At 38.1% G+C, this 142,180-nt stretch overlaps 9 protein-coding genes across 14 annotated transcripts in view; 4 read left to right on the plus strand and 5 right to left on the minus strand.

Moving 5' to 3' along the window:
• The first annotated feature begins 268 nt into the window (after positions 1-268).
• Positions 269-63,014, plus strand: LOC106926438 (FERM, ARHGEF and pleckstrin domain-containing protein 1-like). 3 transcript variants are annotated; one of them, XM_088001152.1, is made up of 27 exons: positions 272-1,771; positions 5,236-5,442; positions 39,000-39,104; positions 39,192-39,234; positions 39,356-39,434; positions 41,725-41,822; positions 42,212-42,326; positions 43,926-44,073; positions 44,192-44,287; positions 44,363-44,526; positions 44,640-44,708; positions 44,797-44,890; positions 46,486-46,702; positions 50,988-51,166; positions 51,835-51,924; positions 53,357-53,490; positions 55,152-55,233; positions 55,319-55,556; positions 55,646-55,776; positions 55,900-55,968; positions 56,218-56,307; positions 56,527-56,609; positions 57,756-57,868; positions 58,105-58,268; positions 61,437-61,544; positions 62,047-62,198; positions 62,276-63,014. In XM_088001152.1, the coding sequence occupies exons 2-27, from the start codon at positions 5,263-5,265 to the stop codon at positions 62,355-62,357; spliced, it is 3,123 nt and encodes a 1,040-aa protein (XP_087857278.1). In that variant the 5' UTR covers positions 272-1,771; positions 5,236-5,262; the 3' UTR covers positions 62,358-63,014. The 3 variants fall into 3 exon arrangements, with proteins under 3 accessions (XP_087857269.1, XP_087857278.1, XP_087857273.1); XM_088001143.1 differs by having other exon boundaries at positions 269-1,771; positions 55,646-55,968; XM_088001147.1 differs by lacking the exon at positions 272-1,771 and adding an exon at positions 1,809-2,094 and having other exon boundaries at positions 55,646-55,968.
• Positions 63,015-64,147: 1,133 nt separating this feature from the next.
• rdh1 (retinol dehydrogenase 1) lies at positions 64,148-67,983 on the minus strand. Its single transcript, XM_015001388.2, has 6 exons — positions 67,894-67,983; positions 66,584-66,619; positions 66,151-66,481; positions 65,320-65,578; positions 64,586-64,749; positions 64,148-64,504 (listed from the first exon to the last, which is right to left on the minus strand). Exons 1-6 carry the CDS (start codon positions 67,894-67,896, stop codon positions 64,278-64,280), a joined length of 1,020 nt encoding a protein of 339 aa, XP_014856874.1. The 5' UTR covers positions 67,897-67,983; the 3' UTR covers positions 64,148-64,277.
• Positions 67,296-76,463, minus strand: dhrs9 (dehydrogenase/reductase (SDR family) member 9). The gene is made up of 5 exons (XM_015001391.2): positions 76,341-76,463; positions 70,999-71,322; positions 70,570-70,828; positions 70,317-70,480; positions 67,296-69,400 (listed from the first exon to the last, which is right to left on the minus strand). Exons 2-5 carry the CDS (start codon positions 71,309-71,311, stop codon positions 69,177-69,179), a joined length of 960 nt encoding a protein of 319 aa, XP_014856877.1. The 5' UTR covers positions 71,312-71,322; positions 76,341-76,463; the 3' UTR covers positions 67,296-69,176.
• A 4,381-nt stretch (positions 76,464-80,844) lies between these two features.
• On the plus strand, positions 80,845-90,541 carry abcb11a (ATP binding cassette subfamily B member 11a). Its single transcript, XM_015001380.2, has 23 exons — positions 80,845-80,925; positions 81,021-81,154; positions 81,252-81,423; positions 81,511-81,635; positions 81,883-82,057; positions 82,780-82,893; positions 82,979-83,089; positions 83,169-83,294; positions 83,376-83,579; positions 83,682-83,852; positions 83,935-84,124; positions 85,962-86,043; positions 86,118-86,229; positions 86,304-86,468; positions 86,606-86,710; positions 87,186-87,347; positions 87,436-87,639; positions 87,739-87,980; positions 88,066-88,222; positions 88,304-88,501; positions 88,595-88,801; positions 89,575-89,721; positions 89,899-90,541. The coding sequence occupies exons 1-23, from the start codon at positions 80,860-80,862 to the stop codon at positions 90,097-90,099; spliced, it is 3,570 nt and encodes a 1,189-aa protein (XP_014856866.2). The 5' UTR covers positions 80,845-80,859; the 3' UTR covers positions 90,100-90,541.
• Positions 90,542-92,120: 1,579 nt separating this feature from the next.
• On the minus strand, positions 92,121-93,509 carry LOC106926444 (glucose-6-phosphatase 2). The gene is made up of 5 exons (XM_015001387.2): positions 93,289-93,509; positions 93,101-93,210; positions 92,919-93,030; positions 92,716-92,837; positions 92,121-92,632 (listed from the first exon to the last, which is right to left on the minus strand). The coding sequence occupies exons 1-5, from the start codon at positions 93,507-93,509 to the stop codon at positions 92,121-92,123; spliced, it is 1,077 nt and encodes a 358-aa protein (XP_014856873.2).
• A 1,594-nt stretch (positions 93,510-95,103) lies between these two features.
• On the plus strand, positions 95,104-98,965 carry spc25 (SPC25 component of NDC80 kinetochore complex). Of its 2 annotated transcripts, none has more exons than XM_015001392.2 (7): positions 95,104-95,209; positions 96,143-96,318; positions 96,767-96,832; positions 97,048-97,194; positions 97,296-97,421; positions 98,278-98,376; positions 98,474-98,965. In XM_015001392.2, the coding sequence occupies exons 2-7, from the start codon at positions 96,168-96,170 to the stop codon at positions 98,596-98,598; spliced, it is 714 nt and encodes a 237-aa protein (XP_014856878.2). In that variant the 5' UTR covers positions 95,104-95,209; positions 96,143-96,167; the 3' UTR covers positions 98,599-98,965. The 2 variants fall into 2 exon arrangements, with proteins under 2 accessions (XP_014856878.2, XP_087857320.1); XM_088001194.1 differs by having other exon boundaries at positions 95,110-95,291.
• nostrin (nitric oxide synthase trafficking) lies at positions 98,831-106,548 on the minus strand. 2 transcript variants are annotated; one of them, XM_015001382.2, is made up of 16 exons: positions 106,117-106,548; positions 105,886-105,971; positions 105,694-105,777; positions 105,402-105,464; positions 105,216-105,297; positions 105,059-105,121; positions 102,971-103,069; positions 102,722-102,847; positions 102,271-102,369; positions 102,053-102,178; positions 100,954-101,062; positions 100,776-100,864; positions 100,548-100,673; positions 99,583-99,826; positions 99,400-99,492; positions 98,831-99,329 (listed from the first exon to the last, which is right to left on the minus strand). In XM_015001382.2, exons 1-16 carry the CDS (start codon positions 106,210-106,212, stop codon positions 99,193-99,195), a joined length of 1,722 nt encoding a protein of 573 aa, XP_014856868.2. In that variant the 5' UTR covers positions 106,213-106,548; the 3' UTR covers positions 98,831-99,192. The 2 variants fall into 2 exon arrangements, with proteins under 2 accessions (XP_014856868.2, XP_014856867.2); XM_015001381.2 differs by having other exon boundaries at positions 102,722-102,850.
• Positions 106,549-106,680: 132 nt separating this feature from the next.
• On the minus strand, positions 106,681-125,357 carry cers6 (ceramide synthase 6). Its single transcript, XM_015001385.2, has 11 exons — positions 124,820-125,357; positions 122,914-123,019; positions 122,670-122,800; positions 117,431-117,488; positions 115,558-115,608; positions 115,373-115,465; positions 112,036-112,164; positions 111,124-111,230; positions 108,961-109,117; positions 108,644-108,667; positions 106,681-107,697 (listed from the first exon to the last, which is right to left on the minus strand). The coding sequence occupies exons 1-11, from the start codon at positions 124,987-124,989 to the stop codon at positions 107,542-107,544; spliced, it is 1,182 nt and encodes a 393-aa protein (XP_014856871.2). The 5' UTR covers positions 124,990-125,357; the 3' UTR covers positions 106,681-107,541.
• Positions 125,358-127,260: 1,903 nt separating this feature from the next.
• Positions 127,261-142,180, plus strand: part of stk39 (serine threonine kinase 39) — a 28,683-nt gene continuing 13,763 nt past the window's right edge. Inside the window, exons 1-13 of one of the 2 annotated variants that reach the window (XM_015001383.2) lie at positions 127,261-127,627; positions 129,552-129,664; positions 129,842-129,950; positions 130,202-130,343; positions 130,735-130,790; positions 132,018-132,127; positions 132,770-132,871; positions 133,221-133,354; positions 133,657-133,705; positions 134,887-134,952; positions 140,719-140,841; positions 141,374-141,403; positions 141,754-141,810. In XM_015001383.2, the coding sequence (XP_014856869.1) occupies positions 127,528-127,627; positions 129,552-129,664; positions 129,842-129,950; positions 130,202-130,343; positions 130,735-130,790; positions 132,018-132,127; positions 132,770-132,871; positions 133,221-133,354; positions 133,657-133,705; positions 134,887-134,952; positions 140,719-140,841; positions 141,374-141,403; positions 141,754-141,810 (1,191 nt within the window). In that variant the 5' untranslated portion in view covers positions 127,261-127,527. The remainder of the gene's footprint in view (positions 127,628-129,551; positions 129,665-129,841; positions 129,951-130,201; positions 130,344-130,734; positions 130,791-132,017; positions 132,128-132,769; positions 132,872-133,220; positions 133,355-133,656; positions 133,706-134,886; positions 134,953-140,718; positions 140,842-141,373; positions 141,404-141,753; positions 141,811-142,180) is intronic. The other variant, XM_015001384.2, reaches the window with a different exon arrangement.

Consider the following 142,180-nt stretch of genomic DNA (forward strand, 5'->3'; position numbering starts at 1 on the left):
CTTTGGGGTTACGAGGCGAGAGTGAAAGCAAACACACCTTGGGGTTTTAAGAGAAAAAAAATGTCTGTCTGAACAAGGCAGTATTCATATGGTGATTCATACCAGCCTGTAACTCAGGTAGGGGACTCCCATCTGCCTCCCTGAACCCCAGCCTGTTGTGAATCCTCATCCTCATCTCTTTGATGATGAGAAACAGCAGCTCTATTTTGAGGTCCCCCACAGGTGATGGAGCCCCTCACATCTAAAACTGAGGCTGGCCACCCTATGGAGGAAGCTGAGGAGATCAGTGAGGACATGGCCCCAGATCGTGACTGCTTACATAAGTAACCCAAGCCAGCATCATCTCTGTTTTCCTCACCCCATTCATTTTCACACTTTTATGTTCATCATTGCTTCACTTCCAAGAAAGAACCTCCAGAGGGCCTGTGAAGCTGCCAAGACACCAACTGAGATTTCTCCTCCTTCTGTCCCACACAACTGAATGTGTAGGTGACGCTTTTTCTGCCAGTGAGAAGGCTGGTGACGGACATAAAAAAAAAGAGTTTACCATTCCATGTCCCTGAGCACAGTTATGAAATGTGAGCCAAAAAAGACCTCCCACTCTCCATAAAAACTGAAAGCAGCGGTAAACACTAAGCAGTAATTACATAATACAGTCACAGGCACTATGAAATCAGTATCACCCCTCCTACTGGCTTACTATCAGAATCAGAGAGAAGTTGCGGTAATGGGTGGATCCAGTCACGGAAGACTTTTAAAAATCCTCGTATGATACCATTGGCGGCAACCCCGGGGCAACAAGACCTGACCCACTGATTGAAATGTTGATAAAGAAAAGTAAACTCCAGCAAGAAGAGGCAATGTAATTACAAAAACAGGAAAAACGAGAGATTCTGCAAGAAGGTGCAAAACAAGAACAAGTACAACAGAGGAACAACCGAAAATCCCCTCAAACAAAAAATAACAAAAGATACAAACTTCCTAAGACATTAAAAAAAAAACTACGGACAGGACAACTAGCTCATAAAAGAGCAGCCAACAAAAAGGTAGGACCTACACAAAGTTATGCAAATGGCCCTTTGATGTTTTGCCCTTACATGTCTGTGTTCCTACTTTCTCAAAAAGCAAGATCCGTGGGTGCAGAGTTTACACTGGGATACATTTACATGGACACCGACAAGTTCATTTAGTGTTCAATTTCTACAACAGATAATTCTCAAAATTTGTAGCTCATCATTCTAAAAGTGACATTTAACATTTCTTTCTTTATGTCTCATGGAAAATATGTTTGTTTAATTTATTTCACTTTCTCTACATCACTTTTATATTAACTCCTCATTTAGTGCCCCGTCTTATACTGTAAAGTGTAAAAATGAACCATTTTAACATGCGCACCAAACAAGTTTGCCAAAGGTGTGTTGCTGCTGCACAGGCCACTAGATGGTGCTGTTGTTCCTCCCCAGAGTTTCTGGTTCGTGTCAGAAGGTGGAGGTGCAGCACCTCCTTCATTGTCTGAGCAAGAACCAACGGGAGAAGATCCTGCTCGCCGCTCGCTTTGGTGAAATCCCGTCTCTCTCCGCGGCGCACTCGCTCAGACGGCCGTCATGGCGACCGCAGAGAGCCTCTGTTGCGGGGCTAACCGCGTTTAAAAACTCCCTTGGGATTCACATTTTCTCTCCGTGCGCCGGGACGTGGATGTAATATCTTCATTTCAGCTGCGGGAAATAGTTTGGCTTGGTCAAGCCCGCATTACCAGAAAAGAGAAGAAGGGGTAAGAACCGTGCAGCGCAAGTCCTCAGTCAGTGTTGCTCTGTTTTAGGGAAGTGATTGAACTTGTTTGATGAGATTCGGGTTAAGTCTTGGGAGTATCTTTCCCGTGTCTTTTCGTGATCCCGTGGATTTTGGGTCCTGTCCTCTCTGTCCTGCAGTGTGGATGGCATTGCACGAATTTTCCTCATCAGACGCAGCAGCAATCGCTCAGGTTTCCTCTCCGTAATTTGATTCGTGGATCACCGTGACATTTAAATGATCAATACCTCACCAGGAAGTGTGCAAATGTGATCTGCCAGCTTAGTTTCCACAGTGCGTGTCCAGGTGAGTCCGGGCAGTGTATTAATGTCACATGTGCTGTAGCTGCTGGTGATAATACCATGAGGATTACCGCAGCCTCTGCTCTGTTAACCCACATTACTGTCAGGGTGTCAAGACTGTGAGAGGTGAGTCAGGAGAGGCAATCGTTTTCACAAGAAGTGCATCATGCATGTTTCCAGTCGGCTTGCAATCCTTCCTCATAATCACCATACACTACCCCCTAACATTTGGAACTTCGGTAAATCCAGCCACACCCACCTATCAGGATCTGTTGCAGAGCACAAGAGGAAATTGACCCCTTTTTGGTTGTTTTGTTATGCAGCTTCTTTCAGGTGGACAACTGGCTGTATCGGGCTGCAGCCTCTGGCCATTCAGCTGTCACTAAAGGTTTCCAGCTGTGCACTGGAGGGGCCCCTTGCACACAGAGGAGCCACTGTTATAAAACCCAGCTCCACATTGCACATATGTGGGGAATTTCAAGCAAACTTGTTCAAAGACAGCGAGGTTAACCCCGTCTGTAAACGTGTGCCTGGTATTGTACACTGAGTGACTTGTGTTTTAGTGCCAGCTGCACAATTGGTGCCTGTTCTGTGTTTTTGTTTGGACTTGAGTTAGGCACTCGGATTGAAAACGTAGAACTCCTGACCAGTTGATTCATGATACTCTCTGCGAGGGAGGGCATGTGTTGGCTGAAATAATCACTGTCTACTCTTTCCCTCATCTCTGTTTCACTACTGCTTTGTGTGAAGGGTCTCTGGTTTCAAGCCATGTGCAGGTCACACAAGCCGGGAATTTAGAGGCAAAACTCAAAATGATTGCCAGAAATCAAGGCAAAAGCTGTAGAGTGATGGTCGGTTAAGGGTCAGATGTAATAAATTAGCAGATTTGAATTAAAGCGCGTTTCTTTTCACAAATTACATTTCAGTGACAGTGTTGGGTATAGCTCCTCGCGGAGTGTCTGCCTTTTCACTGGAAAACAGTAATGTTTGCTCACGCTCCTCTATGGTGACTGAACACAACAGGTGCAAATGACGCAACATTTGTTGTAAAAAAAAAAAAAAAAGAAACACAAAACCTTAATAACTCTCAACTTTGAATTTCTTAAGTAAAGCCATATTCAAAGAATCTAATTGAAATTACAGGGGAATAGTGAGATCACTACTTAAAATGAATGAGAAGCAAAGGGGCTCGCATTTTAGTTTGGATTAACTCTCCCAAAATCTTGTTATACTCTAATGAAACCAGACTTGAAATTATGGACCACAATCCCAAAATATGTTTGTCATCAACAGCCCCTTACACCATCAAGGTAATACTATATCCACAATGCAACATGCAGTTTCATGCTCTCTGCCAAAGGAGTGTTTCCACATGATGAATGACAATATGAATGATTGAGTTCCAAATATCAGTCCGTTTTGACCCAAACATTTAGCTGGCTGATAGAAAGCATGGTTGAGTCCAAGTGTACCATCTGCATTGACTAAAAATGTCTTCAGACAAAATAAACGACATAGTCTAATTCTTTTACATCCAGTCTTATAAATGTTTACAGTTTTGAGATCCACTTTTGCATAAAACATCACTAATAAATAGATCCTTAATTTATCTCTCTATAAAATGTAAGAAATGCAGATGGATTGAAATACATATAGAAAGAAAAAACATTTGATTAATTACATGGATATTTCATAAAAAAAAACATGCCTGACAGCATCTTAGGAAATTCTTTTTCAAATCAGACCACGACTTAAAAACCCTGAATTCATTTATGAGAATTATTTGTATTTTAATCACTACTAACCCAGCTTTTAATGGCTCTTTAAAGCTACCGGAGAGGTGTTTTCGTAAAATTCTTCAATCTCATTTAAATCTACTATGTTGTCCGTAAGACAACACGTCATGGTCAGGGATATACGTTTGTTTATTCTAGATAAAATCTACCCACCCATTAAGAATGCACTGCTTTGGTGACAACACACAAGTCATACAATGAGAACATGTGAAAAACATTTTGTTTTTGTCTTTTTTTCTACCTTTGCATGGTTTAAATTGAATCCCTCTTTTTTTTTTTTTTTACCCTTTATATGTGTCTCGAAACAGAAGAAGTTATGGTCTACTTGAAAGCAAAACCGCTACATATCATAGTGAACCTATCCATACCTGGACAGAATTTAGTATATATCCAGCAATATCCTCATGGCTTAATTAGTCCACATACTCTTATTACATAATCTTCTCCATTTGAAATGCCTGATTCAGCTTTTAGCCGTTACTTGGCAGCGGTCACTCACCTCTGTGGTGCCTGAACAGCTGCCCACTATCTGTGGTGCTTCATTATTTCCACTTGGTAAGGTCTCGGAATGATCTCAGTTTGTTGGAATGCCAGATCTTTGAATGGCTACGGGCCTTGTGTGGCTCTGCCTGTGGCTATGCAGTTGGATAGTTTGATGTCATGTGTCAACCCATTTCTAAAGTCAATTCATGATCATTTTAGTGATGAGGCTAATGTCCTTTTTGAAATCGGAAGACGTATATAATGGTGGATTTTAATAATTTAAAAACTGTTTTATTCTATTCCTAAACAAGAGAACATTTATTTGTTTTGCACGGCTACCTTTGAATTTTCTCAAGCAGTGTGTTTCTCATTCACAGTTTCGTTCTCTGCTCTCAGATTACTCTTCATTCCCCACACTCAGTTCGCATCACCAGCTGCATATTTACATCTCTGACATGTTGCCCTTGAGACCTGATCAAACTCATCTGACTGTTTTTTTGTTTTTTGTTTTTTTTTGCCGTGCCTTGCTTGTATGATTTTTCTGAATCGATTTTGTTGTTGAACTGACTCTGTGATTTTACCCTCTAGCTCTGTGGTTCATTTGTCAGATTAAATTAAGAGTGATCAACGCTTCGAAATTAAGAACATCCTAGAATCTTTTTTTTTTTCTCATGCTGTAAATGAGACTCCCACAGGCAACAATTATGAGCCATTAGTGCTGAGCGCAAATATAGCATATACCAGGAACGCCTTTTCTCCGAATGGTAATGATTCCTTATTTTAATTAGAGCCCACACTATTAATGCTGTGAACAACACATGGTTTAAATGCCAGCTGATTACCTCTGTATCTTTGCTTCGATGCAGTTTTTGCAGTGAACATCCCAGAGCATCATGGCAGAGCCAGACCCAGAGAACCTGTCTTCTGGAGCAGGTCAGCGTCTTGGAGCCCCTGAGACTCTTGGCATCAGTACATTGGACCCAGGCCACAAGCCCCCGGCTATGCCCCCTGGACGACATGTCACTGTCACGGTCCGTATGTTGGATGACACGGAAGAGGTTTTTGACGTCTCGGTGAGTTGCTGTTCTCCTAATTTGCCCAGTTTTTTTTATTTTTTTATTTTTTTTTTATGGCAGCACTAATACAGGAATCAGACTTTCCATTACTGCAGTGTTTCCATTTTCATCTTGGCTGCAGCAGACTGGTAACAGGTTGGCATGGCAACTGAAAGTTGCATGCATGGATGAAGGGATCCTTTTAGAGTAATGTCAGTTTTCCTGTCCGTTCGGTGCTTTCTAATCTTCCTGTCAGTCTTGGCTTTGAACTGTGTTGTCCTGGCACTCTTTGGGAAACTTTAACTAGCACAATGACTTAGTTTTTACTACGCAGTTGTGTGAGATGTCATCTATAACATGTTTTGTTTTCTTGGGCATCAGATGAAAAGAGACTGGTGCAGAAGAGAAAAAAATATTGTTTATTTTATAGTTAGAAGAAGCAAATATTTTCATTCACTGTTTCAGGACTTAAAGGGATTTACCGTCTTCTCACTGCGATCCAAATTTAGACACAATGGTTTTAGCTAGTTGCATGGATTAAGGAAAGTCAAATCCAAATTAGTTTCTACATGCGAACGAGTGCTTTCTTTAGACTGGTAATACTTTAAATGAAAAACTATTGAATTATTTTACCTGAATGGATAAACATAAAACAAACAGGGTGGGTAATTTGCTGCTGCTTTGAGATAAATTTGTTGCATTGCAATTTATTTTAAGTAGTTGTCCTGATTACTCTGGCCAACAAAGTAATCCGCTGCTGAAAGTAGCTCCTGATAAATGTATTTTTACTCGTCTTTGTGTAACATTTTCTTAATGCTACAGCTTGTAGTGCAGAGATGTTCGATTTTTTTTTTCTAAAAGGTCACATTAATAGCCATAATTGTTAAAGACAGAATCATCAGTTCACCTCAGTTATTTTAAAATACATTTGAGATTAAAATCAACATAATTTTCTTAGCTGCTGGCTACAGTAATGATTACAACTGACTAATGAAACATAGTGGCATCTAAAATGACCATGCTGTAAATGGAAGTGGCTTTTAGAAACAAAATTATAAAAGTTAAAGAAGTGCTGGTTCCTCTTTTACATTTCATGTTTAGTCTGGTGATCTTAATTCAAGATGTAATCACTTAGAACATAAGAATAAATAAAAAAAACAATTAACACATTAGCTGTATCATACTCAGAAATTGAATTGTATTGTATTGTTTTCAACTATTGTTATTTAGCATCAAGGGGAATACTATATGTGTCAGGTGTGGCTTTTTACTGCAGCGAGCCTCGATCCACCTGTCTGAATATCTTCAGCATGCAGTGTGTGGATTCATAACATTAACCAACAAGTGTTAAACCACTGCAGTAGCTTTCAAAAATAAAAGCATCACACATAGATTTGTGTGCAAAGTTAAAATTACACTTTATGCACGTGTAATTTTGGATTTTCTATTGACAACAGAGGGACATGTAAAGGGTGGGTTGGGACTTTAAAAGGCAAATTCTTGTATGCTAGAAACTACAGAGATTTTTTTACTGTAAAAAAAGAAGAAATCAGATGAAACAATTTGGCTTCTGTTTGAAGTTTTATGTATTCAGTTATTAAAAAAAAAAAAAAAAAGCTTGGAATGGAGGTTTTGGTGTCTGGATTTGATGATGAAGTGAGAAAAAACACATATGTGCACCAGTCTCATCTCTGGAAATCATTAACAGGTGGCACAGTTTCACCCAACATTCCTGTGGCGAATATGGAAGGGTGCTCTCAGATCGTAATGAGAAAGCTGTTCTGTGTCCAGCAGTGCTGCTGATCAGGTCTCAGGAGCTTGACTATGAAGCTGGTAATCTGTACTAATGGGACAGTTAAGAATGAACAAGTCCTTCTAAGCCTTTTGCAGCGCAGCTGGGTGGAGAAAGGTACTTCTCCTTGTCCATGGTGGATGGTCTTTCCCGTGGTATGCTGTGCTGAAAACCTATTCAAATTGTAACAGTTAAATCCTTTTTAAAGGTTGTAATTTGCAATACACAATGTGGTTTGGATCAGAACACTGAGATGTTTTTTATTCTCAATCGGAAACATCTTTGTAATCGTTCAACCATCCGGTCTTTAAACAGGTTCTGTCACATCTCTTTTTATTAGCAGTTCACCGACACCAGGCTTTGAAAGTACCATCCCATTCTGCAATGAGGCAAATCAGGTTTAGGAAACACTAAAGTCCACCTTCAAGAGCCTGGTGTCAAAATGTTTTCTTGTTCACTTTCAAAGGTTGAAATCGGTTTAGTTAGTTGATTATGTTAAGAAAAGATTATATTTCTGTTGGAGAAAAAATACATGTTTACTTTTGTCACGGTAGGACAGAAAAGGACCCGTTGTTTGACATCACTGTCAAACAGGATGAAGCTGCTGCTATTTAATGTTCTCTGAGTTATGAGAACCTGGTGAACTCTTGATGCATTTCCCTGCAGCGGATCCCTAACAGAGCTTAGGAGATTTTTGACCTCTTTTAAATCATGCTCACTGTGAGTGATGGGAAGATAAACACAGGCCCACCAAGAGTCACTGAAGGAAACGACATGAAAACCTCCAAAGAAGACACTGAGCACAACTACCTTCTTCACAAAATGTAAACAAAAATGGAGTAGCATCAGATTTGGATTTCTCCTTTGTCTTTGACCAATTTCTCCCGCTCACGCGTTTGTTTTGGTTGTATTCACCCAGAATGCCCTGGGCTATAGCTTGCTTCCTGTTTTTGGAGTGGTCTCCTTTCCACTTGCATTCACATAAACATTCAAACTGCACCAGAGTTCACTTCAACCAAACCGAGACCTGAGCTATTAGGCGGACCAGAGTTAGTTTTTTTTTTTTTTTTTTTGGTCTGCGTCAGAGTTTAATGGCGCATTTACAACTCTCTAAAAGAACCGGACTTTCAAGGCAAACAAACTAGAGTTCACTGAAAGCAGACCGAACAGGGCTGGTGTGAATACATTTTAAACCCGTCAAAAAAGTGAGTTATTTACTTAGCTACAGCTTGAAGTTAATTCATTTTAAAGGGATGCATACCTATAACTGTGTCAAAGTTTGTTTAGTAAAAAACTGTTATTTCTTAACAGGTTAAATTTTTCTACCACTGAAGTGAGATTATACGACTGCAACAAGCAGTTTATTTTAGGCTTCTTTACTATGGATGTGGTTGATACAATGTAATGCAGAACAAACAATCTCTTCCAAAAGATGACGGATTTTTATGGAGCCCTGAAATTAGTTTAAGCATGAAATGTTTTCATGTGAATCAGCGCAATAATTCAGAGCAAGAGCAAGGCATGCATACTTTTACTCTTCCAGTAAGTCGGCTTTAAAAGGACACAGAGGGGCTGTTATGATGCAGATGAGTTATGGTGACGGTGGATTAAAAAACTCAGGGATGATGGACCGAAACAAGCTGAATATGTTGCTCAGGAGAGGGTCGCAAAAGAACACTGCTAACAGAATGCTTTATTCATGCTCAATTTAACACACATTATGTCCTCTATCTCAAGATTACAATCTCAGTGGGTTTTTCCGCAGGAGAAGTCAGTGGAGCATATTTTCCACAGACCCTACTTTGATTCAAGGTAGAAAGATTTTAAAAAAGCTGTTTTCTAAGGAGTTTTCTTACACTCAAACAAAAAAATCTTAGTAGAATTCAATGTAACAGGTTTACTTGTCATACCTACCTGCTGTAAAATATCAACACCATCTCAAAAGAGTTTTGTTTGAACTTATTACTTAAGTTTTTAAAGATACAAAAGACATAAGAGTAGTTCCTTATTTTAATCTCTTATCTGCTGCGGTTAGCAGAGATTGCTGCATGGTTCACAAAACAGGCAATTATCTAGTCTTCTCTTTCACAATTGAAACATATCATATTCTATATATATATTTTTTTTTGTCTCGGATGCATCTTTTCTTAGAGCAAACCAAAAGCTCCACCTTGTTACTGATACCAAAGGCTTTAGTTCTCTCCGTTTGAGCCTGGTAGGTTTCCACCTCAGCGGGCCGAGTATCAGATGGTTAGGGAACAGAAATGGGCCATTGAACCATCTTGTGGGTCACATACCATGCTGTGGCCTACTTAGCACTCTGGCTGTGAACATGAGTTTGTTTTGATGCTGACTTCTGGCACAAAATAGCTGGTCTTTATTTAGAAATCAGACCTTTTCCAACTTAAACAGTAGTAAATCAGATTTCATTCGAGCTATGTTAGGTTTTTAAGGGAACATACTCAAAATGGGTTTTCCTGTTTTTTTTTTTTTTTTTTTGCTGATGCAGGATTTGGTATATTAGCCCTCAGTTCACGTTCTGTTCCTGAGGCTAATATACCCCAATTCCATCTGGGCTGATGTTAAGATACTCACACTTGCTGATGGCTGGTGAAAGAAGTTGTCTGTGAAATATTGGAGCAAGAAGAAGGAGCAAGGGTGTGGGGGATGGGTTGATGAAGGCTGAGTGGAGAAAACATACTAATTTTTATGAATAAAAGGGACATACTCTATGTTGGCCAAACCTTTCTGCTAAAGTGAATTTAATTTTGTTCAGTTTATTTATACATATTCACAGCAAATACAGCTTAGTTCAAATCAATCCAATTTAATCTAATACAATAATAAAGTCAGATTTAGATCCAGTTGCATGCAGTTCAATTTGACCTTATATCTAATACAATACAATCCAATTCAGTTGACCGTGTATGGCAGACAGATAGTCAACTGTGGTAGGAAGTCTAGCTAATTGCATGGAGTGGCATGTGGCAACCATGAAAAGAAAACTACCTTTAAAAAGAAATAGTGACATTCAGCAAAAGTATATGAAGAGAAACTTTGCATAGAAAGAAAACCAAGGTACACATAGTTGCTTTCTCCAAGAAGGACTGTGAAACAGAAGTACCGGGCAAGGAGTATCTTCTATGGAAAGAAGTCCTAAGCAGAATATTAATGGCAACAATGCCTTGGTCAGTGACTTCATTCAGAAAGTAGCAGAGCTACTCACAGACAGAAAGTATATGTGGTCAATATTTGCAATAGTTATGTCACTGGGTTCATTTAAGAAAGAAGAACAGATAAACATGGAATTACTCTGCCAAGAGTAACTTTTATTAAGAGAGAAAAGGAGAGTATATGACAGCAACAACTTGTCAAGTGCCTATGTCCAAGAAAGAGGCATTGCTCATCACAGAATCACTAGACAAGGGCTATTTTTCATTGACAGAAACACAGAGAACAGAAAGCTGATGGTACCAAAAGCTCTGTTAATGGTTTCAATGGTTTCATCCAGCAAAAAACCCTCCCTGTTGAACACAAAATTACTGGGAGTTCTTTTCATGGAAAGAAAAAAGTACACAAAGTTAATTACACCATGTGCTCTTTTGTTGGTTTCCATTAAAGACAGGAGCAGTGTTACTTAGGCTGGAGTACTTTCTATAGAAAAAGAGTGCACACATTAAACGGCAGCAATTTTTCTGTCAGTGACTTCATACAGGAAACAGCTGGACAGAATCAGTGGGCAAGAGGTACTTTCCATGGAAATAATAATAAAAAAAAGAGTACACTAAGCGATTGGCAGCAAGAGGTTGTCAATAATTAAGTCCGGGACTGCCAAACACAGAACCACCTGGCAAAGGATACCTTCTACCAAAAGAAATAAGAAAGAAAACACATAGTGGCAATCATTACAATACATTATGCTCGTTAGTAATACTGTAATGGAAAACCGATTTTAGCAATATAGTCTTTAGCCATTATAGATTCAGGCAGCGTTCCCTCTGATGTTACTCTGCTACCGCTGCTGGTTTTCTCTAATGAGCTACTAAAGATAGAGTCCACTACAATCACACTCCTGACAACTTCTCGCCACCCATCGCTTTACTCATTACACTAACTGTGCTTCATGCTTATAAGACTGTTATACTGAAAAATATCTGACTTAATGGCAAAATTATCTCCAGGCATTTTTCTGTGCCTTCCATATCATGGAAATTTCACCAGGTATACTCCTTTTATGCTACAAAATAATAGTTTTGCTTTCTAAATCATTGGGACTGTAAAGCCAGGAGCACATTTAAACATGTTGAAGTAACTATTACTACTATTACTAATTTAATGGAAATTAAAATCGCCTCACATATCACATTTTTGTCAACCACTAGTAATATCCAGATGAGGAATTCTCAAAGGAGTGAAAAAGGTGAAGAGCGCACGGTAGGGTGGTAGCAGGTTTTGCAGTGTCATGTTCATTTGTGGTAAAACATGAAGTCAAGAGCTGAAGATGGAGAAACAGGCAAAGACAGAACAGTTCAAAACTGACGGAAAAAAGTTTAAAATGTCTCAAGGTATAATGTGTGAATTTGCCATTTTCTGACCTTTTATCAACAAGGTAATGTTGAGGAATAGAAAACAGCATTATGCGTGAACAAAAATAAATAAATAAAAAAGAAATAATTGCTAACTTAATAAATAAAGGAAAAAAAGAAAAAACAATAAATATATGTTGAAAATTTGCTAAAGCATATGATTAGGAAAGCAAATAAAAATCCTAAGTGACAAGCATGCATTATTTAGAAAAAAATAAATAAATTCAAATTAGTATTGAATTAAAAATAAATACTAATTTAAGTTGGCTAAGAGCATAAAACAGCATGGTAACAAAATTGCAGAAAAAAATTCAAATGAAGAGAGATACCTTCTCGCCTTCTAAACCCTGCAGCAGTATCAGCGCTCCTTGGATAAACTTCAGGAATTTGTTTCTGAAAGAGAGAAACTTGTTTTTATTTTGTGTGTGTGTGTGTGTTACTGGAGGCTTGAATTTGAAACTAGATTTACCTCAAAGCTTCAAACTGTTATGCTTCATCAACAGTGACATAATTGAGGCAACTGTTTTCTTTATGCACAAAACGCAGCAGATGGTCCCCCTTGGAGACCTAAGTTAGGGGATGCTGACGCTCCCAGGATCAGCTTTTGATTAGTCTGTACAGATCAGTAGATTAATGTAAACATGTCATTGTTTGCTCACTTCTGATCTTAACACCATAGACATATGGAGTTCAACGTTTTGCAAGAGGTTTAAAAGAGGATACCTTTCTGATGCCTCCTTTCCACCTAATCTACTCCAGTTCTGATTTAAAAAACTTTGTTTTTCTTAGAAACTGTTATTTCTGTTTTGACTTCTGAAGCCTTGGTGTTGATCAGGAAAATAACTGGTTGCTAGGTGATGGCTAAGAAACTCTTCTCTGCTTTAGATCCCACAGTGAAATTTTAGGGTTTTTTGAAATAATTTTTTTAAGTCTTGCTGTTTGCTCTTAATGTTAATGTGTTTGAATGGCGAGATTCGACATATACTGTCATTTTTAAATGCGAATAAGATTATCTTAATTTATTACCGACCAAAAATAGTATCTTTTAAAAATGTCTATTGAAATAAAGTTAAAAGATCTTGTCATTAGTTTCAATTGTGTTGCTATTTTTCTTAATATAGCATGTACATATATGTTCATCAGGATCCTTTTATATAATTTGTCCGATCCGAAAGAGAATAATTAATAAACTCGACCTCAATGTGACGTGAACCCGAAGCAGCAGTAGAAGAACACAGACTCTTTTCTCCACAAGTTTTACATGTTGATATTCCCAATTGGGTTTGTAAACACTGGCCAAAGAAGATATGAATTTTAATGACAAGAGTTTCCATTAGGGGGAGAAGCTTTAACATCCCATTTCTAATATTAACATGGTGCCTTGACTTACTTTATGGTTTACTGCTACTATTTCCAGTGTTTATCACAGCAGAGCAAACTGATTTTAATAAGTTTGGAGATTAAATCACAAAAAAATGTGGGACTGATTGTAGAGGGGTTTTTTTTTGTTTTTTTTTTCCATTTTTGGCAATACGACATATTTAAACCAATTTGGAGATCCAGTCAAGACATCTGATGCTTCAGTGGATCTTTCTTCCTATAGATTTCCATAAATCTCGAGGGTTTATAGTCTGAAACTGCACAGAGAAACCAGGGAAGTAACCACCACTCAGCCAAAAAGTGGGCTACGCCACAAAAGAAAATAGCTGGACTCACTCCAGTTAAGAAGCCTCACCATCATCCTATCTCTCCCAACTCTTGTGCCCCATATGCTGTCACCATTCACTGAAATAAGAAGCAATTAGAGCACAGCTAGAGGGTCTCATTGTCAGCTGAATGACAGTGAGGTCTGGACTGGATGAGTAAAGAAGGGCTTATTTCAGCTCCATCTTCAGCAGCTTCTCTATAGTTGTTGGACCACTGATTGATCAACATAGATATGACAAGATTCAGGTATTACAGGTGATTAAAAGACGATTTTATTTTTACTTCTGCTTACTGCTGTTATCAGACTATTTGGTGAATTCAGAAGTAAATAAATATGTCCCCCCTCCCGCCCCTAGGTTGTATATATTTTCTTGGAAGCTTGTGTTTCAAGGACAAATTATTAGCCCTGTCATAAAATGCATACATACCTACTGGCAGCAGCACAGTCAGTATGACACTTAAAATCAAATCTCCTTATATGTGGAAAAATCCATAATTTCACCCTTTACTCTCCTGGGTCTGCAGGGTAAAGCAGTTTCGCATTGATGAAATTCAGCATGCATTTTATTTGTGCACATCGCATCCCACTGAGGGGTTCTCAAGAGCTCATGTTTCGCCAGTGTATATATTTTCAATATCCGCATGAAAGGAAGACAGGACAGAGAGGGAGGAAGACATCCCGGTCTCGAAGCAGTCTGTTAAATCCCGTTTAACTCGGAGCTGTGGCACGGACATGCTTCAGCTTCTCTCACATTGCTTCTGAGCGGAAACAGACGGAGGTGGTAGATGAATGGTTTTGTAATTTTTTTTTTTCTTCAGGAACTGTTATTAACGGTGTTGAATACAAATTGGATTTTATAGCTGTGTAGAAAATTTAGATGAATAAGCAAGGTCCTCCTACCTTTTTTACACCGTGTCAATGAGTTTCCAAACCCATTACCATCACTCGCCTTGCAGAAATGAGTCATGCATGAGTAATAGTTGCTTTAGTTAAGATTAACTGTATTGTGACTTCAGCCCTATGCTTTTATGCTTGGTTCTTTAGGGTGTAAGAAATGCACCGTTGCGTTTGTAAGATGAAGAAAAGTGGTGAAAAGCTTTACAGTTATGAAGGACTTCCTTTTTCACACGAAACTATTTGTTTCTGTTCTATGCTACTCTACATTTTGAGTTCTGCTTTCAACACTACTGGCAACGACATCTCTTAGAAACACTTGAACGTGGTGTTGGTATAGAGGGCATGTTTAAACTGGTTTATGTGATTTGTATATAATAGATTTCATTTTGTAGATGTATTTTTGTTCCACAGATTTCTAGAGTTGGAGCTACTCTATCCAGTGTTTTATAAATTTCCTGGCAAATGTTTTTTGTAAATCCTGTTGCCTGAATTGCTTGTTTTTGTCTCGTGAAGGACTTTAAAATGCCTAAAAGCTGTAATGGGGCTGTATAAATAAAACTTAGTTGAATTAAAGCATAATGCAATTATATGGGGAACATTATTATGTCACTTTTATTCCAAATTTCCAAGTTGTAAGGAACTGTAAGAGGTTACCCCGCAGTTTAAATGGTACATCTATGACTTTTATCACCTGAGAAAAACCTTTGCTGCCTGGTGGGAGAGACAATCAGAGAGAAGCCTCGATCCATCGAGGAGACCGGGAATTACCAGCAACCAGACAACTGATATTTGTCACTGCTGTCGCTTCTGCTATCGTTTTACATTTGTTCACTTTTGGGAGCCTGAAAATAGAAACCTTTCTTCTATCTCCTCCTAAATTCTGCCGTTCCCTATGGGGTTGTCTCCGCCGACTTTAATCTGTTGTTATTCAGTCTGAGAACGCACGCGTGCAGCTGCCTTTTGTGGCCTCCAGCCATGGTGAGGAATTATTTGTCGTTTATCATCCCCCCGTTTTGCTGCCTTGCCGCCACCGGCACCATGACCCCCGAGCCGCAGGACGGAGCCCTCCGGGGTCACGGTTTAGATTGTGTTTCCGTGAACATGCATCAGTAAGAGTTTCATCTCTATATGCGCTCCTGTTTGAAAGGGAACATAAAACGCATGCTTGGTGAGATGTGGGGGGTTGTCGAGCTGCAGACTTCTGTCTTGTGCTGATATCTGCCGACGAAAAGTGCAGGGGGGAGGAGGAGTTCAGGAGATTATTCATGTGAGGGTGCTGCACCGGCTTGGGGTTTACGCTGCTGCACGTCCCTTATAACAAACATATTTTTGGGTGGCACACCTCTCTTTGCAGTAAAAGTTTGTTTTTTGTGGTTCAGTCCCCCGATGCGTAGCACAGCAATAACTTTACAGCTTGTTATCGTTTCACTGCTGATTGACCTAGTTTCTCTACAAGATGGCATTGTGACTACTGTGCAGGAATTTAGGGTGCAAGTCAGGCGAGTGTCAAAGTCTCAACACCTTGATAAACATAAAGTGGGAATATGTCTGTGCTACTGTGAAGATAGTGATGTGCAGTAACAAGTAAACCCGCTACTGGATTTTTATCTTGGTGCATGAGATGGTAAAAGAACAGACAGTTTACATGCCTTGGAGCATTCCCGTGCTGCTCTGTCCTCTTCTTAAAATTTTCTCAAACGTTCCTCACATGAACTCTGAACCCTCAGTGGGTCGTCTCTCAAGAGATGAAATTGAAATTCCACAGTGGGATGTGGTGTGGATGAGGGGCTTACTTTCCCATGTACATCCCATCTTTCCTTTAAAAACCCTAAAATCTTACAGAACCATGTAGGATCAGACATTTAAAGAAAAGCAAATAATGTATCATGTTTAATTTCACAAGGTCGGGCATAAACTCTGTGCTTTTAATCTGTTCAGTTTAAAGGCTATTTAGGTTAGCTCTTTTTGCAGAAAACTCAGACCACAAAACAAAGAGGCAAATTGAAAATCTGTAAAAACCAGTTTGTTTGTTTTTTACTTTATTAATTTATATTAGTAGGAGATAAATCCTCAAATTGAAAATCATAGATTTATCAGACCTTCTGAAGTCCTTTCTTAGCTCTAAGGTTTGCACATTCAGGCAAGGTGAATGGAGTGGAATATAATTATAGGAGGTTGGTAAAGTAATGGTTCTGGTTTATCACCTTTCAGGTAAAGATTTGTTTTACCAGCCGCGCACTTATAGTTATTAGCTCGACTTTCACAATAAGCTACATATATATGAGCCTTTTTCTTTGCCATTTTGTTCTTTTAATTTTTTAGCTTGGACACATGATGATTGCACAAAAGCTCTGTTGTCATATGTTGCAAGATTATTTAGAACTGCACAAAATGTCAAATAACAGTAATCATTGCTGTATAATTTTTTTAAAATTCAATATTGTCATTGTAAAAGACTGCCTGGGTGAACCATTTACTAGGCTTTTATACTCCAAGCTCAAGCTTACTCTGATAGACTTGTGCTGCATTTAAAGCCTGCAGCTGATTAAGGTTTTACTGGCCAGGATGCTAAAGTCCCCAGAGGGCAGTGGGAAGATGGAAAAAATGAGACCAATGAGGTGAATGAATTAATCACAACCAATTTCATTATTACTTGTTCAGCCACAATATCATAATCATGTTTACCTAATTTTCATAATTTTGTGTGAATATCTGTTGCCAATTTAATGTATAGACCAATGGAAACTGTTTAATTTATGCTAATTGCTCCCAGAATTAACAAAAAGTAGTTAAAAAATATTGACGTATTTCTCCTTTAAAAGTGTTTTGTCAAAGGATCTTAAGCCATCCATCTGGATTACTCCAATGTGTTAGGGATATTTTCATCTCCCCTTAACATAATGTTTTATGCCAGTGTCTGTTGCAGGTAAAATAGCGGTTTAATGGTACATCTGGACACAGTCATGCCATATTTGTCAACGTAAAAGAAATTAGTAATAATGATCTATAGCCCTTCTGAGGGGAATATTTGCTTTTTAGCCTCTGAAGGTTTTATCTGCCATGTTATTTTCAGGGTTTTTCCAACAAAGCAGTGTCAGTGCTTTTAACCAGTGTTGGTACTAGTTTGGATCTGAACTCGTTTTGTCACACCCATTTTGTTGCCGTCACAATAAACGGGTCTAGAGTAAATGTTTGACCTCTCCTAATAATCTGAATTCCTCAAGAGCCACCGCGCTGCCACTTTTAAATGCGTCTTTTGTCCGACACACCTGCATCTAATAGCTAAATTACATCCCACAGTGGAGCCAGGTTTTAGAGTCTCGCTAATGACCTAATTATTTCATTCAGGTGTGTTGAAGCAGAAACATATCAGGGACACCAGACTGGCGTTTCAGACCCCTGCTGTAAAGGGAGACAGTTAACCAAAGAAATCATGTCGTTTGTCTCCATATCAATGCAAACAGATGTCCTGATATGACCAACTAACAATGTTTTTTTCTTTTAAACAATATGTGTTTATTGATGCTCATGCAGTTCCAACCAGCTGCTCTCATAGCAGTAGTTACCAGTAGGGCTTTAAATAGGAATTACAGAGTTTCAAGTAGGATGTTATTGTTTTGACTATAAATTATTTCCTTCCTTTTCTCCCTATTTTCCCTTCCTACTTTAATTTCCTTCTTCCTATGTTGCCTCCGTCTTTTAATTTCTCCAATTAGGGGTGGGAAAAAGAAAGGAATGTGGTGATTGGAGCAAGTTTTAGTTTTTACTCAAATTTTCTCCATAATTTTACTCCACGTTGTTATGATCCCACTTCCTGTGTCTGATGAAAGCATGTATTATCCTCTGGTAACACTTAAGAGTTGCTGGTGAGATCGAACCCGTCTTTATTTGCCAGAGCCAAAGCATGCGATGTCGGTGCTAAAGAAGCAGTCGCACCAGTTTAGCACTGGAAAAACTGCTACATGCTTTTTTTTAAAGTATGCATGTCGTCATTCCTTTATATTGCTGTAGTTTCATTGGCTTCACCACAGCCATTTCCCTGAGTAGCATCTTGATTATAGATCTTTGTCTATAAACTGCTCATGGAGTCATCTTCATTGTAATGGCAGATTTACATCAGATACCAAAGCTTCACTTTCTCCTTAGCAGAACCAGACACACAGCTGCTGTAACACAGCTATGTTGTTATAATTTATTTCCCCCTGCATTATTTACTATATGTCCAGGCTGTACCAGCACAAGGAAGCTGTCATCTTATGTCTGGCATTATATGCTGTGCTGCCTTCTATACTGCACACAGGTGCTTTGGGAAAACTGGTGCCTCTGTAATAAGTGTTGTTTCTATGGTAACCAAGATGAATGTGTTTTTTTTTTTTTTTTGTGGTGGACCTACATGTTTGCCTGGTTCAGTGTGTGGATGCACACGATTACCTGCTGAATCGCCACGTACTATCTCATTTTACAAATGAGGGGAAAGTCAAATTTCTGCTGCCTATTTTTTTTTTGTAATCTGGTGACAGACTGAAGTCCATTCACAGACACCTTTTGCCCTGTAATAACATCTTTTTGATCCTTGAATTAAGCTCTTGACCCGGTGACTGAGCCTCAGACATCGCTGCACATTAAAGGCGAAGCCTGCGCGTTTTCTCTGATCTTCTGGTTGCATATGAATGGTGAAATCTTCTTTGGAGCATGTTTGCCTCAGCTGCTTCGCTGCAGCACTTCTGCTCTTCAATGAATTATGAATTTCTCATTCAGATACAGGGGGGCTAATTAACATGTCGGAGCCGACCGGTGGTGCGGTATCTTGGGATTATCCTTATCCTGCAGTGGCTCATTTTATTGCATTGCTCTGGGTTCACCTTTGCTGCTCTCCTCTCCTGAAGTGCCCTGATGAGTTAAGGACTTATTTCCTGCCACGTTCGAGGGGTAATTAAAAGCAGAAGTCGCTGCCTCTTATTGTGCCTGTATCTTTTCTTTGCTTTAGCTCTACCTGTAGACAGAACTCAGTCCCATGGTGCATTATCTCAACGTGTTGAATTCCTTTCAGCTGCACTTGTGCAGCCTGCCTCTCTCTGGTTGTAATTGAATCTGGGACCTTGTGGGCATATAAAAGGCAAATGTGTGAAACAAACTTTGTGTGAATGAAGCAGAGATTGAGGAAAGGCTGTAGCGGTGTGCAGAAGAGGACAGGAGATGGAGAAATGGATCAAATTTGCAAAATAATCCTGCATATTTACATTATCTTGCAGACATACCTATACCTCATAAGCCTTTTCTAATTTTATCGTCATGATATGAAAGTCCCCATTCTTTTGATCCCATCAAAAAAAAAAAAAAAAAAAACATTAATAAAACAAAAAACACACATCACTGACATTGCTTCCCTGCTTCAGGTAAACACCCCCAGTCCTGTGCTGCATCTCTATCACTGTTGTGCTGTATTAATAAATAAAGATGATGAACGATTAGGAATGATGCTGGTATTTAAATTTTACTCTAATGGGTTCCAAAGATGTTTTGTTTTCAAGCCCAGGCAAATGTTACTCCAAGTCTGCATATACTGTGCTTAGTATAACACAATCTTTCCAACATTTTAAAATGAAATGTTTTATCTTGTGTGGCAGTAACCAAATTCAGTCCCAACAAACATTTTTAACACTAAGAGACCAATATGAAAAAAACAAAACAAACAAAATAAAAAAAACAAGTGATCTCATGATGAAAGAGGTCCATTGTTGTCTGCTTCTGCTTTTAGACGATAAAAACTAATTCTGCATGTATGGGGGCTTGTCCAACCAGAATGTCTCTTTATAACAGGACCGGCTTTATGAGACTAAAGGACAAGTTTGTAATAAAATTACTTCAAGCTACCACATTTAAACCCTAAATGCCCCCTGTAGTTGCCCTTAAGGTTGCACTTCAAGTTTTCTAAATTCATCACACCACATTTATTTTCCATTTTAGTCTTAAAGATGCAATAAAAAAATTGTATATCCTATTCACATCACAATTATGTACAACTTTGTTGGATGCTTGTGTGACACTCCACTAAATTGCATCAAACTTTGTGGCTGTAACAAGTCAGAAAGGTTCAGGAGGTAAGAACACTTGATCAAGAGTGATTTTATTGGCAGGACATTGTTAGTCTGGAAACTATTGAATATCTAACACTGAATATCATCCAAGGAGAAGATTCCATCTGCTAATCCACATGTCTTTACTTAAGTTAATTTTTTTTCTTTCATTCCATTAAGAGTAATCCAATTGTTTCTTTGACCTCCAGTGCTTGAATCCCATGACTCTACTTTGCTTTTCTTTAGGTCCAGTGTTGAAAGAATCCAAGCTTTGTTAGTTGTGGGCAGTGAGAAAATGCCTTCTTATTCAGTCGGTGCCAAATTAATAGTACACGAGAACGCTTGCTCTTATACGACCATTACGTATGTGACGATTGTCATTTGTATTGTAGCTCTTAGCTTTAAAGAAGTGGTAGGTGCACACACAATTGTTACCTCATTCAGGTTTTTTCTCACTCTTGACGGAACCTTCCTGTTTGTGTCCTTGTCAGGAGCAGACGATGAATGAAAGGGGGTCGCTGATGTTAAGTGCTGACACAGTCTGGATTTATTCACACTAAGCAGTTCATCTCAGCTTAAGAGATCAAATGACCTTGCTTGATTCAAGTACACAGGGCAGTTGTAGATTTGTGCTTTTTAACAAAAGAGCACACTCTATCCTGGAGAAATGTGAACAATATAGCATGATCTATGTGATGTAGGTCTCGTGGTTTTAATGTTACTTCTTCAGTATTTAATTTCATGGTTTTACTCTAGTCTGGATTCTCACAGTGTGGTTCCATTTAGTGAAATGTAGATATATGTAGTTAGGGAAAAACTCTTTATGGCTGTGTATGAGTGCATGATCACACTGCACAGTTAAATGTGAAACATGGGGTTTAAATTAGACACTAATGGATGGCAATTTCAATTTAAAGGATTATACACAGAATCTTCCGCCTTATAGATTTTTTCCTTGGTGTAATACCAGAAGACTTGTCATGGTCCTAAAATTTCTTCCACAAGAATTGATACTAAAGGGGTGGTATTTTGTAGTTTCCTGGAACATAGTGTAGCACATTGAAGTAACTAATGTTACCTTCAGATTATTATAAAAACGCTGCATATATCAAACATGACTTAAAATAAATTTGTCTGAATCCTTGAAATTGGGCCTCTGTTTTTTTTTTTTTAAGAAACTCCTTCCGACAGTCCAGCTTCAGCCCGTCATCACATCGCTTCTCATTAATGCCACTTCCACCTGTTCTGTGGAGCACTGAACTGAGAAGCAGTTTGTATGATAAGTTCAACAGACGCACAGTTCCTCCAGGTGTTTGCCAAGGTTTAGATTGGTATTTGTGCAGCATTGCCTGAAAAGTTGAAGTGGTTTGTGCACCTTCCAGTGCTGATCATCTTTCTCCAGTGTCAGCAGATTATTATTTTTGGGTTGGTTGCATTTTTTTTTTTTTTCTTATGAGCTGAAGAATTTGAGAGGCAGTACTGTTTTCCGAGGTCTATTATTTATTAGGAAAATCCTGACAGACTGTTCTCTGTGCTTCTCTCCAAACTTATGGCTCATCAGGAATTTAGTAAATGGCCAAATTGATATTGGAGAAAATATATTTATATTAATATATTTTAATAAACTTTTCTTTAAAGTGAAAGTTAAAAACGGTTATGAAATTGATTTATTTATTTATTTTTTTCCCCTTTTTTGTGCTTTTTGTACACAGACTGTCTTGGCTCTCTGATTTGTCTGTAACCCAAAGTGTGGACTTATGAGGCGCACAGGCATATGGAGGATTAACTGCTGGTATCAATTTGTAAAACATCAGTTCTCTGGAAAAAGCTGTCTTCCTGCATGCCTGATGTCTGTTTCCCTAGAAGAATAAATAAGGTGGTTGCTGATGGATTCATACTTGGGCAGCTTCAGAGTAGAGCAGCCATGCTGCATATAGGAGGTTGCCATGGAGATCTTTCCTAGTAAAAAAAATAAATAAGTAAATAAATAAATAAATCCATCACGCTCACTCAGCCAGCACTGCGAGACTCTAAGCCCTGTTTGCACCCACAGTAGGCTTCCCCAAGCTTTCAACCCCACACACCTAACACACCTCTTACTCTCTGAAACCTGTATGTTGGTCTCCTTCACTGCTTATGAATTGTTAAATCAGTCAGAGTGGGTGATTTCAGTCTCTGAGACCACTTAAACTCCAGTGCTCTGACCCAGTATGTGTATTTCCAGGCTAAATGTGCATTTAGCCACGGCACTGGTCTTTTTACTAACCAAAGAGCTAGGGTGTGCTTCAGAAACGGATTCAGGGTGTGGCGTTTTGTGCAATTTAACTTCCAAAAATGCTGGCGTTGGTTTGACTAATTATAAGATTGTTACATGAAAAATCAAGCTTAGCTGCACCTCTGAAATTGAATCACATTTTACACCAGAGATTAATTGTATGACGATTGCCTGATAAAATCTTAAGTGGTTGCTTCCTTTTTGTTCAGGTTCTTGTTGTCTTCCCAATCATGACAGATGCTGGTCAGGCTTGACTTCAAGTAGAGGGGAACAGCTTCACTGACTAAAATTCTTGTTTAACTCAGTTTGTTTGCTGGCTCTTGGCTTGTTCCCGAGATTCCCTACCGTCAAGCTTAAATGCGAGATTTCAGCTCAGGACAGCGAACACTGTTGTCACGCTCAGGAGGTGGAGTGATTCAGTGGCCTGGAGGTTTAATCTGAGCTATGTGAAATGCAGAAGGGAATGGCAGTGGTTAAAAATACCCCAGCTGTTCAAGCTAGTGCTGCAGAAGGTGTTAAATGGAGTTTTGGAATGCAAATGTTGCACATATTCTTATTGCTGTTTCAACCACTCAGTGCGTAACTAATACAAAGTTGCTCTCTTACTTGTATAAGGTGGGGAAAAAAAAGTAATCTGAAGGTTCTGCCCACAGGAAATTAGGCATAATGCCATGTCCTTCTATTCATGCTGCATGAAATGAAACGGATTAGATTTTTCACTCCTGATTGTTTCATAACACAGTAAATTTGACTTTTCCACATATACTTAAGAAAATGTTCACACCAGACTTCTTGGAGATTGTTTTTGATATTGTTCTATCCTCATTTTGCACTAAGCTTCACGTCCTTTCAAAATAATGTGTACAGATGGCATCCTTGAGGTTTCTGTAAATGAGCGATTAAGAGATAGTGGATTGCGTTTACACATAATTCAGATCATAATTTTAATGTTTCTGTGGGGCATTATTTGATGACTAAAGAATTTAAAGAAGCAGGGCTGGGAGCTGAGAGGCCTACTAAACAATCACCTAAAGGAATAAACAGATAATTTATTTATTTTTTATTTTTTTTAAAAAGATGCATATTTACAGTAATACATTCAGCCTTCCTGTTGCCTGTTGAAAGTTTCACTCTCTCCTTATTTAGCAGCCTGAAAAAATCTCCGTCATGCTGTATGTGTCTGTGAAATTCAAGTCACAGAGGAAAACCCTATAGTTTGCAATTGCATTTTTTTTCCCAGTCTTTCGCAAATACAAAATGTTGACACCTCTACAAATACAAGTACACAAGTTGTATTCTTTGAGTCGCACTTAAAAAAAAATCTTCAATTTAACAGTTTTACCCCAATTGATCCAAAACAGATGGTGCAAAACAAATCACATAATTCTGTGAAAAGATTTTACTGTTTTACTGTTAAACCTCCACAAATTCTCAGTGCAAGTACACAAATTCACCTGTCACAAAATATAAAATTCTTACTGTAATATTTTTGCTCCACTCAGCCTAGTACATTTGAAATGAAAACTATTCTGAATACTTATATTAACATCTTTTTTTTATTATTTTTCCCCCCAGAAGATAGACTGAAAAAAACTCTGTAGGATTTTCTCTCTGATTTCAACTTCACAGTTACAAGGCACATGTTCACAGTAAACATACCTCCATATTCACTCTGTCTCGTGAAAAATCTTACCATGGCAAACTGTTTGCACGTTATTATGGTTGATTCAGTCTTCTGAATAAATGAGCAGTTTATTTATTCCCAGCTTGCCGATCCCCATCAGTTTCAGTGCATCTCTAAATAACATATTGATTTGTAGTTATAGAAGGCAATCTGTACAATTTTTTTTTTTGCTTACTTTAATAGTTTTGCTCAGGCTGTGTATGACTTTGTACTTAACAGGTTTTAAATTTAGTTGTTTTCAAATGTTTATCATAACATCTAGCTATGATAAAGACAAATCATTGAAGCACAATGCTGGGTACTTAGTCAGGAACAAATCTTCTATGTTGCTGTATGTTGCGTCTCTTTCAGTTCAATAAAAGCAGTATAAACCCACAGGAGTGGTAGGGCGAGGCCTTTTAGTGCATTGGAAACGGTAACCTTTTATGACCCTGGTATATCTTGATACCTATGCCTACTTTTTACAAAACAGACTGATTAATTTAAGGTTCACCGTGAAGGGGCTCATCTTTGTCACGATTAGCTGAAAAGGAGCTGTTAAAGTTTTCCTGTTTGATTCAGGACCCTTTTCAAAGCACAAAACAATGCAATGCTGCATCACCTTTGTTCAGGCAGTTCCAGCTACAAAACGGGAACATCAGCCGTACAATGAGGATGTTTTTCTTGCTCAGTACAGCACAACCACAGTAATGCCTCTGGATCAAATTTCAGATGTATCTAAACACCATCCCAACATACGTGAACAATACATTTTACCTTAAGAACAGCTCATAAAATGTATTCTTAAAGTAAAAATGAAAAGTTAAATGTTACTTTCAAAATCTAAATTCTCCTACATGCTCAGAAACAGAAGTCCCTCTGGTCTTTATATTAAGTGGAGAACTTGTTGAACACTCGGCGGCTACAACAGAAGTGCTTATTTAAAGTGAGGGAGATTCTCTGGAAGCTGACCTTAATCTTCGTTTCCTTGAAGTGACGGCTTGGTTCGAAGGCTTTTGTCTTTACACCTGTATGTTCTTAGCTCAGGTATATTCTGACAAGGAAATCCCAGTTGACTGACCAACTGCAAATGTAAAAATACACATATAAACATACAATGCAGTTTCTGTCCTATATATTCTTTGTTATTTTGAATAGATGCACAGAATTTGTATATTGGTAGATAATAGTTTGTGTTTTGTATGTGTAGTTTATTTATTTATTTTATTGCAATGAATGCAGGAGCATCTGATACCCTGATACTCCTGGTACAGATACATCGAGTGAAATTCATAGATTCATTGAAAATTCACAAATCTTGCTGATAAAGTTTTGCAAGGTATTTTTTTTCTCTTTGAAACAGTTTACATCGTTTTTTTTGTTGTTGTTTTTTTTATGTTCCCTCCCAGCAACCATCCTCCATGCACTTTCCTGACATCACAGGACTAAGGGCCTCTGGATTTGCTACTCTGTGGGATAAGTAGTTTAAGGCTAATCTCAAGAAGCCCAATTGATTGGCCTCACCAGCAGAGCAGCATGCACAGCTGTCATTATTTATTACTGAAGGAGATTATAGCTAAAGGAACGAACGGCACCAACAAATTCCCCCTGAGACCTGCCTGCTCTTAAACACCACACAAGCTCCAAGTGCTTATCGTACTTTACAGCTAGTATCTCTCCAGAAATAACTGTGGTGGTCTGCAATGAGGTGGCTTTTGAGTGTTGATGGAATGCACCAGGACAAGGTACTGTCCTGGGGTTGTCAGCATGGTGAAATCTGGTACTATAGCAGACTTGTACCAGCAGATTGTACTGCTGGTACAAGTCTGTTGTTAAATATGAGCAATTCTATTAAATCTTAATCTGCTTTGATTGGACAAATCATTTTGGGTGCACCGATTGCAGTTTTCTGGCCAATCGGCAGTTACCGATCCTTAAAAAGCCCAACCTGCCAATTCCGATTTTGGCTGGTACCATTTTTTTTTTTTATTTTGTCTGAAATGTCACTAAATATAGCAAAAAAAAAGTTGCTGAGTTGGCAACAGTGGGGTCAAAGTTTCAGGTGCCCACATTCCTGCTAAATTTTTCCACATTTCCTCTGAAATTTTGACGTAGGTAAATATTTCACACTTGGTGCAGATGCAATTAATCTACGGGTGCATTTATGCCATCTCTTGGTAATGAGAGGATGTCAGAACTATTTTTTTCTGAGCCACATCATGCAGAGACCTGTGAGGGTTTATTGCCATTAGAAATGATTTCAGTTTGTCTCTTGATCTTTGTTTAGATTCTCAAATTATTTGCCTGTTTGAGATTAACTCACATAACGTATAAGGCTTGGTTGAGTTTATTCCCCTTGGTACGCTACTTATTTTTCGGAAGCAGGCTGTAGCCTTGCACAATACTTCAGAATAACTGCTCTGATCTGAATATAAATTTCAGATACATGATTAAAATGACACATCATAGAAACGAGTGTAAATTCCAGGATAATCCTGACGCACAGGTTAAACAAAACAAAAGTATATGTAATAAGTCAACTTAGGTTAAGAGTAAACTATTCTAAGGTTCATCAATATTCTAAAGCACAAGACCATGACATGGGAAGTAATTCATGACTTTTCCAAATCGGTGAGAGTTGATCTTTGGCATGTTTATTTAAATGAGACTAACTATGAAAGTCTCTTTCCTGACCTCACCTTGTGGGAGCTGTGTGTCACAGCTACACCTAATTAAACTCCTAATTAACCTATTGATTGTCTGCACACACAGAGCTTTGTGAGATTCACTGCTATGAGAGAAAGAGGGCTGTCACTGGATCTTAATTCATGAGGCGATTATAACTTTTGAACAAAGAGGCACACCGATGATAACAGGAGTTAGTTGATGTAAGTCCTTCATACTTAAAACTGATCGGTTGCTCAGATCAGCTGAGGCACAGATAATTATTACATTATGTGTTGATGCCACACTTGGCTTAACTCAATAATAGAAAATGATCACGCCTTTTCTTTGAACTTGCATCAAAAACTCAATTTGTGGAACCTGAAAACCTACTGAAATGTGTTCAAAATATAATTTTAAAGAGACAAATATTCACAAATACTTCATATATTAACTTTTACAGCTCATTTTGGTATGGTTAAAGTATGAAAGCTCCCAATCAAACATATTAATTGGGCTCCAAAAATAGTTTTTTTATTAAACTAATGGCTGAGAGAGGGGGAAAAAAACAGTTATAATTAATATATTAATACTTTCCCCTTTTTCCAGATGCTCAGTTGAATTTGTGCTAGTAAAAGAAAAAAAAAAAAAAGAAAGCTGTCTCGTTTATGCTTTCTCTGTCTGGCCAAAGCTCTACTTTTGGCCTACAAACCTGTTATCATCCTCTGCTTTATGGTCCTTCGTCTTAACAGTTGGTGGTCTTTGCAAAAATGCGCTCAGCTTTGTGCTGTTGCATATTCAGCAGCACAACAGGACACCTAATTATCCTTTATGCAAAATCAATATGTTTCCAGCAGGCCAGAGTCTTGGGAACGTAAGGAAGGCAAACTAATGTGGGGTGAGCAAAGCGAGAAAGAACAGGAGGCGATGGCGGGGGCTTTGGTGAATCTTAGAGGACATCTTTTTCATGGTTGTCCTCTCGGGCCCTATGGGCTGGCTTACTGTGACCGAATGACTCTGACAGCTGTGGCAACCCAATCATTGCTTTTCTTTTCGGTTCTGTTGAGGTTTTTCCCTTTGAACATCAGAGTTTGGACCATTAAAAAAAAAAAAAAAAATTCCCTTTATTTCTCCCACCAACCACATAAAAACATAGACATTTCTTCACTTTCAGTTTTTGTTTTTGTTTTTTTGAATACAGTCTTTTATGAGTCACAAGCACACTGTTTTGCACACTGGCATTGCATCTGTATGTCAGGTTCACAGGGTTATCCGGAGGATTGCCTCGCTCCTCCCATCTCTCTGTCAGCTTCGCGCAGCAGCAGAGTCACCCTGGGAACTTCTGCAGTGCATGACCTGAATCTCAATGAGCTTTAGCTGCAGCTGACCTCCCTGTCCTGTCCTTCCCTTACAGTATACATACCTGCACTTATACAAACATCACGTGGAAACATTTTCACAGCACTTTCATGAATAGATGTTTGCTCAGAACTCCGCTGGGTCATTGCATATGTTTTTCATAAGAGTCAAAGGAGGACGCAGTGTGGGAATATTACAGGCGGCTACTGTAAACAGCCCTGTAATCTCAGCCCTTCCCTCAGCAGCGGTATCAGGAAAGCCATGGTTCACTTAAAACTCTCCAAGATTGTTCCTGGGGTTTTCCTTTGCCACGTCACTGTAATGAGAGCTGAACGTTTGACCTCTTTACTCGAGTTTTAGTTCTCAAGAGGGAATCAATAAAGAAAACCAGGGGATTTTATAGTATTCCAAGTCTGGATAAATATGAATAATGGAAAATTAAATGTAGAAAATATAGACTTTTTCCACAGTCTAAAAGATAACCTAGGTTTCTGAGAAACAAATAGCTTTTTACATGGATTTCAGAATATGGAGACAACATCCTTTACCTTTGTTTTGCTACATCAGAACTGATTATTTTAAAGAATTTTCTAATTTTCTCCTGGACAAAGATTGGCCCATTAAAAATGCAAAAATATTCTAACTTTTTTGGCTATGAATGGGACTATAATGGAGTACTACCGGGCTATGGGTTGACAGCGATGCTCTTCATTTATTTACAAAATAAAGACGACTAAAAACCTTTTAGTCTCATTGAGGAGTTTAAACATGAAGTCACATGAAGTGCAAAACCTGCAAAATGAGGTTCATAACATTTTGAGTGTTTTCTGTGGTTCAGTTGGGTGTTGAGAGTGCAAGAGAGCTAACAGCTAACAGGAAGGCTGAACAAAGTTAAGCAAAGTTGTTCTTTTAAACCTTTAAGTTGTCAATCTCTTGTATGCACTGTAGTGAATTCAGAAATCTTAGCAGCTTTGTGAAAATATCAGTGAAGATAAGAATCCACATTATCAAGGAAGTCAACTCAGAGACTTGCCTAGCACTAGCCACACTTGGAAAACACTGGAAAAAATTACGTAATTTGTATTGTATTTCTTAAAGGAAAAAAATCACGAGCTAAGTGTCTCATGCTGAAATGTTCATAATTTTACATCATCTGCTATGAATATCTTTGAGTTTGGAAATGTATCGAATTTTGAAGTCTGTTTCTGATTAGATTTTTACTCGGCATTTTTTATTCGACTCTAAATATCTTGAGTGTCAACTTTAACAAAGGCTTTTTTTTTCTCTGTTCTCCTCTTTGTTCCTTCCTCTGACTCAAACCGTCTGATCTAAAGCACAGCTGAAAACCGCCTGCTGGGATGTGACAAATTCTTGATCTTTTACACTATAACTGCACCAGCGGGTGCTACAGGGGCAGCATAGCTGGATTATTGGAAAAGAACACTCTGTCTGTAAAAAGTGAGTTATTTGATTTAGGTTTTTTCTGGCTTTCCATGACAAAATATGTCACACCATCCATATGTCTGACCATTCATCCAACTAATTATATATTCATTCATTAATCATGTAAGTTTACATTCGTTCAACTTTCCTTTTTTTTCATGTTCCATCTTTAATGCTTGACCACTTCATTTGCCATAAAAAATGTTTTGAACTTTGTATAATTTATTCTTTAAAAATTGAGCTTAGGAAGAATGAGAACACTGGGAATCTGAGTCAGAATTATAACATGAAAATTGGGTAGGAACTCTGAATGAACCCCTCCCCCCCATTTGCTCTCACTGTCAACTTCAGCTGATCCCACTGCACCACAACCAAAATATTAAAGGGGACTTGACTCCCTTTGTTCTTTCATTTCATGTGGAAGCCTAAAGGCATTGGCAGTCTCTTTGCCACCCATGGTTCCCTCCCCCAGCCCAAAATGCAAAACCCGCAGTTGAAGTTTTGGATAGAACCGCCAGTTGTTGGGTTATTCCGGGTGAAGTGGAGCATGCTAACAATTCCTGGAGGGCAGCAGTTTAGGGAGAGCACAGCTACTTTACACCTGACCTTTATAGTCGCATTTTTGTCTTGACTGGAGCTTACTAACAAGCGTTGGGACGTAGAGGGGGCGATCTTTTTTTTTTTTTTTTGGGGGGGAGGGGAGGTTTACCCTGAAGTAGAAAGCAGGCGTGCGCAGACATTGCTGTCATCTTCATTTAGCCATCTTCTGTCAGCCTGAGCATGCAGAGGTCAGTGTAGCGATGCAGACACATGTAAACAGTAGTACAGTCTGGGTTCAAACATAATTGGGCCAGACAGACGCTTCCCTCATGCCTGCTGACTCGGACCGCATCATCTCTTCCTGGAACTTACTGATCCAATGAAAACATGTGACTATTACGCTTTTACAGATGAAGGTAATAAAAATGGAGATTGCTGACATTTTGTTGCCATTGCAGACACGGTACGAAATGTCAGCTGCAGGGCACAATGTTTTCTTAAAAATGTAACCTTTCTGCTGAAACGAAGGCTCCAAGACATGCACGCTCTTGGTCACAGATCGTTTTCATGATGATTGAACTATATCCCTACAGTTCCAGTCGGCGATACATTCATCTCAAACATCACATTAATTTTGGGCTATTGATGCTGCGTTTGAACTGGATGTTTTCCAGGGTAAAATGATAAAACAAAAAACGGCTTTATAAAATTAAAAAACAAAAAACAAATGTGGCTTGAATTTGTTGTAGATTGTATCTAATCCTGATAGGTTAAAAGTTTACAAAAAAGCAAAACTAATGAGAAGAACCAATTTTTCCATAAAATTAACAGTAATAATTTCCTGTATATGTAGACAATAATGTAAAGAACTGTAACAGGAATAAAATTGAGATAAATTCCCAAAAGGATTTATTGGTTTTAGAACTTATATAGTGACAAAGGAAATATAGGAACTATTAATTTTTAAAAGTAACTTTTTTTGACAAGAAACCCATTTATAATTTCAGCAAAAAGAGATTTTGTTTAGTGAGTTGCCAATGATGAACAACTGCAAACTTTTGACCTTCTGTGTTACCATTATTTGGGCTTTTTCTGAGTCTAAATTCTTTAATTTATGGGATTAGTTTGTTTCATAATTTACATCAAGACTTTTACTGGTGGAGAGTTTCAAATCACTACACATCAGTGTTGTGGTACTCGAAGTTGGTCTTGGTCTTAAGACCGGTCTTAAGACCATTTTTTGATGGTCTCGGTCTCGTCTCGGACTCGACCACATTTGGTCTCGGTCTTGTCTCGGTCTCGGGCGCTGAGGACTCGGCATTTTATTTCAAGACCAGTCAAGACCGCAACTGTGAAAATATCACTAAACGTACAGCATACTGTCCACTTTATTTGTTAACATCTTTGTTTTCAGTGGATGCAAAACGCACCAATTAAAATCCAAGCAACTACGTGTTTCTGTTACTCCCCCCACCCTCCCCACCTTTCACTCTCCCTCCTCCTCCCCTCCCCACCTTTCACTCGCGGGCGGCGCTCCAGGACATGCGCAGTGGTTTCCTCTCAGCGGCAGAAAATGTTTGTCTAATTGTCAGTAATATAATAGCGCTGCATAAATAGTAAGAAATCCGATGGCCAGAGCTAACTCAGCAGCGCTTCGCTTTCACAGACGGTGGGGTCAACGTCTTTTTTTCGTCACTTAGAAAAGTAGCTCAAAGAAGGTAAGCTCCGTTAACGTGATGTTATCAAAGCTAGCTGTACAGAGACACATAAGCATTGTGATGAAATATGTTATCACTCACTGTGCTGAATTATTGTGCGGAGGTGTTGACTGACTTGTCGCATATATGGGACAACGCTATGTCCAAAAGTTTGCAATATAGTGAGGTGACATTCAGAAACAGTCGATTCTTCTCCACGGCTCTTTACTTATTAGATAGGACTGGAGTGTCACTCACTGAGAGCCGTTATTCTATCAGATAGCCATACGCTGTCAGGATAGCATACATGCATTAAGCATTAAGAAATCCGACCGTCAGAGGAGTTGTCAGTTCACCATACGCAGCAAGTTATGATGAACTTAAGTTATTAAATTGTTTTCAATGATAACTATATAGATATACATGTGTTGTCATGGTTTCAAAGTGTATTTAAAGCAGGGTCTGGCTGCAGCTGGAGTCAGCTACAACACACGTAAAACTCACTTAACCGCTAAGTCAGGATGCCATACAACTGTTAATAACAAAGTGTATGACGATCTACGTCATGATTCTATGTTGTTGATTAAATGAAATCTTATGGTAATGACGTGTCTGACAGATATAGCCGGTGTTCTATGACATAGCCATACGCTGTCAGAATAGCATACATGCAGTGAGTACCATGCCAGTGCATGCACATTAAGTCCGACCGTCAGTGTAGTTGTCAGTATACGCAACAAGTTATGACGAAAATAAGTAATTAAATTGTTTATAATATGACATAATGTGATAACTAGCTGGATATACATGCGTTGTCGTGGTTTCAAAGTGTGTTTAAAGCAGGTCTGGCTGCAGCTGGATGCCATACAACTGTTAATAACCAAGTGTTTGATGATCTACGTCATGATTCTATGTTGCTGATTAAATAAAATCATATGGTAATGACAGCGTATGCATATCTGAGCTAAGAGTACGACTATCTGACAACGTATGCTGATCTGACAGAACACCGTGATCTGACCTGACAGAACACCCGTTCTTTGTTCTTGTAATGCTCTGTGTACACTGCATCATTTAATTATGTACGTTAATATTTAAATTAACAAATAACTAAAACACAAGAACGAAAGAGCACGCAGAGCATGCACATTGCTCTTTGATTGTTTTTGTTCAAAGTGGCAGCTGTAATGTCTGCCATGGTGTCAGACTACCTGGCTTCATGTACTGGGAGAGAGTGAGAACAGTCACTATGAGCGCCTTCTGTTTGGTTACTTCTTGCTTGTTGCTCCTTGGTCAGTGTTCATGGTTGAGCGTTATTTACCGTCAGGGCATTGCCTCAATTGCTATGTTTAATGGTGCAGACAGTGGTGGCTTTTTATATGAGCAATATGGGCAAATGCCCAGGGTGTTATGTTTTTAGGGATGGCACGAGACCATCACACTTTTTAGCACATAAATGGAATATTTAATATTAGTAAAATGTATTAAATATTTAATATCTAGGTGTTTTATGGTAATATGGATCTTTCAGATTATTTTGAGAAGCAATTTCGATCATATTTTACATCTTATTGTGTCATGTAGCGCGGGCCGCTGGTCTTGGTCTTGACTCGGTCTCGACTCCCCTCGGTCTTGGTCTTGACTTGGTCTCGGACCCCAAAAGTCTTGGTCTTGTCTCGGTCTCGATACACTCTGGTCTTGGTCTTGTCTTGGTCTCGGGTTAGGTGGTCTTGAACACAACACTGCTACACATGAAAGGTTCTTTAAAGTCAGATTAAATTAAATTACCTCTGTTTTGTCTTTTGTAGCTCCGGTGACCTAAATTAACTGGAATTGCTGCTCAGCTGCACAAACGCCAGGCCTCATGGGTGTGCCTCAGTGCTCAGCCCAAAAACAGAATGTCCCTTTAATTTAAAATATGTGGAAATACCAAAGCAGAGGAGTGAAAAATACATTTTCACACTGAAGGTTAAGTACTAAATGAACCAAAGTAAAACTGAAGCCATGCTTAGTAATTAAATTACTATAAAACCTTATCATAAAAAGAAATTTGAGCAAATTATCGTTAAAAAACATCTAATCATTTATTGCCAAACTGGTGTAGAATAAAAGCTGGAAGACATTAACCCTTTGCAGATGTTACATCTGAAATCCCTTGTAGTTTACATGCAAATATATACAGGTACATCTGAAAAATATGAATGTTGTGAGAAAGTTCAATATTTTTGTCACTAATGTCAGAAAGTGAAACTCACATAGATTCAATGCACATAGTGAAATATGTCAAGCCTTTTTTTCTATCTTTGATGATTATGACTTATAGACAATAAATACCCAAAATTCAGAATACTGTGGAAAAAGTTAAATATTGGAAACCCATGGTGTCACACCCTAATCAGCAAAGTAATTCAAAAGCCTGCAGAGGTTTCCTGAGCATCTAAATGGTCATATTCTAGGTCAGGAGGCTACATAATCATGGGGAAGGCTGCTGACTTGACAGATGCCCAGAGGACAGTTATTGACACCATGGGTAAAATTATAGAGCGCTTCATGTTTCCCTCTGCTGACGATGTGTACGGGGATGCTGATTTCATATTCCAGCAGGATTTGTCACCTGCCCACAAAGCAAAAGGTACCAAAGTTGCTTCAGTGACCGTTATGTTGTTGTGTTAATTGGTCAGCAGCCTGGCCTTTCCCGAGTCCCATAGAGAATCTATGGAGTATTATTAAGAGGAAGATGAAATACGTCAGACCCATTAATGCAGATAACCTGAAGGATGCTGTTAAAGCAGTTTGGACTTCCATTACTCCAGAAGAACCAGGGGCTGATCACCTCCATGCCACAACGCATCAATGCAGTGAATCCTGGAAAAGGAGCTACCACCAAGTATTTAGTGCATAGAAATGAAAATGTTTCAGAAACCTGATATTTTTGTTTAGAATGTCTTTTTTTATTGATCTAATGTAATCTTATAATTCTGAGACACGGAATTTTGGTCTTGTCTATGAGCCATAATCATTAAGATTACAAGAAATAAAGATTTGAAATATTTCACTCTATGTGTAATGAATCTATATAATATGATTTTGTGTTCTTGGACAAATTTTGCTAGGTTGAAAATGCTTATTTTCTCATAATGATTCTCATTGTGCTTTGTGGAGAATTATTCTTTCTCCATTTAGGTCCTTGATGTATGAGGCTGAAGAAGAGTCACTGAGTTGAATTTATGTATTCCATTTATTAAGACTAAAATGCAGCACTGGTCCATTTTTCATGCTATCCTTACGGGCTAACAAAGCAAAGTGACACCGAACAATAGTTTTCCATTCCTTTTGTTGGCCTCTGTCTAAGCAACGCTCTAAAGAGGGCGTTCCCAAGCGTGTCAATTCCTTCAACTTTAGCTTTGCACGCATGTGCTCTATCTGTGTGCGTGGGCCTTCCCAACTTAGCTCCTTGAGAATAGTAGCAATTAGCAACACCTGGTGGAACAACGCAGCTGCTGAGCTTAAGACATGAACTACTTTTCAGCGCTCATAAGTACGGTTGTAAACAGCATCATGGAGCAGCATTGTTGTGAAGATGTGCCGAAGAGTGAATGTTGGAAAGAGCAGGAGCTTCTTAAAGAGACGGAGTCCAATTTAAAGGCAATTGAAAAGCAAAGTCAAATCTCTTTTAAGTTATGTTTGATTTATACAGCAGCTTCATGACAACTGAAGGTAACAGAGTTGCTGAATTGTGCCATAAAACGGCACTACGTAGCTGGAAAATATGTTACACCGCCCCCTTAAGATGTATTGACGGTGCGTTTATTCTTGCTGGATAAGCAACAACGCACACATCACTCTTAGGGACTGGTGCGTCATTAACAATGTTTTTGTGTTGTCCTTTGCGGTGACATGACTCCTGCATGCAAAAAGCTGCATTTAATCAAGTGCTGGTCAGCTTTAATCAGCCTCTGCCCAACCTGTCTCTGCACAGAGTGTGGCCTCTTTATCAACAATGGCACAATTACATGGCTGGACACAAGAGCCTCAAAGAGAGGCTGATGGCTTTTCTATGCTGGGTTTAACTGCAATGAATGAAAGAAACATTGAATTCATTCTGGCTATGTTTTGCCTTTTACACACGGCATTCTCTCAGGACATTAAATAATGCGTGTATCTATGTATGTTTGGACTGGTGACCTCTTTCTCTACCATCACCCTCACTGGTTCTGTCACCATATGCAAACAGCTGGCTCTCAGTAGTAGAAAACTCCCTGTGTAAAGTGGTAGATTGTCTCGTTTGGGGGAAGGTTTTCCATTTACATGAGGATGTGTAATCACTTTGACTAAGCTGACAGAGCTTAAGTTTTTATTCTTTACGCATTTGGAGGAACACAGGCAGCGTCATTTAAATTTAAAATTCGACAACTCCCTTTAGCTGCACCAGAGACATTCGTGTCCTAGCATGCACCTCAACATGTCCCTGTCCTTTCATGTAAGAGCGCCTTTCTTGAAACGTACTAAGGCACCACTCTGAATCGGTATCAAGCCAGGAGGGGCTCCTACTACAAACACTCACATTCTGTAGCTGAGATATGCTGTGCGCTGGTGCAGACCAGTCACGAGGAAGCAGCCAGGCAGACGTGTTCCTGTTGTGTGTGTGCCTGTGAGTCAAGCCGTGTCTGAGTGTCTGTAACAGAAATCTGTTGGGAAAAATCCCTGACACCAATGTGACCCCATGTGGGAATGTTTCTCAGTTTGATTGAGGTAGATTTTTGAGGTTTGTGTGTTTCTCGCAGTGCCCAAAAGTGTGCAGTTAAGTTGCTGTGGTGTTTGAGGGAAGACTGAGGTGGTCAGGGGAACTTTTTATCCCACCCCGATATGATTTCCACCTCAAAGGCTGCTGGGCCGTCAGCAGCAGCAGCAGCGACACTGAAAATCCAGATCAAAGACGAGGTTCAACCCAGCCCCTTTGGCTGCAACATGCATGATGGAAACTTAGTCGTGGCAGGCTCTTTGAACACTAGCATGGAAGCAGAAAGGCCAAAAGAAACATTTGTGACACAGAAAGTGACACATTATTAACAGAAAATTGGTATATAATGATTAACTAATAGGGCATTGTAAGTATTTCACACCCATTTTGTGTTTCTAAAATGGTGTGTTACAGCCACAAACATTTTGAGGATTTTTAAAGATTTTTTTAAGGATTTTATGCAGTAGAACAAGGATAGACAAGATTATGCACAAGGTAGTGAAATGGTAGATGGTTCTGAAAAGTTTATTGGGCATTTTTCTTCAACGCAACTTCATTGAAAACCATCTGTCAATGCAGTTTATTCTGCAGCTCTTTTGCAGCATTTCTCTACCAGCTTCACACTTTTAGACTGTACTATTTCTGCCCATTCAAAAAAATAAAAATAAAAAAAATAAGTGAAACTCATTAAGTCTCACCACAAATTCTGTGTTGGATTTAAATCTGAGCTTTTACTAGGCCAGTTTAACACATTATTCTGATTTAATATAAATCATTCCATCATGTCTGGACGTTTGCTAGAAGATAAGCTTCAATCCCATTCTCAAGTCTTTAGCAACCTTCATCTAGCCTACTATCATTTTGACCAGTTTCCCATCCCCTTCCTGAAGAGAAGCATGCCCACAACATAATACTGCATCCACCATGTTTCACAGGGCTTTTCCATCGATGCAGTTTGGAGCCCATTCCAGTTCTCGAGCATGATTTTGAACCAGTGTCACGTGTTTGCTCAAGAACGAGATTCCCTAGTGTCTAGTTTGGTTCTAGTTGGGCATTGTGGAATACCTGGTGTTTCAGTGCAAACCTGAGACATCCCATTGTGCGCCAGTCAAACTGCACACAAAGAAATAACGAGCACGGCAGCAAACACAAATAAACCTTTTCCGCATCAGCTGGACAGCTTGGATTCTCTTTTGCTGCACATAAAGGAACCTCTGTAATACACCCAGGGCATCAAGGTCTGTTTTGCTATTACGCTCTTCTTCTGTTGTTCTTCCGAGTTGTCTGACGCCACCTGTTGATTATGCGTGTTTGGTTCCCAAAATATATGGAAACGGCAGTTGGTTCTCATGGGGGGAAAAAAAAAAAAAAAAAAAAAAATCAGCATTCAGAGGCATATGAGCTGAACCAATCGTAGAACAAGAGTTCTTTCTGTGGAAACCCACTAAATGGGAATGGGGATACATAGTGCAATCCTTCCATCACATTTTCCAAGTACACCAACTTGTTCAGTTTTGTTTTCATTTGATCTGAGAGCCTTACTATGTATATATACCTTACATGGCTTATGTTGAAGTGCAAACAGGGCTTCTTATGGAGTTATTAGAAAAATCAAAAAGTTATTTTTCCTTGTCATTCCTCCATAAAGGCTACATTTGTAGAGTGCACACCTAATAGTCTCCTGTGCTGTGAATCTCTGCAGCTTCTCCAGATTTACCATTGGCCTTTTGGCTGCTGGCTCATTGCTGTCCTTGCTTGCCTCGTCAGCTTAGGGGTACAACCATATCTTAGTGGATGTGTTGTTGTTTTGTAAGGGGTTTTGTTTCAAATATTGAATTAAGCACAGCTTGGAATATTGTTTCATAACACAATAATTGTAGCTTTTTCAAATGTTTGTCCCTTATCTTCTGTAGTGTTTCTTGGTCTTCCTAATGCTGTCTGTTCTCTAACAAAACTTTGTGACTGTTTAGCATCAAGGCATATTGATTCATTTTGTCGTCAAGAAACAATGTGATGTATTTAAGCTTATAAAATGCATTAAATGTGTCTAGGCAGAATACTGAAAGAGGGGGGAAAAAATGCTTGCCTTTTCTGCTTTGTGTTTAGTGTTGTCCTTCATGATTTTGTCCACAGCAAAAAGCGTCGGGCAAGGTGCTATTTGACCTGGTGTGCTCCCACATGAATCTGATTGAAGGCGACTACTTTGGCCTGGAGTTTCAAAACCACAAAAGCATGATGGTAAATAAATACAGCCTCATCTCAAAATTGCTCACATTATTTGTTCAACAACTCGTACTTGAACAAGCCTCTGCTGTTCTTTCACAGGTTTGGTTGGACCACATCAAACCAATTATTAAGCAGCTTCGACGTAAGTGTTTCAGTATGCTGTTTAGCCTTGTCCTTCCTGGAGCTTGTAAGAGAGTAACTGCTCGGCATAATCTCCTTTTAAAATGCAAATGTTCTTTTATTAATGAACCTGTTCCACGCAGGACCGAAAAACACAACCCTGAGGTTCAGTGTGAAGTTTTTCCCCCCTGACCATGCGCAGCTGCTGGAGGAGCTGACGAGGTGAGCGGATCCTCTTTACTCCCGTTATCTAGGGGATGCGTTTGTCTTCTTCTTGGCACAGAGACGTACGTTTGTATACATGTCAGTGTGAAAAGCCTCTGCTGTAACTGAGGCATACATGAAACATGGGCCCTGACTTCATGATGATTTATTCCCCCTTCAGGTTATAGGATTCAAATGTCATGGCTGCTATCTCGCTGGTTTAGCCCTCTGGAGATTAGCGATGTAGAGCTAATGATTTTCTGGTTTGTGTTCTGTAGATACGGATGTGCTGCATGTTTTTAGGAGAGCACAGAGAAAAAAATTGACATTCAACTGATGAAAGCTTAGACAATCGCTTGATTGTTCGTATGAGAAAGATATTAGAAAGCTGTTTCTACTTACTATTTTTTCATCAATATATGATATGTTACTATTATTTGGAGCGTTTGGTGTCTAGTTTGTTTCAAACATACACATTCAGTAGTTTTAATCTTAGACTTTTTTTGTTGCTTGATTTGTTATTCTGTTTCAGAATTAACTGAGTATTGCAGTTCAATAATCTTAACTTAAAAATTGTTTCAACCCTTTGTAATATTAAAACAACACGTCAAAAGAACAGCTAAAATCTGCAAATACGTGAGACCCCCACTAAAAAAGCTTGTAATGGCCTACTTTAGTTGTACTATTATTAGTTCTTTTGCGAACTCTTGCCAATAGCATGTCAAGTAGCATTGTGCCTAGATATTTTAGCTTTCCTAATTGAATTTATTTTCTGATATTTTAGTCATGCTCTACAAAAAACTTCACAAATAGTCTAATTTTCAGTAAATAATTTGGAGTGAAGCTTCAGAAAAATTTGTAACGAGGCGAATTCTGTACAGCGACTAGGCAGGAGTTCGCTGTGATTCTAGGGCAAACCTGCTCATTTCCATGAATATTGCTTCCTTTTCTCCTTCAATAAGATCTCAATATTTGGGATCTGATTGAGATTAAATCCATTCTGAAAAGATCAGTGGTGCACATGCTGATTAGTTTGTCAGGTTTTAACTACCTTGGTTGCTGTCCTGCTTTTTATTTCCTGACAGAAATGATAACAATGAGGCTTTTGCTGATGTTTGTTCCAAAACATTGCTACTTTAAGACATTATCTGAAACTGTGGTTCCCCTTCCCAGTCAATAATCTTGAAAGCCCTCTTGTTGCACCAACAAATTAGCCAGAACTGTATTAATCCTTTAATCTTGTGACTTCCGCTTTCGTAACATTGGGCAGGAAGGATACCCACAGCAACACACTTTAGCTCTTTACCAGAACTGAAATCTAGTCCCTCCAGAAAATTCTGGGCCTGCTGTTTGTGTTGAAGAATATATATTTTTTTCTGTCATAAGTCATGCCTCATGACCACAGAAGATCAAAGGAAGACTGACCAGTAAGGAAAAGTTTTAGTTTTTTACATAGCAAACAGATTTTGAGCAAAATACAGTTGTCAGTTTAAAATATCCAGTTGCCTTTACAATGCTGTGATAATGGACCAGAATTGATTGTGCAGAAACTTGTTACAGTTCAGTTTCAGAGCCCTATTTAACAACATCAGCATCAATAAAACACACTGTAAATTTTGTTACTATGCCTGATATTGTTTATTTGCATTATATCTCTAAAAATATTTATTATATATGCTTTTTTCAGATGTCAAATGTACTTAATTTTGCATCTACATGATGGCAAAAACACTGTTAATTTTTATTTTTTTAAAATCTTATTTTAAGAAGTGATAGACAAACTCTGGCAACAAAGGGTTTAAATGCACCCAATGCAGTTCATACGAGATATTTTTGATTATTAGTTCAATTGTAATCCCATTACAAGACATGGAGGAGACAGTTGTATACGTTAAGCCAGTATTTGGTGATTTTTATTTTTTTTATTTATTGATTACCGGTACTATATAGTCTGTTTTTAGTTTTATTACTTTTGCATTCGTGCATCAATTCAAAACTACAACCCAACAAACAACTTAATTTACTTAGACAGCACAAACTAAATTCACCTTCGTATGTTTTTGTAACAATGAAAAAGTTTTAGTACATTTTTTTTCTTTGCCTATAATACAAAGCAACAAATGAGTGGGAGTGCAACTCTATGATCCATGTGACCTGAGAAAACACTTTGTCTCTTTGAACAGTTTTACTTTTCTTTTTTCTACTGATAAATTCCTAAAGTGCCAAATTCAATCTTGTGTTCATATTTACCCTCAATCACATCGGCAGACTTGTTAAAGTGATTTTTTTGTGTGTGTTTTGTGCCTAGGTACCTGTTTGCCCTCCAGATCAAGCAGGATCTCTCCAGTGGACGCATGACGTGCAACGACACCAGCGCGGCTCTGATGGTCTCCCACATCATCCAGTGTGAGGCTCACAGGGGCCAAGTTTCATGCGCTCGGCTCAAGCCACCAAAGCAGTGATAGATCTGACAACTGTCTTTTATAGATACACTGTTGCTCTTTTCATCTTCAGCTTATCAGCAAACATTGTCATGCTGCACACGGCGCAGCATTTCAAATTGATTAACTTTGTGTTGCCATGGAGACCCCTCAGTCTAATGTCTGAATGTAATCTTGCAGAGCTGCAGCAGAGCAACGACTCATTTCCATTTGCCGGTCATATCTGGACCTCTTTCTTTAGCCTGTTGCGATCGAAGCGCGTTTGCGCGTTTCTCCCCGTGCGGCGTCAACTCTAAAGCTGACTTCTTTATTTTTTGTCCTTTTTTTTTTTTTTTTTTCTCCCTTCGGTTTCAGCTGAGATTGGGGACTTTGACGAGAGCCACTGCCGCTCACACCTGCTAAACAACAACTACATTCCAGATCAGATGCCCCTGATCGACAAAATCATGGAGTTTCACTCAAAGCATATGTGAGTGTGTGATCTTTAAACCACGGTTAAAATAATAACACAAGGTCAGTGGGTGAACAGACATTTTTCTCCTCAGCTGTGAACAGGAAATGTTGTTGCAGGCTTTGTTATTGTCCCACTGGGCTGTTTTATTACTCAAGTGACACATTCAGGAAAGCAGCCACTGAATGAATGGGTTATTTCTCAGAGTGCTACACACAGCACTTTAACATACAGTATATAATCTTACATTGGCCAGGTTTTTATAACTTGTTTTACAGCTTAATGTAAGTCTTTTGGGCTTTATGTCTTCCAGATTTGCACATTTAGAGACTTTGTTGGCCCTCTTCTGTGCAAAACAGCTCAAGCGCAGTCAGTTTTCACGGAGAGCATATGTGGATGATTTTCAAGTTTTGTCTCTAATGCACGGATATACTTTGATGTATACCAGCTCATTGCAGATTTGGCAGTCTTTAAACTGCAGAAGATTTTATCATGTTTTCCTCTCCACAACTTTGACCAGCTTCTCTTTCCCTGATGAAGTAAAACATGAAGCAAAAGGAGATTATAAGCTTCTTTTAGATCACCAAGTGACACACACACACACGCACACACACGCAAACAGACAGCTGTCTTTAGTTGGGTTAGTGGGATGAAACCCAGTTTTTTACTCTATTTAGAGATGACTGATGCAGAAGTTTGAGAGAAGTGAATCTGAACTTGGCTTTTTTTTTTTTTTTTTTTTTTTGTCGGACTACTTTTTCATTCTATCTAGTTTAAAGCCGTTGGGAGTACATTACTGGAACCCTTCCAGATCTCCTCACACCATCCAGCCACTCCATCAAGTATTTCTCATAACTTATTTAAGAAGAAGCTTTGCCAACACTTCAGTGGTCTCTACGTCACAGTGGGCCATGAGCACTCAGTGGTCTGCCGCTGCAGCTTCAGACAAGCTTCACTGCTCTCTGAAGCTGCAGCTTCTGAGAGCCGGTTTTTACCACAGCTGATAACGATATCTGTGGCTCCTCTGGCCAGGTGCCATGTTGAGTTGAATCCCTTGTTAAGTGGCACACAGAAAACAGGAAGGCTTATCTACGAATGAGAATTAAGAAAGTTAGTTAAGGTTTGCTGCTCCTTCCACCAGCCACAATTTGTGCTTCAAAAACTCAACACTAGGAACTTGTATGACCTGTACGTATAGTGTAATGTACACACACTTTTAAGCCTAACGTTAGTCACACCCCGGATAGAGTTGGATTTAAAATTATTTTTATTTAACTAAGACGTTTTTTCCTTATCGGAAAAGTTTCAATTATTTATTTTTTATTCGATAAAACAATGTAAAAGGAGTATTACTTGAAAAAGTTATTTATTTACAAAACAAACAAAAAAACATTATTGACATTACAGCAACCAGACTGGTCTTATTGATGCAGTTCTAGATTATCTGATTCTGGTCACCTGCCTGTTTCCTTTTTGCATTTTCTTCTACAGTGTTTTTCAATACCTTTGTGACTGAAGTATTATGCTTTTGAATGAGCTTGATAGGTATCACCCTCCTTAGAAACACAGATGAAACGTTAGCAGCTGTAAATATTTACATGTATGTGTGTGTTGTAGAGGTCAGTCACCAGCAGAGTCAGATTTTCAGTTATTGGAGGTTGCTCGCAAGCTGGATTTTTACGGGATTCGGCTGCACCCTGCCAAGGATCGGGAAGGTTCGAAGTTAAATCTGGCTGTGGCGCACACCGGCGTTTTGGTCTTCCAGGTAGCTTCACACAGACATTAATGTGAACATCAATTTGCTGGTTGTGTTTCTTAGTTATTCTCACTTTGTCAAAAATAAAAAAGTTTTTTAAAAGGCGCTTAATTTTTCACCATCTTAGACACACACGAGGATCAACGCCTTCAACTGGTCCAAAATACGCAAGTTGAGCTTCAAGCGAAAACGTTTCCTCATCAAGCTAAGGCCAGATCTAAATGTATGATGTTTCGTCATACTTGGAGAACACAAACTGCTTCAGGGTTGTAAATTATTTCTCGATGTTTTTTTTCAGAGCTCCTATCAGGACACGCTGGAGTTTTTGATGGCCAGCAGGGATTGCTGTAAAGTCTTCTGGAAGATCTGTGTGGAATATCACGCCTTCTTCCGCCTCTTTGAGGAACCTAAACCCAAACCCAAGCCTATGCTCTTCACACGAGGATCTTCCTTCAGATTTAGGTGGAGTTTTTTTTTTTGTCTTCGTCAGGACTGCAAGCATTTAGCTTTCCTAATAGTCTACTACCGCCCTTGTATCGACACTCATTATTATTTCTCATGTGCTAATGCTGCAGCGGTCGCACACAGAAGCAGGTGATTGATTATGTGAGGGAATCAGAGTTCAAGAAGATCCCGTTTGAAAGGTAGAGTCGAGACACATGCTGGACATTCCGAGTTCAAGTAAAGACTTTCACGATGTAAAACACTGACCTACATCATCCCATCTGCCAGGAAACACAGCCGGGTCCGATACAGCAGTCGAGTTCAACACAACAGTCGCCTGTCGCCGCTGCCTTCTCCTCGCCACCATGAAGTGCCATCAGAAGTCAGTCTTTCTATGCATAAGAAATGTACTCAGAAGATTATTTGTTGCTTTATATAGATATGCCTGTGTTATTCCTCTTTAGTTATTCATGAACTTTGTCTATGAACTTATAAACTTACTTTTTTGCTTGGTTTGAAGTAAATATTAACCAAAAGCCCCAGTGATCCATAGTTGGGTTGGATGAATTCATTGTTCTCTGCCTGACTGTCTGTTGTTTAACATAAATAAATAGAAGTGGAAGCTGCTGAATACTATTTTGCAACACTTTTCACACACTTTTTTTTTCCCACATTTTGTCACGTTTTTGTCAACCAAAAACTTCTGTAAATTTCAAAGGGGTTTTATGTGATGGTTCAACACAAAGCAGTGCATAACTGTGAAGCAGAATGAAACGGTGCATCATTTTAGGAATATTAAATGAATAAAAAGGGAGGCTTCCCTATTTTCCATTTCTATTCAAAATGGAAAATAAAATAAGCATTTATTTTTTTCCTCCTTGGGGTGATTTTTATTAAACTTTTACTTTGTAATTATCAAACTGGTAGGTTGCCGTGGTTTCAGTTTAGTCCTTTTTTTTTCTTTTTTTTTTGCCAATATTTGTCAGGATCAGTCGGGGTAAACAGAATCAGGACCCTGTCTGTTTTGTTTCATCTTGACACATCTTTTCTTCAAATACAATTGTTAGCTTGCTAAGTTAACATTGTTTATTAACATCAAAATGTGGAAGATGTTTTACTTTTTTTCCCAAATACTCAATCTTACACATTTATCTAGCCCCTCAGTGCAGTTGTACTGAACAGAAAAGCAGTGGTGCAACTGGTACTTTAATAATTTAGCATAACATCTGCTCTGCACCATGTTCAAACTTCGCTGTTGTGGAAGTAGAAGTGTTATTGACATTTTTAAATGCCACATAAACATCTGAGTGTTCAGGTCGGCTTTGCGGACACGTGCCTGTTGCACAGCTTACATACCGACTTATCGACATCCTTTCCTGTTCATCTGTTGCACAAGAAAAATTCCTCCTTACGATAACTTTACTTTCATCTTTTTTATCAAAAAAGGTAGCTAAGGCTCTTATGGGTGCACTCACTATATCAAGGCAGTTTTTCCTCGACTCTGAAGGTAACAGAGAGTTGAGCGTCTGAGTCTGCTGTGGAAAATTGTGCATTAATTTGGGGAAATGGGAACAACTCAGTAAATGTCAACAAACTTATTATCTTTGATATTGCTTTTTGTATGAAACTCCAGTTGACAATCTGCCAAGACTCAAAAAGTGACATTTTGCACCACTTTGTGCTGGTCTATCACATTAAACATAATCGCACCAGTCTGCTTGTTACCATAAATGTTCACTGGTTGTGTTTATTTTTGCTTCTTTATTTCCTCTCAATATCATAACATATCATTGTGACTGATGCTAAATTAGCAACAGCAATTTTTTATTTGATCACTTAAATGTACATGCAATGTATTTAGTCATGCAATTGAACTAACAGGATATTTTCAGGCAAGGAAGAATTGGACTTAAAATCCCCAGTTGTTATTAATGACATAATTTCTGAAACTATTTTCTTTTTTTCCAACTCTCTCAGAGTGGTGTTCCCGAGGACTTGTCCTCTTCTTCTCCTCCTCGGCGTCACTGGAAGGAGTCGGTGCTCGTCAGTGCCGAAGACCCAGCGGCTTCACGGACTTCAAAGATGAGCCCGAACCATCAAAGAAACGGCCACGAAGACAGAAAGGAGTCCGTTTCCAAGCCTGAGGAATCAAGAGGGTCTACACGACAGATGTCCCCAGAACATCTGAGCCAAGGTCCAGCATCTTGGTTTGCAAAAGGCAGCAGCTCAGCCACGAGTTTTGTAGATAGTGAGTTGAACATGGGAAGGGAGCAAGCCAGCAGAACAAATCAGAGTTATGGTGAGGACTTCAATTTGCGTCGGGGTTCAGGTTCCCAGCAGGAGCATTTACTGGGCAAGACGCAGTACAGGGAGTCTCCTTTGCTCAACATGAACCATGAGCCATATCGGTCTCTCACGCAGTCGCGTCCAAAGTTTGACCTTAGTCCTGGTTACAGCACAGTGGGGGAAATCAGAGGCCATAACAGAGAGAGGCAGAGCAGCAGCCCCCTCCCAGGTCAACATACGTTTGGCTCAAGGAGTGTTGTCTCCAATCCTGCCAATAAACCCACCCACCGAGCTCCTTCTCTCACTCACGCTGAGCAGAATGGCTACACGCCCCCCCTGTTTAATGACACAAGATGCTCCCCCCACCCGAGCCGATCGCCTCGCTTACACAATCTCCAAAAAGTACATCATGCCTCGTGTGCAGACCCGCATCAGGGTGCGTCCCCACCAGGGCCAGATTCACGCCCGGTTATGTCACGGGCCGAGCGCATGGCAGCTCTCGAGCGGCGTATGACGGCCAACGGCCTCACGGCACCGGGGAGGTTCCGGGCCGGAAAGAAACGGTTAGGACAGGTCGGAGTCAAACACGTGGAGGCCGTGCAAATGTGTGAGGGCTCCACCACCAGTGGGTCAGAGTCAAGCGAGTCTGAGGGAGAGGACAGAGGGAACTGCAGCAACAGTACGGTGGAGGCTAGCGCTCCTATACCGAGAAACAAATTCTCCTTTGGGAGCCTCCAGCTGGACGAGGAGGCAGAGGATGAGGATGGATGCCATAATTTTAGTGATGAGGATGGTGAACAGATTTTCAGCTGTTGACACATTAACAAGCCTGAGAAGGGAGTCTGAAGCTTGTCTCTGGGAATCCTTGTTGTGTAGGAAAGTTTTCTTCTGCATTTCAAAGATTCACTTGTTTCTGAATTATTTTAGGATACCAAAACAGACACTCACACCTGCCTTGTTAGGTAGCCACACTGAGTAGTTACCTATTGAGCACCGCAGAAAAAAATGAAAGGCATATAAATGGCGAAAATGTTGACTTTTAAGAAAGTTGCAAAAAAAAAAAAACTGCCTTTTTAGTGCCTTTAAACCTCTGTCAGTAAGATATGTGTCTATTATTGTCTATAATCACATGGAATGTCTCATTACGGTTTTCCATCAAGCACTGGCTATTGTGGCTTTTTTTAGTGCCTTGCAAAAGGATTCATAACCGTTGAACTTTTTCACATTAATGTCAAAATCTTCTGAGATTTCATGCTGTGAACCAACATGAAGTAGTACAAAACTGTGAAGTGGAAGCCAAACAATGCAGAGTTCTCAATATTCTTTCACAGATACTATCTGAAAAAAGATACACATGCATTTGTTTTCACCCCCCACCCCCCGTCCTCTGATACGCCTAGATAAAATCTAGTCTAACTAACTGCCTGTCAAAGTCACAAATTGATAAATGAATTGGTTCAATAAGAATAAATGTGAAAAGTATGGCAGATGTCTGTCTTCAAATTTGATGCAACCTCACGAGTCAACTAAATCCTAAATATTCTCTTTTTATTTGTAAAAATATCGGGAACCAGATGTCCTTTTCCTTCCGCTTCTAATTTACGTGCAGCTTTTTGTTGGTCCATCATCTAAAATTCAAATAAAATTAAGTTTGTGGTTTTGTCATTGCAAAATATACAGATTTAACAGGTTTAAACACTTTCGCAAGGCACTGTATTACTCTGTTTTTAGGACTTAAAATTCCGTCTGGTACATCATCAGTTAAGACTGAATTGGCATTTATCTGTAGCTATCTAACAGGTCATCTTTCTGTCTCGGATACAGAATTCAATGACATCCTGCAAAAAATATCTGCATACAGTTGATCTGTATTCAGCATTTGTTTACAGAGTCAGTTGTTCCTTACCAATCTGGAGCAAACTTTAAATAGTTTGAGTCCTGTCTTGTATTGAAATGTCAGCAATATGCTAAACATACCTCATAGCAACAAGTAAAATAGATGTAATGTGCATGTGACGAGCAGCTTCTTGATCAGGTTTTGGTGAATGTAAATGTGTGCTGTAAGATAATTTTTCATTGTCTTGCATGTTTATTCTATTTTTTTTTTTTTTGCAATAGTCTCTAAGTAGAGTTTGCAAAAATGGCACTGCACTTTTTTGCACTTGCGTCTTTTTTCTCGTGGTTTTTAATTTGCAATAATCTCCATGTTACACATGTGTTGTTTTCCCTTTTTTGTGTCCAATGTTCACTGTCTGCATGAAGCTTTTTCTTTTTTCCTCTTCTGTGCATTTCTCTGCTGTGTGGAGGGGGAAGCACGGTTTTCATTCTGTGGGTTCCCTTTTCTGCAGTGACCTGATCACCTGACTCACCATTAGATTATTTTAAAGCAGGGAAACAAGAGCTTGGCAGTGTCTGTGTTTGTGTGAAAGACACTTTAAGGGCAACATTACCTCAAAGTATAAAGCCTCTGGGTTCATCCATCATAGCAGGCTGCTTTTTGTGGTGCTCCTTGATATTTTTAGCTCTGGCATAGACACAGATGGTGATTTTATGAGGTACACAAGTATGCAAAGTAGTGCGTAATGAAATGGAAGGAAAAGGGAGACATGGTTTTACATTTTCTTTGCAAAAGAAAATCAAGAATCAGTTGCTCTTACTCCGACACCCTCAATCGAATACTGTCATTTTCCTTCCACTTCACAACTATGCACACAATCAGTTGACTACGTGTTAGTCTGTTACATAAAATCCATTGACATATGTTAAGGTTTGACACGATCTGGGAAATATCAAGGGATATTAAAGCCTTTGCAAAGCGCTGCAGGCTTGATTCGATTAGCTTCCTGCTTTTTATACCCGTAACTGATGCAGCATGAGTAAACAACCAGATCACTGCAGAACCAGGGACATTATGAGGAACACTAACCCATGTAACATTCATCTTTGCATGTCCCAGCTGTATGGGAAAGATTCTGTTTGTTTGTGTGCGTGTGTGTTTGTGTGTGTTTTCAACCACTGGTGTCCTTCAGGGTGTGTTCAAAGTCCAGGTCGGTGGCTTGATGCACACAATCCTGTTCTGTCCTACCTGCATGTCCTCTGCTGTATGTACTGTAATATACATGTTGCTCTATCTTTCACTCTGCTGTAATTTATCTGTTCATTTCCTGTGTGTGCAGCGTGTGATCGGAGGACGTGGCTGTAAATCTAGGCTATTAAAAGCAACCTAATAAACAATATATAAAGCATTTTTACGGCTCTCTGTCACATGGTGAAATTAGTCTTTAAACTGATTTGCATGTGCTTGTCTCTGTAATGTTTTCAGCTGCGGCTGTGAAAATATTACCCAAAACCGACAGAAATCAGGTCAAGATCAGTTTGTATTTATTTATTTATTTATTTTTGACAGATTTTTCATATTCCTTTCTGGTGCTTGATTGCCGTTGGTGTTTGTTTTTCGTAAAGTCTGGTGTCAGTAGTAGATATTAGATCCTTTTCATCCTCTAGTTTTTGCGAAATTGTTATTTCACACTCGTCTGTACCATCGGTGCAGATGTTGTTTGTGTGAGTCATGTTATCGAGGTGGTAGTTCTTAAACTAGTTTGCGTTCTGTTTTATCCCTGCTGATGATGACACAGAGAGAGACAGAGAGGGAGATGGGCGTGTTGCAGCCACAACATAGTAAGTAAGCTGAGTGAACGTTGTCGGAGCAGATGACAGTAGTTAAGTGGTTCTTCTCGATCAGCCTGCTGTTTGTGTCAGCTTGTCCCTTTATTGACGTGGCGTAAAACGGCTGTCGTGAATTCAAAGTGAGTCATGACTGATTTTTTTTTATTTTTTATTATTATTATTTCTTTGCTCTCGCTAAACAAAACCCCCCTTGCCAGTTCTACCTCACTGCATTTTATGATTCAGCATCAGTGGATTGTTAAATAGCTTGGATTTCATTAGCACTCCGTCATCTGATTTGGTTTAAATGTTATCCTCAAATGGTAAAAAAAAATCCACTAAAATGTCAAATTCGGTTATCTTCCTACAATGTGGCAAATTGCACCCGTCTGTGCTAAAATGATTTAAATAGAGAATCTTTTCCTCAGCTCAATTATGTCCCTGTCTTTTTAAATTAACACAAACTGACATTTTCCTTCCTCCCTCTGGATTTTTTTTTTTTTTCTTCTTCTGTGGCTTCACAACAGGTGTGGCTTCCCACAGCCCTCCGCCGTCCGGACACCCCCACGGGATGGTGAACGGTCAGAAGTCCCTGGAGTTGTGCAGCCACAGTCTCGACGGCCGTCAGCCTTCGCCTCTGACCAGCCCGCTACTCAACGACGCCTGCAGCATTCGCACTGATGATGAAGATGAGGTCCGGAGAAAGGTTTGTAAACTAAGCTCTCAAACCTTTAAATCAGTGTCCCTGAAAAAAAAAGAAAAAGAAAAAAGCATTCCAACCACCTGACGCTTTGCCATTGGGATGGTGTTTTCAGGGTGTTTGGCAGTGTGACCACTTTTGGTTTTTCATGTCAATAGCCTTCCACCTAAGTTGTGGACCTCTGCAGCTCCTCCAGAGTCACTGTGAGCCTCTCAGCTCCTCCTCTAATGAATGCTGTTAAAACCCATGTCTTGCTAGGTTTGCGGCCACGGTGCACTCTTGCCACTTTGGTTGAACAACTGTTGCCTTCATGAAATGTTCAAAACTAAATATGTTTCACAACCCACCTCTGTTTACAACTTCTTTGCATATTTAACTCTGACCTTTACAGTTACATATTGGACTTGGAGGCATCAGAGTAAAAAAGACTGAATTTAAAATTAAAACATTTGTTTATAGATTTTTATTTAAAACAAGTGTAAGACCCATGCATTATTTCTTCTCATGTCATAATCGGGCTCTGGTTTGTGTTGGTCAATTGCATGAAATCAGAATTAAACACATGGAAGTCTGTGCTTATTACCCAAATCACAAGGTACTAAATATCCTGATGAATGTAACTAAAACCAGGTGCTGCTACCTTTTCAGTATCTTCTCTTATGCTTGCTGTCCAGAGGTTTCCCACTGATCGAGCCTATTTCATCGCCAAAGAGCTGCTGACCACAGAGAGGACATATCTGAAGGACCTGGAGGTGGTGACTGTGGTAAGATGGCCACACGTCGGCATGCCTCTCTGCTGCTTGGTCTCCCCCATACGCTCGTCTGCTCGGGGAGAAGCACTCTCATTGTTCTGGCTTAGCAGCTTCGTTGCAACACGACCGCCAAATCACAGAGATGGGCAGTGACACACAAACACTTTGGCAGAAGCGATTTCATTTTTTATTCATTCCCCACTCCCGAGCTCCGAAATGCATTTATCCATGTCACACGAGGTGGTGAATACTAAACTGTGTTTGTGTTTAAAGAGGATGTTGGATTTAGCGGCGTGTTCCCTCTGTGCACGCCTCGCTGATTTATTCGATTCTCTCGGATTTTATTGGCTGGATGCAAGCGCGCACACCCGGCTTCGTTTGATACCGTCTCAAAGTAAACCTGGCAGATAAACAGGATATTAAACGTGTGTATTGCTTCTTCATCTGTAATTGAGGATGGTCTTTTGTTGCCTGATTTATCACATGAGGAAAATGGTGGCTTTTCTCATTTTGGAGACTTTCCTATTTAGCTTGAATTCTTTTAGTCATTTAACTGTATATGTTCATGTGTTTGCATGCTGTTATCTCCCTCCCACATGCTGTTTGGTGTTGCGTCGGTGTTGAGGGTGAAGTCATCTGAATAACAGCTGGAGCTTTGTCTTCAGCCCTTATAAAGAAACACTTACTTTTCCAACAGCCCATTTCCCTTTCCCATTAGAGCTTCTGAATGAAGCTGCTCTCAGTCCCGTTCTGCTACACAAAACATGCTTCTTTTACCACCAACCTGTCCTAATGAAACAACTGAGTAAGAATGACTATTGATCCGTCTTTTCAACCTCAGTCAAGTGAAGGATTTAGAAGTTGTCCGAAAGCTTAAAGTTCATCAACAGGAACACAGATAAAGGGGATTCTGGAAGCAAGTTTCTGTCATCTAACTTTATTTGTAGAGCACTTGTGATTCAGTCAAGTTGCAGAAGTGAAAATCAGGAGGATGGATAAAAAAGCACTACAGAAATATATTAGATAAATTATTAGCTGAAGTAATTAAACAGAATAAACAAATTATTATACTGGTGATAGAGAATGAGGCTGTGTGGAAACTTAATCAGATTAGTGAGGAAAGGCTGGAGATATACATGTATGCTTTTATGCGTAGCAAAAGTTTGACTTGCTACCCTGATTGAGCTAATAGAGCATGATAACACTAGAATGCTGACGGTAAAGTAAACGTATTAAAATTAACATTAGTATGGTAATACATAAAGATTGGTATTAACAGTTTGCAGAAGCCCAACTAGAGTCCCTACTTGAATCTGATAGTGGGGAGTCAACCTCTGTGATGAAATACCTGAGGCTCAGTTATTCAAGATACAGTTCATCTAAATAATGAGACTGTAAAGTCTGTTCCCATGTGCTAATCTGCTTTGCAATATGTGTTTTCCAGTCTTTCCAGAGTGTTGTGGGAAAAGACGAGGAGACCCCTGACTCCCTGAAGAACACCATCCTCTCCACCTTTGAGCCGCTTCACAAGTTTCACACTGGTTTCCTCAGGGAGGTGGAGCAGAGGCTGGCTATTTGGTGAGCCCCATTTCACTTTTAAACTACACCCAAGATCTTATTTGAAGGCTTCAGAATGCAGTTTGGATTTGGTTCAATTTATCAGAATTTGTTTCTATTTTTTTATTTTTTATTTTTTTTTGAAAAGGTAGCAACCCAAGCAGCTACCATCTCCATTGCTCCAAAAATACTGGCCTGTGCTTTCCTGTGGGTTTGTGCTGTCTGATGTGCTCTAATGATGCTGTGCTTTATTGGGCACACACACACACACACACACACACACACACCCACACACACACACACACACACACACACACACACACACACAACCCCACATGGAGACTGTGAAGCATAAACACAGTCAAGCTGTTACAGTTTGCAGGCGTTTACTGGTGATGGTCAGATGCTAGAACTTCACATGAAAGCTTAAAGTGATAGCGCACTTTACTCCACTGATAAGAACTACAGTCAGACGTGAATGCAAATCTCCTTGGCCTACATAATGTCTTTTGCTCTTGGCTTTGCCTATTCAAATATAAAGGTGAAACTGTTGTGAAAGTCATAGGGAATCTGTCTGGTATAGATGAAGCAGGATGTCTTTTAAACACAATTATATTTAGTAAAAATAATGAATAACCTTACTGAGTACAGTATTTAGATCACTAATAGCCCACAATCCTGTGTGGGTGATTTCATGCTCAAGGGAGACACCTGCTGGTGGAACACCAAATTTTCTTGGTTTTCCCTTTTGTAGCTGTACTGGGAATCATATTTGAATAAATCGAGTTAAAATCTACAATTTTTTTGTGGTACAGTTGATTAATGTTCTGCTACCTGCCCACATTAATATTAATAACATGTATTCTTGTATATTGGAGGTGAAGTTAACTTAATAAAATATATGTTAAATGGCACTTTTTTATATTTCACATTTAGAGCCACAAATTAAACATTTTCTGCGTATTTGATGTCATAGATCAACAAAAAGTACCGAATTCTTTTGATGTGAAGAGTAAATGGCAGACGGTTTTACCAAGAAACACAAAAGGCAGGTTAGAAGGGTCAGATTAAAGAGTCAACTTTGTTGTGAATCATTTAAGAAACAGAAAACACAGAGAAGAAGATATTTTGGTCAGATGAGATTGAAATCAATCTTTTAAGTTTGCATGCAAAACGCTACATGTGCTAATATCTAATCCGGCACATTAGATATTAGCATGAACATGCCATCTCTGTACTGAAACATGGTGACGGCAGAATCATCCTCTGGGAATGCTTTTGTTCGTCGGTAACATGGCAGCTAGTCAGAGTTGATAGGAAGGCAAAGAATCCTTGAAGAGGCAAAAGACTTCAGGCTGCGGTTGAGGTCTACCTTCCAGCAGGACCTGTAACAAACATTCAAATAGACTCAGGGGACTTGGATAAAAATACATGTCACACTTGTCAAACTTTTATTTGTTAAATTTGAAAACCATACATCATCCCCCCCCCCGTTTTGAAATTTGTGGTTGCGACATGGCAAAAAATGTCAGTGCTCAATCTGTACATCAAAGGAAAAGTTAGTTTCAAAAGATAGAAAAAATAAATAAATCAATGAAATATTTGTTCTTTAGCTTTAAATCTTGCCTGACGTTCTTGTGTTTTCGTGAAACTGCAAAACTATTTTATGCACTGTTGCGTAGGGAAGGACGTTCCAATGCACACATTAAAGGAGACTACCAGCGCATTGGAGATGTGATGCTGAAAAACCTTCAAGCTTTGAAGGTGACTCCTGACCTCAGGTTAACGTCGTTGCTTTTGGAAACCAGCAGTGTTATCATCCTCATGTATCACACTTCATGCCTTGCAGCCTCTGACAACAAACATGCACAAGCACTCTGACATCCTCCTCGAGCTGGAGAAGGCGTGCAAAGCGTCCCGTAGGGTGGAAAATTTATGCAGAGACTTCGAGCTGCAAAAAGTGTGCTACATCCCCCTGAATGTCTTCGTCCTGCGACCTCTCCACCGCCTCATCCACTACAAGCAGATCCTGGAGCGCCTGTGCAAACACTACCCAGCCACTCATGAGGACTTCAGGGACTGCAGAGGTGACCAGAGCTTTCAGAGACTCATTCAGCATTTTTTTTTTTTCCTGGTTTAATCTAGCAGCCACGTGATATGCGTCGTTGTTCTCCAGCTGCTCTGGCAGATGTTTCTGAGGTGGTGGACCAGCTCCAGGGGAGTCTAATCAAGATGGAGAACCTCCAGACGCTGCTGGAGCTACAGAAGGATTTGCTCGGTGTTGACAATCTTGTGGTTTCTGGTCGAGTGAGTCTGAATTATAACAGGAAAATTATTTGCCCAGCTTTTAAGACATGCACACACCTAGTATTTCATTATTATTATTATTATTATTATTATTATTATTATTATTATTTTTGTCTTTTTCAGGAGTTCATCAGGTTAGGCTGCCTTAGCAAACTGTCCGGAAAAGGCCTTCAGCAGCGAATGTTTTTTCTGGTAACGTTCATCTTTCTTCAGCTCCTAACACTAATCCAATTATTTAGCTGAGTGATCTCAGCAGAATGAAACGATGCTTTCATCTGTTCCTGCTTTGCGTTATCCAGGTGGGGTTTGGCAGCTTCGGCGCCACAAACACGCAACACATGTCCAGTTCAACGCCTTAAAAACATGCACAGATTAGTTATATAATACTCTAATGGTTTTTATTTCTCTCTCTGTCCCCCTCTCTTGTTTCCTTGGCGGCAGTTTAATGACGTCATTTTGTACACGAGTCGAGGGATGACACCGACCAATCAGTTCAAAGTGCACGGGCAGCTGCCTCTCCGTGGCATGACAGTAAGTGCTGACTGGCTGTCACCAGTTTGTCATTACTACAAGAGGAGCTGCGCCCGTTTCCCTCTGAAAATACACACACTGTCAGGACAACCAGAACGTACATTTCCTTTTCATCCTCTCTCCTTGCTCCTCTCCCACTCTGTCTATTTTTGTTGCCTGCTGTCCCAGATTTTTTGGAGCTCTTTAATGTCTTGTTCTGCTTTCTTTGTGCTCCTCCAGATCAGAGAGAGCGAGGAGGAGTGGGGTGTGCCTCACGCCTTCACCCTGGTTGGACAGGGACAGTCGGTGGTGGTAGCAGCAAGGTAAATAAGAAAGTAGCTGCCCTGTTCTTTAAATGTATTAAACTAGTTGCGCAAGTGATAGGAATAGTAAAACAATAGCATCGGGGGAATGTGGAAAATGGGTTTGGTGTGTTGAGCTGATTCAAAACAGCAGATCTTTCACCTATGGTCATGAGAAAAAAAAAAAACAAAGATCGTGGATACAAGCAGCTAAAATTGAGCTTCCTCCATAGAGGTTCTTAGCTCACCCATCAAGGGTAAGAAGCTCTATGGACTGGAGTCTGGAGTACAGCCACAGCCACTTTGTACCAAAAGGAGTGCAGATAAGGAAGCACTGGCATGTAATCAGGATGCCTTCTCTTGGACACGTTCCACTGGGGATGTAGTCCTGAACATCCCCAGAACTTCCTGGAGGGATTATTTATCCTGTCTGGATTCGTAGCAAATTACGATCCCGAAGGAACGAGCAGTGAGGTGCTACCAGGGAGAAGGATGTCTGTGTTTGCCTCCTTCGTAAATCCTGCATGTACTAAGGGTTTACAAATTGTTTCATAACTGATTATTGTGTTATGTTTTCATTATGTGAAGCAGTTTGAACTGCCTTGTTGCTGAAATGTGCTCTTAAAATCAACTGTAACATAATTTTCACTTTATTTGTTTTGTGTTTCTTCAGCCTCTCTGAAGCCAGATTTATATTTCTGTTATAAATCTGTGCTGTGATTACACATATTTCACGCAGATCAAAAATGTAATTTCAGCGTCCATTTAGTCGTTTTCATCAGAAGATGAATCCAAATGTAAATCCAGCTGCATTCACGTGTGCCCACTTCTCTTCCACGTTATCTATTTTAACAGCTCATCTATTTGCCGTCTTACATTAGTTTGAGCTTCTCAACACCTCCTTGAGCAGCCATCTTGTCTAATCTGCTGGCTGGTGAAAGGTACATATCAGTTTATTTAAAACCATTTTTACTTCAATGAATTGATTGGATCTATCCAGTTTCCATCCTGTGCTGGTGTCACAGTGGGGCAGAGTTTGAAGTGAATATTTCCCAGAAAGGCTGAATGAAGAACACACGTCGTTCCTGTGCTGCTGCTGTTAGCAGAACTGTTTGTAGCCTCGAGGCAGAGTGACATGTTCCTGCTTTCCCTCCATTTGTTACCTAGTTCACTGACAGAGATGGAGAAGTGGATGCAGGACATCAAGATGGCGATAGAGACGGCAAAGACCAGCAACGGTCCCACGTCGGACGTGCTGACCTGCACGCTGACTGATAACAGTAAGTTGGAGGATGAACAAAGAAAACGTATTGAACTATTACGATATTTGTGCTCGGACATTGACATTTGTGAACGTTTTGCTGTGAGAAAGAAACGGTAGGTGAGCAGAACAGCTGAGACCCCGGGTCCATGTTGATTTCAGGATGATCTGACGCTGTCTGTGTTTAAGCTCCTCTCTCCCCTCACCAACCCTCCCGCTCCTTGTCCAGCTCTAACCACCTCCTGACTTTCCCAGAATGCCCGGAGGACTCCTCGGCGGAGGCAGAGTCCGAGGACGACACGTCAGCTTTAAATACGTCGCTGGAGAAGCCCGCACCTCACCGTGGCAATACCATGGTGCACGTGTGCTGGCACAGGAGCACCAGTGTGTCCATGGTGGACTTTAGCATAGCTGTGGAGGTATCGGCCAAAGCTCAGACATGCCCTTCCTCCTTTTTCTTCTCCTCCTCCTCTTCCTGCTGTCCTGCTGTTTTCTTCCTCTGTTTCCCAGTCTGTGCTGTATATCTGGATTGATTCTGGTCTCTCACTTGGAACAGTGTCCTTCTGTGCTCCTCTGGAATTAACCTGTTTCCTTGGATTAAACAATTAGCTATCAAGAACCAACAGGAAATTTCACTTCAGTAATTTTTTGAAAACAAAAAATTATTTTGTAGAAAAAAAAATGGTGGGAAGTTCAACGTAGAACGTCAGCAACTTTAAAAACACACAAACAAATTACCCATTTTTTATATATATTTTATGATTTATTTTTTTTTAATTAAAATATGACACACTGTACCTTACTGAACAAACATTTTCACATTTGGTTACAATCAAAAACCCAACTGTCTTGTTTTGTGATTTTAATTAATATACCGACACAAAGTGCAGCATAGTTTTGAGATGGAAAGGAAATGGATCTATGTTTTCAATTTCAAGATACTGGTGTTTTTTTTGTTTTTGTTTGTTTTTTTCAATTTACTTTCAATTTACTTTTACAGAAACTCTATCCAATTTGACTGACGTACTTTTATCAGTCAGATTGGATAAAGAGCTTCTGTAAAAGTGCCTTTCAAGTCTCGCCAAAGATTCCCAAATGGATTTGGGTTCTCGGTCTGAACTTCTCCATTGCAGCTCTGGTTGCACGTTTTGTGTTGTTCCTGCTGCTGAAAGTGGAACGTCTACACCAGTTTGAATTTTTTGCAGGCTCTAGCAGGTTTTCTTCCGTTATTTCCCTGTGTTTAGATTCCCTCTCCCAGAATAAGAAAACCACCCCCACAGCATTCTTCTGCCACCACCGAGGTGGTGTGCTCAAGGTGATCTGCTGGATTAGTTTTCCACCACACAAAACCTTTTGGATGGAGGCCAAAAAACTTCAAGTGGACAGACATGCCTTAGTACCTTTTCAGGTGTGTCACAGTATTTCTATTTTTGGATTAAAAAAAAATAGAAATACTATTTGGGAGTATCAGAGTGGTGGGTTTTTGAATTTAAATACACCCCACACTTTCCAGATATTTATTTAATAAACAACAACAACAAAAACAAACGATTTTACCTTTTCCTTCCCTTCACCATTATGCTCTTTGTGTTGGTGCATCACAGAAGTGACAAAAGTCAGAGGCATACATACTCCCATATAAGAACCAATTTTGAAATATTTTAAGGAAAACAATCGTTTTCACTTTATGGATTTTAAACATTTTCTCTTTGTGTACTCACCAAAACAACTGCAGATGCCAAATTTTCCACATTTAAAAAAAAACTTTTTATTTACAACCCAGTTATCTGAAATATTCTCTCTGGTGAAAAATGTGCATTTAGACTTAACACGCTAAGAGTTGCTTAGGTATTTTTAAATGACTTTAATGTCGATCATCATGTGCAGTCAGCAAGGTTGCCGTTTGAACTTTTCCCTCATGTGGCAAAGAGCGCTCAGTGTGATGTCCGGATCTAAACTCGGAGCTGCTGCTCTACTTGCTTTCTTGCTCCTTCTTGAACATAATATCTCTGACTGTCTCTAACTGAAAGCACTATGTTGGTTTGTTGAATGTTCTTGTCCTACATTAACAGAAAGGATCTTGATTTGTGAGGTAGTGTCCTGCACCAGTTCTGCTCTCCCTCTGTCGTCGTAACAATGTCCTCTTCACAGCTTTGCCTGGACACACTGTCTGCCTTGGTGTTAACCCCTGCCACTGCATGCTTATGTGTAACCTACTCAGTTTCTGTGTTTCTGTCCCTCCCGCCCTCTCTGTCTGTTTCTCTCTCTCACATCTGTGCATTCCTCCGTGATAGAGGAGCCTAGTCCAGTCAGGGACAAAAAGGCCCCGAATGGCCAGGGACCTGTGCCTCTGTCTGTTATCTGCTGGTACCGAGTTCAGAGCCTCTCCTTTAGCGAATCCTGCAGGAGTCTAGAGGTAAAAGAGCCAGGCAGACAGGAAAGGCACCTGTTTGTGTGCTTGAGGTGCCGACAAAATGTTTTTCCAAGTTTTACACGTTTGCTTTTCTTTCAGAATCATCACAGAGTTGAGTCAACCTGTGTTTTTTTTTTTTTCTCCAACCCTAAAAAAACAGATCAGGCGTTGAAGTGTGACATAGGGGAATAACAGATTTAAGAGTGGAAAATATTACATGTCAGGACGAATATGGGGAGTGTTCGCCTGTATTCAGATGAATACATTAGATAAGGTTTTTATCTTACACTTAAAAGATTCAAATAATTTCAGATGCATTTCTAATGATTATTTTATTTATTAAGGAAAACAGCTGTCTATAATATGAAAAATGAATAGCTTGTTTGACTAATGAATTGAACGGATTAAAAAATATTGAAGTTAGCTAAAATATCTCATATCCTGCCCCAGTCTAAAGAAAATAAGCACTCAATAGACTTATGTAGAAAATGTCTTTTCTTTTTCCAACTTCAGTTCTTGTTTTCTACCAGCCATGTCACGTCTAATAAAATATAGTAGAGATCCAGTTTATTTCTAACAAGACATGCAGTTGTTAGGCTCTTTTAAATATGAAACATTTCCCAAAAAGACTTCTATTTCTGTGCCTCAATTATTTTCTAAAACAAAAAATGTAAAATGTCTTTATTCCTTTCAAGAAAAGTAGGAGTTTGACTAAACAAGTAGGTTATTTATGTAGCAAATAAGATCAAATCTAAAAGGGGTGATTTACAGAACCATGACATTTTTATCTAGGTAGTTTACAGTGTATCTTGAAAGTAACCAGAGCTTACCCTTTGTTCTACATGTTGTTTTGTTACAGCCGTATTATTAAAATAGTTCAATTATTTAAATTAAGACCAAATGCACTGTAAAAATCTGCTATGGAAAAGAGAAAGAAATAAGAAGCTACCTTATGTGTTAGGACTGTTTTGATTTTTATTTGGTTTTGGCAGAAAAGATTGAGAAAGGATTACATAGAATATGAGGAAACAGCACTATTTAACCAACAACAGGTTTATTTCTTGTACACATGTTTCGAATTAGCTTAAATGTGACTTTTTCTTCATATTTTTTTGTTGACCGGTGTCGTCGTGTCACTTCCTAATTAAACATGTTCCTGTCCTGTTTTGACCAGAATCAGCTGTCGGGAAACCTGCTGCGAAAGTTCAAGAACAGCAACGGGTGGCAGAAGCTGTGGGTGGTCTTCACCAACTTCAGTCTGTTTTTCTACAAATCTCACCAGGTGACTAACAAACACAGGTCAATGCTGTTTGCACAGTGAACCCTTCCACTTCTCTCTCTCTCCTGCCGTTTCCCCCTCCTCCAGCATCACATCTCGGTGCAGAATATCAGATAGAGGTGCCATGTTAGCTGCGAACACATGTTCCCGTGCAGGATTTTTATTCTTGCTTCCCTGACACAAAAAAAAGTGTTGGGGAACAACATTTGACCTGAGTTTAGTCAGGGTCACTTTGCAGACCAGAAAACTACGGAGAACATGGAATTGAATTCAATTCCCAGGTCTGAAAAAGGTATTGGTGTTTCCAAAGGGTATTCCCTTTTTTATCCACCTTACAGTCTCCAGGTTTTGCAGCCTCTATATAATCTGGCCACTGTAGAAGTATTTGCAATGGGTTTATTGCAAACTTTGTATTTATATTTCCAAAACAAAGCTGTTGTTTGTTTGCTTTTAACCAACCTAAAAAAGTACATTTTGAAATTCTTTCTATGGAATCTTCCCACAGGATGATTATCCTTTGGCCAGCCTCCCTCTGCTGGGATACTCGGTCACTGTTCCCGCTGAAAATGAAAACATTCACAAGGACTACGTCTTCAAGCTACATTTTAAGTCTCATGTGTACTACTTCAGATCGGAAAGTGAATACACTTTTGAGAGGTAACTCTGTACTCTTTTTTTAAAATTCATCCTTAGTGTTTGATTCGTTTCTCTAATAAGTCCTAATTCGCTGGCAGGTGGATGGAGGTCATTCGCAGTGCTACGGTCTCCTCCAGCCAGGCCCGCCTCCTGAACAGCAAAGATCCCCACCCTCACTGATTCAGTCGGAGTTGATTTTTTTTTCCCCCCCGTATCACATATGGGTGGCATCTGCCCGTCTCGTCCTGCCCCGTCCCTCAGCGACACTTTGCTTTCCTTCTCTACACATCTGGGACATTTATACATGTGTACATGCACACTTTGTGCTCTTTACTTTTTAATGCTTTAAATGGTGACACGTCCGCTGGTTTAGACTGCATCAGAGACTGCGTTTTTATTCTCCAACTCTAAAACCTCTTTTTAACGGATGTCATTTTATACAGCTTTTCTAACGGTCTGAATCACTTTCCAGACTCTGGTTTTACATTTTGTCATTTTTGCAGCGGGAACACGTGATGTAGACTCTTTCTTAGGCGGTAAAACTTCTCCCAGCGTTGTCAGTTTTGTTTTGAGCTTGAAAGTTCTGAGCTGCATTGTCAGTGCCAAATTGGTTTGTAGCAACGTCAGGGACTTTTTAAGGAGTAGGATGGGTCCCCCTGTCTGCTCATAAGAAACAGACCACCCTTTAACTGTAAAAGCTCTGCTCCCAGCTGGCCCAGCACAACATTGTTGTTGAAGAAATGGATGAAAGCATAAAATTATTTTACTACCAGTGGTAGCTGCCATCATCACAAATGCTGTCTTAAATAAAGTCATTCTTCTACTTGCTGATCTTCATTCTATGGAAACTGAGTATTTTTTTTTAAACCCTGGAGTTATTCAGCTGGATGGGACACGATGATGTCTGTTCATAATTGCTGCATTTTGAGGGAATGTGGAACTGAAAGCTGTAAGGATTGTGTGTGTGAAAGAGAAACAAAGTCAAAACTTTCAGATCAAAACCATTCGTCATCCTGACTCCTGCGTACAGGTGTTGTTATGGTCCTGAATGAGTGAAGATATGCAACTAAGTGTTATGGAATGGAAAAATTATGATTCAGCTTGGAAGTTTCTGTTTTTATTTTTGTGTGTGTGTATGCTTTTGGTTTTTGAGACAAGAAGGTTTTTGGAAATTAAAGCAATACATACTTAACCAAGCTCAGATTTTTATTTTTTTACTTTTATTTTGGAAGCAGGCAGAATGGTTTATGTTATCAGAACAGTACAGTGACAATTTTTGACGATATGACCTGCAGATGGCGAAAATGTTGCTTCACAGCAGCCAAAGCTACAGGAATGCACTCTTGAGTTTTCTTCTTTAAATAGTTGCATTACATTTAAGGTAATAGCTCCATATTGATAATAACTAATCGTAACATGACATTTACACAATTCAACTGAAAAATAAACATCTGTCCAGAGGAAAATTTATTTAGAATTTGAAAGAAATTGTCTCAGTATTGTTAATATCCGCAGTTCTGACACCAGTTCATTGTCTCAGGTCATGAGAATGTCAGAAGTAACTTTCCGGTTTTATTGCACTAAACCAGGTGAAAAGACTGTACAAAATCCCAAGTTATGCAGTCAAGACTTGCGTTTGAGTTTATTAAACTCTAGTAATTTTTCAATGTTGTTGTTCCCACAACTGTCCAGGAGAGGGCAGTATTCGTCTAAACAATTTTAATTAGATGCTGAGCCAAGGTTTTTGAGATACTACTATATCAAGGATTTCTTCGATGGGAAGCATGAAATGACATGGACAGTCATTTCTTTGTCATTGCTTAAAATTGGAAAGAAGAGGGACATATCATTCAGGTGCAGCTTGTACAAGTCAAGTGGGTGTGAGAAAATAGCTCAGCTATATAAATAATCAAAAAAGTTTAAAACCAAGACTATAAATCAGATGGGAAAATCCTCCAAAATCCACAAAATTGCAGTGCATTGCTCAGAGATTTTTATTTTATTTTAAATAATTCATTTCCAGGATATTTTCGTCCTTCCAGGGAATGCCAATAAACATTGAGGGCATGTTTTGTTACAGTGTGTATAACCATCTTTTATTCAACTGCTTGCTTTATCTTTAGGTGAGGGGAGGAGCACATTTACAACGAAGTCTGAGACAAATGAAGGCAGATAGGACAGAGGGATCCAGAAAAACTTGGCATCCCAGCCAGCTCCATAACGTGTGCGCGGATGCTGAGCAGTGAGAGCATGCTCCATGCACCAGGTAACCTTGGAGATATCCGGAGAGCACAAGATGTTCATAGAGAAGCCCTGCATTCTTATATCTGTAAAAAAAAAATCAAGATTTGGTGAATTAAAAGTTATTTACTTATTTGAGAATTTAAACGAGCCGCTTTTCTACTCACAGTCATCTAAATATGTGGCACCGTATGAGTCCTTAACGTCTTGAGGAAGGCGCGCCCACAGCCTTTTCAAGTCAGCATTGATGAGATCTACACTGGTCACACCGGTCTTGAAGAAACCTGGCTCAATGATGCTCACTTTTATACCGAAGTGCTGCATGTCCCTCCTGAGAAGATAAAGACAACATCTTTAGTCCCATGTGGACGATTGTCTCAAATTCATCTCAAACCACAACAAGACCAATGACATGCTCAATGGCATGAGCATATAATTAGTTGACTAAAATACTTATACTCACAATAATTTTTTTTATTAAAAAAATTAAAATACCCAAAATATCAGCCAGAAACATCGAGGGGATGTCACTGCGGGAGATGTCAATGCCAGTATTATCTGTTGATCTAACTACTGTAGATTTCATGTTCCTTGAGAAACGATCATCGCCTCTTAGTTGAAACACATTAAACAAGACTCCTTTTCTACATGTCCAGGTCAGTTTTGACTTTTTCCACCCTTAGAGACAGTTTGTGACCCACATCAGGCGTTTCCTTTTCCTCAAGTATTTTGTTTACAGCAGACATTTGCTCTCTTCTAACCTTAGTGGAGCTGTTTTTAAAAAAATAACTGGATCTTTTAATCTGTCGATAAATCTGGCAAAACTATCCAGGTTAGCAAGCCACATCTCTCACCTCTAATTTAAACACCTCAAATGCAGAGAATGTTTTCATTTCTCTACCTGAGACTGTCAGAAAAAGCTTCCACACCCCATTTGGACAGACAGTATCCTCCACCGGTGAGCGACAGCCTCCCCAAAATGCTGGCCACGTTCACCACTCTGCCCTTGGCTTTCTTCAGGAGAGGCAGAAACTGCAGGGTTACATCAATAACCCCGATCAGATTTACATCCAACACCTTTGCAAAGTCCTCCAGCTGCATCCATTCTGTCGGTCCAATGGGAACCGACCTGCCAGCATTATTTACCAGCCCCCAGAGGCCTGCGGGGGAAAACAGAGGATAATCAGCTAATGGCACTAAAAACTCAGAAAACAAAGCTCTCCTGCAAAAGACGACCTTAAAATGTTCTTTGATTTCTTGCAGTTTGCCATTTATATCATTCTATCTGAAGTTATCTGTCCAAAGTTGTGTAGGTATGACAAATTTAATGAGCACAATACATGTCACATAACTAGTTTGAAGCAAAAAAAAAAAAAAAAGCATCTGTGAAAATGTTCAAGTCTTGTCAAAAAATGTCAAATAAAATTTGATCTAGGTTACATGAATATGCTTTTCTGTTGGAAGCAGAACCCTCTTTCCAATCTTAAGTCTGTTTCAGCCTTTAGCTCCTGTTTTCCTAGTATTATGCTGTATTTAGCTTTTTGTGTATTTTACCATCACCTACTTCTATGCTCATGCTGAGGAAAAGCATTCCCACAGCATGATGCTGCTACCACGTTTTTCCACACTTAGAATGGCATTTACTCCATTTCTGGTGATCAAAGTGCGTACACAAAGTTCTCTGTCACTTTCACTACAATTGGTACCCCTGCAGTGGTCCATCCCCGCTCACCTCGCTCCCCCACCTCTCTCCTCACAAACTCCACGACACTCCGGATGCTCGCGCTGTCTGTAACATTCAGCAAGAGGGTCTTCAGTCTGGGGCTTGTCGCTGCTGCCAAATCTGCAGCACCTTTCTCTGTTAGACATCCAGCTATGACCCTGAAGCCTTTCTGGTCCAGCTGTCTGGCCAGGAGGTTCCCAAAGCCACTGTCACAGCCAGTGATGAACACATGCTTCTGACTGAAACCACCAATCCTGTAGGAATCTCTGATGTACCAGCGGACAGCAGCGTAGCAGGCCAGAAGTAACACACAGGTTAAAACCAAATTTGACAGAAGAACCTGAGACAAAAAAAATATTAAGATGCCAGTTTATATACATATGTCAGAGAGGGAGCGAAGAGACGAAGATGTGGTGCGAAGATCAAATAAAAATAAACCTACCTCAACAAAACCGCTCACTGCTTCATCAACTTGCACCTAAGAGGATAAGACTTTAAATGACTCAGTCATTGAATCAATTCAGTTTTCTCTTACAGCGTGACAATTTTGTCATGTTGGTCAAAATCATGTCAAAAATACTTACCAAATTATAATTGCATTAATAAATTAATGCAATGTTTTTGTAGCTCAAGAATCAACTAAATATGCAATATTTTCATTAATATTTTCATTTATTATGCGCTTTCCAGGCACATGGTGCTGTTTTACCTTCAGTCACACACACACACACACATTAAATACAATTATATAATATTATATCCAACTTTTTGTATGATCTTTTTTTCCTCATTGTTTTCTTACTGTTTCGTGTTTTTTACTGACAATGAGCTGTGAGGTTGTTCATATTGCATCCTGCGGTCCCCTGTTTTAACTTAGTCCAAAACCATAAAAGAGAGGGTGGGAGGCGTGGGACATTGAACACACAACAGGGATTCCACATAGTAATAGCAGCTCACTTCTTGGGCTGCAACAAGTTTTAAGGTACATTTCTAAAATTGATAAGTTTAGCTTGTTAAAATCCATGTTAAGTCATTTCACCAATTAATTGTACAACACACTAAAAGGAGTTTATCCAAAATACTGGACAACTGGGTCTATATAAGACATCATAAGCATGTATTTTATCATTAGTAGACTTCTGGTGACAAAAAAGTGGAATTTTATAGATTTTTATTACATCATAGCAAAGCAGTCATATTTTGACATTTAAAAACACAGAATTAGTTTCTATATTCCTTTTTATACAATACATAGAAAATCCCTATTTGCTTTATTATGACAAAGCCAAAACAAACTGAAGAAGCTAACTGTGCTTTCATTGAATTTTTTTCAACTTCTATGCATGAAAAGTCAAACTGTAAAAGATACAACTATTCAGAATAAACTGATTGGAGGCGTCACAAATTATACTCGATCTACAAACTGTAATACTTGCACCTCTGTGCTTTATCAGCATGTAGAAAACAATCAGCCTGGTCCAAGTGTATAAAGAAACAAAGGGAATAACGTCAAAAATATTCTTGTTTTGTGCACCACATCATCATTCTACTGGAAAGCCAACACCAAGAAACCTCGATGCAACTGCTTTCATCTTCCACCAGAGGGCAGCAAATTTCAGTAAAAAATGTTTTTCTTTAAAAGTAAAAAAAAATCCTACATTTACCTCTGAACGAGTTTTTGATGATCATCACAGTTGATCATTTCCAACACGAGCACCAACAAATATGAAAATAAGAATAATGTAAACATACCATGGTTACAGCTCTCCAGAAGTAGCCGCTTCTCACCTTCAACTGTACAAATTAACCGAGCAAAACTTAAACTTGCCGGTGAAGTTTGCCGCTTTATCTGTAGAGTCAAGGTCCATAGCAAATATAAGAGAAGGAGTAAATGGTTCACCAGCATGGACTTGTGAAAGAGACCAAACAAGATTACATAACTCTGTTTTGATAACCGCGTTCCCTTTACCTCCAAAAACCACTGACTTGGTCGAGAGCAAAGGTTACACAGCCCCAGTAACGCGTTACTAAGTTACTTAGTCTGACTACCGGTAGTCAGACTAAGTAACTGTAGTCTGAGTACTGGATTTGAACTCGTTAATTACTCGTTACTGAAAAAAGTGGCCCGACGTCAGTAACGCCTTACTGACGCGTTACTGACGTCCCGCTGTCTTTGTTAATGTCAATATATTACCTGTGAATGACGTCGAGTTTCGCTTTGCGCTCCAGAAAACTGCAAACATCGAGACTAATACGAACAGCGCAATAATGTGAAAACAGCCACGAATGAACGAGTTCGTAAAGTTGTGCAACTAAACGCCATTATATTTAGTAATATTAAGATAAGTGTCACAAATCTATGCAGCGGGACATCTGAGTCGTGGAGCCGCAGGAGGAGCGCTGTGAGCTGCGCTCTGACACCAAACGCAGGGCCGTAACGCAGAACCTGGACGATGGGGCGGGGAGGGAGGAAGGAGGAGGAGGAGGTTGGGGGTCAAATATCCTATTTATAGTTTTCCAGACAATACTGGAACACACAAAAACAATTACAAATTACTAAAGTTTTTTTTGTACTGTTTTAACCATTAAACAATCTCCCCTTCAGTTCAACCTTATAAGTGGATGTTACCATTATAAAATAACTTGCAATTAAATATTGGCAAAGATCAATGTAATTATCACAGGTGGCTGAAAGTAACTAAAAAAGTTAATTTTAATGTAACTTAGTTACTTTCCAAATCAAGTAATCAGTAATCTAACTAAGTTACTTTTTCAAGGAGTAATCAGTAATCAGATTAAAGTTACTTTTTCAAAGTAAGTATGCCATCACTGCACAGCACATTATTGTTTCTGTTTACTCTATAACTAATACAGAAACTTTTATTCAAAATACATATGTCATACAGAAAACTTCATTTTCAAGAAAGGGGTGACAGATTATTACAGGACTTGAGACGTAAAGGATGTTGACAAAGTTTGTCAGATGTGTAAAGCTAACATTTAGTGTTGTGAAAATAACACGCACAGGACGTTTGTCAAATCACAGATGCTTTGGGTTTGGGACTGTATCGAAGGAAAAATCCATCTGAAAGCCAAGTTGGCATGTATGACATGGGCAACCAGAGGAACTTGGCATCCCATCCTGGGGAGTAGCGGTAGCGAGGGTGGACGGAGGCGATGGCGTGTTCCATACAGTGGACTACCTTCCTCAGGTCGCTGTCTCGAAACTGCTTGAACCTTTCATCCAGCTGCTCGAGACCTGAAAGACAGTCAATGTTCTGCAGTGGGTGATCCAGACATGATTTAACTTCCATCTTAGGAAAAATAAATAAATAAATAACCATAAAACTGACTGCAAAGCACTTTGGCTGAAGCATGAAATGGCTGATGCATGAATAAAAAAAAAAAAAGGTTTAAAGTGCAAGACCCTGCTCCACTTGGTCAGGGCAGGGTAGTGAAGTTTCAAAGTTTCCTTTTTCACAAGTATTTGTAAATCTAAATCAAACTAGTTTCTGTTTAGCAAAATATGTACTGAAGATTTATCTTTGTACTTTCTGACTCTGAACATTTATCTAATCTACAGTTAAATGCTTAAATGCTTATAAGCAGGGAAGCTAAACTGTAAAAGGTCAAGTTTCGCGTTCAGCCTTCTGTCAGTTCATGAAAAAAAAAACACCTTACATCTGCACTACCATTAATCTTATCTATCTGCTAAATACGTGATTTAAAACAAAAATTTGTGAACTTTTATGAAGCCTTTTTTGAAGATATCCTGTGCAACATGGCTTAAAACTGAAGTACTGCAAATACTTTTTCAAAAGCAAACATAAAATTCAGGTACTTAATGGGCTGCGATGTAAAAAAAAATAGGTTCCAAATAGAGGCATGATTTTGTAAAACCTAAGAACAAGGTTGTTTTTAACCTGTTGAATCTCTGCTGAGCTCCAACAATGGTTTAGATAAGTTTAAAACATTTCAGAAAATGTAAATGCAGATTGATACAATTCAATGCTCCTTAAATGTATAGGTAAGCCTCTAGTCTATATCTATGGATACAAAGGACATTTTAACCACATGCCATTAGGAGTGTGGGCATTTGGGCCTGATTGTTTCTGTAATTAAAAAAAAAAAAAAAAAAAAAAAGGGTAAAGATAAGCGGAGATATTAAAACTCACCTGTCTCCAAGAAAGTATACCCATAGTCATCCTTCAAATCCTGAGGTAATCTGTCCCAAAGGCTCCTGAAGTGTTTTTTCAGTATCACAGTGTCAGTCACACTTGTTTTGAAGAAGCCTGGCTCAATGCACAAAACTTTGACTCCAAATGGTGCCATGTTCAAACTAAAACACAAAAATACACAAAAAAAGAAGGCAATCTCAATCAAGAACAAGGAAAAATAAAAAAATAACAAAACACTGGTCCTTCTTACCGCAGGCTGTCATTAAAGGACTCCACTCCATACTTGGACACACAGTAAGGCCCCCCAAATGGACTGATTCGCCCGAACACACTGGCTACATTTACCACTCTGCCCCTGGCCTTCTTGATGAGAGGGAGCACGCTCAGAGTGACGTCGATCACTCCATTGAGGTTGACGGCTAGCATGGATTTGTAATCGTCAATGGTGAGCCATTCTATGGGACCGGACGGCGTGGCAACTCCAGCGTTGTTCACAACAGCCCACAGACCTGAAACAACATGAGCACAAGATGAACCCTGGGATGGGACTGATAAAACTCACATCAGTGAGCGAATCTGCTGCTTTAGGCTACATCAAAATAACCAGACTGTCTCCGCTAATTATTTCTTCCCAACTTAATCAACTGATAAAAATAAAACTGGGGAGGAAACCACTCACCTTTCTCTCCAACAAGGGTCTTAATGAAAGCCGCCACCTTTTTCACACTTTCAGACTTGCTGACGTCCAGGGAAATGGTTGTCAGCCTTTCGGAGGAGACCTTCTTCAGCGCAGTTTCACCGTTCTCCGTGTAGCAGCCAGCAATCACACAAAAGCCCAGCTTGTCCAGATGTTTGGCCAGGCTGTTCCCAAACCCGGAGTCACAGCCAGTGATGTACACATATTTGTCCCCCTTGTTGGGAACTCTTTTGCTTTCTTTGTACCAGCGGTAGACGTACCAAACAGCCACCAACCCAAGGATATACAAGAACATTGTTTTTATTTCTGGACAAAGGAAACAAAAATAAAATCACAATTGTGTTTCAACGAACAGATGTTCTCATTAGTTCTGCACTGTGCATCTCAAAACTTTGAGACAAAACATTTATAATATCTTCAAAAAGGCAATTAACTTTAGAAATTCAATTCAAACAGTAAACTCATAGATTTATTAAACATTTATTATACATGTTTAATAAATATATTAAACATATACATATATATATATATATATATATATATATATTCACATAGTCTGTGGTTAAAGTGTGTCTGCTGGAGATTGTGCATCTTAATTGATTATTTTCTGTTTATGTACAAGTTGAAGTAAATATCCAGTGTCACAAGCACACTCACAGAGCAAAATGGGAAAATGGCCCTATTGGGGCAATAACTTATAAAAAAAGTTATGTATAAAAAAAAACAAAACAAAGGCAAGCACAGAATGCATATTGCAGTGCAAAGTTATACTTTTCCTTTCCACTCAAATTCCCATCAATATGCTTTGAAGCAACACTCAAAACTCACTACTGGGTTGACATTTCCGTACCAAAAATAATTTCTTGTTGGTCTTGTTGAATATTATTAAAAACGCTGTAAAAACTGAAGCTTGGATTTTTATTAACTCTAAGAAATAATATTCAAAATGAACGTAAATAAAGAATTAAAATATATCACCGTGTTAGGAATTGATACATAATTTTCACATTTCCATTTCACTTTATTAAAATACGTTAAAGATTCTCCATTTCACGGAGCTGCTCCTATAAGTAGATAAAAGCAAAGCATTTAACGTTTTATTAAAGAAATTTAAACTGAAAGAAAAAAATGGAAAAGAGAGGGATAAATTATTCTTGTGCTTAAATATAATTCTAATGTTGCGACAGAGAAATCTGAAGCACGTTTTCTCCTTGCGTGCGTCACGGAAGACCTGTCAGAACAGAGGAAGAAACTGTCAGAGGGAAGTCTGGGTAGGGTTTGTGCAACAGCACAAAAAATGTTGTGCAATAGAAATAACAAAGGCAAATGAGAAGGCAGAGTACTACTATGTAAAGCATCTGATAAGGAAATAAGTTTGTTATCTCTTGTCAGTATTATACACATCACAGAAAGGAAGAGTGTCTAGAGCAGCTATAAATGGCCACTTTGTAAAAGACAATATGTTTCTGTGAGATTCAGAGCAATAAAAATAATAATGAAATCATCTTGTAGTATTAATTCTGTCATAAAACCTGTTTCTTATCAGAGAACAACTATCAGTAAAAACAGTATGTCTCTACAACGACAAGCTACACTTTATGAAAGCCTCTCAGGGTCTGAGCTTAATTAAATGTGGACTTGGTCAACACTGCCATGCGATCTGAACATATATACTCTAAGCCACCACTCTGTGTAATTATAAACAGTAAGTTTAGTTTTTGTGTGTTTAAAAGAGCTGTAAATATGTGCTTCAATGAGAAACACAAGCTTAATGCAGCTCACATTTCTTTAAAGTGAAGGTCAAACGTATTTTCTTACAATGAAAACAAGCAACGTTCTGCACCTTTTTCAGTAGCATGGGTCTGTTGAAAACGATTCTCTGCTCGAACAGGCCTGAAGGGCAGGTCTTACACCCAGCAACATTTCGGACATTACGGGGGAAAAAAGCAAGTATAAGGAAGGCCCCAACTACCACCAAAATCACGTATAGCAAGACAGATTTAATTTAAGAATTCGGGGCAAATTGTTTTCTTGGTGAAAAAGTGTTGCTAAGAGAAGTTGCAAAACCAGTAGCAATTACAAAACTGGTAAAAAAAAATTCAGAACATGTTGGTGCTAGCATCAAACTCTAAGTGCAACTATGTTGAGTCAGATCTACACATCTAATAGTTTACAGATTACTACGTCCTATTTGTATGCAACTGTCACAACTTTCAACTTTAAACTAAAAACTGTTGAATAATTAACGAATTACATTAAATGTCTGAAGTTACAGCAATGTTTCCTCCAACTGAATTAGTATGGTTATTTGTTTACCTTTAAAAAAAAGTCAAATCAACAGATTAAATGCAAATATATTAAAATGAGAAACGTTTCCCACCTATGTCAGAAACACATATGACTGTAAAGTAAAAAAACCTCACAGCAGACATAAAAAGGAAGCAGACAAAAAGAAAACAGTTACATTACTGAGAAAGAATTCTAGCTATGATGAGTATCCCAAACAAAATCCACATGTAAGCATGTTTTTGCAAAGACTCTAAAGGAATATATATCCTCAAAAAAATTAAGAATGCTTGCTTGGACTACGTATTAGATGGGTACTGGCATAAAAGTATGACTTTAAAAGGTTAGGGTTTCAACATAATTAAAATGTTGCATCCTGATGTTCCTTCTGTTAAAAAAAAAAAAAAACAAGATTCCAGATAAGTACTAGAGGCCCAGGGTTTTCCCCGACTGTGTGTAACAAAGAGTAACGCGGCGTTCCTCCTTCAAGGCCTGTTGCTGTACTCTGCTGGTCAGCTTAAGGTAACATTTTAGAAGCAACTGGCAAGCTACAAATGACATGTATGTTACCTCCCTGCCTGGAGGCTCAAGCAGAGCAGGAAGCTGAACTAATTATTAGCCAATATCATTCTGTTACACACCCAGTCGCACAATGGGGGAAAAAAAAAGAATTCTGTGCAACTACCAAGCTTTGCAGAAAATAATTATGATACTCAACATGCTATTTTTTTTTTTGCATTTTGTTTACATAGGTCTTAAATAAAAGTAATTAGATTATGCAATGCTGCATTGTTTAAAAATTTTTATACACGCAACTTTAAAGCTTCAAAACATGATACCTCAGATCAGCCTATGGTTAGCCTGGGCAGCTTCAGGATGGCAACCAGTGATGATTGCAAGATGAATTAAAGATTTTTCATTTTAATGAAAACCTGTTTGAACACGTTGGCCTCACCAGTCATTAGGAAAACTAGAGGGGGTTAGAATATTGTAAAAGGCCATCTGCAATAAGACAGGAATTTTGACTATTCCTGTACTCATCAGTGGCCAGTGTGACAGTGCTCTTTTCTGTGGTCATTAACAAAACAGAGACGAACCAAGCCTCGTAAGCTGTGGGTAAAACGCGAAAGATTACAATCCGAGTTTTTCACACGTGCAACTCGGAGCCAGGTAATCTAAAGGCAAAATAACATTTATGTGAAGCTTTTGATTTTTGTGTTGTTTTTCATTTAAAAAAAAAAAAGCAATAGGACAAATCTGAACTCTGCAAGAAAATGTGTGATAAACATTAAGGGCAAAGATTTCTGGAGCAGAAAGATCAGGTTTCCGCATCATGAAGAGGGACTTTGTTATCAGTGCACTGTGTTTGGTTCGTGACATTCTGTAACAGCCAGAAATTCAGCACCAAGATCTTTAAAGGTGTTGAGAGTGAGATCTTAACATGGATACAAAAATCAAGCCCCCAGTGTATGATCATGTTTCTATTGTGTCTTTTTATCCACATTACAATGGGTGAAACACTGCAGTGTTTTTGCTACTTTAAAACATGGGATTCTTGCAGTAAGATGACACCAAGGAAGAAACACTGATGTAACACAGCATTTACATAAACATCCTATAAAAATAATTAAAAAAACAAGGTATAACTTTTATTAAAAACAGTGTTTATTCTTACAGCATTTAAAATGTTATTTGTTGTAATAATAATGTAAGTAAAATGATGATGATTTATCAACTTATGGAATAAACTGTCACTAACTTTATTAGTAGGGCTAATTTTTGCAGAATAGTATACGCTTTCGTCATCCTACTTCTTATAATAGCTGATATTCAGTCAGGCTATTTGCCTGCGAAGAGCCTGCAGTCCTGATCGGAGAGATTGGTAGCACTAATTTAATTTCCAAACACAAGTTTCTATCCGTGAAATATACCTTTTGAGTACAGCAACAGGTCAGGGAGGGGCATTCTGTGCTCCCTTTGCTCCATACAGCTGAAGAAACCCCTGGCAACTCTGGCCCTTTGTATTAAACTACTGTAAGAATGGCATGTGTATCATTGTTTGCCGTTTTAAAAGTATAACTATGTAAAACCTTGATACTGCTTATACAACCCAGGCTTATACAGCAATGCAACCAAAACTGTGAAATGTGTTCCAACACAGCCGCTATATTAATAAATAATATATAAACTCAGAAAACAGACCTGATGGATGAAGCCGAGTTACACATTAATCCTGTAATCCTAAGACTTCTTACATGAGCTGTGCTTGTTGAAACTTGTGAAGATTATCTTGCGTCAGAACCAATATGTCATTAAAATAAAATAAAGGTAAGAAGAAAATAAATTAAAAAAAACTATGGTCCTGCATTTTGTAGGAAAAAAACCCAGCAGTCCTTAATGCTTCCTGAACGCTGCCGAACTTTAAGGCTTGGTAACTGGCTGAACAAGGTTCGGGAGTCACGCAAAAGGGACAGGATGAGAGGAGGCTCATCCAGCATACATCCCGTCAAGTTTAATGAGAGACGGCTGTGTTTGCTATGCGGTCAGATAGTTTGCGCTTCACCGGATACATGTGTAGCGCAAGCTGGATAATCAGGTTGTGTGTCACTTTCTTAATAATGTGTAGGTGAACAACATACTGCACATACTGTAGTAAAAGAACATTTACTTTAGCAGTGCACAAATAGTCAGCAGTCAAGCACATTTGATTAGAAACAGCGTAAATGTTTGTTTGATTTAGCCATGTTATGACAAAGCGGAATTTAATTTTACTGACCAGAAAAAAATATGTCAAGTAAAACTTAGACAGAAGTAGCCTACATTTATTGTTTTAGATTTTTATGCACGCCGAACACGTTATTATTATTATTCTTATTTAAATAAAGATTTTAAGAGACACACTCCAAACAACAGAACTGTCCAAAAACCCCTATTTCTAACTGTATTCAGACTAACGTCCTGTACAATATTTCTTCCGCTGGTCTTCTAGCCAAAAACGTCTAATTTACAAAATCATAAAAAAATATCTTTATACTTACCAGCGTTTTCTACTGCGGTCACTGCATGAATTGGAGATGCAGTCCCAAGAGGAACAGAGAATAAACTGGAAATTGCCGCGAAGTTTGTTTTCACCCGACTTGATTTGGTGACTTTCCACCCTGACTTCCGGCGATGTCAGTAGACATAGCAGATCAGCGCCTCCTACTGGTTGAAATTATAATTACAGTCTTCAAGTGCACTGTGGCTTTCATTCCTCCTCCTATTGAACATTTCACACTTAATATTGGTAAAATATTTGTATGTGAAATGTAGCACTGTACAGGGAAGCATATTAATTATCAGCGCTCCTGGACAAAAAAGATCAAATAAGCCCGAATGTTTAATCTCTTTATTAATCTAGCAGCGCAGAAAGCACATTACTACCTTCATGTGCTCTATACATAAATGTAGTAGCTGTTAACGGAAAAATGTATGTGTACGTAAACGTATTTACTACTTTTATGTTTCACTTTTGTAATGCATCCGCACTTAATTAGAAATTACAGTACTCTTTTGGCAAGACATTTTAATCTGACAATGTTTTTTTTTATTGCCTTGTTGAAAAGAAAAGAAACAAAAGGATATCAAGCAAAATACATTGACCAGTCACTCAACCTAATGTTCGATTTATAATAAAATATTTAAAATGTAAATGTTTTAGTGTTGCTAATTCATAATTAACAGTAATTGCTAATGTAATACATTGAAAATCTTCAAATTGAACATCATTGCATTTTTTGTGTCCTTGACAATATATCAAATGATACAATGCTGCTTTTGTGAGTGTATTTGGAAAAAACAGCTTAAACCCTTCATCTTATACAAACAGATTTTATTAAATCATATATTTTATCAAATCTAAATGTTATTTTATTTCTTGCAGTAAACATGAAGATCACAGCTCACATGCTGTCACATCTGATTTTTTGGTGGTATCTGGTCTTATCTCTGTGATATAAATCCTTTTTTTTTTATCAAGGCATAATTATAGGCCACACCTTCTCTCTAAATTATTAATCACCACCAGCGTTGTCAATAGTTGGCTGCAAGGAAGAAGGAGCAAAGTCTAAAAGCTCTGCACTGCTGAGTGGTCATTTCTCTCCTATACAACAACACAGTTACATAATTGTTTTTATTAATACCCACATAATGCATAATTACGACAACTGAGTGATCATTTCATTTTTTTATTGTAAAAGAACTATTATAGTTCTCATGTGACCATATTTTTGGATTTCTAAACGAAGCATCATTTGTTGGTAAAACCTGGAGATGAAAAAAGAAACTTGGGGTGACTGCAGTATTTAATATGACATAAAGTTAGTGTTTTTTTTTGTTTTTTTTTTCAAAGCAACATACAAATTAAGGAGAACTGAAGCTGCAGAACGTGAGAAGAGTTTGTTGTAAGCCCCAAACTTTGAATCTGTTGAAATGTTTGAATGTGAGAAGCTCAACCACGGGCGAGATTTAACAAAACGGATTTCAGTAAGAGGAGGTATATGGATGTGTTGTGTAACATAACTCCAACAGATGACAGTGTCGATATTTATTTTACTGATCTAAATTAACTGGAAAAGCACATTTGTTTTTGCAGCACCATCCATTATGCAAACAAATTTTAACAGTGATGGTTGTGATTTTTGTTAATAAGCCTTAAATGACTTTCCTCTTTAAAACAGTTCACCAATAAAGTCCCTAGAAGACATTTTATTCTCCGGAAGGAGACCAAATGACACAGCAAGGTTTAATGGTGTACTATTAGAAATTCACTCATGATCATAATCAATGGCCTCCCGGTCATTACTCCCATTTTACAGTGCTCATTGATAAGGAGGAATATATGGTTATCGAGACGATATTTTTTGCTGTCAAAACAGGTTAGCAAAGATTAATGTTTTGATCAAACTTTAGCCTAATAAATTGCAAGTGTATTAGACTAAACCTTGCGTTTTTCATCAATTTTTGCTTTAAATTTGCAGTCTGGTTGATATAATTGTTAACATGACCCTTATCAGTCTAATTGAAGTGAAGATAATGGGAAAACGGAGGCATAGGTCAACCTGGTAATACGATAAAAAATCTTTGCAAGAGCCTCAGTGTTGCTGGTGGCTTGAGGAAGACGTCCAGGTAAGGTGCATTTTTACTTTCCAACTGCACAATCATCTCAGTTGCTTGCTAAGGAAAAAAATATTAAGTTGGTTTTCTTTTAATAAAGCTTACAAATAATATTGCCATTAAACCACATAGAGTAGTGAGTTACTAATTACAAAATTTGTACAAATGTTACATCCATCCACTGACCTAAGTGAAACACGATTTTTCCAGTAAAAACATTAACAATCTGAGCTTTATCTTTATATTCATTTTTAAATGAATAAATCATGCTTCTCCGTTGTTTTTTTAAATGTTTTTATTTCTATTTCAGGTTAACACGGTGCTGAATAAGACTCTGTTGGCTAACATGAAGAAATCTAAGCAACATGATCTATCTGATGCTGACAATACAGGCAAGAAATTTGATTTTAATTTTCTTATTTTATATATTTTTTAAATCTGATAACTTTTTTTTTTACTTAACACTGTCTTTTTTTTCAGGAGGCAATCAGATCAGGTAAGTTTATGATGAGACGCTTTTGTCATCTTTAAGATCACAAATTAAAAGTAAATACTTATATTATTTCAAGATTTACCTAAGTGGATTGAGAAAGACATTTGTGTTTTATTTTTCAGAGATGACAAGGAAAAGGAAAAAACACTAAGCGTTGGATACTTTCAGCTGGTAGTTATCTTCTTTTGTTAAATTATTTCCTATATCTCCTGGCTTTTGATATCAGTTTCTTTGTCGTAAAATTAATTAAGTGTTTTAAGACACTGTTACTGTTTTTTTTCTTTTGCATCTTGCGGTCATTGGATTCCTCTGGCTTTCTCCTACAGTCCAAAAAAAACGTGACTTTTAGGTTAATTGATTACTCTAAATTGCCATTAGGTGTGTGTGTGTGTGTGCGTGTGTGTGGGGGTGTGTGTGCGCGCGTGTGTGTGTGTGTGTGTGTGTGTGTGTGTGTGTGTGTGTGTGTGTGTGCATGCATGGTTGTTTACCCTGTATGTTTTTGTGTTACCTTGTGATGAACTGGTGATCTGTCCAGGGTGTATCCCGCCCTGGACTTAGTCATTGCTTAAGATAGGTACCCGCCTCCTACACCTCTGCAAGGACTGTAAGGCATAGATAATGGACGGGGGGATGTTTTTATCCCTAAACCTGGTATTAGTGTATAGTCTGTTAAATGCTTTGTCATCCTGAGCTAGGATGACATCCTTGTCATCCTCAGCGCTTTGGTCAAATTGTTTAGCAACATTGCACCAGTCCCATCGTGCCCCAGTTTGTTCCAGCAAAGCTTCATGAGCTTTGGTGGATCCTGGATTGTTTGTGAACTCTGTAACCACATTTGTTTCATCTGAGGGGAACAGTTTGGGTCAGATGGTTGAAGTTTTGGATACAGCTGGGGGTTCCAGCAGGACAATGCTCCTTAACACATAAAAGTTTGTGCACCCAATGCTTGTTTGTAAAATGATTGTAATATTTTTTTTATATAATTATTTCAACAAAAGGGTTGTTTAATTGCATATTTAAAATGCCAGACTGATGTATAACGAGTGTATAGAATGACTTGACCCTAAAGCTCTTTGTCTTGCTTAACACGCTACAAAAACTCTCCTAACTCAGGATGACAAAGCATTTAATAGTTGCTGCTTTTATTTCAAAACATGAAATCAATATGATGACACTGTGAAATGTCTGCTAAAACATATATCAGTGTAAGTGCAGAATGCGCACCCACTACTGGTCCGGGGTCCGTTTAAGTTTTCAGGTCCTGAAAGAACCCATGTTGCTCTCAGCTCATCTACATTGTTGGCTCTGATGTTCTTCAGCTTTGCTTTAAAATTTTAATTGACTATCTTTGAGGTTCAGGTCAGTTTTTGTGGCCAGTCAAGCACAATGGTCATTTAACCTGATATTGGTAGTTTTTGCCCTGGGCAGGTGCCAAGTTGTACTGGAAAGTAATATTTGCATGTCCATTAAATATATGTTTTATTCCCATTATTGTATAAAAAAAAGGCACTTGTATATAAACATATATTCCTTATAGACAACCGTTTATGACAGAACAACACTTCTTTTCTCTGCTTAAAGTTTCGATTTGCCACCTGGAGAGACAAACTGATGATGGTGGTGGGAAGCCTGTGTGCCCTGATCCATGGCTCAGCTTCGCCCCTCATGCTCCTGGTGTACGGCATGATGACCAACACTTTTGTGGCTTATGAGTTGGAAGTCCAAGAGCTCAAAGACCCAAACAAGGAGTGCATAAACAACACCATTCATTGGACCAATGGCTCCATTTATGAAACAACTGATAATACCACGGTTTCTTGTGGGTAAGTCAGGAGTGTACCGCCGAGGTGATTAATTATTGATTGTTGCTTTCATTTCTCTGTCTTCACAGGGTGAATATCGAAGCACAGATGACCATGTTTGCATATTATTACATTGGCATCGGGTTAGGTGTTCTGATTGTTAGTTACTTTCAGGTTTGTTTAAACATTTAGCTTTAAGTTGAAAATCTTCTGAGCACAAATGCATCGTAGATGAAAGAAAATGAAATACCTTTGATTTTGTGTTTTAGATTGTCTTCTGGGTGTCAGCAGCTGCAAGACAAACTCACAAAATCAGAAAAACTTATTTCAGGAAAGTTATGCAAATGGAAATCGGATGGTTTGACTGCAACTCTGTTGGGGAACTGAACACAAGGATTTCTGAGTAAGTCTTCATGTAAAATAAAAAAAAAACTGTCACTGTTGCAAAAATAATTACATCTGATACATTGCTTTTTCTTCTATCCTCTCTTTCCTCATAGTGATATCAACAAGATCAACAATGCCATTGCCGATCAGGTGTCCATTTTCATCGAAAGGATCTCAACATTTGTGTTTGGCTTCATGGTTGGATTCATTGGCGGGTGGAAGCTGACTTTGGTTGTCATAGCAGTCAGCCCTCTGATTGGCATAGCTGCTGGACTCATGGCCATGGTAGTAAAATGACTATGCTTTACAACCAGCAAATAGATGACAGTTTTTAATTTTTTTTCTGAGAGTTTGTGTCCTCTACAACTTAAGGCTGTGGCCAGACTAACCGGAAGAGAGCTGACGGCCTACGCAAAGGCAGGAGCAGTGGCAGACGAGGTCCTCTCATCCATCAGGACGGTTGCAGCGTTTGGAGGGGAGGAAAAGGAAGCTGAAAGGTAATTTTGTTAAATTGTATGAATGATAAAACAATTATTTTCCTACTGCATTTAGATATGTATTTTGTTCACCTATACTTGTACTTTAATGATTTGTTGTATTTAACAAAAATAATACATTTGATCTTTTTGCAGGGGTCATTGGGTTAAGCGTTTGATTTTAATCTGTGAAACACTTTTTCTTGATGCTGTTAGTGTGAACGGTGCAACATAAATACAGTTTGATTGATTAATTGATGTGTGACAGGTATGACAGAAACCTCATTGAAGCTCAGAACTGGGGTGTAAAAAAAGGCTCAATTATAGGAGTGTTTCAAGGATACCTGTGGTGCATCATCTTCCTGTGCTATGCCTTGGCCTTTTGGTACGGGTCTAAACTAGTCATTGACACCAAGGAACTGACTCCAGGGAGCCTAATTCAGGTAATCGAAGCTGAGCACAACATATATTTTATGTTGAGTAGGTTTATTTTTTTTATTTACAGAAATATTACATTTAAAATCTAATATTAAGTTTTTGTCATAAATGAGACACTGAGCATCTTTAAAAGCATTTAGGATGCTGAAGTTCACATAATATTTAATCTATAAATAGAATGTACTACTACAATGAATAATAGGTGTTTTTGAAAAAAAAAACAGTACCATTTCTGATAAAGTTACTAATTAATTCTCTCATTGTTTTTTGTAACTGATTATTAATGTGTTTATTTTCTTATTTCACATGAAACAGCAAGTTAATTTGAACATTTAAAAATTACTTAAACTACATTGCCTTTGGTTCTCCTGTTTATTTCCTTTTTATTATGAAATAAGGAACATAAAGACTGAATATATATTGTTTAAAAAAGTGATTCACACAGATTGGGTTTTCAAATAAATAATTTATTACACATTTCTATACATAAATTTGATAAAACATATTTTTACCTTTTCTAATAAAATGCCTGAAACAATATGAAATATTCTTGACAGATCAAATTTGCATGTTCTTTAAAAAAAAATATTGATTGATCTCTCGCAAATATCAGAGTGAAATATGAGCTACTCTAAAACATGAATGTGTCTGACAACAACACATATTTCAGCTTCTTGTGCAACAGTGTACTTCTGCTTCAATGTTTGGTTTCCCTGTCGTATGTCAGGTTTTCTTTGGAGTGCTGATGGCAGCTATGAACCTTGGCCAGGCCTCACCATGTCTGGAGGCCTTTGCTTCTGGTCGGGCAGCAGCAAAAAATATTTTTGAAACAATTGATCGGGTAATGTAACATGTTCTCAGAGGAAATAAAGTTTGGGCAGAGCTGAAACACAATGGCATAAAATAATATGTTTCCACTTTCACAGGAACCAGAAATTAATTGTTTCTCAGACGGTGGACATAAATTAGACAAAGTCAAGGGTGACCTGGAGTTCCACAACATCACCTTCTTCTATCCATCTCGACCTGACGTTAAGGTAACTCAACTTGCCCAATGTCTATCCTGCTCTCGCTTTGGTCTTAGCAAAGCTTGTGAAATTCCAACTGCTTACTCAGATTTTAGATAACCTGAGTATGCAGATTAAGGCGGGAGAAACGACTGCTTTTGTTGGACCGAGTGGATCTGGAAAGAGCACCACAATTCAACTCATTCAAAGATTTTATGATCCACAGGAAGGAATGGTAACAATCTATCTGCACGGCTAACACACATATAAAACTAAAGGCTTCATAATCATCTTTAATTGTAACTCCCATTCCCAGGTGTCTTTGGATGGCCATGATATTCGCACATTAAACATCCAGTGGCTCCGTTCTCTCATTGGTATTGTGGAGCAGGAACCAGTGCTGTTTGCCACAACTATTGCTGAAAATATACGCTATGGCCGGCCTGGGGTAACCACGGAAGAAATCATCCAAGCAGCAAAAGAGGCCAATGCTTACAACTTTATTATGGCTCTCCCACAGGTACAGCTCTGGGTAACAATGCAGTATACATGCTGGTATTGGATTTTGCATGATTAAAAAAAACAACAACAACTAAAATACAATTTTGGATTCATTACACAGAAGTTTGACACACTAGTGGGTGAAGGTGGAGGCCAGATGAGTGGAGGACAGAAGCAGAGGATTGCAATAGCTCGAGCTCTCATCAGAAACCCTAGGATCCTGCTGCTGGACATGGCCACATCAGCCCTTGATAATGAGAGTGAAGCTGTAGTCCAAGAAGCTCTTGATAATGTTAGTTCGCTCACAAGTACACTTTAAGGAAAATCCAACATTTCAACTTGCTCTGGGGAATAACAGCCAGATTTTCCTGCAGGTACGTGCAGGAAGGACAACCATCTCCATCGCCCACCGTCTGTCCACAATCAGAAATGCAGATGTGATTGTTGGATTTGAACACGGATGTGCTGTGGAGAGAGGAACGCACAGCGAGTTACTAGAAAAGCAAGGCGTCTACTTCACTCTTGTGACCCTGCAGAATCAAGGTTCATCCAACACAGCTAATGGTAAGACATATGAGGGATATGACTGCAAATAAGACTAGAAAGTATCTATTTGTAAAGGTTTGTCAGCTTTTTGATCATTAAAATGTCCCAAATTAGTGTTAAAGTCTAGAGCAGATTAAAAGTTTTACATAAAAAGTGCAGGTTTAAAGATTAGTTAAATTAAGGATGAGCATACTTTGATTCATTCAAATGATTTTGTTACTATTTAATCCAAAAATATGAAAAAGAATATATTTTTTTAATTTTATTAAGTCATTTTGTTTATGCCAACCCTATAATCGAAGTTGCCTTTATGTCTAGTGTTAGCAAAACTGCAGATAACAAGAAAATATGAGAAAAATATAGTCCAATACTGTATCTGTGAGAAAAAGGTCCAGTGAAGCTCCAGGATGGATGGACTGATGGACTGTTGGACACAAATGTTGTGAACCACAATGAACAGCGGGATTATTCATTATGAAAACAGGGAGTGAGCAGGTTGCGAAAACAAACCACAGAAAAGCAACCACCTAAGAAGGAGAGTTGTCAAAACATGACTGAACTTGAACAGAACAGAAAACTTTGCTCTTTTAAGGGCAGGACATACATGAAAAAGAAGGATTACTACAAAGTCTGAGAGTCAAAGTAGTTTTACCTTTAATTAGCACTATAGTTAGCACACTGGGTTGTATGTAATTGGATCTGTCTGCATGATTTGGATTGCATTGAAATACATTTGACTGACGTGAACTGATTTGAGACCAAAGAACTGAACATGAATTCAACCTCATTGTCTGTTCAATGCCTTGAAGGTGACAATAAATGTATGTAATTAGAGCTACATTAGGACAGTAGAACTGAACTGAACTGAATTTACTTCAGGTGAACAAATCGTACTATGCATACACATTGGGAGTAAACGCCAGAAGGTACAGGGCAAGGTAATGATGACAAACCATCTCAGTGTAGGCAAGAAGTGAAACCAGCAAAACAAAACAAAACAAACAAAGCAAAGATTGTCATTGTGAATCAGCAGACTGCATAATGACTGAGCAGCAGGAATTGTCTTATCACTTTCATCCTACATGTTGTTTTCCTTTTTTTTTGTTGTTTGATATTTACTGATGAGCCCATAAATAGCCACTGATTCATTTTTACAGCTGGATGTAAAATAAACATTTTTGCATAGACAATAGTGAAAATATTACTCAAAAATGTCCTTTATTGCATTGTGTCCACTGTAAATGGAAATGTAAAATGCAAGCACAGCATTACACACACTCGTGACAAAACAAGCAGGTCTTATAGCAGACAGATAAGCCTAAACACACCCCGGAGCCCTACCTTATGCTGAGCAGGATTTTAGTTTTTCTGTCTTAACTCTCCCAACCTAAAACCCATCAGAGAACTGTGGATGGACCCAGAAGTAGGTGCACGTGTGAGAAAGCAAAAGAATCTCACAGAACTAGATGCGCCCTGCACAAAGAGTAAACAAACCACAATGGAAAAACTCAGCTGGCACGACAGACCGTGTTGACTAATGGGAGTCAACATGTTTTAAGATCATTTTCCTTGTTTGCTTTGTGAACATGTAGTATAGCAGGAAGCTACAAATCATGCCACTGGTAGCTATGAAAAAGAGGTAATCCAATACTCTGGCAGACTAGATATTTCAGCAACATAACAGCAACTCAGGATAGTTAGCTTCACAAACTTTATGACTGTGTTGCTTCGTTTTTTTCAATACAAGGTTAGGCGAAAATCTTCCATTAAGCACACATGTCATTCATGCTTTTGGTTTAGGTGGCTGGAAACTTTCAGAGTTGTTATGAAACTTCTTTGATCATTCTTGTTGCAGAAGTCATTACTGAGCCAAATGAGGATGAATTTGATCTAAAAGTGGGGAATTCCAGACATGGAAGTTGTAGATCTACCAAAAGGTAATACAGACACTTAAAACATGAGAATAGCACTAGATTATCAACAAATAATTGATCTTCTCAACCTCAACCAGCAGGAGGTCTGTACGCCTGCGATCTCGGAGCCAACTGTCAAGTGACTTTGTCCCAGACGCATTGTCCGGAAGCTTCATGATCCCTTCGGATCTCCAGATAACATCTAAAGATGTAACCCCTTCATTTGTGATTAACAACTTTCAAAATCTATGGCTAGGATCGCTTTCATACAGATTTGTCAACAGGTGACTGAGGATGACCCTGATGAAAAAGAAGAGTCAGCTCCAGTTGCACGCATCCTGAAGTACAACCAACCAGAATGGCCATACATGCTGTTGGGATCACTGGGAGCTGCAGTCAATGGCTCAGTCAACCCCGTCTATGCGGTCCTGTTCAGCCAGATTCTCGGGGTAAGAACGCTCCCGGGATGACTGTACAATCATGTTCTTCGTTACAAGTTGAGCTGGTTGGATTGGTTATTGTAAACATATTGTTTAGTAAAGCATTTCTTTTTTAAATTTTCTAATTCTGTGCTTTTTTTTTTCAGACTTTTGCCATTCAGGATTTAAATCAGCAGCGGAAAGAGATCAACGGGATCTGCATTCTGTTTTGCATTGTGGCTGTGATCAGTTTCTTTTCACAGTTTCTGCAGGTTATCTCCCTTTCTCTTAAGAATTATACAAATTGTCATAACGTGTTTAGAAAAATGTGCACACATATAGAATCTGAGCTGAGGCTAGTTGTTAGAAAATAAAAAGATTTGTGGATTTTTGGCAAACTCTACAAATTTAAATACAAACTCGAAAAACATACATGTATGCTCGTTGTACAACAAATATTGCCCATAATTTTTAGGTTGGAAAATTTAGAAGTAAAAATGTGAGAAGAAACAAAATTATTCATTTTAATATTTAAGGCTCATCTAATTGCATAAAATTGGCATTTTAATATATGTTCCCTGTTGAGAGAAACTGTCCTCAAAGCAATCCATCCATCCATGCATTAAACAATCTGCATATGTCACAAAACAAAGATATTCTTGAAACAATTCCTTAAAGTCTTGCATTGAAACAGAGTAGATAAAAAACATAAACTTTACAAACACTGGCTCATATTTGTTTATTCAGGGATATGCTTTTGCTAAGTCTGGAGAGCTGCTGACCCGCCGTCTGAGAAAAGTGGGCTTCCAGGCCATGCTGAGACAGGAAATTGGCTGGTTTGATGATCCCAGGAACAGTCCTGGGGCTTTGACTACGAGACTGGCCACAGATGCATCCATGGTGCAAGGGGTAAGTTTTTGTTTTCAGGGTTTATCTTACTTATTGTTGTGTTCTTTGAGGATGGTGATTATAGTAATGGCTAAAATGATTTCTGCAGGCAACAGGTTCCCAGATTGGCATGATCGTGAACTCACTGACCAACATTGGAGCCTCGTTCATCATTGCCTTCTACTTCAGTTGGAAGTTAACATTAGTTATCATGTGCTTCCTGCCTCTTATTGGACTGTCTGGTATGTTCCAAGCCAAAATGCTGACAGGATTTGCAAACGAAGACAAAAAATCTATGGAAGAGGCAGGTCAGGTAAGCTGCTGCTCCTTCCCACTACCAAACCAGGTCATTCATTACTGAGCTGATATTTTGCTGTGAGTTTGAGAGCTACAAATAGTGTTTGTCCTACAGGTATCCAGTGAGGCTCTTGGGAACATCAGAACCATTGCCGGTTTAGCCAAAGAGCGCTCATTTGTGGAGTCGTATGAGCAAAAACTGGAGCTGCCTTATAAATCTGCCAAGAAGAGAGCCAACATCTATGGCCTATGTTTCGGTTTTGCACAGTGTGTCATCTTCATGGCATATGCTGCTTCTTTTAGATATGGAGGTTACCTGGTCAGAGTTGAAGGGTTACCCTACATGCTGGTGTTTAGGTTGGTAAGACTCACAGTAATTAAAAAAATATTTATTTTAATATCATCCTTATGTTGATTCTGCACTCTTGCAATCTGTCCCTAGAGTGATTTCAGCCGTTGTGATCAGTGGGACAGCACTGGGTAGAGCTTCCTCCTTCACTCCAGATTACGCCAAAGCCAAAATTGCTGCTGCTCAGTTCTTTCGACTGTTGGACAGGGTTCCTAAAATCAGTATCAACCACACAGATGGAAAGAAATGGGTCAGTGGGTTTCAAATCTTTAAATACATTTTTTGCATTTTTATGATTGTGTATTTTAAAAAGGACCTTATCCATTTATAGGAGATGTTCAAAGGAAAAATTGAGTTTCTTAATTGCAAGTTTACCTATCCAACAAGACCAGACATTCAAGTGCTGAGTGGCCTGGTTGTTTCGGTGAAGCCTGGGCAGACTTTGGCTTTTGTTGGGAGCAGTGGCTGTGGGAAAAGCACCAGCGTCCAGTTACTGGAAAGGTTTTACGACCCAGATGAGGGACAGGTGGTACGTGTTGGTCAATTTACATATTAACAGCACCAAATACTTAAAAAAAACAAAACATTCAGTTTGGTTAAACTGTGCTATTATTACTTACAGTTAATTGATGGTCACCCATCCCATACCGTCAATGTTCCCTTCCTGAGGTCTCAGATTGGCATAGTGTCACAGGAACCAGTTTTATTTGACTGCAGCATAGCAGAGAACATCCAATATGGAGACAACACTCGGACTGTTGCCATGGAGGAGGTTGTGGAGGCTGCCAAGAAGGCCCATCTTCATGACTTTGTGATGGGTCTACCAAATGTGAGTGGAAATGCCTTATTTTAATAATGACATTTTAAAATAACTTCTGTGGTTATCATGTTATGTTCACTTAGTGAATAAACTGAACAAAAAACGTAGTCATGTCCTGGTTAATGCTAGTTTGGTATGATGAAGATTGTAATGTTAAATCTTAATTTGAGTGTTAAAATGTTTTTTTTTTTTCTTCTTCTTTTTAAGTCAGTCAGGCACTGGAAAGAGTAGTCATCTATCAGGTGGAAAGTTAAGGGTTTGACTCCAGCTTTCTGCCCTTCCACATGTTGATGTGATCCTAAGCATTTAACCTCAATTTGCCCATCAATCTGTTTATGAGGGCATGCATGTGTTTATTAGTGAAACTTGGTGATTGGGTGTCTAGTACCAAGCAGTATGATTAGAAACATTTTGTATAAATTCATCCCATAATATTCTAATAAACTTTTTATTTGATTACACAATGCTGTTGGTTATATGAAAACAAATAATCTCTTTTCAAAAAAGCGAGTTGCCTACAAATTTGATTATATTATGCATAATGTTTACTTAGGTGGCTTTATCGTCTTTATTGTGATACAACATGTCCTTTTAGCTCAACTTTATTCTATTTTGTGTTGGCCTGTCACATAAATCAGAATAAATTACATTGAAGTCTGGAGCTAAAATGTCACAAAATATAAATGAGTTTAAAGGGTATTTCAACATAATGATGTGTTATGGAGAACAAATGGTAACCATGTTAATTTGTCATTTTCTTTACCACTGGAACACACTGGTAGAAATATGAGACTCAGGTTGGTGCCCAGGGTTCACAGTTGTCAAGGGGACAGAAGCAACGCATTGCTATCGCCAGAGCCATTGTCCGAAACCCCAAAATTCTGCTGCTAGATGAGGCGACTTCTGCTCTGGACACAGAGAGTGAACAGGTGAAATAAATAAATAAATAATAATAATAATAATAATAATAATAATAATAAAAACTTAACTACATTAACGCAAGAGATTCAGCTGAACAAAGTACATTTTCTTTTACGTGCATTAAAAATGCCCTTGCATGAAACCCCAAAAGTATTTTGTCTTGATAGAGCTTTGTTTATCTGCAGACTGTTCAGTCTGCGCTAGATGAAGCAAGAAAAGGACGGACCTGCATTGTCATTGCTCACCGGCTCTCCACCATCCAGAATGCAGACATCATAGCGGTAATGTCACAAGGAGTGGTCATCGAACAAGGCACACATGATAAACTCATGGCTAAGAAGGGAGCATATTACAAACTGGTCACAACAGGAGCTCCGATCAGCTAATCACTTGGAGCAACAAACAGTATTAAGAATCTTTGATAAAATAAATCAGTACATCACCATGAATTCAGTGGTGCTGTGGTGAATGCATGTTTAAAACCAGAAGGTAATAATTTGAAATTGAGTTTTTTTGTGTGTCTAAAAAATGTATATTTATACACTTTCATATCATTAAAAGATACAAAATAGCCGATGTATAGCAGGGCTAAACAGTCTTTCAACAAATGCTTCGATGTGCTCCCTGTTTCAATTTCAGATATTATGGCATTATTTGTCTCCTAGAGAAAAGAACATAAGTAACCTGTTTTATTACAGAGTTCCTATCTTTGTTAAAACAAAGTTAAAAATTATATTAGTCATGTTAGCTTTTTGAGATTAAGACTTTATTGTATACAATATTTATGTTTATTGTTATATAAATTGAGGGATTAAACAAAACTACACCTGTATCTGACTATTTGTGTCTTCTTTAGCTCTAGTTGAGGTTTTAAAATAGTCTTTATATAGTTAAACATAGTTCTAAACTATAGAAAATAAAACATTTGATTTTGAACTTTAAAAATCTGCAACTCACATAATATTCCAAATTTTTAAGATTTGCCTTTTTAAAATGTTTTTTTCCCCCCTCGCTTTCCTTTTTGTTTGTTTTAGTTCCTACATACCTTTCAATACATTTTGACCAAATCATCTTTTGGTTGTAATGCCTATACATCAATGTTTACTTTATTATCATCAGTACTAATTTAATTTTCATCGTAGTTAAGCTGTGACCACAGCTAGCCTCATCTTTGTGACTGCTTTGGGCCCCTGCTCCCTTGGATTCCCTCAGACAACTTTAATTAGCACAGAGTTACAAATCACATACAATCATGAAGCTCAAAACTGAGCTGCTTCCACTGATCGTTCTTGAGCTGTTTCTAGAACTGAAATGGAGTTCACCTCTGGCAAATTGGACTTGACTTGAAAATGACACATCTGTTTATATAAGGTCCCACAGTTGACAGTACATGTCACAGGTTAAACACCAAGCATAAAATCACAGGAGTTGTTTGTAGACTATGTACTCTACAATGACATCCTGGACCCAGAAACCTGAAGTTTTATTTAAGCTTTGGCAAAGAGCCTTCTCTCTCAAAGCAGTTACATCATTCAGCACTGGGCCTCAGGTGCATCCGATGCTAAGCAACCAGAGACTGAGAAAAGATGAAATGGGTCTCTACTCAGGAGTCTAATTAATCCATATAATCTGGTTACATCAGAGACTCTGTTCTGCATCATTACTTTTAAATTGATTAATATCTGAATTTTCCCAGAGAAACTGCTAAGAGACACACAAGAGATTATATAATGCACCCTGAGCAGGATGTACACATTGGCAACGCAAACAGAGAGAATTATGTGAATGATTCTGTTAATTTAACAAAGTCAAGGACTTGAAGAAGCATAAATGTTTGGTAATATGTTCCAAAGATAAACTTTATGGCATATTCACATTTTAAAATTGTATTTTTATAACCCCTTGACAAAATATTATGCTATCACCAATCTGCGTCTTATGTAAGAAGTGTTCATAAGAAATTTTGATTAATGCAGAGAAGGTTTTTCTGTTCAAAGTTAGAATGTTGTTTTTCAACAATTAACCAATTATTTATTTGATTCATGTTTCGAGCTAAACACAGACTTTCATAAATTGACAAACTCTGCTTCTGCTTCTAAAGAGTTTAAATCATCATGTTGTAGGGTTGTACATAAATCATTTTAATTATTGTAAATTAGATTAGCCTTCCTTTCAGTAGATGCAATACCAAGAACAAAGACATAACATAAACTTGAGAAATCTTTTCATTATGACTGGGATCATGATAGAAATATATTATTTAAAATAAAAAATATTAAAATTTTCCCACATAAATTCCAGTTTCAGTGCTTCTGTGTGCGCAGTAACAGTCAATCATCATTTTCTGCAAATTATAACAAAAAGTATTGAGAACAAAGGTTGCAAAAAAAACCTGTCCTTTTATTTTCTAACAGAGTTTTCTCTCATCGTCTCTGATTAGCAAACAGACACAATAAGGTATGACAGCAACAACGCCAAAAGGAACTGAAGCACTTTTGCAAAATGACAGTATGTAAAACAAAGCCTCGCTGTGATTTGGCGTCTTGATGAGGTCATACAGCTGCAGGAAGGTGAGATTTGCAGTCATGCATAAGAGTTTAAATGCAGTATTGCAGCCGTTTTTTCCCTTACAGCTCTGAATGAACATCTCAGAGTTCACCGCAAGTCCTAGACCAAACAAGGCTCCCAGGTTCCTGCATAGTCCGGCAAAGGGTGTGGTGTCTAGATGGATCCAGTCTGGGTTTGCACACCACATCTTGGCTTTGGCGACCGACCATAAAGGATCAAAGTCCAGAAGCTTTAGGAGCAAGTAAAAACAAATAGCAAACAAAAGAAGAAAAACATTGACCAGGAAGTACCGTTTCAGGCTTGCATTATAGATCCAGGTAATGTGGTCAAAGGCTTCAGCAACAAGCATACCTAAACATTGTAGAGATTAGAAAAAGATTGTCATCTCAAATTTAAAGCACATCTGATACGTGTGACAACTGAGCAGAACGTACCGATGACAAGACCGAGAACAACTTGATGAGGGAAGTGAGTTGCAATGAAAACTCTGGAAATGCAAACACTTATCTGAATGACCCAGAAAGCTGTCCAGAGAATGGACCTGAAGAGATGAAACCTGCAGAAAAAAAAATAACGTTAGACGTTCTGATATAAAACCCTGCTTCTGACTTTGTAAAAGCATCACATAAGTGTCCACCTTTGAAAGCTCCAGACAGAGGAGACACAAGAGGACCTGGTGAAGGCTAGAGCAGAAGTGACCATCAAATACCACACACATGATGAGCCCATAGCGTGACCAGATGGACTACCTGTAAAAACATAAATCAATGAAAGTGTTTTTTTGAACAACATTCTTAAACTCAATACAAATCTACTTACCAGGTCCTGTTTCACACGTAATATGAAACTGATCCAGATGTGGCTTTGAGCTGTTCTGGAACAAGTGGGTCTCGTGAACCCACCAATAAGGTCTCTGTCCATACAGAATCCTGAGTAAGAAGATGTTTGATTTGAATTTCTAAGTTCACACTTTTAAAGATAAAATGCCATTTTCCGAGTAGACTTACCACTTGAAAATAAGATTGAACCAGTCTCCAACAACAGCCACCCATATCATCTTGGTGCCAACATTATGGCTGAGATGGAACCAGAGAGGGAAATAGACATAGAAAATATTACGAGGGTCACCCACTATTGACATGAAGCTGAGGAAGCTGTTGTATTCTTGGTAGTTGTTCTGCAGATGCTGTATAATTAGGACACCTGATGTATGAATAAAATCCATCATGTTTCCTTTCTTCGAGCAGCTGGTTTCTTTTCAGCACCAGTCAAAGCAGCATCATGATGCCCTACCTCTCTTTGCCACTCTTTTATATTGCAAACTGGGCATCACAAATCATTCATCAAAGCCATGGAAACAAGAAGTAAGTACAAGTTGTCTGAGCTCATATGGAATATAATAATGTGTTCCCAAGTCATGAGAGGTCAGCGTTTTAAGACATGTTTAAAAGACTGTGTACAACATGACAGTGCCATTAGGATATTTCCCAGAACATAGCTTGTACAGATGTTAAATATTAGCCACTGCAAACACCAGGAGAGAGAGAGCACTCCCCGTAACCTTCTGCACCACTTCAGCCTGATTAGTACAGTCATTTTCAGTGACCATAGCAACAAAATGGGCTTCCCTTTAAAAAACAGAGCCCATCTGGCCTCCTCTGCTGAGGTTACTGGGTGCAATGATTCTCAGAGGGTTTCTGCACATCAGATTATAAAGTTAGATTTCTTAAAAATCCCAGTTAAATTTAACACTGAGTTGGAAACTTGGTGTCATTAGCCAACCATATTATAAGCAAGATCATATTTTTTTTCTCAATCTATTAGCCCCATGTATTGGACCTCTCAAAAAGCAATAGAATATCCATTGTTACCCCAACACCCCCTCCGTTTCCACCCTAAAACGCTTGTGTTGCCCCCAGATAAAATGACATCCTGAGTCATGAGCCATGATAAAAATAATAAAAACCCTTCACTGCTCATAGAGACAGAAAGTAACTGATTTTAGTTTCTTAGAACTCCCTTCTAGACCTCAAGCAGCTTCGATAATGGCACTTTTCACTCCTTCAGACTCATGGGATCTTGATGTCCACAACAAAATTCTAAATTTACTTTCATTTCAAAGAGTACTTTGAGACTCTGTCACTTTATCCTGGAACTCTATCAAGCTCTCTCTTATCAAATTACATTACATCTTAAATACTTTTAAAAGATTCTTGGAAATTATGGATGTTGTTAATCTTATTACTTGCAACAAATATGTTCTCCCTGAAAACTATAGTTTTTCCTCCCACAGAGCTGATTATGTCAGGACACATGACAGCATCTGAACAGCTAACTTCTCTAGCAGTGACATTTTGTGGATTACTCTCCTTGAAATAGGTGACAAAGATGATCTGCTGGACAACCGCCTGCCAGTTCTTCACTATCATTGGTTAGGCTGTGACATGGACACCTCAATTTTTTGCTGAAAAAATGCTTTTCTTGTTGGTGCTATGTAATATTGTAATGTTATGAGAAATTGAATTTCGGTGTTTAATAGTCTGCTATTATAATTAATAGAAGTAAGAACTTGAAATACACTCCTGGTTAAACGAATCTGTGTGAAGTTGCTCATATTTACCACCAGGTGGAGTATGAGATCGTTGGGCTGAACAAATAATTTCAACAGAAAATCCCGATAAAAATAATAGTAGTTTCAATAATAGTTTGGTAAGTAAAAACATGAAGGAAGCACTTCACCTTGTGAATTTTCAGACGTTATGAACCTGAGTTAAACATATTTTTTTAAAGAGCGTCAAATTGAAAATACGTCATTTCCGGCGTACAGTAACCGCCCTCTGTGTACAAACCGCGGATTTTTGAAAGTTACCATTTATGTTATTGCGATAATTAGTCAGACGGACAGTCTATTGTTACATTCTTAAGCAGGTGAGTAATAAATCCATGTCCAGACAAACTGACACCGTTGGAACAAATAGCCGAATTTGTGTCACGGTAATGCTGAATGGAGGTAAACTACGTTATGGCGGCTAACAAGCTGATTATTTTTACCCAGTTAGCATAGCTGCTAACATGCTAACGTTGCTAGGTAAATGGCTTTGAAAGTAGTCACTATGGAGATACAGGTGTTGGTTATTTGTGTTGCTGTTTAAATAAAATGCATTATGAGCGTAAGATGTTACGTAGATATGTTAAAAATTCAAACTGCTGTTTGTATTTTCATAAGTGGCTGCAATCTCATTTCACATGCTAACATATTGTACTAAGCTTATGAGACGAAACAAATTTTCATGAATAAAACAACGGTTTTTGTTTGTTTTGTTGTCCCGAAGATTAACCCTCCAGTTACCTTTTCATTTACTTCCAATATCTTCCTCGTTTACCAGGAGCAAAATAATTCCGTTTGCATATATTTTACAACTAAGCAAAAACTGTACATTTTGCTGCAAAAGATTTGTTTTATTACAGAAGAGATATTATCGAGCATCTAATTATTCTGATTTTGTTACATAGAAGTGAGCCCTGATGTATTGAGACTTTTACCTAATCAGTTCAATGTGACGATGTTAGGGCTGCACAGTATTATAAAAGAATGCAACAAGCAATAATATTGCTAAAATTTGCAATCAAAATGTGACTTGGTCATTCTCAATGTGCATATTGCACAACAGGATATTGCAAGAACAATACATTTAATTTGTTTTTTTCCCCCCTCACTTTCAGCTTTAATCTTATAAAGTCTAGTAAATTAACCCTCATTACCATAATATTCAACTGGTTAATACATGCAGGGTTTGTGGTGCATAAATGCATGTTGATTCATGTTTTGCAGTGATTAATAACCTGCTTTTTGTTTTTCAGAAGTTACAGATTGTGTCAGAACATCATGACGTCTATTACCGACCCAAGCATGAAGGACAGGTTCACCTGTTCATTGGAGGAGATCCACAATAATCACCTTAAATCATATGCAGAGATAATTGACACAATTTCAGAGTTATCTCACAATCACAGACAGTTTGTAAAATCCGCTGTTGGTAAGTTTAATTTTATTAATCATATTTTCGTGGAATAAGCTATTACGATATCTCAAATGCACAATTTAATCAAACATATAACTAATAAAATATGACAAATGTAAATAAATTGAACAAATCAAAATGTTTTTATAATACATGAAATTTTTAAGGCACTTTTTTTGAACACTCAAAGATGATTTTTGTTAAGGTACATAAATTATATCTGAGCTACTCCATTATAGTACACTCATGTCACTTGCGTTTCATAAAGTTGCTTCTGTTCCTTCAAAATACATATTTTCGGGAATTAAGAAATGGACAGCTCTCTGTAAATCTAAGAGAGAAACTGGAAATCAATAGAGTTGACAAAGACTAATCTTGGTGTTCCCTAGTTAATTACTGAAATGACTCTTAATTTAAATGCACATTTTTCCCCTATTTCTACATTTTTTTTTTCTTGGCACAGACACATGTTTGAAGAAATGCAAGGATGACAAGAAGCTGTTTGAGACGATACAGGAATTTAAAACTGGTACGTTTCTCTCCCAAACCACCGTCACTCGTGGATTAGAATGGTCCTGCAAATGCATCCAACATCACACAGATGTTGTGCAATTCTAGAGAACAGTGAGCATTCCCCCCTGATTTCTTGTTCCAACAGTGTAAGGGAGAAGGACAGTATTTGAAATGCATCCTCAAAACATTCAGTCGCTTGCATCTCGTTGTTTTGACACTTTGTCTCTGCAGACCTGGAGAAAAAAAAAATGTCCCTGAAGGAGAAACGGCGCGCCATATCAGAGGTGATGTCTGAGGTTCAGGAAAAAGAGATGCAGAAAGAGGACATCATCCTAAAAATTCAGAGACACAAAGAAGACCAAATGAAGAGAAAAGACTGTAAGATGTGACTTTTTTTTAATAATGGAAATAATAATTATGATTAATAAGTTAAGATGTGATGTAGCTTACAATAATCTCACTTATGTTCCCTATTTCAGTAATTGAGTCTCAGAACAGAGCAAACAAAGACAGACTGAGAAACCTCCAGAAAGCCAGGCTTGTTTTCCAGGATCATTTGGGGCTGGAGATTCGAACTATTATCGACAAGACGCAGATGGTCAAAGGTAAACCAAGCAGACTAAAAACAGCACTTTCTAATACTGTTCCATAGAGTTGGAGAAAACTGTTCCTGCTGTTAAAATTATTAAGATACTGAAGGATGTGATGAAAGGACTGAGGTTGTCGGTGGCTGCATGGCGCATAGAGTAAAGTGGTGCTCCCTCCCCAACTGTTGGTACACAGGTGGGGATGGCTGATGGCTACTTATGCCCCTAGTAGCACTTTGTTGTACTTGGTGAAGTTTAATTTCTGCACAGTAACCATTTGAAAACTACTAATCAATGCAACAGATAATTTTGCTCAAGTCTATAAGTCAAACTTAAATAGCAAAAAAATAAATGTAATATGATATTATTATATAACAGTTAAAATCAGTGGGTTCCAAATATACATCTCATCAGCTTCATCTCATTTTCTGTGAAAACGCACAATCACTTTACAGCACACAAGCTTAAACACTTTCTTCTCTTTTCTTCTTTCCTCTCTTTGTTATCGAAGAAAGGCTAATGAAGGATGAAAGATTATGCAAGACCTGATCATGCTGCATAAAATCTATTGAATTAAAACAAAGGCCTCAGCTCTGTATTTGCGTGTTGCCACGGTGATGTGATAAATTAGTTGAGTTAATTGCCTCTTTTCTCCCACCTCCTCTAACACACAAACAAGACTGAATCTCTTCATACAATCCTGGGATTACTCTATAAGTCAAACTCAAATAGCAAAAAAATAAATGTAATATGATATTATTATATAACAGTTAATACTATCATATTTTTATATATATATAATCAATTCTGTAATATTTATTCTAAAATAAATATTACAGAAGTTTTTTAGTTTTGCTTTCTACTTTTTTAATAGGTGAAAAGTTGCAGTTTATTTTCCGAAACATCAGTCTCTCTGACCACGACAGCACTTACGTCATTACAATGGGGATTAAAGAAAATGGATCTTACCAGAGTAAGTCACACAAATTTTCTGTGAAGTTTATGTTAATTTTATATACATAAAAAACATTGATTCTTCTAATATCTAATAAAGTATTGAATATTTACAGTTGTGTCTAGCGATCCAGCGCTCGAGTGCTTGCCAGTCTTGGAAAGCCGACTCCAGGAGACCAATAATTTACCAGCATTCCTGGCTAATGTCAGAAAGGAGTTCATCTCTAAGGCTCGCTCCTGAGATTTCACGGTATGCTTACAAAAGGCGGTGGTGTTTCTACTGCAATGCAGACTGAAGGAAACGATGGTTACATTGAATATGATCAAAGGGGGACACCTGATCTGTAACCAAATTGTCAACTTTGTCAAGATGATGAATTTGCTTTTAAATTTCTGATGTTTTTTACTCAAGTTTTGCCTCTTACAAAATTTACATATTAGATCTTCAACATGTCATGTCAAATAACTAATCATTTAAACGTAAGCAGTTTTCATTTATTTTTGTTTTAAAATCAGTGCTCATTTTACAAATATCAGAAACATCAGTGCTTTTCCCCCTTGTGTATATTATTTTGTCTGTTGTAATAAACTACATGTTCTTAAAAGTATTCTCACTCTGAGTTTTGTCTGCACATGTATTGTAAAAACAAACATTTTGTTATAAAAGTGCATGAACAGCATTAATGCTAAACATACAAAGAAATCATAAATGAAGATTGTCAGAAGATCAATTTCAAAGTACACTTTTTTTTCAATGTAGAAGACTTGAATAAAATATCACACATGCAGGCTTTAAATGTTGAGAAGCTTTTTTCCCCATTTACAGTCCAGTCATTCAGGCATCAGATGATTTGCTGGTGTTCAGTACAGGGAGCTCCTCAACATAGCTTGATGGGAAATGGCCTTTTCGTTCATTAAGAGCTCCAATCCACCAACCATTTTCTTCCTTTTTATAAATGTCCAGAACATCACCTGAAAAACATGTTGTTTTTTTCAGTAGAGTTCAGTTATTTTGATGATCAACTTTAAGGGAACAGCTTACCTTCTTTGAAAGTCAGTTCATCTTCATGTTCAGGTGTGAAATCATAAAGGGCTTTGCATTTTCCGATGCTACACAGCACAGCTGCTGTTTGATCTGTTAAATATATATATTTTTACATTCAACTTAACATGTAATCTAACACAGTAAATCAAAAACCGTTCTGTGACGTGCTGAATGAATGACCTTCTGCTTTGTCATCATCTCTGGTAGGCAGAGCTTCATTTCCACTGCATTCTGCTGTCTCCTGAGTTGGTGTTGTGGAAGTGATTTGGTCAGCAGTGTTTGGTTCTGGTTTTTCAGTTGGTTCTGTTGGAACCTGAATAGGTCCTTTATAAATGATGGAAGCTCTTAATGATTGTTGACTTCTTAACGGCGTCTTTCGGAGTTTTACTGGACGGCTCAACTGAACAATACTATGCTCACAGTCCTTAGAGAAAAAAAAAACAGGACAGGACTCTCATTATTTACCTTTTTAAAAGGAAGGCGATAGAAATGTGGAATAACTATCTGGATGGTCTTAAATAGTGATGCTGGCCTTAGAAAATAATTGACACACTGGTCTGTAACTGAAAATCAATCATCTAGAATTTTGTGTAAAAGTTTCAGGGAATCTTTTTACTTGACAACATTCCAGGTTTTCTTTTATCTTTTTTTTTTTTTTTTTTTTTTTTAATCCTTTGGAGTTCTCAAAATCATTGGAAATAGTACACAATTTTGGGGACGTTATTCTGTGTTCTCAATTTTATTCTTCAAGCATTGATGGTTCACTCCACTATCTGTAGTGTTTAGTCAGCAGTGCTGTTTAACATTTTGCTGATCAGGTGAAAATGTCAAAATGAGATACATCTTTAAATGGACAAACTATTTGTCAATTAATTTAATTTTCATCTGACCTAATTTAACTCAGTATTATATGATGGGAAGCAAGTTTGCCTGAGTATTGAAAAGGGGTGCGGTTTAAAGTAGTTCAATGTTGTATTGCATATTGTATATGTTTTTCATTTATTGTTTACAATTTTCTTAATATCGAACCTTCTCTGTGTAGCCGGGATGTGGGTCAGTCTTTTTTTGACTTTATTTAGCCGGCTTTAATAAAGTCAGATTTGTTTGTATTTCATACAGATGTTTTCATTTTACACTAATCTTACCTTATCTTTCCATTTAAAAATGCTGCTACCAAATCGTTCAGATGTCTTGGGTGTCTCTTCAAATTCAGAGAGGCATAAGGAGAGTTTGTAATGAGTGGCCTCCAGGAGGTCCAGTTTGAGAGTATTCTGCAGGAAACAAATGGCATTAGTGAGTACTTGACAGTCTATTTTTTCCCCCCGCATAAAGCACATGTCTGGGAGCATTTTTGCACGCTTCTCCTCAGTTACCTCATCACGGAGCTCCTCAGTTTCCTCAAGGTTCTTCTGATTTGAAAAAGATGAACATTCAGTGTAGGTCTTGATCAGTTTTTCAATTCCTGTATAATAATAATAATCAGGCATTAGAATGATACCACATAACATCTTTATGAGTCATCTATAAATTACATAAAGTTTACTGACTTACCTTCACATTCTTTCTTGGTCTTAGTAATGTTTTCTTCGAGACGCTGGAGTTTCAGCTTGATTGCGTCTTTTCTTCTGTCTTTGGTCATGAGTGATTTGCTATCCTCCTCCTGAACAAACAAGGAAATTAATAATTTCACAAGTTATAAGCTTTAGGTGGCAATTCCTATTTCACATAGTTGATTTAGATTTGTTTCCTCCATCATTAAACACTTAAAAAGCTGCATCTTATATGTGTTATGTCTTTGTCTGATAACATGCTTGATCTAAAATATTGAAGTGTGAGAAAACAGAAGAAATTCTTTGCAAATAACCCAAAATCAAGCTCCTTACTTGTATCACCTTTTTAGCGCTTATTGCCTTTACTTCATTTTATTTGTAAACTATATGGTTAGCTTCCGGTTTTTGATTTGATGCTTTTATTTTGATAAGACAACTTCCGCTGTACATGTGGAACGGCAACTTAATAACAAAGAACGGAACAAGTTACAACAGTGTCGAAATGTATTTTGTTTTTAGCGGTCCCCTTAATAAGGGCACAAGGTATGTTTATTTTGTAAATAAGAATGTTTCTAATATTGGTCGGTTAAAAGTGTGAACATGTAAACACTAAGGTATAGCTTATGAATTGCAGTTGATATTTTTTAGTAGTGTACATTTTATTTTTTTTTATAAACGTCACGGTTGTGAGAGCGTGGTTTTGTAGCTTGCACTGTGTTTTTGTTGTACATGCAGCTCTTACGGTGAAACGAAGGGTTTATTTCCAATAAACATCACTGTTCATAAGTAAAGCCTCACCCGTTTACTGATGAACAGTAAAGGAGCGAGGGGGCTGGGACGATGCTACATCCTGCTAGAAATACTTTTTAACAGCACCCAGAGCAGGGTCTTTCCATCCAGACTAGTTCGTAAAATGGATGGAGCTCGATGCCCAGTTGAAAATAAAATGTTCAAAGTGTGTAGAGCAATGTCACTTTGACTGTACTGGCTGTATTTTTTTGGGGAAATTATGAAAATCAGATGGAAATTATTATTTCCTATCTACTAAGGTATTTTTCATTCAAACGAGCAATGAAGACACAACAAAACAAAATACTTACAAAATAATCAGCCATCAAAAACTCTATTTTGTTGTCTTCATTTGTGTTGCCACTTTCTTCCATCAGGGTTTGTATGTCTTTATCCACGTCCACCCTTTGGGCAGTCTGCTCAATCTGCTTTTGACCCTGGAATGAGCAGCAGTAGCTGCAGGTTAATGCGTGTTCTTTCAGAGATTCTATTTGTATTTGTGATCAGGATGCATTGAAGAGTTTCTTACATGCTTAAGTGTTTGACTGAAAGTAGACATGTGGAGGTTATATTTGCTCAAAAGGTTGCACAGAACTTCAATTCGATTTTTCTCCAGCTCTTGTGTGACCTAAGCAAAGCAGAAAGAAATCATACATTTATTAACAAGCTCATTATTAGCATCACTCTTGGATAAAACCACCCATTGCACAAAGCTGTGACAGGACTGCAGAACACACTTTTGCAAGACAGCATTAAGACTTTGATTTGATTTTCTCCTGTATTGTTAATCCCTGCAGCATACAGATCAACTAGCAGACTACATACAATGAGTTGACTGTTTGAATTCAATGTTCAAACATTTGAGATTTTATTGGCATTTGATTGTCTACTGAAATGTCTTTTTTTCCTCACTGATTCAAGTTATTCTACATAAATTAGGACCTAGATGAATTATAACATTTAGTAAGGTGTTTTCCCACCTGACAGCAGTTTTTCAGAGTGTTTTGCAACTTCAGTCTCATCTGATGACCCTCCATGTTGACACTATAGTAATGTTCATCCACTATGGACTGCTGCTCTGCTGACTTAGTCAGTCTGTTACACATCTGCTGAGAAAAAAACCCCCATGCAATTTCAATCTTCAACAGATATATTGATAGCTTTTCCAAAAATGATATTTTCCTAGATCCTAGGTGAGATAAAAGCAGTTTGCGAACAGTATTCTGTACCTTCTGTTTTTCTTTCTCTGTGCTGATGTGCTTGTTGTTTTCTAGATAGTTGAAGAGTGCCTCGTGTTCTTTTGTCAGCCCATGCAATCTTTTTTTCAGCTGTTTTAGTGCAGAGGAAACCAGGAGAAACATAACTTTATCAGTTCAACTTATTGCGAGCAGAGCATTGAGTATCTGTTGTTGAATCACTGAAGAAATGTCACTGACATAAGTTGAGTACTTTTTTTAAAGCATCTGTAAGCTGCTCCAAAGAGAGAATGGCATAAAAAGGTCCAACAAGGGGAGCAAAATATCTGTTTGAGTACAATAAGCACTTCTTAGATCAAATAAAACTTTAATTTAGTTATTGTAACTGGACAAATGTTATGTCGTCTTACATTTGTAAAGAGTTTTGTATGAATAATTGTAGGGGTTCTGGTTATAGCAGCTTATGTTGCATTCCTTCAGTTTCTAATGTGAAGAGGTGTTTTTTTTTGTCTTTTTATTGCTGACATCTGTGATGAATTCACCGTTTTTTCTTGAAAGGTAACGTGGGACTGTCAGCATGAGGACTGAGGTTATAAAGATTGTACAAATGACCACACCTGAGACAAGTCATAGGTAAATAAAGGAGGGATTAATCTTTGAACTGTGCTGTTATTCTTTTCCAAGGTTACTTTCCATTGAAACAGGACATGATGCATAACTAAAGATTGTTGTCTTTAATTGAAGCTCACAAAATCACTCAAGTACTTTACAATTTCAACTTTAAATGACTTTTCTCAAGTTTAAAAAGTTTACACACACTACTTCAGTATTTGAAATTCTTCTTAAGCTACATAACTTCCGCCAAACATTTAGGATTTCTTCCACAAACTTCTAACTATATTGAGAATTTGCTGGAACTTTGGCCCCATTTCTCCCGGCAAAACTGATGATTCACAGTTAGGTTTGTTAGTTGTGTTGCTCTCACACACACCCTTTCAGCTTTGCCAACAATTGTATAAGGTATCAAGGCTTGTGAAGGACACTCCAAAACATTACCTTTAATTTCTATGTATATCCTTGCAGTTAGGTGCTGTTGGTCAGATGCATTTTATTTATTTGTCATCAGCAGATTTGATCAACTCTACAAAATCATTGGTTTTGAATAATTTGCTGGTCTGTGGGACACAGATGTGTGTTAACACTATAGTAAGTAGAATAAGTTGCGACATCAGCAATGACTTTGAAGAAGCAATTGTTGCTGCCTGTTAATCTTGAAAGGGCAAGTGGGCCATTTTTAGATTTCTGAAGTCCATCCTTGAAAGAGGGCATCTTGGCAATTTTACCCAACATTACCAAGCATTACTTTACAAGTTAAATCTGACTGGACAATGTAGAAAAAACTTTTTGGAAGGACGACAGGGAGAAAGAATCTTCTGGAAAAACTGTCTATTGGACGTTGAAATCAAAGTAGAGCTATGTCGAGCTAATATCTAGTGCCCTGTTTGGTAATAAAAACAAACACAAACTAAAACAAGTATCTCACAACATAACTGGTAACAAGATGGTGGAGATGTGATGATTTGATTTTGTTTTGCAGCCATACAAGGCCTGGTCAAACATTGCAGGCAATGAGTCTTTTCTAAAGCTGAATGTGTCACTATCTGTCTGACAGATGAAGCTTGGGCCAAATTGGTTCATGAAACAGACAATCATCCCAAGCACACTACAAAATCTAAAGCATAATGACAGTACAAGGAAAGAAGGTGTTGCAACAGCCCAGTCAAACTTCATCCCTCAACCAGGCTAAAGATTGGACTAATTGTCCTCAAATTTTAAAAATGAGTTTGTATAGAAAATGAAGCCATCAAGTAATTGATGCTGACCTTAGTTGTGAGATAGTGTATAATGGGGTGTGCTTAGTTCTTCTCATGAATCTATTGGCAGTCATTGAAACTTTCTTCACTGCCATTGTCTCTAAAAAATTCTAAAAAGTAACACATAAGGTGTGGTTTTATGACTTTAATTATCTGCATTTACAGCACAGACTTTTTTTTTTTTATCTCTGCAAGGACATTTACCTCATCATTGATCCTTGTTTTCAATAAGAAAAATTATTCATACCTTGAGTTGCTCATTCCAGTTTGCTGTAAAAAGTTTCCCACTCCTTTCAATGGCAGTGTCAAGCTACCAAAACACAAGGAGGCTCTGATGAATATTAGAATTAACTGGAAGTAAGGATTAAACATTTTAGCACAGAGAGAAACAATAGACTACACACAGGCCTTTTTCTTTTGGTGTGTTCATCTAAGACTTGACGGATTTCCTCAGTGGCCTCTTGTTGAAATGCATTTCCTAATGTTCTGAAAATAAAACATCAGACAGCATATACCAGCAAAATCTATTCAGAATGGGTCGTAGTGTAAGGTCAGCTCATGTCACAAGGTTAAACTAGGGTCAGATCTACCTGTGTGCGTCTGCTCTCGAGTACATCTCGTTTGACACTTGACACCAGGCGGCGTAGGTGGAACTGAGGGGGGAGCCAGCATGAAAAGGTTAGTGCCGTGGGCTCATTAACCTGACACCTGCTCATGTTTTGATCACATCTACATGCAGGGTGCATGCTATTTCTCATGATCCTATTATTACTGTACACCACGTTGTAGCCTGTCTCCTGGGAGTGAGTGGACGTGTTTGACATCAAGCAGAGAAAAAAGGCAGGACTAACTGAAAACCGACAACAACACGATGTCTCTTACTTTTTTGGCATTCCTTGGCATGCTTTGATTAGTTTCCCTGCCAGCTTTGCAAGGCCCTTGGAGTACGTAAGTTCCAGCTCAGCTCTAAAAGCGAGAAACGTTGCAGCAAAGGACAATACTTGTCACACATAAGTGCAGTACCTATTTAAATGTGGTTTAACTGCAAAAACAAAAAAAATATATTAAGCCTACCTCTGCTGAAAAACTGTTTGAAGTTCTTTCAAATAGTTGTCTCCATTTTTTGAATACTGCTTCAGATTTTGATACAGGTGGTTATACTGAAAGAAGACATGTTCTATGAGTTTAAGTCCAGGGGAGAAACAACCGTGCGATCTGTCTAACACTAGGTTGCATTTCCAATACTTTGCCTCAGTGAATCTTAAAACCAAACATTACCCTTATTTTTAAGCTAGAGATACTTACAGAGCACGAGTCGATGGGGTCCTTCATCTTAAGGCCTCGGCAGTTCATTAACTTTGAACCTGGAACTTTGACCATTCTCCTCACAGAGCCACTCATGCGGAAATGCCCTGAGCTCTTGCTGGCGCGCAATAAACAGGAAAATTCCAGGAGGAGGGCCAAAGGACCTATAATGGTAAACTAAAGCTAGATGGCTAGTTAGTTTACTATACAGTGGGAGGGAACAAAATGATCAACATCATTCTTTTGTAGAACATTAACTAAGTTTATTGATGTTTTATGATGTTTTTTTTTTGGGTATGATATTTGAAGACTTGGCTTGTTTAAAATTGTGGGTTATTTGAAATAGATAAAAGGAAAAACTTCATCATAATTATTGTATATTTTTGTTATTGACAAGATCATTACTAGAAAAAAGCCATTTAGCCCTTGAAGATTTAGAGGACAAAGTTTTCAACAGTAATTACATTACAGTTAGTGCTTGTAAAAAAAAAAAAGTTTTTAAATTTCTTTAATAAAAATACTATTAATATCTTGCTTCCTCTTGCATATACACACCAAGACACATTTGATATAATTGCATTTTTTTATTATTGAATTATTCAAACAACTCATATATACCTCATGAGAGGACAAATTGCCTTTAATTTAATGATAACCAGAAATGTACGAGAATATCTAACAAAATGATTGGATAAAGAATACAGCATCTAGCCATACCTGATGCACACACAGATACTACTGTTATTGACATCTCATATACATATTGGGTGAAGAATGTACTTCCAAATGTGCATAAACTTCACATTATCATTCATTTGTAAGTGATAAAAAAAACCCAAAGAAAACAACTCACGGTTTTGGCAAGTCTTTGGGGGTGTAGCAATAAAACTGAATCCGGCTAATACTCTGATGTTTAGGTGAAAAACACAGCTGTTTCTGTTTTAAGATTATGTCAACACTGACATCATAAGGAGAAGAAGAAAAGATGTCTGACTAAAAACTTGTAAACATGTTCATCCAAATCAATTAACAAAAAAAAAGACAAACTTAGGGGGGAAAACACCCCGTGCAGTGTGTCGAACTGCTGTAAATCAATGTAGCATGCTTCGACCATCAAGTGAAACGCTGTCATTCGTTGGCTAAATGAGTGTGTTGTACCGATTGCCTAAATTTGCCAGTGAGTGTAGTTTGATGCAAATATATAGCTGAAGAGAAATAAATTGCACAACAAAATTAGTAAAGAACCAATGACAAAACAGCATTCACATAAATCTATCAATAACTTACAAAGATGAGATGCTCATGTCTCCACCATATGCCTAAAGTCACTCTCTCACACACACACACACACGCATACATATGCTGACACACAGATAAGTGGGGTAGTGTCTGCAGCATGGCTCCATTCGCGTGATATCAGCTCGGTCAGTGTTCGTCTAGGTACGGGACGCCTGTCAGGTAGCCGTTGGTCCCGTTTTTGTTGGTCCCATTGGTGGCGCTTATGTGGTGCTTCTGACTGGGAGGAGGGCTGTCGTCCTCATCAGAGCTGGACTCGATGTCACTGCGGTCATCTTTAGAAACCTGCAGAAACGAAATGATTGTTTAGAGATTTAATTTATCTGCACTTTTTTATTTGATCCTTTAAATGTGGTTGACATATTATGTGACTGTTATTTATTTATTTTTTTTGACAGATTAAAACAGGTGCTGGTTGAACTCTATTGTGTTTATTGGAAGAAGAACTTGACGACCTGAGTCATGCTTGTGTTTCACTGCGCTCATAATAACACACTGATTATGTATCAATAAACACAGGCATTTTGTACTTAAAAACCTAAGTCTGAAAACACTTTTGAACTCGAAATCACAACCGAAATCACAACATTTTAACTGTGGCAGTTCATTTGATCTGAAAGAAACAGACAGAGGCGTTTACTTTTTTATCAGACGTAGCACTGAACAGCAATTTACTGTTGTAGCATGTTTGCTGGTAATTTATAAGTGGGATCTGGTTTAAAACTCACTTTTACTCTTTCATACCTTTGTTGCATGTTTTCTGTTATTACTGTTAGGAAAACCTTTCGTAACCATTAGCCTTAGTTAGTACGTGCTAGCATTCCTAAATTAAGTGTTAGCATGCTAATGTCATTGCTAGCACAATAATTTGAGCTTTTGTGGGCTAATATAAGATTTACAATTGCTATCATATGTGTGAATACTACAAATGGGGTGCGCAGCATGCAAAAATAAGTGTTAGCATGCTATTGTAAGTGTTATTAGGATGTGTATGTAGATTTTAGCATTGCTAATGCTTGAACTCACAATATGAAATAATTATATTCAGAGAACTTTCAAACAAATTCCATACACAGCAATTTAAAAACATGGAGCAATGGCGTATGACTATTCAAAAGAATCTGATGGTTAAATAACTAGAACAGTACAGGTCTGAAATAGATAATAAGTACCGCATAATGAATATACTGAACCGTGGTAGTTATGCATTTAGTTGTGTAGAACCACTTACATGTAAAGGATTCCACTTCCCCACCTTGAAGATTGCAAAGTAGCATGAACATAGAACAGATATGTTATTTGATATTTATTTATTAGATACAATAAAACATCAAATTCAGATGCTAAACATTATAAATGTAATAATGTAATTGTTGGGGTGACATTTTTGGTAGTTTTTTTTTTCTTAAAAAGAAAGTGATTCTGTGAAAAACACGGGAACAACACAGCACAAGAATACTAACATTAATGGAAAAGCTTTTTACCGCACAATACAACAAGAAGCATACATTTAGGAATGACGCCGAGGAGAAGAGTGTGGCGACTCACCTTTCCTTTGGAGATGGCTCTGCATGCTGTCTTCACTATGAGGTAGGACCAGAATGAGTGAAGAAGCTGCAGTAAGACCAGAAGGAGGTTGAAGACCCACCAGGATGGGTAGGGGCCTACAATCTCCCAACTCTCAAACAAAGTGGTGTTTAAAATCCTTCAGCAGCAGCAGGGAGAGAATGACATGTTAAGGTTTTACGCTTTGAAAGGAAAATTTATAAAGGTCAATTCTTTTTCTTACGTAAGAAAAACACAAGATGTTGGATACAAAGAATTTAGACAATAATCCTGTCATTAACTTGGATTCTCTTAATTTCTACTCTTCTTTCTAATCTCTGGGGCTTTCATTTCTAATTCAAATGCAAATTCCTTAAGTCGAAAATAGGACTGAGCAACTCTTTAGTCTTTTTGTTACCACATAAAACCAGCCTTTGACATTGTCTCGAGTTTAGGAGAGTCTATAAGGGGTGACTTTTAAATATGATGTCAGAATCTCCCCCAAACTATTGCATGTACTTGGCGTCACAATTTATTTATTTTTTGATGCTTTATCTCTTTTGCTTGGTCATACTTTTTCCTTCCAGTCAACTTTCCAGAAAATATGGCTGAATATAGATCTCTGATCAGACAGTTTCATTTGGAATAATCTCTTGTGGTCTAACCTTTTTCTGGAGTGTTTTAGTGACTGTCAAGTAGGGCAGCTTTCAAGGCAGCATGTTTTTTCAAGATTGTGTGTACACTACAGTTCAACCATAACGTGTCAGTATAAAAAAATATTTTTGTAATTTTCTAAAAAAAAAAGAAAAAGAAAAGAAAAGAATTTGGGGGTCTCATTAGCTGTAAGACATAATCATAAAAATAAGATAAATGTTTGAAATGCATATATCAAACATGTACATTTCTGATTTGGAAAGGGATTATTGATTTAGATCTATCTATTTTAATAAAATTTTAATATAATGAGATTTACAAGCAACACAAAATAGCTAATGAATACAAAGACATCATCTGCAGTCTCTATTTACAGCAACTAAATGTCATGTTGAGGATCTGAGTTCAATTCGTCCCTGGTTTGTTCCTTGCAAACAGCAGCCTGTGAGCCATCCTCCAGATACTGAAGTCATGGCAACAACTTTAAAAATGGTGCAATGGAGGAACTGACTAAAATATAGTGCAGAATCATTGCATTACAGTTTGAAATCAAAAACATGCAACTGAGTCATGCAGATTGGTTTGAATAATTTTAGACCCCAGACCCCTAAGGGTTAAAGCTGGTTTAAATGCCACAAAGGCTTTATATAAAATAAGTTATTCAAATGCTGTCTTTAGATTGAATTTTAAACATGCATCAAAATAGCATAAATAGTATTTGGAGAATGATTAAGAGCTGCTATCAGAAGTAAAAGTGGAAAAAATGTAGTTGCCTGAGAATGTAAATCATGCCTACATTCATTTAATGAAGTCCTGATCAACAGCTGCTGCTGCTGACTGAAAGATGACTGTTGTGTGTTCAAGGGCTGAAATTAGATTTATGATCTTCTAATATCCGACAGACTGGCCAGTTTTAACCAGCATTTTCAAGGGAATGTAATTACATAATTGTTTGGGTGGAAATTAAAAAAAAAAGAAAACTTAAACCGGCTTTTTTTTTTCTCCAAAATAAAAAATGAAGTTGGATTAGCCACACGTTAGACTATATAAAAGAAATCCCCCAGAAATAGAAATAAGTTTTCATAAATAAACACTCAATTGATGTTTCAATAATGACATGAATTCATTGGTTCTGTCTCCAGTGGTCGAGTAGAACCACAATGATTTGCTTTTCATGAGCTGGTTTGTCTTTTCTTTGAAAGGTTAAAGCTGTAGTATCCATAGTAACTATTACTTAGCAACAACATTCACACAGATCTGTCCAAATCGCAAACCATTGTGGAGAAAGGGGGTTAAAAAAAAGGACTGAGATCTTGATGGCTCTGACATGCATTTTCGAACATGAGCTACTAAAAGATGGTAAGGAGTTCAGGCTGGTCGGGATTTGAAGCTCTGGCTGCCTGTAAGACTACTGAACTGTGTGCAAACGCAGGCACCTAACACCACTGCATTCAAGTCTCTCATCAACGGAGATGCCAGCTTTGGATCACAGAGAAAGTAAATAATTCTTACCAGATGGGGTAAACTCCCAGCCTGGAAGTTATGAAGAGAATTGCAAACATTGCAAACAGGAGGTTGCACAGTATCTGACATTTGGCATAGTTGGCCATCTTGGCAGCCTGGAATAGAATAAAAACGAAAACCAGTGAACAAATATTACCGACAATGCAACAGGATAGAAGGTTCTTTAAATAAATCTCATTCAGTCTAGATACATAAAACAAAACGGCTAGAAAAAATAAATAAATATTGAAGTTAGCTAAACAGATAAAGCTGAAGCTGAATGTGGAACATGGATACAGCTTCATCCACATTGTTTGAACTTTTTTTCTCTGACTGTGAATATGGTCAAGTTTATACATTTGTTTTTGTGGCTATGTCCTGTTGTGGGATAATCAGCGCACACTTGCCTTACTTGAAAGACATGTCCGCCTATCTTTCACATTTCTAACAGTTGTAAGAAACTGATCTTTGCAGGGAGAAACAAAGTTGTGAATAACTAACTAAAACATCCTAGAAACTCCAATTAACATAAATAGTCAAGTGTGTATAACATAATGCTTCACTCACATGCATTTTTAAGAAACTGTTCCAGATACAAACAATACATCTGCAATCATCCGATTGCTTCCTTGAGCAATGCAACCAGCACATATTAACACGCAAGAGCCAAGATAGATCAAATAGATGACATAAAAGGGGATCCACCTTGTTTGAAAGATGAAGGGACACGCTTAGTGTTGTACGTTTTGCCTTTTAACTGCGAGCCACAAAGCAGGGTCAGGATTTACACATGGATTGCAGTCCATTGTAATGAACACAGGCGCATGAACATATCTCTGAACACCCTGCTGCCGACATAAGCTCATTTCTCAGATGCTCATCCATCTACATACAAGGTTTAATCTTCTGGCGGGGTCTCACCTCTATCAGCACGTCGGCTGCATCGTGTAGACACATGACCAGAGTTCCCACTCGTGCCATGTTGTTCACATAAGAAAATACGATGAGAGAGATCGCCGCCACATGATGCAGGAACATGATCAGAAAATCCTGCAGAGACAGTTGCCGAGGAAATATTAGGCATCTACAGAAAGTATTTTTAAACATCACCGCAAAAGGCCTTTAAATAGAATTAGCTAATGTACTTTTGATATCTTCAGATTTGTGAACGTTTTGTGCTGCAAGTTGTTGAACTTGAGTTTGGCAGAGCATGCAAATTTATTCACAGTCCTTGAAGTTTGCTAAATCCACAAACGTTTATGTATTTCATTGGATCTGAAGTATACACAGGCAGGAGTATACTTCTTGTGGAGTATAAGAAAATGGCATGTGCTTTATAAAATGTTTAATAATTCAACCTGAAAACTGGTGTGCGTTAGTATTTAGTTTCAGGTTATTTTATATATTTTGTCCTTTCTATTTTTTGCAAAATAGCCAAAACTGTTTGTTTAGTGGAATTTTATAAAAAACAGTCTTCTTCTCCTTTGATTGTAAAACACAAAATGGCATTTACTATGCCTCTTCTAGCTGTAGCCACATTCATGTGAGGCTCATTGTGATTTCACCCTAATGGAACGTTAGGGAGGGTTTAGATAAGAATGGAAAGCTCCTGCATTTTCACAGTTTCAAAGATCGTTGTTAATGTCCTCATGATGAGCCAGAAATGTCAGTTCCCAGACTCCTTGTGAGAAACTCTGTGATAACCCAAGTATCAGCAGGTAGTGACTCAAAGTCCAGACAGAACAGACCAGACTGAACAGACACTGGACATGCTTGCTGTTATCATTCTTGCAAGAATCAATAAAGTGCTGTTTGAGTGAAAATCACCAATCTGCTTGGTAACTCGGCGTGACAGTTCATCAGGGGAAACTCCTCTTTCTTCATTTATATTTTTTATGTTTAGTTTGACTAGACCATTTTAGCTTTTGGTCATTGTAGCTTTGAGTCTGACTGTATGTTAGTGGTCATGAGCCCACTGGAAGGTGGACCTCCATCTTAGACTTCACCATTTTTATTTGCCTGTTTTTTTAGCTTCATCTATCTTGTCACCAGCCTCGACCAGCTTCCCTGTCCGCGCTGAAGAGATGAACCCCACAGCATCATGCTGCTACCACGGTTTTTCTGAGATGGTGCATTCATGCTGAGGTTAAATTACTTATCCTTCTCATTTTATTTCACAATAAAATTCACAGCTTTATGTTCATCTGTTACAATAAATTCCAATAAATGACATCAAAGTTGCATTTGCAACTTGACTAGTTTCAGTGAAGTTTTGCAATGGTTATGACTTCACACTCAAGATCAAATTGTAACATTACTACCACAAAATACCCCAAAAAAACAAAAATAAAAAAATTAAAATAAAATGAAATTAGAAAATAGGACTTGAGCTGAACATTACAGTAACTTAATAATAAAATCAGCCTGTAGTACCACCTTAGTATTGCCCCTTATGTTTGGAATAGCTTTAAATGGAGCTCCATGTGAATGAAAATGCGCGTAGAGACATGGGCATAAGCGCCCTTGCAATTCTTTAGCTACCGGAAGGTTTTAGCTGTAAGCAATTAGAACCAGCGTAGAAGGTTAAGTAAATTAGGAAGGAGGATGAAAAGGAGCAGAATGGACACAAGATGCAGACTGAAAACAAAGGCCAGAGTGTGCAGGGAGAGACATACTGGAACTGGCAGGAGATGCAGAGGACCCTCCTCAGTCTAGTGCTGTGCATGAAATAAACTGAAAGGAGAAACAAAAACAGAAACACATGCCAACAGTCAACAGAGAGATGACAGAGTGAAGGCAAACAGCATGGCATCATGGGGTCTGCTCTGAGTGCAGAGAGTTTGATGGGAAGGGCAGAGGGCAGAGCTGTGGATGAACCATGACTGTGATGCATGCAAACAACAACGAACCAAAAGTGTTGCCGATTTCACAAAAAAAATACAATAAAATAAAAACAACAAAAACAATGGACGTGAGAAGATATGGGTTGGTGAACTGACCAAGTTGAACTTTAAAAAACAAACTACAATATCTTTTAGCAACTAGAGTGGCAGAACACATTGCAAATATTGCATCGTCACAGTGTTTAATTTGTAAAATCTCAGTGGATCGCTTGAAAATTTACAAGCCGATAAAATATTCTGCATCTTTGAAAATGCCCGTAGAAACCCAAACATGAGCCAAAAGTGTTGAAAATGCCAAAGGTCAAAGTCAGAAGCACCGTAACAGCAGATGAGAAAGAGAGGAGTCAGAAAAATGTAGATTTATCACAAATGATCACATTGTCGTGATTTATAAATTCAAGCCCTGATATCTAACAAAGTAGAACTTTAGGAGATATTACTAATGAGAAAAGTAAATTACTTCAATTAAAAATGGGGTGATGTAAACTTACAGCTTGTTACTGTGCACCTTTTTGGGTGTTATTTCTTAACAATAAATAATTTTCTTAATTTGATTTTCAACTTGATTGACCCTAAATTAGAAATCCTATTTTTCTCCCCATGCAGTAAATGCACCATATTTAGCACTAACAGGTCCTGTGAACAGCAATACTATGCAGTATAGAAAGATGTAATAAGTGAAGTTATTTTGAGTATAAGCAGGATGTTCAAACATGATGCCTGAGGAAGCACAGGGACGGTTTTTCTATTTGGTTTCGGCTGCTAGGCATACTAACAACACTGTAATCATTCTGTCTGTTCTAAAATATTATAGAAGCCTAAGTTTTTTTTGTTTCTTTTCTCTTTTCATGTGTACTCCATCACACTGTGTAACATTACCTTGCCTCTGGTTCTTTCATAAATAATCCATTATAGGACATGGCCAAAAGGCTTGAAATGTACATATACTTTTAACAGACCAATTTCTAGACTTGAAAATTGTGGGAGTTTTACAGTTATAAAGGAATTTATAAAAAAAAAAGGGAAGGATGCTAGATATATATTAGGCAAATAGCTTCAAAATAAAAACAATGTAAGTGGTATCAGTTGGGAACTACTTAAATACTTGCAGAACCTTTTGGGCGTCACAAGATTTTTGGATTTTTGATATTTTGCTATTTCCCACATGAGTAAAGCAGGAAACCAACTTCAGGCCAGACAGGCTATGTATAACTGTCTCTATGCAAGAGCAGTGAGTCAGAAAAGGTTGGTATTCATGACGACAATGGTATTTTCTATAGCGATTCATTCTAAAGTGAATTATAGGTGTGATTTTAGAAGGAATGTTGTCTGAGTGATGCTGTAGTCCTCCTTACCTTCCTCCTGATGTCTGTGAAGCGGGAAAAGAGTAACGACAGGTAGAAGGACAGCTCCAGTATGTAGTAATAATGGACGTCCACAGTCAGAGGCTGCATACGTATAAGGAGATCGTCTCAGAACATTTTAAACAGAAGGAGATGCCTTTTTGTAAAGTTGTTGGGAGGTTTTTCTTAACTTCTACCTGGTAAGGGTAGTTGTACCAGCACTCTTTAGTGTTCCACAACCATGGAGTCTGAAGGAGAGAATCAAATCAAAAAGTTTGACCTTAATTAAAATGTCCCTATTACTAGAGGTAAGAGTGGCTGTAATCCTGGATTTAAAAAAAAAAAAAAAAACTACAGTGAATGAGACAAAGAGATTTACACTGCATATTCTGGTGGGAAAAGAAGCTGAACTAAAGAGCCATTAGAGGCTACACTTAAATTCTGAGTAAATGTGTTACGAGCAAACTGTGACCCGTCACTGCGCTTGAGTTTAGTTCTCCTGCACTGCTTTCCAGACCTGCTCTATTAATAAATCCCACAGAGGCTGGAGGCTGGCGCCTGCAGCACCAACTGCTGGGGAGTGAGCTATTTTTCACAAAGTGCTTCGTCATGCAACTTGTGTCTCAGAGACTTTTTTTTTTCTTCTTCCAACTCTATCTCAGCTCCTGCCGTGATTGCTATTATGTATGCACTTTCATGAATATATGCATGAAATATGTGAAACCTCCTGAGCTCTATTTTTCAGCGATAATCAGTCAGCTGACTCATTCTCAGATTTATCTCCGGTGGCTTTTTGTTCTTAGCGTTCAGCAGAATCAGTACCTGGCAGATTTTTAACTAGGAGTACTGGGAGGCTCTGATAAACATTGTTGCAGCTTTATAAAGGTGAGAGTGCGCCTATTTAAAGAAGATGCTTTGGCACAACAAATGCAACAAGAAAGAATAAGGAATTGTCAGCCCCGATACGAAACATAAAGGACTTTTAAAAAGCTAAAGTTTGTAGCAAAAATCAACATTTTAAATGACCAAATGTGAGTAATAATGCTTTTAAAATATTTAATGCAGTCAGAGAAGGAGACCTGGCAACAGAACATTACTGGTAGAATCATTTATTATCGTCGCTATTTTACTGAAGAAAATGAAAATTGTAAGAAAAGTGTAACTTTTGCACAACACCGTTTAATAGCCATTATGCATTATTGAGGACATTTTTAGAAGCCTGTCACACTTAAAAATTCAGATACAAAGACTGTTTTGTCATTTAAAAAGTCACAATCTATTTACTTATTACAGCTGGAAGCTGTTTGGGGCAGGTTTTACCAGACTTGCACAGGCAGCTTTTGCAAAATATCTCAAACTTAGTCAGATTGGATGTAGAAGCTCTGTAAATAGTGTCTTCTAATTCATGTTTATCCACAGATTCTCAATTTGACTCTGCTGCGACTGGGTCACTCTAAAGCATAAATAATCTTTGATCTAAACCAGTCTTTTGTAGCTCTAGCTGTATGCTTATTGTTGTTGTCCTGCAGGAAGATTAATCTCTAACATTTTTAGTCTGAGGTCTTCTGGAGCCTCTTAACAGATTTTCTAACGTAACTGTTCTGTGTTTGGCTCCATCCATTTTTCCATCAAGTCACGCCAGCGTCCATGTCCCTGCTGAGGTAAAAATTTTCCCACAGCAAGGTGCTGTATGCTGAATGTCCTTAATAGGTTTGCAAATGTAGCATATTCTTTCCGTTTGTGCATAACTGGATTAAGTAGTGCTCTGTCAGATACTTGAAGCTTATGATATTGTTTTATAACCTAACCCTGCTTTATACTTTCCCCTGACCTGTCTGCTGAAGTCTTTGGTCTTCATGGTTCTGCTTGTTCACTAATGTTCTCTAACAAAACTCCGAGGACCTTAAAAACATCTGCATATATTGAGATTAAATGACATTGGATTTTAAGGGTTGATCCCCAAAATTACAAAAAAAAAAGTTCAAGGGGTGGGATTACTTACGCAAGGCACTGTATGTACTTCTAGCTGTGACAATTACAATATGAGACTGGGGGTATGAAAAAGCTTACCTTTTTAAGAAAACGCACTCCATAGGTGAAAATATATAGATAGAATGTAAATCTCCACCTGGAGTGAATAAGAAGAAAACATATTCAGAGTTAGACATTTTTTCCTAACAATTTGGCCAGTAAATTGCAGCTACATTATGATTAGACTGTCAAGGCCATCGTGACCTTGACACTACAATAATTGTAAAAAGTTCTTTTGAGCCTTTGAATGTTTACCTGCAAATCCATGTTAGTTGCAGGTGAAATATTTCACTTCTCTTAGCTTCTTTTTTTATTAGAAATGTACATCTTTCTGTTGGGAAAACTATGTTGAATCGAAAAGATGGTTTATTTTCACAAGTAAAGACCAAAAATATAGCAATATTAAGATTTCAAGGGATCTGATGCCACAAGTTGTGCTGTACAACACTAATTTATTTCTATCACGAGGTAATTGTCCTGCGCAGACAATCGGTGACGTGTTCCTCTTAGGTCTGCTTCCAGCCTTCCCCGCTCTGTGCTTTAAATAATCCTGCATATACTTTAGTTTCTGCACAATGATGTGATTAGGAGTTCTGCCTCTGAGGTTTACAAAGAAGATATTGCTGGAGCTGACACGGCTGTGATCAAAGACTTGCTGACAAGGAAGACGTGCCTACTTTATGGAAACCAGTTCTTAACAGTCAGCAAGGGAGAATGAGAATTTAAAACTATCAAACAAGCAAAGGCAAATCTTCAGCTAAGACCATGCAGGCTACATTCAAATCAATCGAGCTCAGTTGAAAAAATATTTTATTAATCCCGCTGGGAAACGAGGACACAGGATTTTCTGCCAAAAAAATAAAATAAAATAAATAAATAGGTGGATGAGAGAGTAGAAACATAGCTTTTCTTTTTGTTTTTTCAAACAAAGATGCTCCAGCTGACTTTATTTAGACCTGAAACCCTCAATAACTCAATGGAGAGGACCATGAATCTATATTATCACCACAACGTGTCCATATCAGCAAAATCTAGTCCTTTTCTGTGGTTGTTTGAAACATTCAGTTGTGAGCCTTTAACAAATAGCAGAAAAATAATCACCAAGACAAAATGCAGCTTATGGGAAAGCATCATTAGTTGCTTGATGTGCATGATCAAAAGTATTGTAAAAGCAAATTAAGTGGACGCGCGTACCTGGCACATAGTAAAAGACTGTTGCATGGCAACTGGTTGATGGAGCCTGCAAGAGTCTTTCTCAAAGTGTTGCTGAAATGCTGCCATACACAAAAAAAATATCCCAATGACTCACAACAGCATCCTTTGAATAGAGTTTCTGAAGTCAAACACAGATGTTTTTTTTTCTTTTTGTAGAAATTGCTGACACTTTTTCAGACAGCACAACCTGTTGAGATAAATGAGGATTTGTCATTTAATTATCAGCAACTTCTCATTAGCACCCGACAGAGGAATGCTTGTTAAGTGTAAACAGCGACAATTTTGTGCTAAGATGGTACATATGATGGTACTATGGTACAAATAACTTACAAAATATTGTTTAAATAGTGTTTTAATAACAGAAAATAAACAAAGCTTTCTGAAATGCTATGAGACAAATACTGTCCCTTCAAAATAACCACATATCCAAACAAAAAAATTGTTCCTGATAGTAGACTGAACTGTTTTAGCTCTTTTAACTGAGCATAACAACTTAATGAGGTTATAGTGAGGGATGAAGGGGCAAAGACAATTACACATTTATTCTGCTTAATGACAGGAACGAAATAATAAAAGTTGATGCTGCTTCGTTTACTTTACCTTCTCCACGTAGGATTTAAGAGTATTGATTGGCACTTAATGGTTTGTTTTCACGACTCAGCTTTTTATCTTTTGTTTAATTTATTAGGGAATTGATTTGCACAAGTAAAAAAAATGGCAATGGCCTTTTATTCTAACCAGCAGACAGTTTATTTGGTTTCAAACTATTTCAAAGAATCTATAAGTCTTGAAAAAAGCACTACAGTTTTGACCAATCAATAACTTATAGTTGTTTTTCTATATATATTTTTTTGTCTCAACTGAAAGAGGTCTAGAAGAAAAAACAAGGAAACTTCAATTGCTCCTTAATTGTACTTTCTTAAATAGAAACAGTTTTGGAGAAGTCAAACTGTGTTTTGAAGAATTTCTGTTTAGTGCTGAATTATCCATTTCCGATTTGGCCAGTCTAAGGATTTTACATTTTCAAAAAAAAAGAAAAAAAAAAGGATATTATTACGGTATTATTTTTTTTATTTCATCCTAGATGTCAAGAACTATTGAGTGGTTCTTTAAGTTTACCCAGTCAGAAATAATGATTTTAGATATGAACTTTTTTTGTTTTTTGTTTTGTTTACATTGTTTACAACACGGGGGCGCCAAATCCCCCTTAACTGGATATTTAAATATGCAACAGAAAACACACAATTATCTGAAATGTATTGATTTTCTTATTATGCTTGAGACGCCCCTTGACAGCCTGTCACCCTGACCAGTTTGCCCATACCAAACCCCCCCCACTGCCTATATTGATTAAAACCCAAGTTGAGGTGATGACATTTCTTTCCTCCTTGTAAAAGCAAAGATGATAGAGACAGAAAAAGAGACGTTCAGCAGCTGGAGCCAGTGAGGACTCCCAGCCTACTCTCATCTTGTTGTAATAAAAAAAATAAAAAAAAAACGCTGAAGAGAAGATGAACTGTAAAACCTCACTGTAAAAACTTCACTTTCATCATCTAATTTTATTTATTTTGATCCAGTTGAATTTTTCATTCTAGGAGTCATCCCACTGTAGGTTTCTTTCTAAAAATAGAAGCGTGATCTTAGTTAGTTTTTTTGCTGTATATTCGGGGTAAGAAAAGACAAAAGGTTCCAAACAAAAGCTCTATGCAATCATCATTATTTCTCAGTAAACATGCTTTCTACACACTGTGTGTTTGCATAATGAAAAGAATACAAAACAGATCAGTGGTCCACACAATGGAGAGACAAAGAATCCAATCAGTCTTGGACAGCTGGGCACGAGAGCTTAATTACAGCACAATTGCTGCAGAAAGGACTGAAGCCAGCCTCGTTTGGAGACCTGCAACAACCGAGGCAGACAACCTGGACAAACTATCGCAAAGCCCAGAGGTCAGCAACGCTAATTACGCTGCAGATAACAGCGTCCGTGCAGTTGTTTCTTTAGCCGCCTGAAAGCGTGGTTGAAAAGCTGAGAGGGGCAAAATTCCAGTTTCTTCTTGAGCAAGAGAACGCGTGTTTTTGTCTTCTGAGAGTCCTCTGTGATGTTGTAATACGAGTCCAGTGGTCTAATCAGTCAAATGTGTTCTCCTGAGAGAACAGCAGCCTCAGGCGGATCAGGGGATGCGAGGCTCCCCGTGTCTCAGACTGTCAGATTTGGTCCGATGGTGTCAGACATGACTCGGCTCTGACAACAAAACTGGCTCTTTGGCCTTTAACATCACACTGCTAAGTAACTACAATCTCCCTGATGCCAAACGCATTACTGCAGATTAGCCGGCTCTCTGTTCGCCGTCTTGAGTGGGTTTCTTATCAAATGGCTTTAACTATTAACCCACAGCATGAAAGTGGTTAACTGGAACTGAAGCATCATTTGATTCTCACTTAAAAGGCCAAAGTAGCATTTTGAATTCTGTTTGCCAAAAGGAAAAAAAAAAAAAAATCACTGGATATGTTCTGAAGAGCAATCACATAAAACCTAAAGATAATTACACAGGAAAAAAATTAAATTGCATTTTTAGTTCTAATATTTTTAAACACTTTCCAGTTTTTCAGTGCCTTTGTTTATTTTTCTCATTATGGTGCTAGTGGCAAAGTGCAAAGTAGAATTACAGTTTTCTATTTACAAAGGTTGTGGATGCATCCCTTGAGTTACGTTAATGATTTCAGTAGTTGTATAGAGTTTTCTGTTTGCTTATTCTGTGTTATAGCATAGCTGTTAGTACCGTTAACTTGCAGCATAAATGTCCTGGATTCAAATCCCAATCAGGAACTTTCTACGTGGTTTCCATGTTCTTTCCATGCATACTAGGGTTCAGTTTTTGTTGAAGTGTAATCTATTTTGGGTTATTTGGCTGCTCTAAGCTGTCCACAGGTTTCAATGTGTGTGTGTGCATACGTGGTTGTCTTTCCTTTGTGACAACCAGTCTATCAATGGCCTTTTGGTAGAACGAAGACCAGTTCATTGAGCACTGGAGATAGGCACCAACTGACCTCTGACCCTATACTGAATAAACCTCATGGAGTATGGATGAAAAACAAGGTTTTACTTCTTTCTGAATTGCTGCATTGTCTTGTTTTGTGGGTGATGTAATGGTACCAAGTCAGAGCATAGGCTCCAGGTCAGTTTCACCCTTTTACCAACTCATTCCTCCACGATGACATTTCACCCCATTTTACTTCCATTATCTACCAGCAAACAATCCATTTCTTAGTCATGGACTAAACTCACTGCATGCAATATTTATTTCCATTAATAGTAAATGATTTTAGGGTATTATGGGAATTCAATAAATCAATAAATACATACAAATTCCTTATGAAGGATTGTGGTTCTGATCATGCCAGTCAACTCATGAAATGTGACAAATGAACCAGCAATTAGTCCCATGACTACATTTTCCTGCAGAAAAGCAATTTAAATCCTTGATAGTCAAATCAGGTGTGAAAGGGAGAAACCTTTATTTTTACACCTGAAAAATAAAAACTGTACCCAACATTCTTGGATGTTGCCTCATATCGTACTTTGCAGACAAAACAATGTAGACTTCAGTCTAAAATTTCCAAACTCAAACTGACATTTTAAGCGCTCTACATTACAACGTCTAATTTGTCTAAGTGATTCGTTTTTTCTTGCTTCCTTTCAGGCAGACACAAAACTGAGCCCTACCTCCACAAGGCATGAGAGGGAACTTTCAGTAAGCATGAAAACCTGCTCTGATAAGGTTATCTATCGTCCCTGCTTTTACTACTGTCACTGCCTTTCTTATTGATGCATGGCAAAGCGGCACAGCCTATTCAAATCAGCCCTCACTTATACATCAGCTTTGTCAGGGAGCCAAAGCGAAGCACTGATGCAGCAATCAACATTAGGCAGATACACAGGTCACTGTGATAAGATTTCCTTGGCAGGTTACAAATCTGTCATTTGTTTTTTAGTCAAATTTGGGTGTTGTCCAATGCAAGATAGATGACTTGTGGCTAATTTAGGAGTGATAGGTCTTACATGCTTTCACAGAATCTGGCGAGGGTGCTCGGCTTCTCCTGGTTGCGCCGTTGCCGAAACCAGCGCTGGATGGTGCGCACATCCCAGTCGAGCTGCTTGGACAGGCCCTCCAGCCTCTTCTCATCGGGATGCTAGCAAAAAAAAAATAAAAAATTAAAGCACCCCATGTGTCGGGTTAATATTTTTGATGCAGAACAAATTTATTAAACATATTACAATCAAACATAAAAGCACATATCCTCACCTTGGTTATAGCAGTGAAAACCTTCTCTAAGATAGCATTGGGCTGTGCCTTTTGTGGCCCGTTGGCCTGGATCTTCAGACCCATTGCACATGGCCTTGCAATAAACCTGCAAGAAAACACACATCATAAGAGTTCAAAAACAATGCTTCATGTACGGAAGAGCAACAAAGACTGAAGGTACTTTAAACCGTTTAATAGTCTTTTATCCAGAGGCTATTAATCCTATATAAACTTCAGCTTCATTTCGAGTGCTAGAGCCACCCACAGACAGAATGGTACCCTTGGCAGAAAGCCATAACTCCCACATTAAAATGTTCTGGTGTGTTTGATTCAAATATACAATATACCTATGTATTTGTTAAACTGAAACACAGAAATGAGGAAATGTGTTATCTTAGCTGTTATTTATTCTTTTCCAGAGTTTATTTCTCTGACAATTATCACTACAAAAATATCTAAATAGGTAAAAAATATATATATTTTTATGGTTGCTTATAAGTACAAGTGATAAAACTCTATCACAACTTTCCAACTCTACCTGACTGAAAACCTGCATCAAATCAATAGTCGGAGAAATTAACCTGTCTCCACAATTTATTCACCCTATTTATTTTACTGTGGAAAGAGCTGAAATATGTATGATTTTGAAGAAAAATATGTCAAATATTCTAAAATAATTAAGAAAACAGTGGAAATGACTTCCAGTTCTACTAAATCAGCCGTGTTATTTTTTTAATTTATTTTTTTAACAGAGGTTATACTTTGCACAACACAAGGAGAGCACATTACACATTGACTGGACATGGGGATAAGTAACAGAAAACTTAATCTTGGTTCACTTGACAGAAAAATTTTTTTGTTTTTAAAGTGCTAATACCCTGACAGCTGGGCTGTCAGCCATATACCCCATATCAAATATAAGACACCTTTTGATTATAACATACATAAGTATTTAGTAAACTAAAAAAGATAGGAAGTAATAAAGTAAGTAATTACTGCCTACATGAGGTTAAAATTGGGACCCATATGGGCCTTGATGCAGTGTTTAACTTAAAATAATTTTCTTAATACCCATTTGAACTTTAGCTGATTTAGTCAACTGCCATAACAACTGCCTCTTATCTAATGACTGCTGGAGAAAGACGCCAGCCCCCTGTGACACTGCAAGGATAAGCAGGAATAAAAAATGGATGGTTGAATAGATAAATAGATGGATTTATGGATGGAACCCAATTGGGAGGCATAGACATAGTATTTTATGCGCTATGACTTACTACCCATTCGAATGGGGCAAATACACACATTTTAGCTGCCAATTAAAGAATGTAACAATATTATATGTCAAACAGTGTTAGTGATTCTGTGGTGGGTGTGAATAATGGGGCTTAACTGGAAGAAGGGCACCTGGCAAAATTCTGCTTTGGGCCCCATGTAATCTTGGGTCGGCTCTGGGTTTAACTGAGATCTGTGAGGCCTAGGTGACTTTCTATGATTATAACTGCTGTGATCATCACAACATGAGCCATTCTGATTATTCTACAATAAAACTCAAACACAGGCAAAACTCATTTAAAGCACAAGCCGATTGAAATAAGAAGAAAAACACGTCAATAGTTAGGAGCATATTTCTTGTTTTGTGGAAAAACAGGTTTGGTGTGCAGGGACAGGTTAGGTCCGGTCAGTCGGCTCTGACAGAGGCATCAAAGGCAAACAACGCTGCAGGCCTGCAGAAGAAGGATGATGAACCGTGGTGATTTGTGAGCTAACCAGATAAGATGCCATTGTTTAGGGGGGTGGGGGGTAGGGGGGGGATAGACAGCGGACAGCGGCGCGACGTCTCATCGACACAACAAAAGCGCATCCCCATCACCACCTGCTTCATTCGCCCCGTCAGCTCAGAACCCACCTCTCAAAAACCAGCCGTATCATAAAGATGCAGAAAGCCAGAGGACAAGCCAGATAGAGGTCCTCGGCTTGCGGGAACGTCGCCTCATCTGTGTTTTTTAAGTCAGCCCAGGTCACATTATGGGGGAGCCAGAAGCGCTCGTTCCAGAACCACGCCAGAATCCCGGCCATCTCCCTGCAGCAAGACGCGATGGAGGAACGGAAAGCTCGCTGCGTCTCGGAGGTCTCTGTCGGGGGAGATCCGACTCGCCTGATGAAGAGATATCCGTGTGCGACCGCCGTCCGTCCGCTTCCCTTCAACTATCCCCAGTGTAGGGAAGTAGACTCAATCAGCTCCTCAGCAACTGATTGGTGCGTTCAAATGTCATGTAATAGCCCTGTCAGTGCGCGTAATAAAAATGTAATACTACGGGTCTATCAATCTAAACCAATTGAAAAATAGAAAAATGTCACAATGACACTCGGTATGGGTTATTGTGTAGATGACGCATACACATTACTTCTTTTATAATTCTCATTTGATGTGTAAGTCTACAACCTGCGATCACCTGCGTTCTGGGTCAAGAACTTAATGCAAAACATTCTCACAGTCAAACTCAACTGATTCTTCATCAAATTAAGCTAAATGCTGGATGAGCGACCACAAAATGCGGCAACATTGTACAAATACAAAGGGTAACTTGTCAAACTCTGACACCTTCTGACCAGTTTGAGGTAGTACCGCGGATATGTGCCAATTTTTAAAATATTTTACATCTAGCTCTTCTGTTCAGCTCTTTCTGCTTGTTTCTTTTTGCTGTACTACTACTACTACTACTACTAATAATAATAATAATCTTTCAATCATTTTATAGCAGACTACAGTGATTTCTGCTCAGTTAAAGTTTGCATTTTTTGTAATTTCTTAAAAGTCACACTAATGTGATAATGCATATTTTGGTATTAATCCAATTCTAAGTAAATACAGGGCAAGTATCACTGATACTGATACCAATACCAATCTCTATACCAATACCAACATCACTATCTATACCTATACCTATGCTTATTTAACATCAAACTCATAATACTAATTTTGTGGAGTTATGTGCTGAGGAGTATATGTGATTGATAACATTATTGATTTATGTGCAACATTGGCACATAATAATCTGTGCCCATTGATTGGTCGCATTGATGGGTGAAGGAAACAAGCTGAAGAAGATCTAATTGAATTCTTTATTTTCAAGGCCGTGGTTATGGATAAATGTGTAAGTGCTTTTTTTATTTGCTCATATTTTTATATTTTGCTATAGGTTTCAGCTGGCAATTAGTAAATTATCATGTCCCTTTTTTAATATAGTTAAAAACTTGTTTGAAAACATTGTACTTGGATTGAAGAATCAAAACAGTTTTATTGTCAAAAGAATAGTAATATAAAAATAAATATTTAATACTAGATTTTGTACAAGAAAATGCAACTGCAACTAAAGGGAAGATGTGAAGGGAAGAAATCTAGTGCTCTTTATGCTTTGTATTAAAATTGACAAGAATGTCCCCTTGTTGTCCACTGCAGAATGTAAAAATGATCTGTCAAGTCTTTGGGACGATCGCGCCATCTTCTGGCCAACATTAGAAGCGTCAGTATCAGGAATGGGAATTTCGGCACGGTGCCAGGATCCGCACCATTTACCTCCACTCATAGACCAAGTCTGTTCTAAATAAATATATAAAGAAAGACGTCTCAAACAATATAAAACATAAAATAATCATGAACAATTACCACTGTAGACACTTGTCACACAGACAGTCTAAAACATTTTGCCATTGATTTTTTTCTTCCTACACCTTGTTGCATTATTTCTGTTCTAATCAAATTAAAAGTTTGACAAAGCTTTCAACTTAGCACTCAGGCATTTAGGTAAATGTTTTTAAACACTAATTGTAACATCAACATCAAAGCCAATAACGGAAAAAAAAATAGAATTATGACTTTGTATCTCATATCACCTCGAAACTCAAAACTGGACTTTATATTTTACAATTATGTATTTGAATGCCACAATTAGGATTTTAGATAATCATTATGACCTTAACTGTGACATTTCTGTCTCTCAAATGACTGAAAACCTCAATCATGGAACACGCAACCATTGTCAAATAAAAAATAATTAATAAAATGAAACTAGACTGGTGTCTGATCTCTTCGTTCAGTCCGCTAAATGAACCGGCACACTGAGCCGGATCAGTCGCACCGGACGTATTTCTACTCAATGTGACTACATTAACTCGTCACACATACGTGTCAGTGTCACTAATTCTGAAAGCTGCCAAGCCATTTTATGTGATAATCATAAAATCTAATTAGGGATAATTAGTTTTTAACATATTACTTAATAACAATTGAAACCGTATTTATCAACTCTTAATTCGTCCAAACAGATCATGGTTTCGAAAATTGTCTTCCTCTGTAGCGGCACATCGTGTTGTGAACTGATAGTGCGCGCGCGTGCTTGTGTGGTTTGTGCCAGTGAGCGCGCGCGTGTCTCTCTTCTGTGTGTGTGTTCCGTTATTTTCCGGGTTGTGCTCAGTCAGGCAGGCAGGGTCTGTGGTGGTTGTAGCGCTACAGCTGCCAGCTGACACTTCCACCGAGGAGGAGCTGAGGTCAAACTTGGCCGTCTCTGTTTCTCTGTCTGTGACCGAGGCGGCATCACCACCACCATCATCATCATGGCGGATCAAGGCGAATCTCTGGTTCCCGTCCACCATCCACAACCTACCATCAGCTGGCCAATTACCAGGGAGTCCTACGAGCTGCAGGAAGTCATAGGTTAGTATCCGGAGAAGCGGTGTTGTTGTGGTGGGCAGGCAGCCCGTGGTGGGTTATCTGTCGTGAGCGAAGGAGAGGGGCCTACCGGCTTTTTTTTTTTTTTTTAAATATATGCAGCAGCCTCCTCTGCTTTGCAATGCGGATGTTAACAGAGACTGTCGGAGTCTACCGGTCTACAGTAGATCTGCGCAGACGAGGCGGAATCAGTGTTTCTGCATGGGGGTGTAAATGTCACATTGAATAAGTCCTCTTTCAGCGCTCACGGATTAGATGCTATCGCTCCAGCGACAAACTACAAGTTTATTAGTTATTGCTGAAATCACTGCTGCTGTGCCCTTCCTGAGCTGGCACGCGAGTGGAAATATAAAACAGATTGAAATCATCCCAAAATCAGTAATGTTCACGATGTACTTTTCAAAATGAACAATTTAGTCAGAATTATCCACCATTAATAGGGACTTTCTTACTCTTAATTCAAAAAAGAAAAAAAAACAACATTTGAATTTACTCTGCAACTACCTTTTTTTCTTATCGTCAGTCTTTTTAAGGAAACTCAAGTCATCTTTTGAAGAACAGAAAATCCCAAAATATACAATTGTATATGTGAACATTTGCAAGTATTCAAAGCTATATGTGAACTGCAGTAAGTTTTTTTTTTTTTTTTTAATCACTAGAATAATTGGTAAAAAGTACTACAGCTGCCCTTCCTCCCATACCCTGCAAAAAGTTCCAGTGCAAATGAAATAGCTCCTTCCATATTTTTATAGTTCAGGTCATTTTGTTCTCAGTGTTTCATTATATCTTGTGTTACAACTCTTTTGTTTATACATTCATCACAACAACCATTATTTGTGTGACAAGTCATCTGGTCTATTATGTCATTCCCAAAGCATGTCATAACATAATTATGCTGTTGAACTTGCTATTTAGATACACACACAGTCCCCTTTCCCCACCACCAGCCCTTCACTGTTTGACAATCAGAATAAATGTTTCATGTTTTAGGTCAATGACGATTACGCAGTGTATGCATACCTGTATTTATAATATTTTTTATTGACTTTTGCGGGAGATGAAAGGTAGAATTGTTTATACAGTATGACATGAGGAAAGCATTTTGGTTTCTGTTTACTTTTGCAACTAATTCAACAATATGTTTACGTCATTGTCCATTTGAAAGACCCACGTGTACCCAACCTTTAACTTTTTGTTCGGTTTCTTGGGACGTGTAAGGTTTCACGCTTCTCTGCCAGACGTCTGTGTATTTCCAATGATGTAAGACAAGGAAACAGTGTATTTGAAGTTTTGCCTTAAAATAGATCCACAGGTGTGTGTACTTATAGTTAACTCAAATGCTGCCTGTGAACTGTAAGAAGTTTAGTTGACTTCTGAAAGGAACTGATTGCACCAAATTTATTTGGAGTATTGCATTAAAATGGGATGAGTTCATATTTCTGCTACACTGTTCAGATTTAATTTGCTAAGAAAATAAATAGAAATATGTGTAGTCCTGTACACATTCTGCACTACTTTTCATTGGTTTATTATGTGAAACCCAGATAAAATATGCAAAAGTCTGTGGTAATATTTGTTAAAATGTGGGGAGTTGTTTAAGAGTTACTTGTTCTCACAATCAGCAGTCCCATCTCACATGACATAAAGCATGCCTTATCCGCCAGTAACAGTTGGCAGAGTGCCGTGCGTCCCAGCAACTTGATGTCGTCGTGTGATCATGTTTGAAAAGAGTGGTGCACTCTGCTTGCGTTTGCTCCAGTTGTCACAGATGAAACATGAAAGCTGTTACCTAAACACAAATGCCTCAGAGGGATGTTGAAATGTAAAGTCCTCCAGCTGTGCATGTGACGCTAGTCCCTCTTGGCTTATATCCCCCTGTGCTGATGCTGATGTGCGGTTGTGATTCCAGGCAGCGGGGCCACAGCTGTGGTGCAGGCGGCCCTCTGTACCCCCAGACAGGAGCGCGTGGCCATAAAGAGGATCAACCTGGAAAAATGCCAGACCAGCATGGATGAGCTGTTGGTGAGCACATTTAATATGGGCTATTTTCTCAGCCTTGTGCTTTTACACCACTCTCTAATGATATGCTGCTACATTACCTCTGATAGCTACACCTTTAAAGTTACACACATTTCTATGGTTATCTTGAATCCTTAGGGATAAAATGTTTTGTGTCGTGCAAATGTTCTTCGCCTACAGAAAGAAATTCAAGCCATGAGTCAGTGCAGCCACCCAAACATCGTCACCTACTACACTTCCTTTGTTGTGAAGGATGAACTTTGGTTGGTGATGAAGCTCCTGAGTGGAGGTGAGTTTAGTATGATGTAAAGTTAATAGTAGTAGAGGTCATTAATATTTTTATCTCCTTCCTTTGATTTTCTCATATCAGTGATCGACACTGGTATTTCCTATATTACCACAGGCTCATCAGGCTCAGTTGTAAATTAATTCCAATGAGATCTACTGTAATGTATTGTACTGTTGTCGTTTTTTTTGTCTGTTTAATTTATATGTTTGAAAATTGGAGGAATACCTCTTCTTGTGCTTGATGTTATTTAGGCTCCATGCTGGATATAATTAAACATGCGAGCAAAGAAGAGGATAAAAATCTTCGAGCATTAGATGAGCCAATTATTGCCACAATATTAAAAGAAGTTCTAGAGGGCCTGGACTATCTCCACAGAAACGGACAGATTCACAGGTAACACTTTTAGTTTCTGTCTATTATTTCTAATAGGAAGATTTTTTTTTTTTTTTAATGAAAAACTATCATTAAAAATATATATTAGTGAAACAAGTACTTGTTTTGCGAGAGCACACACTCCTATGTGAAACCCTGAAATAATGACCGGGATGAAGCGAATGAACAAGCTGCCAAAGTAAAATCCTAAAGTGAAATACAAAGTTCTTTGTGTTCTGTTCACGTCCTTGATTTCAAGGTCAGTGTGAATATGGGGCGTAAACCTCTATGAGCCCCTCGGGCACAGTTCTAGATAGTGATAGTCAGTGGGATCTGTTAACATAAATGGAAGAATCGATGTTGTCCCACGTGACTTTGATGTTTTACTCCATTATTGTTTTGCTGACCTCAGGGATGTGAAAGCTGGGAACATCCTACTGGGAGAAGATGGATCTGTTCAGATTGCAGGTTTGTTACATTATCACACTCTCTTCTGCTTTTTTTCTTTTTAAAGAACCAATGTTGTCCTAATTTACAGGTTACAGCATTACTTTCTGGGCTCTACTGTAACACACTGGCGTACTTTAGCCTTGCAGGGACATATATTTTTTGGAATGTTCTTTTACATTTTGTATTTGCATAACGTTGACTGAATTCATGCAAATAGAAAAAAAAAAACTGTCCAAAACCTGAGGCTGACTGATTGGAAGATTTGTTTGAACCATACAGAAACAAAGAAAGTTGGATGTATTTAAGATTGATGCGTTTTAATTAAGCAAAATATTTTCAACGTGGATACATTTTTGAATGTGACCCTCTAACTTATATTACCCCAAATAGTGGATACTAAATAACTAGCTAAAATCACAATATTTTGATAATAATATAATTATTGGATATACCTAAAGAGCATTTGACAGTGCTTGAAAAACTAGAAATTATTTAAAAAAAGAGTAATATTCTTTGTAGAAGTGTAATTATGTAGCAAGATGACATTTAGAAAACAAAATGTAAGCGGATAAAGGAAAAACAAATAAAATTCAGCATATCCTCTAGATGAGGTCAGTTTTAGGTTTAGCTTTAAATACAAACATCATGTGCTTTTTTTCACTATTTGGGGCGTCACATCCTGGACCTGTAACCATCAGTAATGTAGGATCGGTTTCAATATCTTAAGTGGAAAATTTTTCACCCAGTTGAAGTGGAATTGCAGTGATTCATCCTGAAGGTGGAAAAAGTGAAGGCAGGTTTTTCAGCATTGCTTTGGAACAGGATGGTTCGGGTAATATTCCATACATGAAGGAACAGTGCTCTCTGGACTTGGTTTGTGAAAAAACAATTCCAAGGTCTCTCAGTGTAACACACTGAAGGCTAAACAAGTGTCACACAGAGCAAATTTGGATTGACAGTGAACAATAAACACCTAATTTACTCTGTGACAATCTAAAACAATCAAAAATTTGGGATTTTCTTTGTCTTGATGCAGGCCTCTTTTAACGGAAGATGTTTGAACTCAGACAAATTTTATAGAGATGAATATATAAGTCCATTGAGAATATTTAGGACTACTTCCTTTGCTAGAATGTACACCTTAACACTGTCAAAGTCCACCAAACATGCAAAGTAAAGACATTTTTCTGAACAGTCTCACATTTTTATGATGGTAACCACCATGTTTATGTTTTGTTACTACAGATTTTGGTGTAAGCGCCTTTTTAGCTGCGGGGGGCGACATGACGAGGCACAAAGTTCGAAAGACTTTTGTTGGAACGCCGTGCTGGATGGCTCCAGAGGTGATGGAGCAGGTAAGTCTTTTGTACTTTTCAATTATTCCTCTGTTTGCAGATACAGATTTATACAAGCATCATCCTTATTATAGCCATTTTCTAACTTGTTTAACATACATTTAGAGATCTCAGAGACCATAAACCCACGCATTAAGTCAATGTTTAAGTTTTTCTGTGAAACAAAAGTAAATTAAATAAAAAAGTATTAGTTGTTACTGGAAATACAAATGTAAAAAGAATGTGAAAATCCAAATAATTAAATACCAGACGTAACGTGTCTGATCAGCATAACTTTTCTTTTTATAAAATTAAAATGTTTTAGTTACATTTATTTTTAAATAGAAATTATTACTGGTTCAGGATTACATGCTAATGTAGTTAAGAATCTTTTCCTGTCACAGAGTTTTTTTTTCCACTTTAAATAAATGTACTAAAATTAAATCAAACATTTCTTAGAACCTTTTAGTGTAAGATTATGCAACAACATTCACTTAAAGCCATTTTACATAATTTTACTTGGGACTCCAGTAAATATAGAGAACATTTTAAGCTCCAGATGTTTTCATTGTTTTCTATATTAGTTATGCTTATCACTAATCATAAATCCTCTGAGCCTTGCATAAGTAAGTCTTATTGTCTTTTATAACCCCATGTCTGCAGGTTCGAGGCTATGATTTCAAAGCAGATATATGGAGTTTTGGAATTACAGCGATAGAGTTAGCAACAGGTTCTGCACCCTATCACCGATACCCTCCAATGAAGGTAAGTGTCATGGACCAAAAAAAAATGTATTAAATTATTTGCATGGAGTCAGTTAGATACAAATGCCATAAGAAGGAACTTTGCAAGACTAATTTAGGTCTAACCAGTCAGATAACACCCGGTCTAATGCTCAAATTTATATTCAGTAACATATAATACAAGTCAATCCTGATTGTATTGAGAAAACTCAGGCAATTGAATAAGTCATTGACAATGCAACAATCTATTTTCCTTCTTCAAATCCAAACATCTAAAAAGACCCAATTTTCTTATTTTAAAAGCACTATCCTTTTGATAGTGCTGCTTGAATGTCTGGGTGTTTTTTGACCGTTTTTCCTTGTGCTTTCAGGTTTTAATGCTTACCCTACAGAATGATCCGCCCACTCTGGAGACGGGTGTTGAGGACAAGGAAATACTAAAAAAATATGGAAAATCATTTCGAAAGCTTATAACTACGTGCCTTCAGAAAGACCCTGCAAAAAGGTTGGTGCCACAACATATGAACGAGCAGAAATGAAGCAGTTTGTACTAAATAACAAGAACTTGATTTTATTTAACTTTTAGACAGTGATCCAGTTTTGGACATGCATAATCATGACTCTTGTTTTTCCTGTTTGAAGTGAATCAATCAGATTTCCTAAGTTTTTGCTTTATTTGTGTGTTTTTTACTATAGCATTTCTTTCCCATGTCTAGGAGAACTTTTTCTCCATATGTTTGATTAATTGAGCTTGACTCTTTCTTGTTATATTTTTCCAATGGCATTTTCTCTTTGTTTTGTCTCTAGGCCTACAGCAGCTGAGCTTTTGAAGTGTAAATTCATACAAAAGGCAAAGGTATTTCTTTAATCTCAAATATTTGCTGCACTGTCTTTGTTTGGTTTTATTAACATTTGATGGGTTGAAGCCATATTAGATTCTATTGGTTATTTTCATACACACAACACACTCAGACATTGAGGTGTAGTTGACTTTTCATGTAAAACAGACCACTTTTAGTTGACTTTACATTCAATCATGTCACTGATTTTGTTTTGGTAAATAATAAAAAAAGGGAGTTAAGACAGGTGCATCTCAACAAAAGTAGAAAATCATCAGAATTTAATTCGGTTCCAAAACTGAAATTTGTATAGATTTTTTGCTTACAGATTTTTGTATTTTAATAAATCATTTGTAATATTTTTTGATGATTAATACAGTATACAGGAAATGAAAGCCCCAAATTCTGTATCTCAGAAAATCCCAAGATTGAAAATTCAAATATTACTCTGAGTAATAAATCCGTTTAATAATATAAGAGTTTCATTTTTTGTATTGAACTAACAAAATAAGTGCACTTTGAGTAGATATTAAATTTTTGGGGGGATTCTCTTGTTTTTAAATTACTATCTTATGTCTCTAACTAAGCATTTTTTTAATAGACGACATTTGTATGCAAACTAAACTTGTGCAAAACCAATAGATAAGAAACGTGATTTTAAGGATGCTTGCCACCACTAAAAGGCCTGCCTCAACGTTGTTGTTAAGTTGCATTTAAATGTTTTAAACTGTGAGCTACATCCCATCCCATCTTTGAAGTCATGTGGCCAGCTCTGTTCCACAGAAGCTGATTAACATCAGAACTGTAGATAATTTGCAGAGTTTGCGGCATGATGGAGCAGTGATTATCAGCATTGTCTCACAGATAGGATCTCGGCAGGGTCTTTCTTCTCTTTTTGCTGCAGGCGTTTGGGTATGTTTCAGATCTACAGCATGAAAAATATGTTGCAAGTCATTGCCAAATAGTTTCCTCTTTGACACCTACGGTACTTTTCAGATTGACTGAATTAGGATTTTAAAAATATGCTTTCAAGTATTTGTCTTCATGTCTTACTGATTTACTTGTCATGCATACTTTTTTATGCCTCCTCCAATGTTTGCAAGTATGGGAAGGACCCTGTTTAAATTTGTGGTTTGCATGGCATTGTCCAACTTTGATGATTAAATTTTTTCCTTACTTTGTTCATTTTGCCCTGCAGAACAGAGAATATCTTGTTGAAAAGCTTTTGAGTCGTGCACCAAAGATATCTCAGAGAGCAAAGAAGGTATGTTTATGTGATATTTTGCCCTCTTCAATAACAAAGTTATTGGTTAAACATTAAAAAAAAAAAAAAAAAAAAAAAAAAAAAACTTGTGGATGGATGGACTGCTTTCAATCCAGGATGTTGAATTTACAGTCAACACAACGTATGGACTCTGTCTTCCTTTAGCACCTCCAACAACTTTTACCCCTATGCATAGACAACATAAAAATGTGGGCCACAGTCGCATAAGAGTCATGCTGTGCAGATCCACTGACCCATGTGTTAGTATGACTTTAAGAGCAGCTTCCTGCGTATGTCAAGACAAACCTGGATAAATGGATTGTTAACATAAGTTAGTAAAACTGTTATGGCCAACAGGGAGGAAGTGCCGTTTTTCAGGCACAGCTGATGTTAGCTTTACATAATACTCCCCTGATGGCCAGGTCTGAGGCAGGATCAGAGGGAAGGGCGGCTGAGTGGAGGGGTGGAAATTCACTGACATGGTTCAGTCTAAATAGAGGGCATAGTAGACAGGACAACCATTAATGTTCATGACGTTATAATTACGCACAAACGGGGTAGGGTGGCATTACGTTGTTGATGGTTTATGTGTGAACTACAGACAGGCTTTCAGTGCCGGTAACAGAGGGAAAGGGTACAGGCTGCTCTGTTATTCAGGAGTTCTATAACAAACCCGGACAACATGCTTTATAGATTTGCTGTCATGCAGTTGTGTAAAATCAGAAGTAAAACGAGCTTCAGAATTGTGAATTTGGAGAGTATTACTGTACTATAACATTATAGCAAAAATACCTTTTTAGAATGGATAATTGTGAAAACTGAAAACTTATTTTAGCTAGTCCCTTAATGTCTACATTACTTTTCAGATGTCTTAAAGGAATAGTGCTGGTATTTTGGACTGAGGCTATATGGAATATTATGGTAGACTGACTGTTTTTTTTTTTTTTTTAGCTTTATATCGTGCTATATGTGATTCCCTCATCAAAAACATAGCTGGGTTTTTACTTTAATTCTTTCATTCATGTTTGAGAAATCCTTAAATTTCCTGTGGCAGCCATTTTGCTGTGCCTAAGCACTTGCTCTTTCAAAGCACCGCCTATTCCACAAGGCTGCTCCTTGTAAATGAAGAAGCATTGTTGTGATGACATGCTGAAAGAGTAGGAGCTTCTTAAAGGGACAGAGGCCAATTTCTAGATGTCAGACACAACTATGATATAAAGTCAGACTTCTTTTAACCCTTTTACGCTGAAGTTTCAAGCGTCTGCCTAAATAAATCTTCCTTATTTTAATTGTAAGTAGTTCTTTAAATGTCCTGTGAGATGATATACTTACCCATGTATCAATAACAACTGGAACTTTCAATATCCAGCAAGTTATTTTCGCAATATACCGTCTATTAAACGAGTGCCCCCCGGATTAATTACACTCTCTGCAGCTGCAGCTGTGAAGTTACCGTATTAACCCGATACTTGCTGGAAAGTGCAACGTCTCCCCTTTCAGAAACCGTTGGAATTTTTCAGATAGCGCTACGTGTGTTGGAATTACGGTACTGCAAATTTGGATGTGTCGCCGCCGACATGTTCCAGTCTAGAAGGGTTAAGTTGTTTTGATGTATAATATACAACAACTGAAAGTAACAAAGTTACTTGATTTTGGTACAACATGACTCAATCTGCCTGGAAAATACATAATGCCCTTTAAAGATGCTTGTTAGGTAATGTTTATAGTGGCATTAATTGGCATAGCTAAATTCAGATTACCTGGAGGCTAGTTTGACATAGCGGTTTATGCTAATGGTGTTTAATGCATCTTTAAATAATTCCCATCCTTAACTTTGATGACCATTTAAAAGGAAGCCAATAAATATCTTAACAGGAAATGAAAATAGGAGGCTGTACAACACCAGAGATCTTCCTGTATGAAACTTGTACTGAGAACTAAACATTGAAAGATTTTGCTGGTAGTAGCAGCTGTCTGACAGAAAAATATAAATGTGTAAAAATCTAGAAAGTAGAGTTCACTAATCCCAAGTGGCACCACACCATCTCCTATCTCCATTTCCTGGTAACCAATCATTGACTTACCACTGAGAAGTGGTAAACCACTCAATTCTAAAGTAACAAAGACATGTCAAACAGCACTTGCATAAATCTCTATAAGGTTTTTGTGACTGGACTTGGTTTAGGATTGGAAGTCTCCTTTGGTCCCTCTTAAATTAGGTATAAAATTCAGCCTCTGGGATCAACTAATTTGGATTTATTCTAAATGAAGATAAAATTAGAACTATTTATTGTATGCAAAACATTGGCTGTTTATAACTTTTTAGTAGAACTGTGCTTCTGAATCCTTTTAAGCTATCCCTTTACTATTGATAATATAGGTTTCTAAAGGTTTTTTAAGTTTTCTTTTGGATTTGGCTGCTTTGTTTTCACATTTTTTTGACCTATCCAGTATAATATGTGTGTTATACAAGTCATTTCAGTCCGGTCTATTAATAATGCAAACATAAAAAAAATATTTTGAACTTGAGTGATAAACCACTGGTTTGTCTAAATGTAAAACACAACATTGCAAAACCAAATTTTAAATGTGCTCTTTAAGCACTTTCTTTTTCACAACCTTTTGAAAACTCAGGCTTGGTTCCCCTTTCTTAAGTTGAGTATGAAACCTGCCAAAGATGCAGTACATATTTAGCTTGGATCTGTGGTGTCTATATGTGGCTCTCAGGACCCACTTTCCTGCGTGTTTTAGATGTGTCCCCTCTCCATCAAACTTGACTGGAACGACTGCATTACTTCTGAATTCAGTCAAGTTCTGCAGGAACAAGGTTAAGCACCTCTGCACTAGACTGATAAACTGAAGCATGATGTGTATCCCGTGTCAGGCTTTCTGTGAAACATGTTCCTATTTTCTAAAAGACATGATTTAATATACTCTTCATCTGATGTGAATTTTATTTTAGGCCTGCTACTTCTTCTTTTGTTTTTGAGTCGTTCTCATTTTTTAAGTATACTCTGCATGATAATAGACATCAGTTCCATGGACTGGACAAATTGTGAGTAAAAAAGAGAAAAATGTTAAGACCCAGAGCAATCTGGAGAATAATTATTAAATACAAAAATGACTTATTACAGATTAGGTTATAAAGGATGTAATTTAAAACCTTCCCTCAATGTCGTAAAAATGTACAGCATGAAATACACAGTTGAAGGTCTGACTCAATGATGACTTTGGCTGTAGAAAATTTGCAGCAGAGCTGATGCCCTTGCTATTTTGCACAGATTTGACCTACAGAGTCCACTGCATTATAAGCTCAGCAACATTATCCAAAGCCTGCAGATACAAGCAGTACTGCAGAAACACAACCACCTCAGGATATTGTGACCTTAGCTGCTCCCAAACCTCACTGTTCAGCTCCTCTCTTTGCACAGCCTCCTTAAGTCTCTTGACCTTCTTGATCTGCAGCATTTTCCCATTGACCTATCACAACCCTTGTTGCTTGGCATTCAGTTTTTCTTTTCTTTTCTCTTCTTTTTTTTTTCTTTGTGTGAAATTTGGTAGTCATGGTAAAAATATTGACATATCTAAGTAACAAATACTGATAGAGTTTAAAATAAAAGGGCTGGAACTGCATATCAGGTGCACCTTCTCATTTTACAAGGGAATGAGAAAGAGATGGCAGATTCTTTCATCAGGAAAGTAATCACAGATGGTATCTAACAGATGGTATGAAAACTAGAAAAATAAAAAAAACCTTCAATTTATGGAAATTTTGGATAATGTAGGTAGAACAAAGCAAGTATTTGTTCCATGTTAAATTTGATTGTTAATAAAAGGAATATTGTGTTCACTAAGGTAGGTAGTTTTGAGTTGAAGAACCAGGATTACCAGCAGATGGCGCTCTAATACACACAATAAAAACTTCACAATAACCTGGTGGATCTGTTGTCAATGTAAAATATTGCAATGAATGTGGGTTTGAGTTATTGATTTAAGACATGCAAAAAACAAGCTGAACAAACAGAAAACAGATTCATATTGAGATTAATTTTATGCTCCAGTGGACACATGATAATCAAAAAGTTATTGAACTCTGTAATGATGTTTTCTAAATGCTAATTTTCAGAAGAGTTATCAATACAGAACGTGGAGAAGTTGTAGCCTCTGAAAACATCCAAATCTGCCTGTTGCTTGAGCAGGTTTGGCTTCTAGCTGAATCGATCTGTCTGTTTTGCTAAAGGACCCTGCGCAGAACTGGGAAAGCCTTTGTTCTCAGTCAGATTTAGAAGGTAAACCTGACACCAGCTGGAAGGGTAGTGCTCCTTTAACTGTGACCTCGACTAAAGCCGAGGGGAATTTATGGTGCTGGTTGCTCACAGATCTGTGTCAGATCTGTGTCGTCTCCTCTGTAATACTTTGGAGCTGAGCTCATCTCAGACTTACAAACTGTCCCAATTTGGGGGGCATTTAGTGTGGCTTTGAATAGCTAATTTTCATGTAAAACTCTCTAATGTTTGATTAAACAGCTTTACATAGAGTGACTTTGCAAAGCTATTCATACCCCAGGAACATTTTTGTTACAACCATAAACTGCCACCTATTTAATTTCAAGTTCTTTTGTCATAGATCAGTAGTAACAATGAACATAAACTTTATAAGTAAATTGCTATAAATAGTGTGTGGTTTTCAAATGTGGACTGAATGGTGTGCATTTGTTTCTAACCTGCTTTAATAGGTTACTCCTAAATAAAATTCAGTGCAACCAACTTCCTTCAGAACTTATCTAATAAGGTGATAAGAGTACTCCTGACTACCATTTCAACTCAGTTAAAATTCAGCATTTCCATTCAGGGCTCAGGGGTTTGTTAGCAAACAGTAGTGAACAAACAGCTTCATGAAAACCAAGGGCCGCACCAGATAGGTCAGAAATGGTTGTGAAAGCTGTTAAAGCAATGCTAATCATAAAAAAAAATGTACATTTCAAGCTTTGGGAAATTTTACAGAGCTCAACTGGGATCCAAAATAATAAAAATATGGTCCAACTGCAAACCTACTTATACATTAAATTAAATTAACAGGCCGGGCTAGTGAGCATTATTCCGAGTGGGCACCAAGAGGCAGCTTATAATTCTGGAAAAGCTGCAGAGATCCACAGCTCAGGTAGGGAAAACTGTTGATAAGACAAATTATGACTTGTGCACTCCACACATCTGACCTTTAAGGAAGAGTGGCACAAAAAAGACAACAAGGTCACACCTAAATTATTTTTTAGACGTTCATGCAAAATGCTGTGTAGTGGTAGTGAATGACTACAAACGTACAGATTTTGAGCAAAGCATACCCTTTCATGTGTTACACTGGTCTATTCAGAGTTGATGCCTAAATCCAATTAAAATGTACGACTTAAAAAATTATGTTCACATGCATGTTTCATTCAAGCTTGATCTATTTTAGAAAGTAGAATTGGTGCAACTGTTTGATTACTTTACAGATGTGCTGTATCCCAAAGACTTGCAGCTGTAAAGAAAGAGAAATGTGTTTCATTCTTTTTATTTGTAAATCATTCATCACTCTCAATCTGCTTCACATGCTCTAGTTCTTGTTAATCTAACATATAAAATCCCCGCAACATACAAGTTTGTGATAAAGGTTAAAGGGCGTTAATACTTTCGCAGACGTAAAAGTCTAAGTAAATCAAAGAAGAACAAACAAAGAAGAAAAAAAAACAAGGCACATGTAACATTAATGTTTGTCATGCCGGTGAAGGTGAGGAGAGTCCCAGGCTCCAGTGGCCACCTGCACAAGACGGTAGACGGGGACTGGGAGTGGAGCGACGACGAACTGGATGAGGGCAGTGAGGAGGGTAAAGCAGCGGTGAATCAGGGCAGGGTAAGTGAGGCATTACAAATACATTGAATTATTTCACAAACAAGACAGATTTACTGCTGTAACAGATGTTTTAAAATATTCAGGGTTACTAAGGTGTTTTATGTGAAGCATAAACCAGCATGAATCCTCCCCCTCTGTTTTTGACAGCGCTCATTCCTCCCCTCCTTGATCAGTTTGTTTTGTAGACATTAGAGGTTTGTCTAGAGTTCACTGTAGTGGAGGAAGGAGAAAGTGAAGTGTAGAACCCTTTGATAAATATGATATGGTAAAGAAATTTTATGTATTATACAATAAATAACATTTGTAATGATTTAAAACATAAATTACTGCTGATAGAATATCATTTAAGTTTTCTTTTAGTTGTCTCTGGTAGGTTGCTTTCAAAGAGTTGAGAAGCAGAATTGAATAAAATGTAAAAATATATTTAAAAAAATGAATGAAGTGTCTGACATTGATTATTTTATCGCTCTGTTATTAAGATTGTAATTATTAGTTACACAGATGAATGTGTAAATATGTTTTTTTTTTCCAGTCACGAAGGGTCAAATATGAGGCCAAAGACGTAAGTTAGATTCTCATCTCATTTATTATTTAAGGAAGAGAATTAACAATATTTATACACTTTCTTGATAAAGAAGCAATTAGGTAAATAATTTAACAAAAATTTACAGGTTTGGCTGCATGATAATTAGAAGACCAAATAAAATGCAATTAATTGAAAATGTTTTGTAAAAATAACAAGTTTAGCAATATTTTTACACAAATTTAGCGCATATTATTATATTTTTTGTGACAATGTATTGAAGTCAGCCAATCTCTCTTTTTTTTAATCCGCTCTTTTCTGTTTTTCTTCCAAGATGATTTTAAAATTCATAATTTGCGCAATCATGCCTCTCAATTTCTTCCTCCTAGAATGAGGAAGATGCCAACAATATCCCTATAGAAGGCTTGTCTGTACAGCATCCCCAGGTGAGGGATTCTGCAGAAGCAGCGCTAATTTGTCATGATTCAATGAACTTGATGCTGCAATGATTGTGTGTGTGTGTATGCATAATGTACATGTGCAGCTGGCGCTTTGTGTGTGGGCGTGTGTGTGTGGGCGTGCGTGTGCGTGTGCGTGTGTGTGTGTGTGTGTGTGTGTGTGTGTGTGTGTGTGTGTGTGTGTGTGTGTGTGTGTGTGTGTGTGTGTGTGCGTAAATGTGAGAGTGTCTGTCTCCAGGATGGATGCTCTCAGCAGTAATAACTCACAGTAAATGGCTGCCTGCCTGACAGTGCCAGCTCAGTGGATAGGTGTATCTACTCCCAAGACTTACTCTGTTGTCATTGTGAAAGTGAACCA

This window comes from Poecilia mexicana, unplaced genomic scaffold (assembly GCF_051168715.1).
Source record: "Poecilia mexicana isolate PSO_F unplaced genomic scaffold, ASM5116871v1 scaffold_2, whole genome shotgun sequence".
NCBI lineage: Eukaryota > Metazoa > Chordata > Actinopteri > Cyprinodontiformes > Poeciliidae > Poecilia > Poecilia mexicana.

What these genes read in the sequence shown, in the direction of transcription:
- LOC106926438 (XM_088001143.1), top strand. Translation starts at nt 5,263, where the DNA reads ATGGCAGAGCCAGACCCAGAGAACCTGTCTTCTGGAGCAGGTCAGCGT. An exon ending in GGTCTCCCACATCATCCAGT is followed by an intron (nt 41,823 to 42,211) that starts GTGAGGCTCACA and finishes CTTCGGTTTCAG; the next exon opens with CTGAGATTGGGGACTTTGAC. An exon ending in CCCAGAACATCTGAGCCAAG is followed by an intron (nt 46,703 to 50,987) that starts GTCCAGCATCTT and finishes GCTTCACAACAG; the next exon opens with GTGTGGCTTCCCACAGCCCT.
- rdh1 (XM_015001388.2), bottom strand. An exon ending in CAGTGAGCGGTTTTGTTGAG is followed by an intron (nt 66,482 to 66,583) that starts GTAGGTTTATTT and finishes TTTTTGTCTCAG; the next exon opens with GTTCTTCTGTCAAATTTGGT. An exon ending in GCTTTTTCTGACAGTCTCAG is followed by an intron (nt 64,750 to 65,319) that starts GTAGAGAAATGA and finishes TTATCTTCTCAG; the next exon opens with GAGGGACATGCAGCACTTCG.
- dhrs9 (XM_015001391.2), bottom strand. Translation starts at nt 71,311, where the DNA reads ATGTTCTTGTATATCCTTGGGTTGGTGGCTGTTTGGTACGTCTACCGC. An exon ending in GACCCTTGTTGGAGAGAAAG is followed by an intron (nt 70,829 to 70,998) that starts GTGAGTGGTTTC and finishes ATGTTGTTTCAG; the next exon opens with GTCTGTGGGCTGTTGTGAAC. An exon ending in GTATACTTTCTTGGAGACAG is followed by an intron (nt 69,401 to 70,316) that starts GTGAGTTTTAAT and finishes ACTGTCTTTCAG; the next exon opens with GTCTCGAGCAGCTGGATGAA.
- abcb11a (XM_015001380.2), top strand. Translation starts at nt 80,860, where the DNA reads ATGACCATGTTTGCATATTATTACATTGGCATCGGGTTAGGTGTTCTG. An exon ending in AGTTGTAGATCTACCAAAAG is followed by an intron (nt 86,044 to 86,117) that starts GTAATACAGACA and finishes AACCTCAACCAG; the next exon opens with CAGGAGGTCTGTACGCCTGC. An exon ending in ACACAGATGGAAAGAAATGG is followed by an intron (nt 88,223 to 88,303) that starts GTCAGTGGGTTT and finishes ATCCATTTATAG; the next exon opens with GAGATGTTCAAAGGAAAAAT.
- LOC106926444 (XM_015001387.2), bottom strand. Translation starts at nt 93,509, where the DNA reads ATGATGGATTTTATTCATACATCAGGTGTCCTAATTATACAGCATCTG. An exon ending in TTCAATCTTATTTTCAAGTG is followed by an intron (nt 93,211 to 93,288) that starts GTAAGTCTACTC and finishes CTTCTTACTCAG; the next exon opens with GATTCTGTATGGACAGAGAC. An exon ending in TACGTGTGAAACAGGACCTG is followed by an intron (nt 93,031 to 93,100) that starts GTAAGTAGATTT and finishes ATGTTTTTACAG; the next exon opens with GTAGTCCATCTGGTCACGCT.
- spc25 (XM_015001392.2), top strand. Translation starts at nt 96,168, where the DNA reads ATGACGTCTATTACCGACCCAAGCATGAAGGACAGGTTCACCTGTTCA. An exon ending in GTTTGTAAAATCCGCTGTTG is followed by an intron (nt 96,319 to 96,766) that starts GTAAGTTTAATT and finishes TTCTTGGCACAG; the next exon opens with ACACATGTTTGAAGAAATGC. An exon ending in CCAAATGAAGAGAAAAGACT is followed by an intron (nt 97,195 to 97,295) that starts GTAAGATGTGAC and finishes TCCCTATTTCAG; the next exon opens with TAATTGAGTCTCAGAACAGA.
- nostrin (XM_015001381.2), bottom strand. Translation starts at nt 106,212, where the DNA reads ATGAGTGGCTCTGTGAGGAGAATGGTCAAAGTTCCAGGTTCAAAGTTA. An exon ending in GACCAAGAAAGAATGTGAAG is followed by an intron (nt 100,865 to 100,953) that starts GTAAGTCAGTAA and finishes ATTATTATACAG; the next exon opens with GAATTGAAAAACTGATCAAG. An exon ending in AGATGATGACAAAGCAGAAG is followed by an intron (nt 99,493 to 99,582) that starts GTCATTCATTCA and finishes TATATTTAACAG; the next exon opens with ATCAAACAGCAGCTGTGCTG.
- cers6 (XM_015001385.2), bottom strand. Translation starts at nt 124,989, where the DNA reads ATGGCCGGGATTCTGGCGTGGTTCTGGAACGAGCGCTTCTGGCTCCCC. An exon ending in GCCAGATTCTGTGAAAGCAT is followed by an intron (nt 117,489 to 122,669) that starts GTAAGACCTATC and finishes TATTCACTCCAG; the next exon opens with GTGGAGATTTACATTCTATC. An exon ending in CAGCCGACGTGCTGATAGAG is followed by an intron (nt 111,231 to 112,035) that starts GTGAGACCCCGC and finishes ATTCTATTCCAG; the next exon opens with GCTGCCAAGATGGCCAACTA.